This window comes from Carassius gibelio, chromosome B20 (assembly GCF_023724105.1).
Source record: "Carassius gibelio isolate Cgi1373 ecotype wild population from Czech Republic chromosome B20, carGib1.2-hapl.c, whole genome shotgun sequence".
NCBI classification, from domain to species: domain Eukaryota; kingdom Metazoa; phylum Chordata; class Actinopteri; order Cypriniformes; family Cyprinidae; genus Carassius; species Carassius gibelio.
In genome coordinates, this window is record NC_068415.1 from 4,000,593 (window position 1) to 4,141,956 (window position 141,364).

General features: G+C 36.7%; 17 protein-coding genes across 24 annotated transcripts; 5 read left to right on the forward strand and 12 right to left on the reverse strand.

Moving 5' to 3' along the window:
* Positions 1 to 6,260: 6,260 nt before the first annotated feature.
* Positions 6,261 to 10,566, reverse strand: LOC127984172 (jun dimerization protein 2). Of its 2 annotated transcripts, none has more exons than XM_052586691.1 (4): positions 10,287 to 10,566; positions 8,238 to 8,434; positions 7,748 to 7,852; positions 6,261 to 6,906 (listed from the first exon to the last, which is right to left on the reverse strand). In XM_052586691.1, the coding sequence occupies exons 2-4, from the start codon at positions 8,430 to 8,432 to the stop codon at positions 6,733 to 6,735; spliced, it is 474 nt and encodes a 157-aa protein (XP_052442651.1). In that variant the 5' UTR covers positions 8,433 to 8,434; positions 10,287 to 10,566; the 3' UTR covers positions 6,261 to 6,732. The 2 variants fall into 2 exon arrangements, with proteins under 2 accessions (XP_052442651.1, XP_052442650.1); XM_052586690.1 differs by having other exon boundaries at positions 8,238 to 8,437; positions 10,287 to 10,561.
* Positions 10,567 to 16,675: 6,109 nt separating this feature from the next.
* On the reverse strand, positions 16,676 to 20,751 carry si:ch211-153j24.3 (protein c-Fos). The gene is made up of 4 exons (XM_052586672.1): positions 18,865 to 20,751; positions 18,468 to 18,680; positions 17,594 to 17,701; positions 16,676 to 17,501 (listed from the first exon to the last, which is right to left on the reverse strand). The coding sequence occupies exons 1-4, from the start codon at positions 18,943 to 18,945 to the stop codon at positions 16,878 to 16,880; spliced, it is 1,026 nt and encodes a 341-aa protein (XP_052442632.1). The 5' UTR covers positions 18,946 to 20,751; the 3' UTR covers positions 16,676 to 16,877.
* Positions 20,752 to 22,360: 1,609 nt separating this feature from the next.
* On the forward strand, positions 22,361 to 24,526 carry fosab (v-fos FBJ murine osteosarcoma viral oncogene homolog Ab). Its single transcript, XM_052586670.1, has 4 exons — positions 22,361 to 22,583; positions 22,871 to 23,086; positions 23,201 to 23,308; positions 23,412 to 24,526. The coding sequence occupies exons 1-4, from the start codon at positions 22,479 to 22,481 to the stop codon at positions 24,024 to 24,026; spliced, it is 1,044 nt and encodes a 347-aa protein (XP_052442630.1). The 5' UTR covers positions 22,361 to 22,478; the 3' UTR covers positions 24,027 to 24,526.
* A 4,409-nt stretch (positions 24,527 to 28,935) lies between these two features.
* Positions 28,936 to 31,976, forward strand: tmed10 (transmembrane p24 trafficking protein 10). The gene is made up of 5 exons (XM_052586689.1): positions 28,936 to 29,198; positions 29,705 to 29,825; positions 29,975 to 30,048; positions 30,559 to 30,685; positions 30,785 to 31,976. Exons 1-5 carry the CDS (start codon positions 29,013 to 29,015, stop codon positions 30,904 to 30,906), a joined length of 630 nt encoding a protein of 209 aa, XP_052442649.1. The 5' UTR covers positions 28,936 to 29,012; the 3' UTR covers positions 30,907 to 31,976.
* Positions 31,977 to 32,610: 634 nt separating this feature from the next.
* On the forward strand, positions 32,611 to 38,111 carry LOC127984153 (translation initiation factor eIF-2B subunit beta). The gene is made up of 8 exons (XM_052586669.1): positions 32,611 to 32,885; positions 33,371 to 33,491; positions 34,367 to 34,518; positions 34,593 to 34,756; positions 36,699 to 36,794; positions 36,935 to 37,072; positions 37,169 to 37,235; positions 37,853 to 38,111. Exons 1-8 carry the CDS (start codon positions 32,714 to 32,716, stop codon positions 38,008 to 38,010), a joined length of 1,068 nt encoding a protein of 355 aa, XP_052442629.1. The 5' UTR covers positions 32,611 to 32,713; the 3' UTR covers positions 38,011 to 38,111.
* Positions 38,112 to 38,113: 2 nt separating this feature from the next.
* Positions 38,114 to 46,073, reverse strand: LOC127984149 (zinc finger CCCH domain-containing protein 14). 2 transcript variants are annotated; one of them, XM_052586662.1, is made up of 17 exons: positions 45,903 to 46,073; positions 45,452 to 45,494; positions 44,825 to 44,939; positions 44,395 to 44,435; positions 43,822 to 43,981; positions 43,250 to 43,559; positions 42,997 to 43,163; positions 42,808 to 42,905; positions 41,873 to 42,004; positions 41,707 to 41,784; positions 40,653 to 40,812; positions 40,206 to 40,408; positions 39,736 to 39,877; positions 38,934 to 39,073; positions 38,779 to 38,855; positions 38,420 to 38,526; positions 38,114 to 38,323 (listed from the first exon to the last, which is right to left on the reverse strand). In XM_052586662.1, exons 1-17 carry the CDS (start codon positions 45,936 to 45,938, stop codon positions 38,320 to 38,322), a joined length of 2,013 nt encoding a protein of 670 aa, XP_052442622.1. In that variant the 5' UTR covers positions 45,939 to 46,073; the 3' UTR covers positions 38,114 to 38,319. The 2 variants fall into 2 exon arrangements, with proteins under 2 accessions (XP_052442622.1, XP_052442623.1); XM_052586663.1 differs by having other exon boundaries at positions 43,250 to 43,556; positions 45,903 to 46,071.
* A 391-nt stretch (positions 46,074 to 46,464) lies between these two features.
* LOC127984151 (regulator of microtubule dynamics protein 3-like) lies at positions 46,465 to 52,955 on the forward strand. Of its 2 annotated transcripts, none has more exons than XM_052586667.1 (12): positions 46,465 to 46,872; positions 46,946 to 47,102; positions 47,650 to 47,790; positions 47,863 to 48,151; positions 48,910 to 49,012; positions 49,178 to 49,238; positions 49,324 to 49,399; positions 49,486 to 49,563; positions 50,945 to 51,043; positions 51,125 to 51,178; positions 52,360 to 52,440; positions 52,513 to 52,955. In XM_052586667.1, exons 1-12 carry the CDS (start codon positions 46,734 to 46,736, stop codon positions 52,591 to 52,593), a joined length of 1,359 nt encoding a protein of 452 aa, XP_052442627.1. In that variant the 5' UTR covers positions 46,465 to 46,733; the 3' UTR covers positions 52,594 to 52,955. The 2 variants fall into 2 exon arrangements, with proteins under 2 accessions (XP_052442627.1, XP_052442628.1); XM_052586668.1 differs by having other exon boundaries at positions 46,949 to 47,102.
* A 54-nt stretch (positions 52,956 to 53,009) lies between these two features.
* LOC127984159 (DNA repair protein RAD51 homolog A) lies at positions 53,010 to 57,335 on the reverse strand. Of its 3 annotated transcripts, none has more exons than XM_052586675.1 (10): positions 57,189 to 57,335; positions 56,322 to 56,416; positions 56,104 to 56,241; positions 55,909 to 56,026; positions 55,732 to 55,823; positions 55,035 to 55,129; positions 54,836 to 54,949; positions 54,633 to 54,762; positions 53,566 to 53,687; positions 53,010 to 53,489 (listed from the first exon to the last, which is right to left on the reverse strand). In XM_052586675.1, the coding sequence occupies exons 2-10, from the start codon at positions 56,409 to 56,411 to the stop codon at positions 53,366 to 53,368; spliced, it is 1,023 nt and encodes a 340-aa protein (XP_052442635.1). In that variant the 5' UTR covers positions 56,412 to 56,416; positions 57,189 to 57,335; the 3' UTR covers positions 53,010 to 53,365. The 3 variants fall into 3 exon arrangements, with proteins under 3 accessions (XP_052442635.1, XP_052442637.1, XP_052442636.1); XM_052586677.1 differs by lacking the exon at positions 57,189 to 57,335 and adding an exon at positions 57,145 to 57,164; XM_052586676.1 differs by lacking the exon at positions 57,189 to 57,335 and adding an exon at positions 57,087 to 57,159.
* A 1,125-nt stretch (positions 57,336 to 58,460) lies between these two features.
* Positions 58,461 to 77,537, reverse strand: LOC127984148 (adhesion G-protein coupled receptor G5-like). Its single transcript, XM_052586661.1, has 19 exons — positions 77,471 to 77,537; positions 75,014 to 75,123; positions 69,362 to 69,506; positions 67,217 to 67,659; positions 66,980 to 67,072; positions 66,703 to 66,828; positions 66,468 to 66,512; positions 66,083 to 66,151; positions 65,774 to 65,945; positions 65,284 to 65,443; positions 65,005 to 65,139; positions 64,693 to 64,800; positions 64,557 to 64,596; positions 64,167 to 64,267; positions 63,849 to 63,967; positions 62,841 to 63,106; positions 62,607 to 62,694; positions 59,683 to 59,978; positions 58,461 to 59,265 (listed from the first exon to the last, which is right to left on the reverse strand). The coding sequence occupies exons 4-19, from the start codon at positions 67,251 to 67,253 to the stop codon at positions 59,129 to 59,131; spliced, it is 1,992 nt and encodes a 663-aa protein (XP_052442621.1). The 5' UTR covers positions 67,254 to 67,659; positions 69,362 to 69,506; positions 75,014 to 75,123; positions 77,471 to 77,537; the 3' UTR covers positions 58,461 to 59,128.
* Positions 77,538 to 77,569: 32 nt separating this feature from the next.
* LOC127984170 (uncharacterized) lies at positions 77,570 to 83,402 on the forward strand. Its single transcript, XM_052586688.1, has 4 exons — positions 77,570 to 77,723; positions 79,081 to 79,439; positions 79,795 to 79,988; positions 81,636 to 83,402. The coding sequence occupies exons 2-4, from the start codon at positions 79,103 to 79,105 to the stop codon at positions 81,735 to 81,737; spliced, it is 633 nt and encodes a 210-aa protein (XP_052442648.1). The 5' UTR covers positions 77,570 to 77,723; positions 79,081 to 79,102; the 3' UTR covers positions 81,738 to 83,402.
* A 1,436-nt stretch (positions 83,403 to 84,838) lies between these two features.
* On the reverse strand, positions 84,839 to 95,923 carry LOC127984150 (feline leukemia virus subgroup C receptor-related protein 2). 3 transcript variants are annotated; one of them, XM_052586664.1, is made up of 11 exons: positions 95,098 to 95,923; positions 94,097 to 94,238; positions 91,780 to 91,920; positions 90,766 to 90,833; positions 90,447 to 90,550; positions 89,518 to 89,628; positions 89,165 to 89,270; positions 88,919 to 89,030; positions 87,761 to 87,816; positions 86,098 to 86,207; positions 84,839 to 85,761 (listed from the first exon to the last, which is right to left on the reverse strand). In XM_052586664.1, the coding sequence occupies exons 1-10, from the start codon at positions 95,692 to 95,694 to the stop codon at positions 86,121 to 86,123; spliced, it is 1,524 nt and encodes a 507-aa protein (XP_052442624.1). In that variant the 5' UTR covers positions 95,695 to 95,923; the 3' UTR covers positions 84,839 to 85,761; positions 86,098 to 86,120. The 3 variants fall into 3 exon arrangements, with proteins under 3 accessions (XP_052442624.1, XP_052442626.1, XP_052442625.1); XM_052586666.1 differs by lacking the exon at positions 86,098 to 86,207 and having other exon boundaries at positions 95,098 to 95,921; XM_052586665.1 differs by lacking the exons at positions 84,839 to 85,761; positions 86,098 to 86,207 and adding an exon at positions 86,214 to 87,431.
* Positions 95,924 to 99,520: 3,597 nt separating this feature from the next.
* LOC127984162 (trace amine-associated receptor 13c-like) lies at positions 99,521 to 100,799 on the reverse strand. Its single transcript, XM_052586679.1, has one exon. The coding sequence runs from the start codon at positions 100,510 to 100,512 to the stop codon at positions 99,526 to 99,528; it is 987 nt and encodes a 328-aa protein (XP_052442639.1). The 5' UTR covers positions 100,513 to 100,799; the 3' UTR covers positions 99,521 to 99,525.
* A 7,061-nt stretch (positions 100,800 to 107,860) lies between these two features.
* Positions 107,861 to 108,847, reverse strand: LOC127984168 (trace amine-associated receptor 13c-like). Its single transcript, XM_052586685.1, has one exon. It carries the CDS (start codon positions 108,845 to 108,847, stop codon positions 107,861 to 107,863), a length of 987 nt encoding a protein of 328 aa, XP_052442645.1.
* A 5,840-nt stretch (positions 108,848 to 114,687) lies between these two features.
* On the reverse strand, positions 114,688 to 115,674 carry LOC127984165 (trace amine-associated receptor 13c-like). The gene has a single exon (XM_052586683.1). It carries the CDS (start codon positions 115,672 to 115,674, stop codon positions 114,688 to 114,690), a length of 987 nt encoding a protein of 328 aa, XP_052442643.1.
* A 7,717-nt stretch (positions 115,675 to 123,391) lies between these two features.
* On the reverse strand, positions 123,392 to 124,378 carry LOC127984164 (trace amine-associated receptor 13c-like). The gene has a single exon (XM_052586682.1). The coding sequence runs from the start codon at positions 124,376 to 124,378 to the stop codon at positions 123,392 to 123,394; it is 987 nt and encodes a 328-aa protein (XP_052442642.1).
* Positions 124,379 to 128,630: 4,252 nt separating this feature from the next.
* On the reverse strand, positions 128,631 to 129,617 carry LOC127984161 (trace amine-associated receptor 13c-like). Its single transcript, XM_052586678.1, has one exon. It carries the CDS (start codon positions 129,615 to 129,617, stop codon positions 128,631 to 128,633), a length of 987 nt encoding a protein of 328 aa, XP_052442638.1.
* A 10,107-nt stretch (positions 129,618 to 139,724) lies between these two features.
* On the reverse strand, positions 139,725 to 140,711 carry LOC127984167 (trace amine-associated receptor 13c-like). Its single transcript, XM_052586684.1, has one exon. It carries the CDS (start codon positions 140,709 to 140,711, stop codon positions 139,725 to 139,727), a length of 987 nt encoding a protein of 328 aa, XP_052442644.1.
* Between the last annotated feature and the right edge of the window lie 653 nt (positions 140,712 to 141,364).

Sequence of the window (141,364 nt, forward strand, 5' to 3'; positions counted from 1 at the left end):
GTAATTTTGGCAGACTGCATCCCAAACGCCTGTGTGTGTTTGTGTGTGACACTGAGATACACAGAGAGACAGACTCATTAGTGCTGTTTACCGAGTGAAGTGTCAGTATTCCTATTGCTCATGATCTGAACAAACCCATAACAGAAGTGTTAAACATTGTTACAGACATGAATGATTTCTCATAAACATGTTGCTTGTTGACAGGGTGTCTTTTCATAGCAACAATGCTAAAAAACACATATTAGCTTCTTCACAGCCATAGCATTGCGGTGGCAGGTTTTAATGGGGAAGCACCCATCAAATTGTCTTAAGAAAATATATGAAAATATTTTTATTTAAGAAAAAAATAAAAATAAAATAATAATTATATATATATATATATATATATATATATATATATATGTGTGTGTGTGTGTGTGTGTGTGTGTGTGTATATATATATATTTATTTAGTTTTTATTTTTTTATTTTATTTGTTTAAATAATAATTTTATATCTCAGAAAACCCTAGCAATGGCGTGAATAAATGAATAAAATAATATACCACTCAAACTTTCCTTTGAAAATATATGAAAATAAGTAATTATTTTTTAAATTATTGTTTTTATTCATTTTTATTTTATTGAATTAAATGTGTTTTTTTATTTTATTTAATTTGTTTAATAATAATAGTCATGGTAATAACTTTATAGGATAAAAACTACACAGCAACATTTAAAATAATAAATTAAATCAAGAGCAATTTAAGAACAGATATGATATACTTTTGAATAACTTTTAATGTAATGTCCTTTTAGTATTTTATTGTTTTACATACATTTTTTATTCTACATTTATTTCAATGATATTTCTATTCTATTTGTTTTAAAAGTAACGCGAGTTACGTAATCAGATTACTTTTTTCAAGTAACTAGTAAAGTAACGCATTACTTTTTAATTTACATGAAAGTATCTGAATGACTTTTTCAAAAAAGTAACGCCAGCTACTTTGCTTTCCCATGTATTGACTGATGGGTCTCCTGTCCCCATATCGGGAGAAATCGGAAGTACAGAAGCGTTGTGTGTGCTGTGTGAACATGATGTAGTTCTAGTCTAAATGTGAATGTGCATTAATTCATCCCACTCGCAAAAAAACCTGATTTAGCATCCATCAATTAAAAAAATTAATTAAATATGTTAAATAGCACATATGTATCTAATCCCATTTCATTAACTAATGTCTTTGTTGCTGACCTTGATGATCCAGTTCAACCATACTAATAAGCAAAAATGACTTTAGATAAACTAACAATTGTGTTTCATTGTTTTTTATTGCTGAAGAATGTTGAACCTTCTTCCTCTGTGGTCTACTCTACGGATGTGAATTTACTTTTCCTTCAGCCTGAGGTTTGTTCATTACACTTTTTGGTGTGAAAGGGCATTTACATTTGCTATGAATAGAACTTCTTATATTCAAAACAATCAAGCCCTGCTCATATTTAAAAAGTAACACAAAAGTAACATAACGCATTACTTTCCATAAAAAGTAACTAAGCAACATAATTAACTTTCCCCAACACTGTAGCTTACATTTAATTTAGTTTGCAGTTATCTAAAGTTTTGTTATGCCAGTAATAAATGGAAAGAAACTGAATTTGAAATGTAATTGATAGGCAGAGAGAGCAAGAGAGCGTGAGTGAGTGAGTGAGTGAGTGAGAAAGAGAGAGAGGGAGGGTGCTTCCCCTTCTTCTGTGGACTATTTGAGCAGGTGCACTGCTACACTCTATCACTTAAGCTCAAAAATTCCACATGACTTCACCCTCCACATTACCATAAGGTCAACAGCAGCAGAATTTTTTAAGCAGCAGATTTTCATAAACGCCGTTGGTGACAGATCTCCCACCAGAAGTCCGCTGACAATCCAGTGGCGCCAAAAACAGTGCATTTACTGTCAGTGATGCAACTGCCGCCCAGTGCCAAGCAGTGAAAGCAGAGCTCCACTTAAACACAGCCTTCCCCAAAATGACACAGAAATTTAAATAAAAGTGGCCTCATGGTTTCTCGCTTTCCTCATCATGAGAAACTGTGTGAACTGCTGGGATTTCTGAGCTGGACTGCTTTAAATGCAATGATGGTGGAGGAAATAGAAACTTATTAGCTAAGCCAAGCATAACATTAATATTGTTCTTACAGAACAAACCGCTCGATCTTAAGTGGACATCTTTCTAAATATAACACTGATAAAACAGCCAAGAAACTCCTAAAACATATTACCGTATAGAAACGTACTACTCAGAGCACCGTAGAATTGGCTTCAATAGCACATTTGCATTTATATTTATTTGTCAGACGCTTAGAAATATATAGCGTATAGTTTCTATGTTTGTGAAATTAAGACTAAACCACAAAATATCTGCAAAATTTTATATTCACTAACGTTCTAAAGTGCAGTGTAATTTTACTATTATTTTTATACTATAATATTTTTATTAATATTTTAATTCACTTTTATTTATATTTGTAGTTTTTTTGTTGTTGTAATTATTATTTTTTTATGTATTTTTTGTGATATGTCTTTTTTAGTTTTTATTATTTTTAAATATTACAATTTATATTTAATTTATAAATAAATAAGCTAACAAATAAATAAATGTGATAAAATTACACAACTCATAAATATATAATAATATTATTTATTTATATATTTTTCACTTTTAGTAACATAATTTTGTCATTTTTATCATATTTGTTTGTTTGCTTATTCCAGTATGCCAGTGTTTGAATATCCCATGTTTTTCAGTTTACTAACATCACAGTGTTTTTCTTTATTTCTTTGTTATTAGATTTGAGGACGTCAGTGTTTGAATATGTCAAGTGAACTATGATATTTGAAGACTTTTGCATCTTTTCTTCAGTTAAAAAGCTACCCGTTTATCATCATTGCATGGGAAAAGCAGTGTGTTCTTCTTAAATTTCTCCTGTTGGGTTTCATGAGTAAAATGAGGATGACTAAATGATGAACTGTCAAGCCTGAGAAAACTATTTCTTTAATTGCATATATTTTTTAAGTTGAAAAACAAAATCAAAGTGATTTCAAGGTTTTAGGGATCTGTGTGGGAAGGCCGCTTGCATCTTTACCGAACATGTTTGTTTGTTTGCCGTTTAACGCCTAATCTTCAGCAGTCATCGTGTATGCTGGGCAGCGTGTGTGAGTAAGATGAGAAGCCACAGAGATGTGAATGGATATTTTGCTATTGTGCTGCACTTACTGGATACTCCACCTACACACACATCACGAATCAGTCAAAGCTTCTTCTCAAGACCTTGCACTGAATTCTCAAAGATCACTAGACAACATCCACAGATGCTCATCTGAGCGCTTGCTCGCTCCAGATCAGTTCAGATGCATTCTGCACGCTCAGCATAAGAATGCAAACGCTAGCCTTCAAAAATGAGGGCTCACTGAGACTTCCGTTTTGAAAGAAATTGATACTTTTGTTCAGCAAGTATGCATTAAATTTGCCAAAAAAGATAATAGGTTAAGAGCTGCTGCTGTTGAATGTGATGTAGATCTGATGCTCGTGTGAAATTGAAGAAGAGCATGCACTACGAGCAGGACAGGAAGATTAATGTTTACTGACATATGACAAAATTAGCATGTAAAGACACACACAAATACAAATATATATATATATATATATATATATATATATATATATATATATATTGAAACAATGTAGTTGGTATATTTAAAGTTTCTTTTTTTATGTGAAACAGCTGAAAGTGAGGTTGTGAGTGTGGGAAGTTCAGTTTTTAGTAAGTCGTACTAAAGGTCATAGGTTAATTTTCTGGAGTTTTTTCTCTTTTTTTACTGGAATTGTAAGGGTCATTTCAAAATTTGGTCAACTTACCAATCAACATCATCCAGACAGACAACAACACAAAAGTCACACCACAAGTAAACAATCACCTGAATCCAGCTGAGGAAGAGACGCTTTAGAATATCAGAGCACTTACCCATGATTCCCAGCGACTGACAGTTCTCTTCAAGCTTGGAATATATATATATATCCTTATAAATACAAAATATATATAAATATTACATGTCAAATTAATGATTAACAACAATAAACAATAAATATACATTAAAATGCAAAAGCAGAAAAAACAATGACATGAAACAATCAGACAGACAGACAAGTAAATTAAACTGAAATACAAATATATAAAATATTCAGATATTGAATTAGGGAATAATTATACATTTTAATTAAAAAAAAAATTATATTTAAGTACTGACTTGCCAAAATATAGTAAGTTAATAAGACACTCAATTATGAAATAAATTAAATATTGACATATCAATATATTACATTATTGAATAACCTACCGATCTAGTGAAAATTAAAATACAAAAAACATTTAATATTTAAACAGACATGCTGAAATAAAAAAAAAAGGAAGGAAGCACTGAAATATAGATAAATAAAAACAATGTCATACAGATTAAATTAATGACTGAATAACCTGATTAAAAAAAAATAATTCTGAAAACCTGACCTGCATAAATAACCTTTGAAAATAATAATAATATAGAACCATACAGAATAAATTATTGAAAAACTGAGTAGCCGACTGAAATACTGAAAAATAAAATGCTAAAAGATGCTGAAAAATGGATATTCTAAAATAGTGAAATATGTGAATAGTGAAACAGTGAAAGGGTTAAATAAGATTCGCTGGATTTGTGATCTCAGCTGTAAGAAGTGCTGTTTTTAGGTCACTGCGGTCGCTCTCATGAGTGATTTGGAGCTGTTTGTGTTCAGATCTGCCTGTTGAAATCTCACAGTTCTTGAGGTAGGACTCAGTGGCACTCAACCAGCATTTTTTTCCCTCAAGCGCTTGGAGAAACAGGGTGAGGAGCAGATTCTGACAGCCTCCCACGTGAGAAACATGTTCTGCCAAAAAGACGCATTTTAAAAGGCTGGAACTGCTGAGCAGAAGGTCAGACATTTGATCAAAGCAGCTTTCAGAGCGAGAAAGTCTGAAGCCAGACCTCAAGAAAGCTGATCAACCCAATTCTGACGTGACAAAAAGAACTAAAGACAGAAAATGAACACTCAAGCCGGCTTCCAGCTGTTTTCATCAAAGAGGCCCTAAATGCAAACTAATCGACACGTACAAACACATGAATGTCACTGTGTTCAGCTTTTCCCACCAAACATTTCACAAATGATAAACCAACAGAGCTGCCATTCAGACTGAACGCTGCAGAAGTATTTAGACACATATATTCATGTCTTAAGTGTCCAAATACAATTTGGGGTTATTGTACTATAGTGGAAAATATATCAAACTGACTAAATTCTGAAAGGAGAAAACAACAGGATCAGTGGAAAACTCCTGCAAGTCAATGGAAACCTCTGGAAATCACCTGGTTCATTTCTCTGTGACATCTTATTTCCACAAACAAAGTTAACTGAAAAACAAAAAGAAAGTGAAAGAGGGGGAAAAAAGAAAGTTTTCGAAGATGAATGGAAGTATTACATTTGTAACATAAAAAGGGTAAATCAAAAAATAAAATATAAAATTCATCCATCATTCCATTCTCCAAACCTCATGTCTTCTGTTCGGTCATGGGATGCTTAAGCCTAATAAATAAATAAATTTATATTTATATATATATATATATTTTTTAAATAATTAATAAACAATTATTTAATAAATAATATATTATTTAAGTAACATAACATATAAAATATAGATTAATAAATAATAGTTGTTTAAAATAAAAATTATAATAATTTAAAATAATATTTCTAAGTAAATTTTAAATAAATAAAAATAAAAGACAAAACAAAAAATAATATAATTTAATATTTAAATAATTAGAATAATAATATTATTGTAAAGTAATATTTACATTTTTAAAAATATGAAAAAATAATATAAACATTTATATTTCAGAATATTAAATAAGTAAATAAATAATTTCTAAATGTTTAAAACAATACTAAGAAGTTATATATACAAATATTTTTTAACAAATAAAAATAAAAAATAGGCTATTTTTAAATATAAAAATTATAAATAAATATGTAACTAAATACACAATATTTTTAAATAATAGAAAATGTTATTTTATTTTTCTGTTATATAAAATAATAAATCTTTTAAAAAATAAATCATTTTTAAATAATATAAAAAGTATTTTAAAATCAACCAGTAAAAAAATAAAAAGGTTAGGTGGCTTCTGCAGAAAGAAAGAAATCATGAATCAAGTTGTATTTGAAAAATAGGCATTATTTAATGTGGCTTTATGTAATAAAGAAACATTATTTGGTAACAAAAGTGGCCGTTCAACAGACACCCTGGAGATAAAACACACACAATTCACCATATCATGTGATAGCACAATAAAAATGTACATACAATAAATAGTACAATATACAATTGACCGCGTCAACAGTAAACAATCGGTCCATGGAGACGCCAGCGTCAGTGAACAGTTTATCAGACAGCGCCACCTGCAGGCCGCTGGAGGAGTCGCTCAGATCAACACCTGCCTCTCAAACGTCTTGGAGCTTTTTGGATGATCTCAGGGAGGTTTGTTTGTTGTCAACACAAATATCCTCCCTTTTTTCTTCACCTTGAAATTGACTGACAGGATGTTGGTTATTTTTACAAGAAATCCCCGACTGTTTCCTCTTCTTCCTGTGCTAGTGTCCTGAATGACAGTGTGTTTGTGGTGTGTTCAGTCGGACTGCTCTTCACGCTGGTCGCTCTCGGGGCTCTTCACGCTGTCTGTGCGGACGATGCAGGTGGGCCGGTGGAGGTTGAGCATCACGATCAGCTGCTGTTTCTCAGATTTCAGCTCCTCGATCTGAGACTTCAGCTCCGAGTTCAGCGTCTCCAAGCGTTCAGACTCCTAGAGCAGCGACCAGAGAGTGTTTGCTTAATCATACTGCCTTATATGATATATGAGAATACTAATAAACTATGTTTGTACTTGAGCTACTTGTACTTATTTTAGGTAGTGGCTATGTCAAGTCCTCTAAAATTAGAACTTTTTAAAAGAAAAAATATTTCATGTAATCTCTCAATTTTAATCTATATATATATATCTATATATATCTATATATATATATATATATATATATATATATATATATATATATATATATATATATATATATATATATATATATATTAGATTAAAATTATTATTATTATTATTATTATTTATCTACACTAATTCATTTTAAATACTCCATTTAAATACTAATAATTAAAAGATATGAAGTGAGATGTGAAGTAGTCTAATTTAATTTTAAAAAATGACATATTGTAGTCTAATTTAATTTTAAAAAATGACATACATTATAATTAGGTCTACACAAGCATAATATTTTTTTAAATAGTTTTTTTTATCTCTCAATAAATATAATGGAAATGGTAAAAAATAAAAATAAATTAATAAATGAAAACATTACAATGCCATGCATAGTTACACAAGTATTAGATTTTAATACATGTCATTTTAAATATTCTAATAAAATTGTTTTCAAGTTCATTTGAAAGTTTTGCATTATAACAAATTAATTATTAAAAGTACTAAATATTCAATATAATTGCTAAATTAATATAATATAAAAGAAAAAGTTGTAACAAGAACACTGTCAAATCAAGTTTTCCTCTTTTTCTTTTCCTTTCCCCTCAGTGACTGATAATAAATCCTCAAACGGGCTTTTGTACATTTTCTAACTCACCTGCTGGAGAAAGTCTGTTCTTTCCTTCTTTCTGTTTCGACAGCGAGCGGCTGCAACTTTATTTTTCTCTCGCCTTCTTTTCCTGCGTTCTTCATCATCACCTGCCTGTGGACAGAACGTTCCAATGTGTTCGTTTAGATATATGCTTACTCATTTATACACAATAAAATTACACTAAAGTGTCTGTCGTTACATTTTTAACAGCTTTATACTTGTTCTTATAATGCACAGTATGTTTATCAGGAATGCTGTCTCTTGTGTCCACCAGGTGTCACTCTTGACCAGGCAATAAAGTGCTTTCAAAGAAGCTTCTCAAACAAAAGAACATTGCAATGCTTTCACTTTCTCAGCTATTGCACATATGTTTTGAACTACTTAACCTATCAGCATTTTTAACATGTAACATGCAATCTGCAATTTGACTCACCAGATGCAATCAGAACCTGGCTCTGAATGTCTGTAGGTGCTAAATGTCATGTTTTATTCTCACCTCACCCTTGATGACGTCGAACGGTCTCTTGGCGTGTCTGTTCAGGATGAGAGGAGACAGAACCGCACCGAGGCTGTAGAGCTCTGCTAGTTTGAGCTGGTCTGTCAGGGTGGTGGCGGGAATGCCAGCCAGAGGACCGACGCTGGGCAGAGAACCGGCCGTCATCAGCAGATCAGGGATTTGACCAGGCATCATTGCTGCTTCAGAAAGAAAGAGAGAGATGTCAGCGCTTCTGTTGATCATGCGTGACATTTTAAAATGCATTTACACATACAAATGCAACTGCAAAGAATATGAATCATTCTTTCCTGAAAATTACTTGTAAATCACTCATTACGCTAGATTATGAGCAAGTCTTGGATTCCGTATTTTTTGTGGCTCATTTTCTTACAGTTATCACAGGTTTTGTGTTTCTTTTAAGAAATGATCGATTGTAGGCCTCAGTGATCGGAGCTCATGCACCACAATTTCAGAGTCAAAAAGCATAATTTGTGGATCATTTTGGCAATAATCTCTCAAAAAACAGAGGTGCATGAACTCAGAACAATGAGGCATATGAGCTACAAAACCTGTGCTAACTGAAAAGAGAAAAAAAAACAAGCTGATTGATAAAAATTGTTTTATGCAATATTTTTATATATATGAAAAACTAATATGCCATAATTTATAAGCAATTTCTTGTAGGCCAATCCTGAAAAGTGCAAGAATAATTTTTTAAGCAGATATTATAGTGAGTTTTAGTCCATGAACTTGAATTTTCAGTGAAAAGAAAATCTTCTCCAGTCAAAATGACTGGACAACTACAAGAGGGTTAAAGAAAACACTAGTAGTGACTTTTTACAAGTTTAAAGAAGAGTTTTTACTTTGGAAGAAGTTTAACAAGCACTGATAGGTCAAAATGCGTATTGCCTCCAATGGAAAGCCACAGAGAATACTGAAGTTTCCATGAGAGGAACACAAACGGTGTAGATGTGCTTGTAAATCTGCTTCTCACAGAGTTATAGGGAAACTTCAAGATTCCCAAGAGCACAAACAACACCTACGCTTTTAAAACCGAGGCTTAAAAGAGCTAGTGAATTGTCTGTAAAGGCCATTACAAGATTATGTAACAGTCAAACGTTTCTATCCTGAAAAACTCCTCAAGCCATTCGCAGCAACTTCTGGCTACATTCTTCAAGGTTCTTCAGAAAAACACATTTTAATGATGAAATCTAAGATTGAAAACAAATTGTTCCTGTTTTTCTTTTTCTGCAACACATCTGCATGGAGACCATTTAACATTTCTTTTTGCCTTTGACTATTAGAAGTTCAAAAAAAGAGCACTTTTCAACATTGAGAAACCATTATGACGAAATGACGATAATGAATAAAAGAAGCCCATATTTCATGAGGTGCAGTAAATGCTCAGTATTTGAAAAAGTTTTTAGGTGTTATGCAGCAGACTACAATAGTGTGACAAAATAATTTCAAAGTACAAATATAACACTGAAATAATAAAAATGCATATATAAATACATAAGCATATGAATATGTTGTTGCATAACTGCAAGACTAACTTATTAAAACCAGGGCTCTCAAACTTCAAAACTCAGGGGCAAACCAGAGACTCCCGATATAAAAAAGCAAGATTTTAAACATTCTTTAATAACTTTTTTAAAAAATATTTTATAATGCATATAGATCATTAATGTATCGAATTTAAAAGTCTCTAATGTACTCCTGGTTGAAAACGCTGCGCACAACAATACAGTTAAAGTACAGTACATAATGTACTTCAGTGTGCATTAAATGACCTAGCTGTTACAGAAAATACATTCAGGATTTCAGTGATGCATGAATATAATTGAACTCATCCCTAGGTTTTATTATTAGCCTATAGCTCACTGTCAATGCAGTTTTGTCTCTATATAAATATAAAATCATCTTAAGTGCATCTGTTTATTTGATCCGCATGTTTGACTTTACAACGCGCCTGATGTAGTCATGTCTAATCCACTTCTATGATAACAGTGTAAATGCATTATAATAGCAGCAGAATAAAGCACTTACTTGTTCGGTGCTGAGAGTTGGCGGCTGCTCGTCCGTTCAGCTCGTCTGCGCGTCTGTTCCCGTTGCATCAGCGCGTTTATGTATGTCTGGGGCTGTGGAATGCGGAACTCTCCGCGCGTGACGACAGCAGACGTTCTAAAAAGAAAAGATAGGCCGCGCCCCCTAGCAACCAAACAACACACAACACAGCAGCGTGGGACTCCCTGTGTGAAGCCACCGACGCGGGATATCCCATCAAAACACAAACAACACAACACGATGAGCTCATCTGTTTATCTTTCTGTAATGAAGCTTCAGGAAACTCGAGTTTCAATATGAGACCCACGAGAAAAAGAATTAAACTGCACAAAATGAGTTCTATTATAAATACACTTCCAGTCAAAAGTTTTTCCTTCACAGATCATTATAATATTCTGATTTGCTGCTAAAAAAAAGTAATATAATGTTGAAAACAGCTGAGTAGATTTTTTTTTCGAATAGATAGTTCAGAAGAACAGCATTTAGCTATCTGAAAAAGAAATATTTTGTAACATTATATAAGATGTTGGTAAATTTAAAGCATCCTTGCTAAACAAAATAATTCCTTTCTATAATTTCTAAATAAATAAATAAAATACATTGACATCAAACGTATGTGTATGTTACAAAAGCTTTTTATTTCAGATAAATGCTGATTTTTTTAAATTCATTAAATAATCCTAAAAAAAATTAAATACTGATAATAATAACAATAAAACGTTTCTTCAGCAAATCATCATATTAGAATGATTTCTAATGGAATTCTAAATTACATTTAAAACATATTCAAATAGAAAACAGTTGTTTTAAATTGCAACAATACTTCACATTTGTTACTGCTTTTGATGTACTTTTTTCAATCAAATAAATGCAGTCCTGTTGAGCAGAAGAGACTTCTTTAAAAAACATAAAACATCTTACTGTCCAAAAACTTCTGACTGTAGGCTATCTGTAAAATAGCCCTATCACTTGAAAAAAAAAAAATTTGTATCATGTAACTTTATTACATTTGTTCAAACTGATTTTATGAACTTGAAAATAAAAGAAAGACTGTAACCCTGCTGAAAACAATAGCTAAAACCAGTCTATGGTCTTTCAGCTGGTTTTAACTGGTTAGTCACGTGGTCTCCCAACCTGGTTTGACCAGCTTAAGAAGTGGTCAAAAGCCCTCTAAAACTAGTCTGCAAGCTATGACCAGACTGAGCTTATGGTGTTTAACAAGAAACTACTTCTCTAGACTTCTTTATAGTCCTTTCTTTTTTCGTTTTGTTGTTGTTTTTGTTAGATACTGTTTTTTTTTTTTTTTAATTGCTATGTATGTATTTAATCGTTATTTATTCATTAAGTTTTAATCAAATGTATTTGAGTTATTAACCTGTATTTCTTGGAACATTTTCATGGCCCTCAATTTGAAATCCCAGGCTATGTCACAAAATAAAATATCAATTTTACAAATATTCAGTAAATATGTTTATAATCAAAATACTGTGTAATACAGTACTGAGTATCGAATACAGACCGGAAGTCTCTGTATAACAGAATATCAAACTAATGCCATTTACTTTACAGAAACAAAGCACCAGTGCGCTTCAAGCAGAAAACTTCTCAAAAGTGATAAAAAAACAACTAGTTGTTGAAAATGAAGATCAAATACTCGTGACGGTTTGTGGTTGTGAAGCGCAGGTGTGAACCGCTCCTGTGGTTTATCTGCTAAAACACCTGTTTGAACTTGAGCGAAACATTGAGCACACTTCAATGTTAAGATGATTAAAAGTCAAACAAATATAATGAAAAGGGTGGGAAAAAGCTAAATGTCTTCGAAAGGTTTGTATCAAATGAGCACAGATACAGGAACATTCTTTAGCACTTTTTTCTACAACGACATTCATTTCATGAGTGGCTAAAATGTCTAAATACTATATGGAGATATTTGTGCATTTGACAAAGTTGCTTAAACACGTTTTCACACCCTCAAGAAAAAAAAATGACTATAGATAGCTTATCCTGTTGTATAACACTAATGTACAGGTCCAATGAAATACCTACAAGCTGTTACATATAGCAAACCTAGCAGCACTATATGAGTTTATTACTAACTTTCTTTAAATTCAAGTGATTTACATGTTACTGCAGATGATATAATTTCGGACTATTTCAGTTCCAATAAAATCTGCAGCAAAAAATCAATCAAGTGGCTTGCAGTATCTGCTTTATTTCATTTGAGTCAGACTTCAAGACTATTTAAGCGAATGCATCTAAAATAATAAAAACAAATTCCACAATTTTGCAATAATGAAAGACTAACTACACAATGTATTTCTGATCGCTCCCACAGACACATGAGAGAGAAATCTGTGTAATAAAATTGGCTTTAATTTTTTTTTTTTTTTTTGGAATCTATAAGTTTATGCGTATTTATGATTAAACAATCCCAGCCTGGATATTTTGACATGCACTGAAATATACAGACAGACTGACCGCAGACACAATCACCTCTGTGCCTCACCTCTGACACACAGACTAAGTTCCTCTTCCACATTTATTGTCCGACAGCATTATAGATTCATCAGAAGAGTCATCGGGATTCATAAGTCCTGGAATTTTCAGTCTTAAGTTACATTTAATGCACAACATGTGTCTTGTTGTAAAGATTTAACACACAAAAGTGCAGAAATGCAAACCCGTCAAGGGAAAAAAGGGTTAAAAAGGCATAAAACGTGATTAGAGATCAATTCCTCCTTCAATGACAGCATGCACACATTCAAATCCTGATGAGTAATGCTGAGTACAACACTTCTGCATTTCACGATCATATTAATAAACTCAAGACAATGATAAACTTAAGCCGAACAGCAACCAGACATTGCTCCAAACACAAGCCAATTTCCGACCCTGGAAATATAATCTAATCGGAAATACAGTCATTTGGAAATGCACAATCACAAATCACTTATGGCCGATGAATATTTATTCACTATTCATGTTCTTAAACAGAAAACATTGCTGCATTATCAGGAATATGCAGTTATTTCAACCTGCCATATTTATGTAAAGTAGTCTTGATTTTATTAGCAAAAGATTTCCTAGAGCTAAATATGGTGGGTTTACAATGTCTCTGCATACAAGTCGCTGTGTGCATGATAGTTGCATTGTGATTCTTTACAAATAATCAACATTTAATTTAATCATTGTGTTAATTCAAATTAGATTGTGGATTTAAATACAATCTGCACCATGGTAAAAATATTAAGTCAAATGTATGAGAAGAAAAACAAAGCCACCCCAGATATCCAGCTAACTCTAAACTTCACTATATGTTAAAAATGTGCAACCTGAATCATGCACAAAAAGAGGAAGTCCTGCCGGACATAATTTTATTTTGGCAAGTTGAATCATTATCTGGGCACATGTTGACTAATCAAAAGCTGAACGTGAATCGACTGACCATCATCTGTCTGTCTGTCCATCAGGTTCCCTTTTTAATCCTTTTGCACTTTAACGAAATGGCCTACATGAGATATTTACATTGTGTTTGTGCCAAGAACACGCTGTACACATTGCCAGCAGCAGCAGCAGCAGAGGTGTGTGGATATGAGCAGTGTGTCTCTATATCAAGGTGCTTGTGTGGGGAAACAGAGCTTCACCTGAAGCAGAAGAAGACAGATTTCATTCTGCTCATATTACAGTCTGTCTGAGTGTTGAATTATAGTCTAAGCAATGATATGGGTGAACACTGAGCCATGTTGTAATATAAGCAATTATGGAATAGGCTACTACTAATAATTTATTTAGAAAATAATTATTTGAATTATTATATATTAAATGATTGAACATAAAGAAATGTGTCATGGTTTAACTGTCTGAGATCATAATTAAATTATATATACAGTACAGACCATAAGTTTGGAGTTTTCTTTATTTTCATGATTATGAAAATTGTAGAGTCACACTGAAGGCATCAATGGCTATTTGATGAAGAAGGAGAGTGATGGGGTGCTGCTCCAGATGACCTGGCCTCCACAGTCACCGGACCTGAACCCAATCGAGATGGTTTAAGGGTTAGCTGGACCGCAGACAGAAGGCAAAAGGGCCAAGTGCTAAGCATCTCTCTGAGAACTCCTTCAAGACCCTTGGAAGACCATTTCAGGTGACTACCTCTTGAAGCTCATCAAGAGAATGACAAGAGTGTGCAAAGCAGTAATCAAAGCAAAAGAAGAACCTACAATATGACATATTTTCAGTTGTTTCACACTTTTTTGTTATGTATATAATTCCATATATAATTCCACATGTGTGCATTCATAGTTTTGATGCCTTCAGTGTGAATCTACAATTTTTTTCATAGTCATGAAAATAAAGAAAACTCTTTGAATGAGAAGGTGTGTCCAAACTTTTGGTCTGTACTATATATATGTGTATATATATGTGTGTGTGTTTGATTTTTATTTAAAACTTAACAAAAAATAAAAACTAGAGTATACTAAAAACTGCTAATACTCCATATAAGCAATGCCAAAGAGAGTTTTTCAGTGCAAATTCTCAATAAAATTATTGTTCTGATTAAACGTTTTAAATCATTTTTTTATTATTATTATTATAAATCATTGTTAAACTAGCATTTTCACTTATGGACTTTTGAACTCACTGCATACTGCAAGTAATCACACACACAAACACACAAACAAACACACACACACAAAGTTAGTTCTTATAAGCTGTGCTTAAATTAATAAACATGAGTTTAAATGCTTAAATGAATAGCAGCCAGTGTTTGACATTGCTTTCGCACCCAGTCACTACACTTGTGTGCAAGAGAACCCTCTTAGCCATAACAATAAGTTTTCATCGAAAATATTATAACTTTGCAACAGAGCAGAGGCCCTTTTATAAGAAACGTACTGTTTGTTATATATGAAGGTTCGAAAATGATTAAAATGTACGCTGGAAACCCAAATTAAGTCCTGAAAAAAACAAAACAGTTCCCGTAACATACCGAAAGCTCCACTTCTCTCTCTATCTCTCTCTCTGTCTCTCTCTCTCTCTCTCTCTCTGCCAGATCTTCCGGGAAAACTTTATTTGAAACACTAGTCTGCTGTTTCCATAGAGGCAGAACAACAGATCGATTTCATTGCCAAATATGGGCACGGAAGTAGAACCGAGAGAAAAAGAAATGCGCGCGTGCAAATACGCAGTGACGTCAGGCGCTTTACGTTGCGTCCCAGGCGTAGATAGAACGTTCCGACCGTGACAACTTCCTCGTCGTGGGTGAATGCCGTTTCACAGATACCTTAGAAAAAGATGGATCGCGATATTCATGGAATGATAATAGACGTGGGTGATTTTTTTTTTTAATCGAAACGATGCTTTCATTTTCGTGCATGCAAATGAAAGAGGCCCAAGAGGAGCTTTACATTTCTACATTTTTTCCTGGATCACTCATAAATAAAAAATACATTAAAACGTTTCTTAATTTTGATATATATTCTTTGTTTATTATAAACATGCCAGACCATTGGAAAGGAAGCAGGAAGAACAAAAAATGCATAAAGGTTTTTTTTTTTTTTTTTTTTTTGCCAGCATGGTCATATTTTTATGTATTTATTTATTTTTGGACAATAGGCTACCATAAAACAGTTAGTCACACACTAAAGACACGGTGTACAGACTGCACTGTACATCACCACACCAACTGATACATTTACACGTACCCACATGGTACAAAAGTGCATAAAAGCACATCTTTCACTGCATGAACAACATATTCAACAATGTCAACATCTGGAAGAAACAAACAGTGACTTCACTGGATGTAAGGGTCACATTACATCTACTGCACAGCATTCACTAAAAGTTGAACATGTCAGACTCATTTATGAAAGCATTTTTATGAGGGTTTTTCTGTTCATCGATAATATGTCATAACTTACCCTTCTTTATTGGCATTTATGGTACCATAAAGAACGTTTAACATCCATGAAACCTTTCCACTGCACAAAAAATAATCTTTGAAATATTCAAATCTTCTAATTAAAAAAACAAAACAAAATAATTATATATATATAAATATATATATATATATATATATATATATATATATATATATATATAATGTAGAACTGTTAATTAAAAGGTTCTTTTGGGAACCCAAAAGGGTGTTTTCAAATTCAGCAAGCAACACTTCAAAATAAAGGTTCATTACTGACATCAATGGTTCTGTGAAGAACCTATCAAATTCAGAAAAGAGACTATTTCCACTATAAAGAACCTTTTGTGCAATGTAAAGTTTCCATGGATAGATATCAACAAAGAACACACCGTTCACTAAAAGGTTCTTTTGCACTTTTAAAAATAAAGGTTCCAAAGGGGAGGGATGGGTGGGGGGAGGGGGGGTTCCACAGCAATGCCATATAGAATAACTATTTTGGGTTCCCCAAAGAACCTTTTATTGAACAGTTATTCATACCATTTGTTCTAAGAGTGAAGAACATGCAATCATCTCAAGAACCAAAGGTTCTTAATGGAACCATAAGATACCTTTCCATCACTGTGGAAACCCCATTTTGGAACCTTTATTCATAAGAATGATGTGCCAGAAGCCAATATTTCTTTTGCTGCATTAGATTTGCCCTCTTTCCCACTGTCATGCTTCTCCACATCTACATTGTTGAAGCTGAAGATGGGCACAGCGTTAGAGCTGTTACAGGTGGGGCTGCATGTAGGCGAGCTGAGAGGGTCCAACCCACCACCCATTGACATGTACAGGGTTTCCCATTCGCTCAGACCCAGAGAGCTAGTGAGGTCAATATCTGGCACTAACAGATCCATGTCATCGCCACTCTCAATCACCTCGCTGATGTCTTCCATGGACACATCTCGCATATCGATGTACGGTTCCACCTCAGTGGCTCCCAGTTCGGCGCTGGAGCACAGAAGGACATCAGAGTCGCCAAAGATCGCAGTGCTGGTGGGGTCGACCTGCTGAGGGGAGGTGGGCACCTGTTCTGGAGAGGCGCTGGGAGCTTGAATCTGCTCCTTCTGGGCTTGGGTTTGTTCCTCACTATCTACCGGAGTCTCCTCTGTGAGTTTACAATGGGGCTTGTGAGCCGAGAGGATGAGTTCGAGTCGTTCTTTCTCCTTTAACAGACTGGCAATCTCAGACTGCAGAGCTGCTTTGTCCTCCTCGAGACTATCGGTTTCCTATACACATTCAGATTATAATCATTTCATGTACAAAGTAATTGTATTTTTTGAAGAAGGCTATTGCAAAATATAGTGGTTTGTAAACTTACAGCTTGGAGGCTGTTGGTCAGCTCTCGTCTGCGATTTCGACATTTGGCGGCTGCGAGTTTATTCCTTTCTCTTCTGATCTTCTTTCTTTCCTCTTCCTCTGGAGAAAGCTAAAATAAAAGAACACATGCACATTTCTATTTTTTTTTTGGAATAACCAAGATTTTTCATGTTTTTTAACAAAGCCTGCTCATCAAAGCACCATTAATTTGATAAAAAATAAAAAATAAACGTGATACTGTGAAATATCACAATTTAAATAACCGTTTTCTATTTGAATGCCTTTTATATTAAAATGTATATATAGATATATATATATATATATATATATATATATATAAAACCCAAGGTTGTGGGTTGGATTGCCTGGAAAATAGTATTAGTTTTTATAAATCAAAATTAAAATGTATTTAGTATAAATGGAATGTGCTTGAGTTTGATTAAAAGTCATATGCATATTGTAAAATAATTATCAATATGTGTTTTTTAATGGCTAATATATGCGTATGTGTACATAATTGAGTGACAGCATCAGCATATATACACAAAATTAAGATATGCATGCATAGATCAGTTTTACTTAAAATTATATATTTTAAAATAATGAGGATGTTTACAGAAGAATAATTTTAGGTTCCCCAAAGAACCCAAAGGTTCTTAAAAGAAACCATAAAATAACATTTTAATAATCTGAAGAACCATTTTTCCACTATAAAGAACCTTTTGTGCAGTTGAAAGGTTGGATGTTAAAGGTTCTTAATGGAACCTATAGATTGATGTAAATATATGTTTTCTACATCAAATGAATGTGGATTTCATCAGAAAAGCATTTAAACAAAAATACAATTTATGTGCTGAGAATATATAGAGATTTACTTGATCTTTCACCCCCTTCCTCCGGCCAGTAAAGGTTTTTCGAGTCGGTTTGGCATCTGTGCAGTGAGATGAGCTCTGTGATTTCTCATCTCTGCAAGGCGACACTGAAGAGATGTCAGTCGACAGGACCATCCACTTGAGATCTGGAGCTGAAGCTACAGCAGTGACCGTTGGAACAAAGGGAGCATCAGCATCCTTCAGAATACCTGTTTTCTGAGAACAAGAACGAAAATGTGTTCATCAGATATGGTCCATGACAAAATTTTAAATACAATTTACATCAATCATCTGTTTGTATTAAAAAATTAAATCATCACATAAACATAAAACATTAATCACAGCTCTTTTAAATAAATCATTTAGGTTACATTCAAGGTAAACATGCAATTGATTGTACCTGCGTATCCTTCATCTCAGAAGCTGATGTGTGCAGCAGCTGTTCTGCAGACACCTGAGAAACACTCGCGTTTTTAGGCATCACTTCTGCTAGATCGCTCCAGGAGATGCTGGGAACCAGATTAATTTGTGACTAATGTCACCAAATGCTATTCTTTAGGGTTTAAAAAAAATCTAGATTGAGGTTATTACGCTAGGAGGCACCAGCCATCAACGCTGCTTCTCTTTATAGTGAGGCAGATTTTTATGAATGAAATCTGTGAGACTGTACAACTGATCCGGAGGGGAGACAGTTAAGCATGAGCCAAAAATATATACGGTATTACACAGATATGCCTGAATCAAAACAGCGCTCGTTTTGATTCGACATTATAGGCATTCAAATAAAGCGTCCGATGCGTAAAGCAATGCAATTCTATATCATTAAATCATATTAACGCCGCTGCTTTCACATGAATGAACAAAATACGTCATTTTACGTGTCTTGTTTGCAGCCTCTCTTTTGCATTCCTGCGTGAGGTTGCGATTTAGGAATATTATAGAGATTTATATCTCTCTGATGGTTCATCTGCAAGCGTGTGATAGTCCCACTAGGCGTATGATTGAAAGAAATAAACAACAAAAATACACACTGCTTTTGACATAATCAGTGTAAGAAAGTGTTATTCAACGAGCATGTATGCCAAAGGATAAGAGAGAATTAAACAATGAAATAATTGTTGTGATACTTGAACCGCGCCCTTTCTATTAAAAACTGTGATTTTTCGTATCCCTTGTCAATTATAATGATGGATCTCCCACTCAGAGCGCTCCAGCAACAACCCTGTCGCTAATGTGAGCAGCCAATCAGAGAGCTGCGTGCCTTGACCATATATGGCACATCCGGTGTGGGGCCTCTGGCTGCAGCGCTACTGCGGCACAGCCTATTTTTATCATATCACACTTAATTCAATGACATTCTTATGACGACATAATCGCCAAGTAACCAAAATTATCTAAGTATGTATTTTAAGCCTTTTTTTTATAACAAAGTTGTCGATTTCATAACCGTCTGCTGGCAGGCATTATTCTTTCTATCATGTTAAGGATCTGCACAAAACCCCAAAGGCTTTCTACGCGTTAATTCTCACTCGGGTGATAGAAAACGTCGTTGTTCTTCTCCACAACCTGTTTGAAAATCTCTATTTATAGCTAATATTAGGTAATCCTGTTTTCACAGGAGGGCGTGTGAGTGGGGCCTCCCTTCTGTCCACAGTCCAAGTGTTTCCCGGCAGACCCGCCTCTGGCTTCTGATCTGTGATTCTCATAAAGGGAAAAGGGCTGGATGTAGGGTCATTCCGCAAAAACAGCACATATCCCTACCCAATTATTTCAATAAAACTACAATAATTTTTTTTTATTTAACAATTATTATTTAATCAAATAATTATTTAAAAACACATTTTCTACATTAAAAAACTATATATAAATAATATTTTATATGTCGTAATTGTTTTTTTTTCTCTTTGTGATTCTCATAAAGGGAAAAGGGCTGGATGCAGGATCATTCAGCAAAAACAGTACATATTAACCATATATATAAATTATATGTTATATGTTGTAATTGTTTTTTGTTATTTTTCCATGAGGAAGACATTACTTGCCTGTTCTCCTACTTCATACCTAAACACATGATGTCACAGTGACATAATCATCTTTTCAGGATATAAATTTCTCAAGGGAATTTAGCCTACGTGCTTTCTTTTTTTAGCACATCTATTATTACACATGTTAGGTTTGTCACAAGGTGATCAAAAATAATCACAGGTTTCGGTTTCAATGATTTTGCACAGTGAACAATTTATTATTAATAACTAGATAAGTGTTAAGATTAAATTATATTATATATATCAGCCATATCTAAATAAATTATAAAACTTTCAGCCTGGTTAAAGGCATGATTAGCCTATAGCCTATCCCAGTATTTAAGATATTTAGCTGAGATTGACTGTACAGTGAAATTTCTTTTTAACACTATTATTATTATTTTCTGACAGAATGTGTAAAAAAAAAAAAAAAGAATCACATTTTAAAAATGGAAAAGGTCTCTGTGCAATGACCAAGGAGTAAAAGTACATTATCTCAGACACATTTTTCAATTTTAATAAAAGGAATGACAGTGAAATTTCTAATGAACTAAAGGTTACTATTTAATTTTAAAGTACCTTAGAGTGGACAAATTAATTGCATTGTTTATTTACTGTCAATAAGTGAGAACAGACATTCGTCAGTGAAAGGCGAAACTTCAGAGTAGCCTACATTTGCAGAGGCTCGGGTTGCAGTGACGTCAGTGGGAGGGGCGTCGCTTAGACAACGAGGAAGATCAAACAAAACACGAAGACAGAAGTAGAGCAGAAGTAAATGACATCACATGGGAACGCTGATAGAGCTATTTTCGCTTGTTAATCAATAACAAAACTACCTGCTTCGGTCATGTTTACCCGTAGCTAATGGTGGAAAGTGAATGTACAAAATATATCCAAACCGACCTTGTGCAGCCCAGTTACTTAAATAAATAAATACAAATATAGGACTACATAAAAAAAGTATAAGAAATTAAATACCATCCGAACCCCCATATATAGCTATACACACACGCCAACAGACATACGTGTTATTTTATATTTTATTGATATAGGCCTTAAAAATTTACATAGCTTATAGTTTTAAAACATTTGGCCATTTGAAATCTTAAATAGTGATTATTTGTTTGGTGCAGTGACGCAATACTCACAGATAAGAAACCAACTCAGCATTTTATTACAAAGGAATCCCTCATTAAACGTGCGAAGGCAGCTCAGACTGTATTAATGCACGCCTTTTATTGCGCAAATGCACGAACACAGCCCGAGGCCATCCATGTTCTGTGCGTCGCAGAAAATATGAAATCTAAGTACATAAAGTGCTAGGTAAACATAGTTTGAACGTGATCTGTAACTAAAAAGCATTTGAAGTTTGGATGAAGTGGTTTTGCATTATCTAATTACACTAACTGCATTTATAAAATGAAATACTACGTTGATGCTAAAACTGAAAAAAATTCAGTATCGCTGTAAATATAGTAGTTTATAAGTTGTTATGAAAACAATGAAGACTTCTCGAAGAATCTTTACATAATGCTCTACACTGCACAGAGTGTTTCCCATCAGCACCACGCCTCTTCAGGATGTATTCCATATAAGGTAAATGACGTCTACTGGGATACCCTGCTATGGAACGTCATGTTCCACTGGGTTTTCAGTCAGAATATTAATCTACGATCGTTTTTACAAACATTTTGTTATGTACTAATCTTAAAAGTTTGCATTAGATGTGTACTGGTTTATGTATTCAGCAAAAGGCGTTCCTGACGACGTGTTTTCGGAGGTTTCTATGCAAACACTGGCAGCGCGTCGCACCGCCCTTTGACGTCACAAGCTCCTATAAAAACTCCGCGAGCGCTGTGGCTCAGCAGTCAAACTTTGGATAGCGACAGAGAGGAGAACAGCAGACGAGCAAGGAGCTAGCAGACCGAGGCTTTTGAAATCTTTCGAACTTTTTGGATATATTAGCTCTTGCTTCTCGACTTTGGACAGGATGATGTTTACCAGCCTTAACGCCGACTATGACTCGTCTTCCCGGTGCAGCACGGCGTCGCCGAGCGGCGAGAGCGTCGCGTATTACCCGCTCAACAAGACTCAGGTATTTAAGACAATTATTATTACTCTTTTAAAATTTTTAAACGATTTCACATTTAAAATGAATTCTTTTGTAGTTTATTTATTATAACTAAAGTGTTATATATATATATATATATATTATATTAGTACTAGTAGTAGATTAGTAATAATTTAAGTATAATGCATATGTTAATAAGTAATAAACATTATGATTTAAAAATAAACGTTATTCATAAGTAACAAATAAAGTATAGTTTAATAATCTACAATATCTGGCATATATTAAATATTATAATATTTGCATTTCAGGAGTTCACAGACCTGAGTGTCTCAAGTGCCTCTTTCGTGCCGACCGTCACCGCGATCTCCTCATGCCCGGACCTGGAGTGGATGGTCCAACCCGTGATTTCATCTGTGGCGCCCTCCAACGGCGGAGCTCGATCTTACAACCCAAACCCTTACCCTAAAATGAGGGTCACTGGAACCAAGTCCCCAAATTCCAACAAGAGAGCCAGAACTGAACAGGTAAACAATGCACTGAGTTTGTTTTTAACACCTGGTCATCTAGTGCCCCTACTGTATCCGTTTATTAGTTTACACAGTTCAGAAAGTAAAATCTCCATGTTATTGCTTCCACAGCTTTCTCCAGAGGAGGAAGAGAAGAAAAGAGTCCGTCGTGAACGGAATAAGATGGCTGCTGCAAAATGCCGCAACCGAAGGCGAGAGCTCACCGATACGCTGCAAGCTGTAAGTATATCGCAGATCTTTGAGAAGACTCTTCGTATAGCATACTATGTAAGTTAATGTTTAGTGTCTGTCAATCTAACAACGTTTGTTTTTTCTAAAACAGGAAACTGACGATCTTGAGGATGAGAAATCCGCTCTTCAAAACGACATTGCCAACCTGCTCAAAGAGAAAGAGAGGTTAGAGTTCATCCTCGCCGCACACAAACCCATCTGCAAGATCCCTTCCAGCTCCGTCTCCCCCGTCCACGCCGCTTCAGTCCCCGAGATCCACAGCATCACTACCTCAGTGGTCTCCATTGCCAACACACCAGTTACAACTTCTTCCAGCAGCTCGCTGTTCTCCAGCACGGCCTCCACCGACAGCTTCAGCTCCACGGTGAAGATCTCCGACCTGGAGCCCACCCTGGAGGAGTCTCTGGAGCTCTTGGCCAAAGTCGAGCTGGAAACGGCTCGCTCGGTCCCAGATGTGGACTTGTCAAGCTCTTTGTACACTCAAGACTGGGAGCCGCTCTATACGCCTGCTAACAACGACCTGGAGCCCCTTTGCACGCCCGTCGTCACCTGCACCCCGGCCTGCACCACCTATACGTCTTCCTTTATGTTCACCTACCCAGAAAATGAGGACTTCCCCAGCTGTGAGCCTGTGCTCCGGCGGGGCAGCAGCAGCAACAACCAGTCATCCAACTCCTTGAACTCCTTAACCCTCCTCACTCTTTGAGAATTTACTAGAGACACTTAGAATTTCTATTTCTGACACACAACTTGATATAATCTGGTATTGCAGGGCTATGAAATTGACTATATCAAGCAATCGTTATTGCTTCCTGTATTTATCTGAACCATACATGCCTGCCAAATGTAGCAAGATAAGCATGGATTAACTGATTTTGCATTAATAATGTTAAGTTAAACTAATAATATAGTTTTTTTTTTTTTTAGTTTAATTGGTGCTAGATTTGAATTGTTGTATTAGTGTGTTCTGAGCAATAGAGAACTGATATGTTTTGCCTTTATGGTTGATTTCTGAATGTGTGAATGTTATTTACTCAATTGTGTGCTGCCTAACCATTGCATTAAATGGTCTGATGTCCGAGTATGAAGTTTTCTGTGAAAACGTAGTCTGTTTAATTTATGGGATTTTTATTTTTGTACTGAAGTGTGAACTTAAGAATTGTTTGCAAAACTAGAAACAATAAATATTAAATGTACCAAAAATGATTTGTTTGTGTTGATGTAAGCTCATTGTGTGTTGATGGAACATATCTCAAGTACATTATTATTCAAAAGTATGATTCATAATATTTTTTTTAATTAATTTTTATTAAGCAAGAATGCATTGAATTGAAATTAATTTGACAAGCTTATAAAATTTTACAAAATACAAGTATTCCATACACTTTAGAAAAACTGTCAAGGATAAAAACACAAAGCCCTTGGCTTGTTTCCATTGCGGCCCTCAATGTTAATATAAAAGTTATGTGTACGTGCAGAATAGACAGAACAACAGTATCGCCTAATCATAATTAATCACATCAATAAAAATCAAATTTTTATCAATATAGTAGAGATAATTCACCAAAACATTAATTGATCAGAAGTGACACTAAAGACATTTATAACTTATAAATATATTTTAGATAGTAACAATATATCATAATTGTACAGTTTATTTTAAACAGAAGTTAGAATTTTGATTAAAAAAAAAAGAAAAAAAAAGCTGTTTTGGTCAGACTTCTTTAAAAAAAATGTATATAGTTCAGCAAGACTACTACGCTTTCAAGTTTTCATGTTTAACTTTCCGTGGTCATTTGGCCTGAGAATGAACTATATGATTCAAACCACACCTTAATGATGAATGAGGCATTAAGATTTCCTGTTAATATTTAAACTATGATTCTGCGTGTTTGGCACATGTACTGAATAAACACCAAATAGTGGATCTTTGTAAATCCTAAATGTGTCAACATTCATCTAAACCAATTACCAGAGCCTTTGCGCTTGGTTTGCATTATTTTATCTATAATATATTGCTGCCCTAAGAAAATACAGTGGAAATGATCTTGTGCGTAAGAGACTGTGACGCAACCACGCCATTACGCCTAGGTCACTTCCTTCCTGTTTCTTGCTTATCGCGGTTGCACACTTAACAAGTGACTCTTGAACCTAAAGAACGTGAAGATCTTCTTCCTTTTTTTATGCTGACACTGTTAAATTCAGTCAGTGGCTATATTAAAATGATAAAAATGAAGAACTGAAAGATACTGACAAAACAAAATGCTATCCCAAAAGGCTGAATAAAATGTTAAGCATTGCATTTATAAAGGAAAAGCTCAAAACTACCGCTTTGTATCTCTAACAGCAGACACAGCCAGTGAGGGAGATAGTGGCCCTGACGTTAAATCACGTAGTATGTAATAATTCCCTGTCTATTAATACAATTGGCAGACCCCAGAGAGAGGCAGAGACAGAAATAGCAGGTGCGCTGCCTTCACCATCAGCATCAACAGCAGTAAATTTAGCACAGAGTGACGCCGACCTGCGTCGATGCAGCAGCCCAGGGGAGGAAGCAGACAGGCAACGTATGCTGGAGAGCTGAGGGAAAAAAAGCTGGAGAAAAGGGAAAAAAAGGCAGAGAGAATCCAGGCTAAAGATAGACCATAATGCACTGCTCCCTCACTGATAGAGACACACAGTTGGATCGCCGCCATTTTCTACATCATCTGGTGGATGATTACCAAACCAAGGCACGAGAAGAGTTACTGATTATTTAGATGAAAACACATTTGTAGAAGCTAATTTAGGGTCACTACTGGATATTGATAGTAGGTAGATGTCACACTAATTTTACACCTGACAACCTTTCACCCAGTGATTAAAGGCAGTAATAAATATGAGCATATGTAACACTCTGTAAGTGTTTCAGTATAAAATTGTAATTTACAAAAATAATGACATTTTAATCCAGTAAATCAAGGCCACACTGCTAATAAGAATCTGATTCAACATGTACTGACAACAACAAAAAAATTATTGGTAACACACATGAAACTAAAATGATGCGATAAACATTAAGTAAACGACATATTGTGTAGATAAAACCCTAACATAGGCCTATATGTGATAAAACTATTAGGAGTTCTGGGAATGTCGGTTTACAGGTTTTCACTGTGAATTATAAGATGATTTGTTCATTTTTACTTCTGAAAATGGTACTTCCAAAAATTGTAATTTTAATTTACGCAAAACATTTATTTCAGATCGGAAGAAATAAGAGTTGGTTTGAAAAGTATAGTTTAGCACAAAATAAAAATGTATTTAAAAAAAGTATTTAATATAGCACATATTTATGGGAAGTTAATGCAGGACCGATCTGATGACACGTTTCATATCAAAAGAAACTGGGAACTAGAGTTAAATACTGTAATAGAGGATGTGGTTAAATATATGTGCTAGCTTTCATAAGGATATCAGCAGTCAAATGTGGAAGGAATATGAAAATGAGATTCTTTAGAGTTCCACTGGTGGTTGCCACATTTGACAGTACTTCACCATTATCACAATGTTGGAGAGGTTGCGGGATGGTGGGGGACTATGTGCACATATTCTGGGAAGATCCTAAAATACAAGAGTATTGGCAAGGTGTTAAAAGGGAAATCAATACGTTTTAGAAAGAGATATTCCGATGCATGCAGAATTTTTTTTGCTTGATGGTTTCACCTCAGATCAGTTCAGTAAATCCCACTTATTTGTATTGCATATCTTGTTAATGGCAGCTAGGAAGATAATCACTGTGAACTGTATGAAGGTGCGTGAGCCCACTGTGACAGAATGGACACATAGACTGAAACAGATATACATGTTTGAGAAGATGACAGCAGACTTGTAGTTGTAATCAGACATTTTTCGACAGAGGTGGACACCAATAGAAAATCAGCTGGAAATAAATAGACTTAATATATATTAATGCTTGAACAATGCAGCAAATGTACTGGTATGTGGTGTATTCTTTGAAGTGCTATCAAGGATTTGTGTATTTATTTTAACTTTAATTGTTGTTGTTTTTTTGTTTTGTTTTTTGCTGTTGTTATTTTATTTTTATTTTATTTTATTTTTTTATAAAAAAGAAAAAAGTTCAATAAAAACACAGTTTAAAAAAAAAAAAGTATTTAATTACTAACCCTCATGTCAATCCAAACCCTTAAGACCTTCATTTGGAACACAAATTAATTTTAATTTTAATAAAAATAAGTTCCAGAAACGTATCAAGGACATCGGTTAAACAGTCCATGCGATATCATTTCTCATCTTCAGTTTTGTGAAGCTACAATAATACTTTTTGTGCACAAAGAAAACAAAAATAACATAATGTATTCAACAATTCTTCTCCCCAAGTTACTATCCTTTATTATGGACAGTACCACGATACATGTGCGCACTTTCCCCAGAACTAAATCAAGGTTATCATCATTGTTTGCTCGCCTGAATGTAAACAATGCTGATTACGTTGATTTATTCTCATAGCTTCACAAAACTGAAGTTTAGCCACTGGTGTCACACTGGTGTCTTTGCTATGTTTCTGGGACTGGGAACACTGCAGTTGCACAGGGCCGTCACTAGGAATTCTCTTAAAATCATGTTCAGGGCCCCTGTTACTCTGTTCCTCTATTATCCCTCGTCTGACGCTCCTGTTGCAATGCTTTCTATGGAAGGGTCAGAGAGCTTTCAGATTGCATCACATATAACTTAATTTGTGTTCTGAAGATGAGCAAATCTCTTACGGGTTTGAAATGACATGAGGGTAATTAATGACAGAACATACATTTTTTGGGCAAATTAACCTTTTAAATCACTGTATTAAAGTAATTTTCAAAACCAACACAGGTCTGACTTCTTATTTTTTCTGATCCTGACCAAATCTCCTCAAAGTTGACTGGAGGTTGATAATATGGCAAAACCTCTCACAAGGAGATAAAAAATATAGCACAAAATAATATGAAAAAATAAATACATTTTATAAGTATTTGTACCTTGATGAAAGCACTTTTCTAACCAAAATACACAATGTTTGTCCATTTTTTTCCCACATATATCAACTGACTTCATTAATGGGAAGGAAATTAAATGTAAATATTTATGGTTGTTATCTAAATAAATAAATAAATAAATACAGAAGTAGTTGTTAATAATGTATGGCCACAATATCATAGCACTTTAAATCAACTTCAGTCGCGTTTGTGTCACAGTGCACGTTTTCAATGTTGATTATTTGAGTCTTTCCGGATTAAAAAACACTTAATTCAACATTCAACAACTCAAAGCTACAAGCCACTACAGTATCTGCTGAGGCTTTAAATACATGCGCATATTTTCCTTAATTAAAATAGAACAGAATAGAATAGATGTTAAAAAATATGCACAAGAACGATCTTTTATCCTAGCATTTTGTCACTTTATAGGATTATTTTGCCCGAATTCATGGTAAATGTCGGACCTTGCTTCAGACTGCATAAAATGTCTCTAAACGTAAAATAATAAAACGTGTGCAACGTGTTTAGCGAGGTCTGCGCTACTCCCTGCGTCTCCACGAGCAGGCGCTCTAGATTCTCAGAGAGCCGCAGAGACACTGCGCAATCTGCGCATGCGCGGACTCAGAGCGCAGGCGCAGTGCGATCCGGGCCTGCAGTAGTGGAGCGATCAGCTCGTCATGGCGCGGTTCCGTGTGTTCTCGCTCTCTCTCTCATTGCTGTTTTTGGTTCAGTCGGTCGTATCGATCTCATTTTACCTACCGGTGCGCAGCAGAAAGTGTCTACGGGAGGAGATCCATAAAGACGTGCTCGTTACCGGCGAATACGACATCAGCGAGCAGCCAAACACGAAAACCAACCTGAAGGTGACGTCACGCCACGCATTTACCGGATTAACGATATAAATATTTGCACAAACAGTCGTTACAGTTGTATTCTGTAGTCACTTTACGTTTGTTTGGAATTTTTAGTAAATCCGTGATGATTGTCGCGGTTCGTTGAGTCTAAACGCAAGGCCTTATGTTAGTGCTACATGGCGCTTCCTGGTTGGACGGTGATTTAACGATTCTTCATAGTTCGTTTTTAATAACATTCAACTAGTTAAATAAATCAAATGAGTTATGTTAATGACCCTATACCTTTATTTAGAAACATAAAGCGTGTAAAGAATAAACGTAATTGTAGTTTGTATTTCACCGTGTCTCATTCACTCGAGTAGTAACACGTCACTCTTACTTCCACACACAGACACATACAGAGAAGGTGTATATGGATTAACATAATTTAATTGAATTATAAAATTTTTGGCCTTCCTTGTAATAAATCTAGCTGTTTGGCTGTAACTGAATATCCAATGTTGTGGCCCTGTTAGATCACAGACTCCTCCGGACACATCCTTTATGTGAAAGAAGATGCAACCAAAGGCAAGTTTGCCTTCACCACAGAGGACTATGACATGTTTGAGGTGTGCTTCGAGAGCAAGTCACCTATGGGTGAGTGTTTGACACGTCTGGAGACTTTCTGATAGGACCTTTGCTGACATATGTTCAGCTAAAGGTGATATTATGATGGTATGATGATACAAATCGATTCTAAATCAGCACCGATATACAATTGATTTTTACTTTTTTCTTCTATTTAGGAACTGGAAGAGTTCCTGACCAACAGATCAACTTGGACATGAAGCACGGTGTTGAGGCCAAAAATTATGAAGAGGTTTGTTTGCATTGATTTCTAATGTTGCAGATGTTTTCAAAAATTTGGGGTTGGTTTTGAAAAAGTTTATTATATGCTCACCAAGCCTGCATTTATCAGATTAAAAATGCAGTATTTTTTATTTTTTTATTATAATTACCATTTAAATTAACTCTTCTATATGCATATAATTTGTGATGCAAAGCTGAATTTTTGGCATAATTTCTCCAATCCTCAATGTCTCATGATCCTTCAGAAATCATTCTAATATGTTAATTTGTTTGTTTTCAGTGTTGAAAACCCTTGTACTGCTTAATGATTTTGTAGAACACATGCTACATTTTTTCAGATTTCTTTGATTATTAAAAAAAATATTTTCTTTAGTCTTTTATTAGTCTAAATGCTCACCCCAGACTTTTGAACGGTAGTGTGCATTGCTTTTGGAGATGATCTACATCTACTGTTCCAGGCAGAATTGCAGCTGTTGCTTTGATTGTTTAGTCAGTCTGAAGTTATTCTTCACTTGTTAAGATTGCCAAGGTTGAAAAACTGAAGCCCCTGGAAGTAGAACTCCGTCGGCTGGAAGATCTTTCAGAATCTGTTGTCAATGACTTTGCCTACATGAAGAAGAGAGAGGAGGAGATGAGAGATACGAATGGTAAGAACCAACAAAACATCCCACTGAAGTTAAATTCCAGCTTAATAAACGTGTCTGGTAAACGAGTCACGAGCTCTGACGTTCTGTCGTGTTTTGCAGAGTCCACCAACACACGCGTGCTGTACTTCAGCATCTTCTCCATGTGCTGTCTGATCGGTCTGGCCACGTGGCAGGTCTTCTACCTGCGCCGCTTCTTCAAGGCCAAGAAGCTCATTGAGTAAAATCTGCCTGAACAATCAGGGACCCAGAACTTCTTCCTCACATCAGAACCTCCGGCCCCTGACATTTTGCTTCGCCTCGGTGATTTATTCCAGTCGCCGCGGGTGAACTGAAGTTTATCGGGAGTGGACGTGCATCAAGGAATTCTCTGGGAAGCAATTGATGCCTAGCGGCCAAATTGTTTTCAGTGCGTGTACATTTTTGATACAAGCTTGTTCCGTATCATTTGGAAAAAAACACACCCAGTTTTTTTTTTGCTTTATTTTCTTGTATTTATACTAAATGGCAGCACAAGCCCCCTATAACTGATAAAAGATATGCACCTGTGAGAGAAACTTGTGAACGTTGTGTGTGTGTGTTAATTACTGTAATCAGTTCTGCCTGTTATTTGGAAGGACAGGATGATTGTTTCACATAAACAGATTGTAGACTGATGTGTTTAGCTGTCTGTATTATTTCTATAAAAACTTGTGTTTGGTAATTCAAAGCCATTTTATTAAAATGAAGTCCCACTCACTGCAAGTGAAGAGAGAGCTATCGCACATCAGAGCTTCAAGCTGTCATATATCATTCTGATTTTGAGAAATGTACTAATTTTTAAGCGGTTTTATTTTGTGGGGCAGCATCTCTTTTTAGTTTGCTTATGGGAAAGTGTGAGTTCATCTATGATTTTTGTTGATTGTTAGTTTCTCCACAAACTGAATAAATGTTCAATCCAACAGAACTCCTGCAGAGGGCCTGAGGGTAAAGGTGCATAAATGCCATAACTTCTTCATCAGTTCTGGTTTAATTTGTTACAGGATGTACCCGTATTTGACAGATCAAACTAGACTTTGATTTTTCTCCTTTTCAAATGCTTTTATGGAATAGTGGTTACACATGTCCTGGGTAGAAGGTTTGGATCAGATTTATAATTGTTATTATTTGCTGCCAGTGGTTTAATTTTTTTTTTTTTTTTTTTGCTCCAGTGTTCATTAATTTTCAAAATGTTTTTGATTCTAATTAATTTTGGTGAAAGTGGATTTCGGAAATATAATTGGCTTGTCATTCAATAAAAATTGTTAGTAAAGTATTTTGAGTGTTTGTGAGTTATTAAAATGATTTAGTAATGACCATCTTAGAGAATCTGAAAATCATAAATTATAACAAGATGGAAAATATTTCAAGTTTGCATAATATTTTAAAAGGCTACCCGGTGGATAAATAAGTGGGAAAATAAATAAATTTACATGCAGAAAGTTATTTTAATTAATATAATGCGAGATAACATTGTAAAAAAAAAAAAAAAAAGCACCTAAAAACTATTTTTGAAGGATCATGTGACACTGAAGACTGGGGTAATGATGCTAAAAATAAAACTTTGCATCACAGAAATATACATTTTTAAATATTAAATTTTAAATCATATGTCAAAATATTCCTCTTTTTACTGTATTTTTGACAGTGGGTGTGAGCGTTAGAGATGACTTACCAACAATTAATTAACTAGCAAGTTTTATATAGCCTAATTTTATATTGCATAATTTTGCATAATATACAGTGCGTTGTGCAAAACGTTAATAGGCTTCTTCGTGTGTTCTACATGAGGCAATTTGTTTTATATGATCTATTCAACAGCGTTACAGAAAACACTTGAGTGAGTGTTTATATGATGGTCGGTTGGTGGGGCTGTTACAACACAGTCCTGATCGCCGATAAATAACAGAAGAAGAGCAGGATTCATGAACCGGAGGAGGTTTGTGTCTGGTTCCGCGACGGTTCAAGCTGTCGAGTAAGTGAAACCAGCGCTTTACTGAGACACCAGTCAAAATGCCCGGCGCTGATAAAGAGATGGATCTGTCCGAGCGCATCGAGTCGTTTCTGTCCGAGCTCAAACGCTCCGGCAGCGGGACAGGATCACTCCGGGGCTCCGCGGAAACTGCGCGAGAAACGACCGCTTTACTCCGCAAAATCACCGCGCAGGCCCGCTGGGGCAACGCCGGTGAGTAAGCACTCGAGATCGGATCAAAACCAGAGCGCTGTCCGCTGATCTTACTCGCTCTACAAATGACTTCACTGTGTCTTGACTGTAGGGGTGCGTGTGTCTGTGGTTTACAGCAAAACTTTTCATATTCCTGAGGGACCCCACAATTTAAATGATTCCAGTTACAGTTTTTTCATTAGTTACATTATACTTACTGTAGTACTTTACTGTTATATATATATTGTTTTTTTTTTAACACTATTCTATTTTTAATATTTATTTTATTGTAATTATTTTATTTAATCGTTTTAATATATGTAATTAACTATTTATTTAAATCTGTTTTAATATTAACTTTATTTTTATATACATTTTATTTTTATATAATTTTTATTTATTTATTTTCTCTCAGACCCTGTAGCACTTTGTGGCCCCATAGGGTTCGGCCCCCAATATAGAACCCTCTGGTTTACAGGATCTTGTTCTCTGGTGTGTTTTTTCAGGTGAGCTGATGGAAATCATACGGAAGGAGGGCAGAAGGATGACGGCCGCACAGCCGTCTGAGACCACCGTCGGTAACATGGTCCGCAGGGTGCTGAAGATCATACGAGAAGAATATGCCAGGTATCTGAAATCAACCTTATAACTTCATTCCCTGTTCTCTAACACTAATATACAAAACCTGAAGCAGCGAGTAAAGACTGTATTTATTAGTATGCATTATTTTGATACACTAGCTTGCTAATATTTCCTTTAAATATCACTTAGTCAAAGGAACAAACATAGTATCCAATCATATTTCAGCATTTTCTCAGTGTGAATGACAGATAAGGTAGGGACATACTTTTCAGATTATTTCCTGATTTCCTTTTTTTTTTTAAATCGGTGCTCTCTTTTGGAACCATCACTATTTTTATATATTTTTTAAAGCGGTTTCATTAAAACCTACATCACATTATCAGTGGAGATTCCAGACTGTTGCCTTTGTAGTACGAACTTTACATGACGTTACATGACGATTTTATCACCAGTTTTTCTACTTGAGCTATTCTGGTCGCTTGGCTAAATTTATTTATTTATTGGAGTAGTCAGGAATGATTTCCCGGGAAATTACATACTCAAACATAACAACGCAAACCGAAAAAGAGCTCGCAATCAAAAAGAGAAACAGCGACATTAACGTTACCCATAAAAAAACTCGAATCAACGTAGCTTAGTTTGTATAAGCATCACATCTGAAGTTTACAAAACAATGTAAATAGCAGTAACGTTAGATATTTTTAAAACGCCCAAAACAAAACCAATGCCCAAAACGGTGTTCCTCCGCAAATGACGTAAAATGTTTTGGTTCAACCACTAAAGGGGAGAAAGTTAAAAACCGTAGTTAAGATTTTAGGTTAAAAAAAGATGAACACCATTAGACTGGTTTTGGAACATGATAGTGAGTAAATAATAACAGAATACAAATCTTTAGATGATCAATCTGAATCTCTCTTCAGGTCCAGGGGCAGCAGTGAAGAGACGGATCAACAGGAATCTCTGCATAAGCTGCTGACATCTGGAGGCTCCAGCGAAGACAACTTCAGACAACACTTCCCTCATCTCAAAGCCAACGTCATTGAAGCCATCAATGAACTGCTGACAGAACTGGGTGAGAGTCCATAATGCCTTCAGATTTGGTCTTTTATATATTCTTGTAAAGTTAAATGTGTCTGTGGTTTTTAGAGGGCACCACAGACAACATCTCCATGCAGGCGCTGGAACACATTCACTCGAATGAAGTCATCATGACCATCGGCCGCTCCAGAACAGTGGAGGCTTTCCTGAAAGACGCGGCGAGGAAACGCAAATTTCACGTCATCGTTGCAGAGTGTGCACCCTTCTGTCAAGTGAGTACATATTTGCTTCCATTATATTTTACTAAAGCGGCTCTCGGAAACACATCTCATTACTGCAAATAATAAAACAGACAGGCAAAAATGAATAACACGGTCAGGTTTAACAATTATGTACTATTACTGAAATTATCATAATATTTATTAATTTTTGTAAATAATATTAGTATTTTAACATTATTAAGTTAAGAAATACATCATTATAAAAAAAGTTCAAATTATTTAAATGACCATTGTATTTAATAGATTTAAATTTTTTGCTTTTTTTTTTTTTTACCATTTCATTATTTTTATTATTAAGAATACAACGTTTTACTATTTCATTTTTAATAATAATAATAATAATAATAATTAGGGATGCACCGAAATGAAAATTCTTGGCCGAAACCGAAAACCGAAAAAGAGAAAACCAAGGCCGAAAACCGAAACCGAAACACCGAAATAAATTATGCCAATTATTAGTACCATTGCATTTATTGCTATGACCGTGTACTAACTTTACTAAAATTAAGACATTGCAATTGCATAAATTAATATTAAAGTTTCAAAGATAATTACAATTACATAACTTATTAAAAAAAAAAACATAAAAATACATAATTACAAATGATGTAAATATTTATTAAGCACATTGCAACAATGCACAGTATAAAATAAAATTCAAACTAAAAATTTATCCCACTCATGTGTATATTTTTATAATAATGTACAGGCCTACTGGCTGCAGAAAGGTTTTAAAATGAACAGTTCTCTCAGAAAAATTTCAAATGCACTTCACCTAAATGCACTTTGTTTTTATATGTAGGACTAGAAAGTGCATTACTTCTCCATTTGGCAAGATGGGGATGGGGACTTCAGACAGGTAACCATCTAGCTGTTGAGCAGTTGAGCTTGTCATCTGCCTGACATTTGAGAAATATTTGAGAGAGTGTATTTAAATAGGGCCAGGGCATAAATAAACATTTTTATCAAATTAAAGCAGAAATCTAGCAGAAAATCTAGCATAAATATGGCTACCATCTGATATTATGTATGTATATATGTTTGTGTGTGTGTATAAGAACAAAATAGCCAACGTATTATTATTATTTAAGGCACTTTATTGCAGAATTCCACTGAACATATCAGACAACGATGGTGCATGCCACTCATCTGGTGCAGAGACGAGTCTTTTTTTCTGCGCTCTGATCTGTCTCCTGCACTTGGCGCTTCTCCGTCTCCACGCGGGTTCTCCGCATCCAGCGCGGCCTGGATCATATCTCGTGCGCGCTGCCTTATTTCCGCATCCAAGTAATGGTCTTTATAACGCGGATCAAGCACATTCGCGATTAAGTGCAGAGGATCCGAAAAGATCTCAGTGAGACGTGTGCTAACAGACTCTATAAGACTGTACTTTTCTTTGTTTTTACTTCGTGGTCCGTCTTAATCTCTTTGTTAGGAGACGTTTTAGTGCTGCGAATAAAGGAATACGAAGAGAGAGAATGTTCTCACTGGTGTTAAGTGAATGTCGCGGGGAGCTCGTGGTCTTTGCTATGCAGGTGCACGTGCAGGTCGCGGTTTCTGTTTGCGTCATCACAACATTTCGGCCGTGTTGTTTCGGTGATAAAAGTCTATCGGCCGAAAACCGAAAAGGCCATTTTCGGCCGAAAATTTTCGGTGGCCGAAATTTCGGTGCATCCCTAATAATAATAATAGTTAACAAAAAATTATATAATAAAATTAAATGTACATTTTATATTAATGTTTATCATTAATACATATTACATTTTTATAATCAATTAAATACAAATATTATGTAGTATAATCTAAATAATTTCTGTTTTTACTGTATGTATATTAATATGAATGTTTTAGGAGTTTAACTTCATATTGGTTTTGGTTTTTAAGTGTTGTAAATCAAGGTTGTTCATAGTAAGGACTAAACTTTGTCCATCAGGGGCATGAAATGGCCACAAGTCTTTGCAAAGAGGACATCGAGACAACGGTTATCCCAGACGCGGCCATTTTCGCTGTGATGTCAAGAGTCAACAAGGTGAAATAATGAATTGATGCCTAACGCATGAATTGGAAATGTCGTTTTAAAACATGTTAGTCATACACAGAGTCTAGTTTCTTGATGAATGACTGAAGTGAGATGAATACCTGACTGAATCACGTGCATGTGTTGTTCAGGTGATCATCGGCACACAGACGGTTCTGGCTAACGGGGGTCTGCGGGCGGTTAACGGCACACACACACTGGCTCTGGCTGCCAAACATCATTCGACTCCTCTCATCGTCTGCGCTCCCATGTTCAAGCTCTCGCCGCAGGTATCTGACACCCCTCACACAAAATTAAAATCAGTAGATACGATCTTGTACATGCATGCTGTTTTTGAGGGTTCATTTGCATCTTTGTTGTTGTAGTTTCCCAATGAGGAGGACACGTTTCATAAATTTGTTTCACCACATGAAGTGCTTCCCTTTACTGAAGGTAACATCACACAGGAACATTTGACTCCTTTTAGCAACCTCCAAACTGAAATTGTCAATAAGAAGTTTAGAAAAACTGATTTGCTTTTAAGTTACTCTCCCTCAGACCATTTAAGATGTCAAAGTTTTTTTTTTTTTTAAATGTAGCATCACTTCACTTGCTCATCAGAGAATCCTCTGCAGTGAATGGGTGCCATCAGAATGAGAGTGCAAACAGTTAATAAAAACATGACAAGTAACCCACACCACTATGATCCATCAATTAACATTGTGAAAAACTTATAGATGGAGGACTTACATTTTAGCTAGATGCAACAGTATGAAGTTAAAAATGTATTGAATTTGTTTGTTATTAACACGCAGCTTTTCACTTCACAAGATATTAACTGATGTGGATTATTGTGGCATTTTTATCAGCTGTTTGGACTCTCATTCTGACGGCACCCATTCACTGCAGTTGATGCAAACCCGTTCTGATGAAGAAACAAACTCTTCTGCATTTTTATGGACAATCTGTAATTCTACTTTACAAGAACTAGTTTTACTTCCCCCAAGTATTAAAGTCATTTTGTTAAATTCATGAGCAACATTTGTGATGACTGTGTTTTCTGTTTCCAGGTGAGATCTTGTCTAAGGTCAATGCTCACTGTCCGGTATTCGACTATGTTCCTCCAGAGCTCATCACACTGTTCATCTCAAACATCGGGGGGAACGCTCCGTCGTACATTTACCGTTTGATGAGTGAACTTTACCACCCAGAAGATCATGAACTGTAGATCGAAAAATAAAGAAGCTCTGACTTGCAAGTCTGGGCTTTTAAGATTCTGTGATTGTGAATATTTAAGCTACTGATCCATATATAAAGAGTAAAAGACAACATTGTGTGTGTGTGTGTGTATTACTGACATTTAATACACCAAAGATATTCTGTAAATAGTTCACAAACTTGCAATTCATGTTTTAAAAATTAGTCAAAAAAACTTGAAAGCACAACAAAATTGATCAGAATGATGCCTGAGACAAAAGGCTCTTCATGCACCGTAGAAACGCTGCAGCTCAGCCGTGATCATTCACTTGAGGGTTTCTCAACTGTGGGAAAACAAAGAGACAGTTGCTCTTTACAGATACTGGATACACAAGCACATTTCATTGGATTTGCTGCAGTTGTCTGTGTGTTTGTGGCACCTGCTCTGTGTTTTGGTCCATTTCAAAGCACTTCTGGGCGGCACTGCCACCGCTGGATGGTAGAAGGTACAGCCCGCTCGCTTACACTGAGCAGCAAATCTACATGGCTGCGGGAAACAAACAAAAGGAGGAACTTGAAAACACAAAGATCGAAGAAGATTTTTAAAACCTATATTTGAAACAACATGCACAAGAGGAAGTAGATTATTTTAAATTTATGTTGACTCGTTAAATGCTTAAAATCAGACTTTTTGCCATATTTGGGTTTTTAGTTGACATTTCCGAGACTGTTAAGTTCTTAAACTACACACAAACACAACTGTATCCCTTAAAGAGAAACAGATTGATGCAAGACTCACTTTGGGGTGGTAGAAAGGACAGTCCAGCTTTTTACACTCTGGGAAGAAATGGCACACGGCGCTGGCTGGAGCCGGATCTGCAGGGTCAGAGGTCACGGTTTAAAGGTCAGCGGCCATTTATAACACATTCCAGTGTATTTCATCAACTTACACACCTGCTCTTTTGTTGCTAGGGTTGTTGAGTTTGCGGCTGACGTGTGTGAATGGACAGTCCGTCTTGGTGCACTTGGCATCAAACTTACAGTTTGGATGAATGAACAGACACTTGTTGCCAAATTTACATTTGGGAAACACTCTGCAAAGGAACCAAAAAATACATTTGCATAATATGCATTACTTTGTATGACTGAAAAGAAGTGTCACAAATGATTAATTTAATATTAATTACGCATTTCCAGCACCACTGATAATGACAGGAAGGAAAAACAGACTGAAAGATCAAGTAAAAATAAAAACACACATATTCAATACACGGGCCAAAAAACAAAACAATAAATATGTATATATATATAAAATAGAATAGAAAAACACTGATCAATTGTTCACTGTTAAGTTACAAAAAAGAAAGAAACAATTCAATAAATAGAATTCAATGCTAAAATTTGAATAAAAATGTAGACTAGATAATTGTTGATTGCTGTGAAAATATAAATTTAATAGAATAAAAGAGGAAAACAGACTACGAAGACCTATGAAAACATAGTTAAGTATATTATATTGCATTTTTGTCAATAGATCTTTGTAAATATTACACAATGGTCACTTAAAAATGTACAAAAAAATGAAAAATAAAATTTAATGAAAAAAACAACAACAACCTGAATAGAATAAATTAGAATAATAATAATAAAAAAAAAAAGACTGATCAGTTGTTGATGGACTGGTCCAACATGCTGTGTGTCGCATGGGTTATATAGTGTGAGTTTGTTCAGTCATGGGCTGGTAATATGTTCTCACTTGCACGGTGTGTTGGGGTGATGGTACAGACACTCGTCTCCAATCTTGCACGCAGGCCAAAACTTGCAGCGTTCTGGAAGTTTCTGTCGTTTAGCCTGAAGCGACTCTACGTCCATGGCCTCCACCTCATCTAACTCTCTATCTGCAGGAGAAAGACAGAATGAGGACGAGCAGAGGAAATTAGAATGTTAGGAAATAAGAATTCTGCACAGTGAACTGACTGAGATTAAGTAGTCCGCCGGCATAACGGCAAAAAAGTTTGCATGTTGTTTGCGAAGATATCCATTGGCTCTCCTTAATGGTTTCCAACACTGCAACAAGCAATTACCCCCACCTCCCCGTTTCGAAAAGTACCGAACCGTGACAACGTGTAGTATCAAACCGAACCGTGAGTTTTGTGAACCGTTTCACCCATATAAATAAATAAATAAACGGACAAGTCCACTAAAACATGAGGATCTTCATCTTACCACCAGTGTTTAGAAGCTCAGTGCCGAGTCTGAGGTGGACGGCAGGTTTGGGTCCACTATTTTCGGGAAGGTCAGAGGTCGTATTGAACTCGTCCTCAGGCTCCATCTCCACCTGATCTGTGCGGTTTGCTAACGGACTGGGAACTCCATCTAATGTCACGATGAACTTTGGACTCGCTGCTTCCACCACCTCCGCTCTCTCTCTGCAGAGGAACAGAATGAGATTTGATCATGTGACACTAAAGACTGGAGTAATGATGCTGAAAATCTCAGCAATAAGTTATTTTTGATACTTTACAATAATTATATTTTCACTATGTTTTTTTCTGTTGGTGAGACAAGGTGAGCAGTAGAGACTTCTTTCAAACATTTAAAAAAAAAAGAAAAAAAAAAGGAATAAAAATATGATTCTAAACATTGTTTTTGCTTGAAACGGGTCTGTCATACCTGGCCTGCACCATTCGGGATGTGATGGGTGGGTCTTCAGTTTGATTGACAGTGCTAGGCCTGCCCCTCACTGGTGGAGTCTGGTCAAGTACTGGTTTCCTCATGATGAATGAACGAGTGTCCAGAGCGTTGAGTCTCGCCGCCTCCAAAACCTGCAGCTCTGAAAAACAACAGTTACACTACTGTTCAAAAGTCTGGGGTCGGAAAGATTCCAATTTCTGAAAGAAGCATCTTATGATTAATAAAAGGTTGCATAAATTTGTTCATAAATACAGTAAAAATAGTAATATTGTGAAATATTTTTACAATTTAAAATAAGTCTTTGCTATTGAAACGTTTTAACTTATTCCAGTAATGCAAAGCTGAATTTTCAGCATTATTACTCCAGTCTTCAGCTTCACATGATCCTTTGGAAATTATAATATGCCGATTCTACCAATGCTGAAAACAGTAGTGCTCATTAATGTTTTTGTGGAAGCTTTTCCAAGATTCTTTGATGATAAAAAAAAAAAAAAACATTTGAAACAGAACTCTTATAACATTACAAAAGTATTTACTGTAACTTTTGATCAATTTAATGCATCCTTGTTGAATAAGTTAATTTCTTGGAAAAAATACAATTGTACTGACCCTAATATATTTTTTACGATAATGTATATTCAAATATATTCTAAACGGTCAGCTGCTTTACATGTTGATCAGATGATATCTTACGGTCTGTGTGTGTGTGTGTGTGTGTGTCTCTAGTCAAAAGTCAGGTCACAAAAGACTATAGAGCATCAAAAAAATGTGACTGATTGACTTCCATTGTAACAACTACGGCCGATGATACACAGGGGAACTTTTTGAGCAATGGTCATCCAGGAGAGACCCAGGGCCCATGTACGATCTAAAATATCCAGAAAGAAATTTGTAACCCATTCTCAATGGGAACATGCCCAAGCAACCTTGCTCAAAAAGTTGCCTGGCAAAATTGCTCAAAAATTTGCCCCGTGTATCATCAGCCTAAGACGGACTTTATTGTCAGAGGTCAAAATAAGGTCATGTTCCTCACGGATTTCACTGATCTGCTCTCGACTGTCCTCTTCGGGAAGCTCCAACTGCAGACGAGATGCTAAAGCTATGGACTGTGCTGCAAAACACAGAAAAGAAATCAATTTGTAGTTTGATTTCTTGTTCCCTTCGTCAACACAATATTTCTTTAAGCAACAGACACTCACTGTTGTGCAGCGTGTCCTGGGGCGTGAGAACGTGCAGGTGCTCCTGGACCAATCGGATCGCAGCATTATTCATCTCGTCACTCGCCAAACGTGTCCGTGGTGCTACAGGAACCGTCTGCCGCTGCTGGGGAACTAGACATGAGAATACAGAACAAGGAGCAGCATTATTGTCTAAAACTACAGCTTTGGAGACCCTTGTTCTAGTACATCAAGTTACAATAATTAAAATAAATTACTAAATTAAAGCAAACTTATTAAAATTACTCAATTGGAATGAGAAACGTTGCCTTGGTAGCTAGCTGAAATACAAAATTTTAGTTCTAATTTTAACTATAATAGCCCTGTATTGTAATAATTTGTTCTCCCATTTTCCTAAATCAAAATGAAAGAACAAATCAGTACTTCATTACAACAAAATTTTAGTCGGAAGTCGTGGCCTAATGGTTAGAGAGTCAGACTCCCAATTGAAAGGTTGTGAGTTCGATTCTCGGGCCGGCAGGAATTGTGGGTGAGGGGAGTGCATGTACAGTTCTCTCTCCACCTTCAATACCATGACTGAGGTGCCCTTGAGCAAGGCATCGAACCCCCAACTGCTCCCCGGGCACCGCAGCATAAATGGCTGCCCACTGCTCCGGGTGTGTGCTCACAGTGTGTGTGTGTGTGTGTGTGTGTGTGTGTGTGTGTGTGTTCACTGCTCTGTGTGTGTGCACTTCGGATGGGTTAAATGCAGAGCACAAATTCTGAGTATGGGTCACCATACTTGGCTGAATGTCACGTCACTTTCACTTTCAATTTCCTAAATAGAAGAAACATTCTTTATTCAAGGCCACAATATTTATTTTTTACACGTCACATGAGAGGCTCTGTAATAAACTACACAGTGTTAAACCAATTGTTCTTATTATTAATTATAATATTAAATGCATATGTTGAACCTGTGTATGTAGTGGTTTTATTGATGGATTCCTGAGCTTCTGAGATTGCTTTGAGGATCAGATTTCTGTTGGCTTGTTTGGCCGGTGGGAGAGAAGGTCTGCAAAACACATACAAACCTTATATGAATCTGGTAGGAGTAAAAAAATAAAAAATATATATATTTTCGATTATTTCAAAGAGGAACATACTTGCGTTCAGGTTTCGATGGCAGAGACACTTTGCTGGCAAGACCGTAGTCGTCCTCCTCTTCATCCTCCTCCTCATTCAGATCATCACTCTCCTGTCCGCGTTCATGACCTCTGTGAACCCGAACTACTGAACTGGCTACAGGCGCCTTTCGTTTCCGGGACAATTCCTGCCAGAAGGGTGCCATTCATTGAGGTGATGAGCTACTGCATCATGGATTGAACTGATGCTTTCACTTTATCAAAATCCACTCACCCTGCCGCTCTCCGCTGAGCTCCTGGAAACCCGGCCATGGCTGGATCCCGACCTTTCCTGACCTCTTGTGACGTTTGAGGACCTGTAAGCATCCGCAGTTTGTCTCGAAGACTCCAGCGCTGGCCTTGGTCTGTCCAGAGTCGAGCGGCTGTATAAAGCCTGAGAGGTCAAGCTCTGCTCCAGGGGGTCGTAGCCAATGAGGTCATCGTCCAGATCAGGCTTGATGTCAATCACAGCCTCTGACGACGCCTCCATCAGCGGTTTGACAGTGGAAGTGAGTCTGGAGGGTCTTTCAGAAGAGCCTCTCCTGCTAGATAAAGCAAACACTGGTGAGCATGTAATCATCAGTAATCATGGTTAAAGAGATATGGGAGCCAGTGATTTCCATAGTATGGACATTGACATGCTGGTATGGACCAGCAACTGTTTGGTTACCAATATTTTTCAAAATACTGAATATTCTTTTATGTTCAGCAGAAGAAAGAAACTCAAGAGATTTTCTTTTTTGGGTGAGCTATCCCTTTAAGACAAATTAGCAATGATTTGCTGACCCACTCATGGGAATTAAATACCTGGTGCGGTTCTCATAGGCGGAGCTTGAGACACGTCCCTCCAGCCTATCAGAACGTGAGCTGGAAACAGCGAGAGCACGAGGCTCCGCCCCCCTCCTGTTGTTTTCTGCTTGGATGCTGGTCTCTGAGTGCAGAACGGAAGGATGGAGAGATGTGGGCTCTGCAAAACAAATAGAAATATTGGTAAACCAAATTAACCGCACAAAAAAAAAAAATAGAAAAGATGCCTTGGCAACTAACTGACAAGTTTAAGGAGTTTAAGCTGAGACACTAAAATGAATGAGAAATCTACAAAAAGAAAAAATTACACATACAAGAACTAATAAAAAATTACAAAATTAATGCGAAATTCAGAATGACTTTTTAATATAATTAATTCTTAAAACTGATGCACATGGAATAACTGACAAATTTTCCAGTCAATAGGTCACAATATAATTAAATGTTTAATTTCTAAATTGAGTTATGTTATTAACTAATATTGAATGCAAAAAAAACAAACAAAAAAAAACATGCACGACAGGATGTAAAAAGTCACATGACAAGACTCATGATCTCCAACATAACACACACCAACTGCAACCGATCGGAGCTTGTCCAGAACACCATGTAACCTACAACACACACAAACAGCATTCACTTCATTGTTTTATACTTCATCAGCACAACCGTTTTCAACATGGATAATAATCAAATGTTTCTTGGGCAGCAAATCAGCATTTTAGAATGATTTCTAAAGAGTCATGTGACAATGAAGACTAGTAATAACGAGTAGAGTAATTACTAGAGTACTTTTTATATTACTATAGTAATGATGCTGAATATTCAGCTTTGCGTCACAGAAATAACTTACATTTTAAAATATGTTCAAATATAAAACATTATAAATAATAATAATAATAATAATACACAATATTATTTTTACTGTATTATTACTTTAAATAAATACAACATTGGTTAGCAGAAAGGACTTCTTAAAAAAACTAAAACAATCACTACCTACCATACGGTGAACTTGATTGTATTGTTGCCTAAAAACAAGGACAGGTCGTCTGCCATCTGCTTTGGGTTCTTCTTATTAGCCACCATGACCATGATGTAATCCGGAAGCTCCTCGTCTGACAGACACACACAGAAACATGTTTGATCTGATCAGTGAACCATCAAATGAATGCAGAAATTGCTTAATAGAGATCCTGTTTCCTAGACATCATTTAGACATGCATGAAGACATAAGAATTTACTTCTAATTTAAATTAACCCTGAATTAAAAAATGATTACAACTAATTTGTATAATTTATTCTTATTGTTTAAATACAATTTTGTTTTATTCTACCCTTTTTGCATGCTAATATGCATCTTATTCAAGCTATTGTAATTTTACATTGCACAACATCTTGTATACAGCTGTGCTGCAAACATTTTGCAATGCAAATATAAAGGAGCAACAGTGAGAATATAACTGTTCATTAGCTGGAAGCGTCACTTTGATCCGATTCTTAAACTTCCAGATTAGCAGATGACAAGACTTCTCTCTTACTTTTTTCTGCAGAAAGCCCACTAACAAACTGTTGAAACACTATGCAGTGGATTCAAAATAAATGATGCATATCTGATGTCAGGTCTTACCCACATAAGCGCCGAGCTCTTGCAACTTTCCTTTGATAGCAGTCTGAAAAACAAGAAATTAACATTTTCATAGGATTATATTTAGCAGACAGACACTAACTACCACATTTAACCTTTACAAAACAGAATAAAATAACAAATCACATGGCACTTAAGTACATATCATGGTACTGAAAGCTCATGTAACATACTATTCATGGTATTCCCAACGTCCTGTTAAGGTACTATAGTCAAAATTTACTTAGTGACGATCACTGATATTCAAATACACTGCAAACAAAACTTTGCACTATGTAAAAAACACTCCAAACACGTTTAATAAAACAGAAATGCAGATAAAAGGCAAAAAAAAACAAAAACAAGCAACAGCAGACACTCGCACTTAACAGGAAGCATTCATTAAAGCCCAGCTGTAGGTTAGCGAGCACGCTAAGCATTGTAAACGGCTTACCCTTATTTTCTTGCTGATTTCAGTTCCGATCTCCATATTTGTTTGGTTTGTTGTTTCCCCTCGGAGTCAAGATATTATTTAAATTAACAGGACATTGAGAAAATAAGACAGAAGAACAGTTTGTCGTTGCTAGGCCTCGCGTGCCGCCTCTTTATTCATACTGCGCATGCGCAGCCAGTTTCAAGGTTTAATTTTATTATTAAAAACAAATATATGATTGCCCAAAATGTACAATAGTTTTTAATTAAAACGTGTTTTAAAATACCACTCTTTTAAATAGCTATTTTAAAAACTAAATAAGCGTGTTTTTATTGTTTGATAATAAACAAGAATGAAGTATATAATGAATAATAATAGATAATTGCATTATTAAATTATAATATATATATTTTTGATTATTATGATTTGATTATTATTAATTTATTTTCTTGATGATTAGACTAATTAAATTTAAATTAAATTTATGCATTTAGCAGACGCTTTTATCCATGCTATTATTATGTTTCTAATATGAAAAAGGATTTCACGTATTGACCACAGCGTCACTCCTCCAGTTCACCAGGGTGCGCTAATGCACGCTCACAGACCTATGGCACAGACACGCGCTCTCTCACACAAACACTCATGTCAGAAGCTGTCAAACGGCGTGAGTTTGATGAAAATTAGTCTTTAAATATATGATCGAGAGTGAGAGGATGAGTCGCAGCTGTGTTTACATCTCTAAATCATGAGAATAAAGAGGAGTAACAAGACGGCGAGTTAGATCTTCTCGAAAGAAACGAATATGTACTGGTAGCGGAGGATTCAAGGGGATTTTACAGGCGGTAAAAGATGAGCTGGCTCGGCAGGAACGCATTGATCGGTCTCGGTGTCGGTGTGACGATCAGCACCGGCCTGATCGCGTTATTGATCATTAAAGAAGCTCTTAGGAGAAGAAACCGCCGCCTCCTGCTGCTGCATAACGAAATCGGTATGAACCGAAACACATCACTGCCTACATAATCTGTTTAACGTGTGTGTGACACTGATGTGTGTGTGTTCAGTAGACGCTGCGGTGAGCGGTTTGTCTCCTGAGCAGCAGGTGGAGCTGAGGAAGACTCTGGACGAGGTGATGAAGAGTGTGTCCGGTCTGAGGAGTGAGATTGCAGAGCTGCGGGACGGTCTTAGGGACATCAGCTCCACCATCGCTGAAGATGTCAAGTGGGTCAACTCTTCCTTCTCATCTCGGATAGGGTCATATTAACTTGTGGGAACGTCGTCATGTGTAGTGGCTATGCGATATGTAAACAAACCTGCGTGTCCATAGCAACCTGGGGTTATCAGAATATTAAAGGGTTAGTTCACCCCAAAATTAAAATGATGTCATTAATGACTCACCCTCATGTCGTTCCAAACCAGTAAGACCTCTGTTTATCTTCGAAACACAGTTTAAGATATTTTAGGATTTAGTCCGAGAGCTCTCAGTCCCTCCATTGAAGCTGTGTATACGGTCTACTGTCCATGTCCAGAAAGGTAAGAAAAACATCATCAAAGTAGTCCATGTGACATCAGAGGGTCAGTTAGAATTCATGTCAGATGTCACATGGAGGCCAAAAAATGAAGTGAACCGAACATCAGTGTATGTTATCTCTCTTCTCACCCAGACCTTTTCCTCATCTCACCTGGGCATCTCTGTCACCTCAGTCTCTCTTCTGTCTCCTCTGAGTGTTCTTCATCTCATCTGCTTCTGTTGTCTCTCTCCTTCCAGGAAGACTGTGGAGGAGAGTCAGAGGTCGCGGCGGCGGCGCACGTTCATGCCGAGGGAACGCTCTGAATCCATGAGCTCCAGCTCCATTTACTTCAACGCCAGCGCCGGGGTCGCCAGTCTCTGTGACGACAGCGAGGTCGGGTAAGTGTCGTCTGCCAGGATGCCGTGTAGCTCTCGAGACTGTGTTCGTTTCAGCAGTTGAGCTCTTCACAGGTACTCCACGGCCTATTCCAACGCCGAGTCCGACTACACGGACAGAGAGACGGATAAAGATGGAGAGGATGAAGGGGGGGATTCTGAGGAGGAGAGCTGCGCCACGGTGCTCACGCTGAGACAGGACGAGGAAGAGGATGATGAAGATGCCGGGCTGATGGCGGACTGTTTAGCGGACATTCCCAGCCCTGAACTCACCCTCCTGCTCGCCCAGTGTGATCTGCTGCATGCAGGGGATTCTGGGAAAAAGGCAGAGGGCTTCCAGCTGCTGATGGAGAACAGACCTCTGGTGAGATATTTAATGATAACTGAAGAGATGTATATGAAATGTTTTTTTCAAATTGCACATTTTTTGATAATATTCAGTGTAATAGCATTACTGTAACATGGTTGTTTTGCTTTTTCACTGACTTTTATTCAGCAAGGATGCATACAATTGATTAAAAGTGACAGTAAATGTAAAAATATTTCTATTTCAAATAAATACTGTTCTTGTTAACTTTCTATTTGTTAAAAATATTAAGAAGCACAACTGTTTTCAACATTGATAATACAAAGAAATGCTTCTCGAACAGCAAATTAGCATATTCAGTTAATTTCTGAAGGGTCATGTGACAGCACTGGAGTAATATTGCGGAAAATTCAGCTATGACATTTTTATAATATATTTAAATAGAAAACTGTTATTTTAACGTGCAATATTTTTTTTACTGTATTTTAATATATAAAAAAACAACCCTGGTGAAAAAAAAAAATCTTATCAGCCCCAAACTTTTGAATCATTGTGTATATTTTATTATACTTAAACATGAAGTATTTAGTTATTGATTTGATATAATTTATTTAAATAATGTAATTTGTATTTTTATTTAGTATTTAATTTATAAATGTAAAATTAAAAACAATAAGTAATAATAACAATAAGAGTGAAATTCTCGAAGCCAGTGACATGCATTTTACAAGACCACAAATAGATACAGAATCCAAAGTAAAGGTAAATCATATGAACTATAATGACGTAGCATTTCTTTGTGTATGTGTGGTCAGTATGCTGATAACGTGGAGTTTATGTGGCGACTGGCCCGTGCCTGCAGTGACATGTGTGAGACGGCGGACAACAGAGAAGAAAAGAGAAACTACGCTGAGCAAGGTGAGGAGATATCACATGATTAACACACTTCCTAATGTCAGGCTTTGAGAAAAACACTGCATCCCCTGCTAAGTGTTGAAGGAGCATTACACACTCCATAAGGACTAGAAACACAGCTTATACTGTACTATACCAGCACTGACCTTTGACCTTTTGACACTGAAGGTCATTATGAGGCAGAGGCAGCGCTGACGAGGAATGGACTAAGCGCTGACTGTCACAAGTGGTATGAAAACACCACACACACATTCATCTTTACTGTAAGAGAGGAGGTTTAATGTCTGCAGTTGATAACATGTCTGCACTCTCAGGTATGCCATCCTCGCGAGCGTGTCTTCACAGTACGAGAGCATTCACGGAAAACTGAAAAGCGGTCGCGTACTGAAGGTGAGCCTGTGAGGCTTTATGTCAGTGTTGCAGATGAACATGAGTCGTGCGTTTAATGACTGTGTTTGTTCTGGATGTACCCACAGGAGCATTTGGACCGAGCTTTGGCTTTACGTGATGATGATCCCATCTGTTTCTATCTGCTCGGCCGCTGGTGTTTAGAGGTCAGATCTGGCTGCTAAAACATTGGTTTTGGCATTTGCTATGTGAAAACAAAATTCAAAATGGTTAAATGGCCCTGAAAAAAATAGTCCAAAAGTGTCTGCATTGGAAATGAATGGGAAACAATTTCATAGTAGAAACATTTGGTACTGTGCCTAAACAAAATCCTATTGAGATATTAATCTCCGACATGTTTAGATTTATGGCTTTGAATCTATCTTTTAGAATAAAATGTGTTTCAGAAAAATTGCTTTTCAAATAAAATTGGAAAATGTAAACTTCTATAACTTTTAAAACCTTTTTCACTTAAGCAATTCTCTACCCAGTTCCAAAATAGATCAAACAATTTAACTTGGAAATTAAATCTATGATCAAAAAGTGGTACAACATGTAAAAATGAACTATAAATACTGCATAAATATAATTTAGTACTATAAAATCCCATAAAGATACAAAATGTAAATAAAATAAAAACATTATTTAACTAATATATAGTACATTCATTTAACTGAAGTAAGAAAAAAATAAGAAGAAGGGTTAAAGCAGCTTTAACCCAAATCTGAAAATCTGAATGTTCATTTTTATAGTATCTTAATATATCCATATCTTATAGTCACCTTTTGCAGATTAAAGCTGGGCAAATGATAAAGATTACATTTTGTGACAATATAAACAATCACAGAGCCTATGATGAGTTTTGCAGATGAGTTTACCTGTTCGGTGTGATGATGTTTAGTGTCATCAACAATCTCTTTAGTCCCATTTAGACACTTGTTACCAACTGCCTTTTTTAAAACAAAAAATTAAAATCACAAGTTAGTGTAACTACCGTATTTTCCGGACTATAAGTCACACTTTTTTTCATAGTTTGGCTGGTCCTGCGACTTATAGTCAGATGCCACTTATTTATTAAAATTAATTTAACATGAACCGAGAGAAATAAACTAAGAGAAAACATTACCGTCTATAGCCGCGAGAGGGCGCTCTAATGCTGCTCAGTGCTCCTGTAGTCTACACTGAACAGCATAGAGCGCCCTCTGGCGGCTGGAGACGGTAATGTTTTCTCTTGGTTCCTGGTTCTAAATAAATGCGACTTACTGTATAGTCCTGTGTGACTTATATATGTGTTTTTTCCTCATCATGACGTATTTTTGTACTGATGCGACTTATACTTAGGTGCGACTTCTAGTCTGAAAAATACGGTAATGTAATTTCTTAAACAGGAAAATATATATTTTGTTAAGCTTTTGTTAACCACAGAAAAAAACTAATTAAAAAAAAAACACTGATTTTGGGATCTAACATGAAAAAAAAAAGTTAATCGCTGATGTTCACCAAAGACCCATAACATCCGTGAGATGCACATGTCTTTGTGTGTTGTAGGTGAGCGCTCTGGGTTGGTTGGAGAAGAAAACTGCTGCCACGCTTTATAAAACTCCTCCCACATCCTCCGTGAATGAAGCTCTGGAGAACTTCCTCAAGGTAAAGACGAGTCTTGTATACAGCTTCAACAACTGAGGAGATTCATTACATTCCTGATGTGTCTGATTGTCTGATCTCTAGGCAGAGGAGTTAAATCCAGGCTTCTCCAAAACAGTTCGCTTTTACATCGCCAAGGTAAGTGTATTGTCTATGATGGGTTTATTCTGTGTCATTCTGTTAAACCAAGACAGGTACTACAAGTGAAGAGAGTAATATACATTTTTAACTTAATAGATCACAATTTCCCTGTCGATTAAAAACAGTACATTAAGAAAATTTTTATATGAGTTTTTTTTATATGCAAGTAATGCATTGTCTAATTTAATTCATTTGTATTTTTAACCTTAAAATATCAGTTTCGGGATGATGGCACACTGACTGTTAGTGAGACGATCTGCTTCTGTTTCCCAAATGTCTCGGCGAATTGCTTTATGGCAGCAACAAATGCACGTGTAGAGCTGTTTTTATCAGGGGGGCAGGGTTTCATATTTTATTGAAGCACCTCTGGGTGCCGCCATTGGCTAGCGGACCCCCACTTGCTGTTAGCATTCCATTGACTCCTATTCATTTTGGCGACACTTTGACAGCGAATAACTTTACATCAGAGGCATTTAAAGACTCAATTTGTCCATTCATTATTTCTAAAGAAACAAGAAAATACCTTGTATCTTATGTTATGGTCCCGTAGAAGCAGTTTTGGTAAAAATAGGCTAACGATTGCGTCATAACCAGTGACTCTCTGTCGTACAGTAGAGAAATTACTGTATGGACAGGAGGAGAAGCTCGCAGGCAATCTTTTACTGTCTATGAGGCAATCGTGGGGACGTGGAGGCATGAAGTCAAGGGAGATAATTAAACAGAATACTTACCAAAAGTTGCTCCTGTTAACGCTCGCCTTCTCTGGAAGATTCGGTGGGTGATTCAGATTTCTCTTGGCACAGCGATTAGAAGACTTACAGGTTGCTCACGTGACATCTACGTCATCCAACTCAGTTTGAGTCTGCACAGTACGCTCGACCCCCAGGAAGTGCGTGCTTCTAATTGACTTCACTTGTCTCCGTTGAATCCAATGGGGTCGCTGTGTCCATTTCTTTTACTGTCTTTGCTTTTTATACAGTCTATGGTGTCCAGCTGTAATATTTACGACAGCGTTTTCCTCTCACTTAACTGTAGGGGGCTCCAAAGTCACAGAAATAAACAAAACAATGATTTTTGCCTGCTGTGTTTCCTTAAGGAGCTGTTTACACAAAAATAAGTCTGCCCCTTTTAAAACTTCGTATTGGAAATCGATACATTGTATATCCCTTTGTTTGCAGTGTCATCAGGAGCTAGGAAACATGTCAGAAGCCAGAAATTGGGTCCAGTTAGCTCTGAGCACAGCAGCAGGAGCAGAAGAGGTAAACGTGCTCTTCATAGTTCATTGCTGATTTTAAGTTTTGTGTTTAAATTGAATGGTTTTGTTTCTTCAGGATTCGAATAGCGCAGCTTTACAGGAGGAGCTGAAGGCTTTGATTGACAACACAACTGACCAATCTAAGCAGTTTGAATAATTAGGGTGGGGCCTAATGCTAACTGTCATCTAATATTTTTGTTTTACCTGGTATGTGCTCTATTTATTTAATGTTGTTTGCAGATGTGTATTGTTAAAATATATTTCTAGCAGTCTAAAAAAATGTATATTAAAATAGTGTACTATTTTTCTCAATCTCATTCACAAAACACTTAATTTTATTCCTTACAAAAGATGAAGGTAACTTGATTATGATTTAAAAATCATTCCTAGTTTTTATATTTAAACATACTGTGAAATTAAGCATTTAATTGTTTAGATAATTATAAAATGACTGTTTGATTTCGTTTTGACATGATGTGAATTCCTGGAATATGACAATAAAATGGCACAATTATCTTATATGTTGCCGTTTTTTCAATGGTTTTAACTGATGGCATCATAAAAACAATGCACTTTAATTAGTTTAACAGATAAAACACTTTAATTCTGACTAGTTTCTGTACAAGAAAAATGTTCAGTCCAAACAAAACAGACAGATGTTTCAAAAGATAAATATATAACAAATAGTATAGAGGAGGCTGACATTACAGTAAAGAGCAAATAATTACACCAGCTCGGATCATTCAGATCCATCAAGCTTCATACATGTAAATAAACCATGAATTTCACTCTGAAGGATTCACTCGCTTTCCAAAGTCTTTTCGATTAATTCGAGACATTACGCGTCCACATTTCAGTCATTTCACAGGAGTCTTTTCTCTGGCAGATGGTCTCAGATCACATACTCAGGTGGTCTGTTTGGTATCATTTCAGTCTTTAGCGTCACCCACTCCATCAGCATTAATGGCAAACATTGCCTCTGCCTCGGGCAAACATGGAGAGTCATAGATCTTACATATCCGCGTCTCTCCTCGACCCTTTCGCAGGTATAATCTACAAGAGACAGGAAGAATTGAGGTGATATTCATCTGTAGCATTTCAGTCAGCAACCATGATCATCAAGTTTTACCGAGTAGTCGAGGCGTGTGCTAGAATATTTCCTCCAATCGGCTTCTTGGGATCTGCTGAAAACATGGCCGCTCCGTCCACCTGTGCCACCACCTGGTTAGTGATGACGACGGCCACACCAAACTACAAACCAGATTAAAAAAAATATATTTCCATGAGCTCACATCTTATACAGGTGCATCTCAAATGACTGAATATCATCAAATTGAATTGATTTTTTTTTTTATATTAAGGATGGTCATTTAATAAAACAAATGTAAATATTCTAATATTTTGAGATACTGGATTTTTTACTTTTCATAAGCTGTGAGTTCTAATGATCAAATAAAAAAAAACCTTTACATGTATTGAATTTGAATATATGAAAGTTATACTTTTTGAACTTACAAAAAAAAAAAAAAAAATCACAATATTCTCATTTTCTGAGATGCACCTGTACAACATAAGTCAAGTCGCATTTATTGCTTTATACAAGCCACGCTTTACAAAATACAAAAAGCTTTACAGTAATAAACGGGAAAATAACAGTAATGTTCCAAAAATGCAAATATTTTCGAACGCATTCGATTGTGCTGTAAAGCAGCTCTACAATGACAACCGTGTCATCATTCAACTCAATTAAGATTCACAAAACATACAGGGTTATATTTTCATAAACCATAAAACAATCCCACCTTTGTTATTCCCAAATAAAAGCATTTTTCTTTTAATCAGCAAGAGCTGGTTGCTAAAGCAAATTTATTTTTAGTTTACCTTAAATATTGACCAGAGAATAGTACAGCATGTGTGAAAATCTTTTAATTTATTAAACATTAAAATGTAAATACTATATACATCGACTACATTTAATGGTTTACAAATGGGAGAAACCAGTGCTGCCTAAAAAATACAACATGAAGGTCAGCTTTTCTTACATTTTAGAAAATTCTGTAGTTTTTTTTTGTCTTGTGGGGACTATATGTTAATATGTTGTGCATCTTCAGAATATTATTTTTAACAACAATCCTCTAGATTCTGCTTCTGAACGGCTCTGATCATAAATCAGCATGTGTGATCTCTCATCTTTACCTCGTCAGCGAGACGGAGCAGCATGCGTAGAAACCGCCCCAGATGGCCCTGACGGGCGGACAGCTCTCCCCGGCCGGAGTAATCTGTCCTGTACAGTGCAGTAGCGCTGTCTACTATCAGCAGAGCGTATCTGGACAGAGATGGGGGATATTTTTAACACATGGAGCTAATGGAGTCAGTTTCTGGCTGGATGTGTGTGTTACCTGGACTCAGTCATCATAGCGGAGGCCTGATACAGCAGCTGTGTTTGATGGTCCGTGTTGAAGGCTCTGGCATACGCCACGTTATCCAGCACATCACTGCCCACCAGCCCGTACCTGACACAGAAAACACACAGATCATTTCTGGTGTTGAGCACCCAACAGATAATAAAACCCCATGTGTTTCTACAGCGACTCGGACCTCTCAGCTACAGCCAGCAGTCTCTCTGGACGGAAGGTTCCTTCGGTGTCGATGTACATGGCTTTTCCTTCTCCACCGCCCTGATCTATGGGCAGCTAAAATGCAAAGTTTATATTTTAACACTGTAATATGTATTATGGATAATCAAATTAATTTGGGGCTGATTCAGTCTAGTAAATAGTCATATTGAAATATAACTAACAATATAAAACATTTTATTTTGTTTATTTTATAAAAATCTGTGCATTTCACAAGCATTTTCACAGTGTTTTTAAAGTCTCTTATGTTCTTATGTTTTATTATGTTATCTTATGTTTATTCTACCAACACAGTAAAATCAGTAATATTGCGAAATTAGTAACATTTAAAATAACTATTTTCTATTTGAATACATTTTAAGAAAGAATTTCATCCTTGTGTTGCAATGCTGACTTTTCAGTATCATTAGTCCAGTCTTAAATCTCAAATGATCCTTCAGAAATCATTATAATATGCTGCATAAGAAACATTTCTGATTATTATCAGTGTTGAAGCAGTTGTGCAGCTTCATATTTCTATAGAAACTAAATATATCTCAAATAATTTTATGAATAGAACATTCAAAATAGCAATTTATTGAAAAAGAAATCTTTGGCAGCATTATAATCATCTTTGGATCAATTTAATGTGCTGATTAAAAAAAATATTTATATTTTACCTGGCAGGTAACGGCCAGTGTGTGACACAGCTGCGTCTTTCCTGTGCGAAACTCGCCGAACATCTCTGTAATGGATCCCGTCTCGATTCCTCCTGCACAACACAGACAGCCAAAGATTCAGTCAGGTGATTATAGCATAAAGCACATTATTATCTAACAGACAGTTCAGTGTCGCACCCTGCAGGAGTTTATCAAGCTCTTTGGATCCCGTGGAGATCTGGATGATCTCAGCTCTGCGCTGGTGGAACTCAGTCGCTGTGGTGAAGCCCATGGGAACCATCTTCGCCGCCTCCGTCTGTTATTAAAAGAATTCAAAGTTTGCTCACATCACCAACACAGAATCAGTGATAGCAATGGTGACCAAGGTCTCACCAGGATCTTGTCAGCTTTGGCTTCGCTGATTCCTTTGATGTTCAGCAGCTCTTTCTTGGGCGCGTACGCTACGGCCTCCACAGTGTGAAAACCACCTTCTTCCAGCTTCTTAATGTCGCTGCTGCTGATGCCACATTGCTGCAGACAGGTTTACAACATTAGCACCATGAAAAGACATTGAAAGAGTGTTTGTGTTTCTATCTGCAGCGCAGTCGTACCTCCAGACGTGAAACCGGTTGTGGCCCAAAATGTTCTTCCTCTTCAACTTCTGCCTCCACCTCCACCCGGGATGCATTCCTCATAGCCATATTTACTGTTTCATAACACATGAAACACTGTCAGCTTAACAATTTCAGTTGGTGGAAACATTTGGGTGGCATCTAAACCAAACACTTTACGTACAAGTTAGGTCTAAACGAATGCATTTAGTGAAAACCCAAAATCAGGATTCACAACACTGTAAATAGTTATATAAATATAGTTCAGTGATTCACACACCTCAGATTGACCATTATTGTTTTAATGACATTTCCAGAGATCATTAGATTAGTATTTACAATAAATTAAAATAACGTTAGCTGAACAAAACACGACATTATTCATGTCTGGACATGTAAGTTATAAAAATATAATTTGAAACACCAAGGTATATTAATAGATTAACAACCATTACGTTGACGGTATAAGATACCACAGTAATAATACCACAGTATTTTGATATATAACGTTAGCAGAGTTTACTAAGAAATCTTGCTACTATTAAAAATACCATGGTTTTACAATCGGACACAGTGTTTTTTAAGAATCAAAATGACTACCAGCAAATAAACTAAACCAAAACAACAATCATTAACGAGTAAACTGCTAATAATGTTGGATACTATAGTCTGATGTGTTACAAAACCCGCAGAACACACAAACGTGCTAACGATCTCTAATAGTCACAAACACACACAATGTAAAGTCCTCAAACATGTTCTCACATCAAAAGTCATATGAATATGTCAAAATAATTATGTAGAACAGAAGTGTAATTATTACGTTGATTGAATCTTTAAAATCGTGATTATTGTTTTGTCACTCACCCGCTAAACTCAGCTGCAGCTCCTCAGTCTGAACTTTCCCGCGTGCCAACGTCACTCAGGCCACGTCATCGACGTCATGACGACATCAGGTCATCGCGCTTTCATAACCTCACAATCTGTGTAAAAAAATAAAAATAAAAATCATAATCTGTATTCATAATCAAGTTCCTCCACCTACATTGACCCAAGGATTGATAACATTGATTCCAAAACCAAGAAAATACCCATTGCTTTTAGACAGTTGGAGACCTATTTCACTATTAAACAATGATTCAAAGATTTTTGCCCTGGTTTTTGCAATCAGATTAAAATCACTTATGGACCCCCTTATAGATGAGGCCCAATCTAGTTTCTTAAAGAAAAGGCATATTTCAAATAACATAAAACTAATTTTATACTTATTGGATTACTGTCATTTGTGTACTGATGATGGATTTATTATTTTCTTAGTTTTTTGTAAAGCCTTAGACAAAGTGGAGCATGCCTTTTTTCATCAAGTCATCAAAATGATTTGGGTTTGGAGATTTCTTCTCTAAAGCTTTTTGAACATTTTATTTCATTTGGCATAATACGAGTTAGTCAATTATTAAATCAAAAAGGCATGTTACTCACTTATTCTGAGTTGTTGCTTTGAATAGTTATGTAATACGATTATGAAACTTTATTTCGTTTATTTTGCCATTGCTTTCATGTTAATTTTTTTTGGAAAGACTAGATTTCTAGGTGTAGCATCAACCTACTTTTTCTTTGAGCTTAGAACATGTTTTATTTTCATATTCATAAGTGTAAATACAGTAAACAAAAAGCCTTTATTTTAGGTCATTGAAAAATAAATTCAAATTTATGTTAAAAACAATGTATTTACATAAACCAAGTATGACTGTCTCCATTTGTGAATCATATTACATATTTACATAATGTTTAGCACACCCCTGGCTGTATGTGTATTTTGTATAAATATTTAGTATTTTATATTCTAAGTTTTGTTTTAATGTGTATTATTGTAGTCCTTAACTGTTCTTTGATTGTGTTTACTGAAGTTTAATAATAAACAAAAATCATAATGTATATTTGTTTTATCTTTGGACTTTACTTTTAAAAATATGTTTGAAAGCCACTTTGTGAGGACATTTAAAATAGTCCTTATAGCCCTTATAGTCCTCCCTATTCAAAAAGTTTTAATCTTTTGCATAACACCATACTAAGCTAAGGTTTTAATACACAATCTTTTAAGGACAATTGTGCATTACATAGTTCGAAACGTCTGTGTAGGTGTAATAAAAACTTAAATGTTCATAGCAATATATTATTTCTGAGTTTATGTGACTGGTCATCAGTAAACACACAGCTAATGGAAGCACAAGACTTGATGAGCTGATCAGAAACTACTGATTTCAATTTAAGATAGAAAATACACCTACTATCTAGATAAATGAACTGACTAAAAAGTATATAAATCAAATTATATCTATTAACTTTTAGCAACTTTTCTATCATGATAGAATATACCATACAGTAATCAGTATTTATTTATGCATTATGTATATATGCATAAAATTATACAGTGTTAAGACAAATACATCAATAGAATCGTATCATGAAATTCAGTTACATTTGCAGCAGTCTTTCCAAAAACAAATTTGTAATTAAAGCTAAATATACAGCAGATTATATTATATAATATTATACATTTTTATTAATTATACATCAATATATTTATTCTGTCTCAAAATAGGACTAATCCAATTCCTCTGCTTTGAATTTCTTTAAAATGAAATTCAATACAGTTCAAACTCATGAACTGAAAGAGCCCGAATTCTAAAATTCCGAAATTTCAGAAAGCGTTACGTTACAGAATTTGCAGTGGATTGCATTATAATACAAATGAATATAAAATATCAATAGACAGATAAGACATTTCAAATCCACAGACGTAGAGGTCAGATGGCTTTTCTGGTGTCTTCTGTGGACAGGTCTTCGTATGGGTTTTCTGTATTGGTGTCTTCAGTCCTTTTGCTCTCTTCTGAGTCTCCAAAGTGGCGGCTTGCTTTCAAGTAATATATGAACAAAAAGAATCCTAGAAAAAATGGATGTGATATTATGCATGTTTTATATTATAACTGTGATGTTTGAATGTTTTTTAAAGCCTTTTGTGCTTACAGAGGCTGCATTTATTTGATAAAAAAATATAGTAAAAATTTACTGTAAATAACTCTTAAAATAACTCTTTACTATTTTAATAAAGAATTGTTTTTTAATTTAATGTTTAAATGAATGTATGTTCAGCATCACTACACAAGTATTTAGTATCACATGATCCTTCGGAAATCATTATAATATGCTGATTTAATGCTCAAGAAACATTTCTAATTATTATCAATGTTGAACATGAACTACATTTTAAAATATATTCAGTCGATATGCTAGTACTTCCCTAAAAGCTGAACAAATGATAAATATGTGCATTTAAAATCAGCTGCAGAAGTGCTCTCACCTTGGAAGGAGTTCAGGATGGTGAATATGTAGTACGAGGGCAGACGCAGAGCTCCGTAGCCGAAAAAGGCAAAACTCCAGGTGAGTCCCAGCATACAGCAGAGGCCCAGGATGGTGGTGATGTCCAAAGTGGTGGTACTTGAGTGCTGCACCTTTTCAACCTTGTTCAACCGGTTCAGCTTCAGCAAGGAGAGCCATCGCAGCACAACAATGAAGGTGGTAAAAGTGAAGACAAAGATGAAGCAGTAATAACTGATGTTCACATAGTAGTGGATATCGGAGTCCAAAATCCAGCACCTGCAGGGGGGAAAAAAGTACAGATGATTAAAATGAACAAAATGACATATATAGAAATGTATATTCACCCTAGCACCCATTTAGTAATTGTTTCTTTGTAGGAACAGATTTGAAGAAATGTAGCATTACATTACTTGCTCACTGATGGATCATCTGCAGTGATTGGGTGCCGTCAGAATGAGAGTCCAAATAGCTGATAAATAAATACATCACAATAATTCACACCACTCCAATCCATCAATTAACATGTTAATATTATAAATAGAGGACTCATATTTTGGCCAGAAGTGCTGGTTTAAATTTAAATCACCTTAAAGGGGTTGTTGACTGTTTTTTCTAGGCTTGATTGTGTTTATGGGGTGCAGTCTAAGGAGCCGTTCACATATCGTGCCTAAAAACGTGTGGAAAACGCTAGGCACACCGCCTTCTTTCTAAAGCCTTTGGGCACTTGCGTGAGTGCGCAAAAGACGCGTTATGTGAATGGACCCTAAAATGTGTTTAGTTTTTTCACATGATTTACCTTTATTCTACACCGCTCTGTCCTTTCTCTGATAAACGCTCTGATGAGTTCCTGTTTTTATGTAGCCTGTCACTCGGAAATACGCAATGGGCTCAGTTTAGTTAGCTAATCCAGTGTGTTGTGATTGGCTAAACTGCCTCTAGTGTGAATCTAAACATAATGGCATCATCAATATTGCTTATCAATTTGAGCCCAAATGAAATGCAGAGGATATTAGTGAAGATGATTGGGTAGAACCTGTGCCAGCACAGCTCTTAGAGAGAGATGCAGAGCAGAGTAATGCGAGGAACAGTATTAAGAACCGCTGCTTTAGAACATTTAATTTGAAACTTGTGAATTGATTAGAATCGTTAGAAGACAGATTCGCGATTCATTTATGAATATATTTTTTACATATGAATATATATTCGTGATCCCTTAGTATTGACGGCATGGCAACAACTTTTCCTTTTCTCTATAGCAGCTCAACATGGCCCCGTCTCTTTTGTTGCATGTTCCTGTGGGTGGGGTTTATCAGGTTTTGTGACATCACAAACCCAGGAAGTTGCTCGTTGTAGTCCCTACGAACCATTTTTGTAGGCATTAAACTGCCATGTTTTTAAGAGTCTCTGAGATATTCTAAGATATCTCTATTTGCATTAGCATTTCTTTTTGTAACTTTCAGCATTGTATCTTTGCAGATATCGTTTATGCTCAAACATCACCAACTTTAAAAAAGTGAAATCGAATCAACCACCCCTTTAATGATGGATTTGTTTCTTTCAAACATACAACTTTACGCTTCAAACAGTGTTAACAGATGGACTGGAGTGTGGTGGATTGTTGTGATGTTTTTATCAGTTGTTTGGACTCTCAGTCTGACAGCACCCATCCACTGCAGAGAATCCATTGGTGAGCAAGTGAAGTAATACTACATTTCTCCAAATCTGTTCAGATGAACAAACAAATGCTTCTACATCCTGGAAAGCCGGAGGGTGAGTACATTTCCAGCAGTCTATTTATTTTATTTGATATTTTATGCAGTAAAAAACAAAACAAATTCTAAACAAATCTGTTGTTTATTTTCAAAGTTTACTCATCTAATATTTCTTTAATAATGAGTAGAAAAACATACATTTTAATAGGTAATATTAAGTATTTTCCCGACAATATTTTAATAATTTTGGCTTAAGTAAATATAAAATATAAAATGCAATTATTTAATTTTAAAATACATTTTAAAATCCTAAATAAAGAACAAAGGATCCAAAGGGGATTTTCACAGTGATGCCACAGAAGAACCATTTCTGATTCTCCAAAAAACCTTTCAGTGAATAGTTTTTTTAGTGTGAAGAATATTTTATATTAACAAACTTTTTCCATTATAAAGAACCTTTTGTACATTAAAAAGTTTCCATGGATGTTCTTCATAAAATTGTTTTCAATTCATAAAATGCAGAGGTGGACAGTGATGAAGTACACTTTTTTGGTATCAGTCTGTATTTACAGCAATTCCACTGTCAACTCAGTTCAACTGTGGTTGAATGGCTACACACAGTGAACACACAGCCAGAGCTGTGTGAGAAAACCCTGCTTTTTTCGAGGATGGGTAAGGGTGTTATATATATGTATATATATATATATATATATATATATATATATATATATATATATATATATATATATATATATATATATATATATATATATATATACTTTTTTTTTTTTTTACTCACTTGTTTTATTTCTATAGTTTAACATATCAAAAGCTCTTTATTCCAAAGATACTACAAGCTAATCACTGTATTCAAAAAATTAAGGCATAATCTATTGTAAGTTGCTTTAGAAGGTACTTTAAGTATTACAACAATAATAAAACTAACAAAATTAAAATACTTTTAAATGTACGTACTTCTTTATTTTACTTGAGCAAAAGTCTGTCTTTACAACTTTCATTTGTAATGGAGAAATATTTGACCAGCGGTATCTGTACTTTCACTCAAGCAATGGAATTGTGTACTTTGTCCACCTCTGATAAAATGGTTAAGTGTAGGTTTTCATGCATAACATTATATGGCTGCCATCATAATTTAGGAAGTCTATTTCATCATATTTTGGGGTCCACTTACATAGTTACATTGCTTGTGTCCGTTTTTATGGTCTGCTCACCATATTTGCCCAAGACGTAAATGATACTGACAACAAGAGCAGGAGGAGCTGAAACAAATTGTTGACAATGCAATGCAATTATAATATCAGTAAGCAAGAAAGAGCCTTCAAAGTTCTTGGGATTTTGCCCACTTGATTCTTTGATTGTCGGAGGACTTAGTAAAGTTCTTCAGAATGCATATTTAAGAACTCACCCCAGCCAACCACAGAGATCTTGATGATGTAATGTTTGATGGTGACTGAGTGTTTGGCCATCTGCAGGCAAAGGTGAAAAGCCTCCGCTGCAAACCAGGTGAAACTGGATAGCAAGCAGTAGTGCATGAATCCAGCCATGACCTTGCAGGCAGTGATGTCCCCTGCACGTGCTACGTACTCATTCGACAGGAAGGCCACGTTGAGCAGGAACAGCGCCACGAAGAGATTAATCAGCACGTGCATTGAATCAGTAGCCTTCACTTTCCTAGAATGTATATTACAATAACAGTTTTTCTCGATAGCTAAAACACTATAACCAGGCTTTTGAACTACAATTTCAAAACCATAACGCCATTTTTTAAAAAGCACAACCATTTCCGTAAACTATAAACACCATTACCCTTGCTTTGACACATAGAGTACAGTACAATACAGTAAATTAAGGGATAAAACATGAAAATGCATACATTTGATATGCCTGTTGTTGTGTTCATCATGTGAAAAGTTTTTTTTTTTTTTTTTTACTGGTTTTTGTAGAATTTTTTTGAATTTATTTCATCAGTGTGTAAGATTGTGTTGTAGTGTGTGTGTTTTAGATTTTTCCACATTATTTTATTGTATGAAAAAAAAGTAATTCTAAATGTCTCTTATGCCCACCAAGGCTGCATTTATCTTATAAAAACCCCAGTAGTATTGTGAAATATTATTTTAATTTAATATAACTGTTTTATATTTGAATATTTTTTTAAATATAATTTATTCCTTTGATCAGAGCTGAATTTCAGCATCATTACTCTGGTCTCATATGCTTTTAATATTTTGATATAATATGCTGACTTGAGGCCAAGAAACATTTCTTATTATCAGGGGTGCTGCAACAGTTCAACAACACAAAGCTCCAGCTAGTTGACTCAAGCCACCCTCAGTAGAAATCACATTCCTGGGCCTGGATTATATATATTAATCAAATAAATATTAATAAATATATTAATCAAATAAATTCTTACCTCATGAGGAAATGCATAAAAAGCCCAATGGACAGGAAAAACAATGAGAGGCCACAGCCGATGTAGGTGATGTAGGTGAGAGCGTTGAGGTCATTTTGGGAAATGGGTTCTGGAGGGATCTGTATTAAAACCATGTTTAGTTACACAGGACAATGGCAAACTTAAAGATTCAGTAACCACATAAAGTCTATTGTGATTTTATATGATTTTATCGACCACAAATTAATGAACATAAATCTGAAGGTATTTCAAAATACACAATTTCTATTCTCATTCCAACTCAATTTCACAAATTCCAGAAGGAAACGGAGAACCTACCATGAGCACAGCGAAGAAAGTCAAGTGTTCACATTTACATGTTATATGTTCTCCTTCTGTGAGAGTAGTACATCCTTCAGTTGTCCAGTTTGGTCTACTCCCTAAAAAAAAAAAAGAAGTAATTGATTAGTTTTGAGTAGATTTAGAGCGAATGAATGAAACTGACATTATGCTTCGGTCAGCATCATGTGCCGAAAGATTCAAGCTCAAGTACAAATACAACACTCAAATTGAGCTCTCTGTGATACAGAAACTGAACATGCATTATTTTAAAGTGACATTTTTTTAAATATAGAATATTTAAATGTCTGTGCTGTAAGAGACGTGAACAAAAAAAATCTAATTGGACAAATTAAAAAAAATAAAAATAAACATAAGAGCATCACAGACCGTTTCCATCCCATGATTTACAAACAGGAGTTCCAATCGCCTGGTGCAGAGAAATAATTCAGAATTTTACTAAATAAGTTTCAGATGCATTAAGACTACTAGAAATACTTTTCCCCCTTTTTTCACATTTGAATACCTGATTTTTTGGAAAGGTTAAGCTGATGTTGTCACTCAGATTGGAAATTTGTGCCCCCATTTCGATTGCATAAACCTCATCATTCAAAACTGGACTGTTCTCTGCATCCTTAAGATAAATATAAAAGAAGCTTGATTAGGTTTCTGTACAGAAACATGATGCAATTTACATCACAAAAAACATCCTACTTCATTATTATTTTAAGTCACATTTTTTTATTGATGCAGTTATGTTTTACAACATCTAATTTGAAAAATCACTTAAAAAAAACTGCTTTATGTTGTAAACATGCCATTTGATATTTCTTTATACCTTTGTCATGCTGGGAAAGCGGAAAACACTCATAAAAGCCTTTTCTCTGCTTTGGTTGAGTGCTTTCTTAGCGGCTTCCTCTGGAATACTGAAAACATTGGGATAATTTTTCAGTTGATCCAAATCATCTAAGACCTGTAAACATATGTAGATTTCAATGTTGGGGGTACATTTCATGTTTTAAGATAAACATTTTTGTCTTTTAAATATCACCACCTTCATGCAAAGTAAAAAAAATAATAATAATGTGTGTATGTCTGAAGCCATCTGTCCACTTACTTTGATGTCAGTTTCTGAAGAGTAGATGAAGTAGGACATCTTGATTTCAGACTCACTTGGAATTTTCTTTAAAATCCCTTTTACATTACCCATGGATATAGAGGCAACGGTCAAATTCCCCATCAGAGACAGAATGCTGGAGAGGTTTTTCATGGCCTCACTGAACAAGATACAAGATTATTTGTGATAACGTCTCTGATTGAGTAAATGGTTCAATTTACCGCCATTGGGACTGCAGGTAAGACATATAGGGTGAGAAGAGACAAGCCCTGGTATCTCCCTTTTTTATATCTCAATTGTTACAGCATAAAAATATACAGATTTTAAACTCCATAAAAATATTTTCTCTTGTGTATTCATCAAATAGATTCATAAATTCAGCAAGTTATTATGAAAACTTCCTAAATAGGGGTTGAAAGTTTTTAATTAACTAATATTACCACTAAAAGCCTTTTTTAAACTTGAATCACATGTTTGAAAGAATACTTACGCAGCTGTGCCAGCATCTGTTTCTGTTTTATTAGCATTAAATTTATTTGACATTTCTTTGGGTAAGGAGACTTCTTTCACCACTTCAAAAGGACTTCCACACTTAAAACAAGTTGCTTTTCCATTCTGGATCTCAATGTTGTTCATTTTACTTTCTTCACCTGCATTAATGGCTGTGTAAAAACATAGAAATGAAACAAATTAAAAGTAAATATGGAATAATTAAGTTTCAATGGGTTTTATAATGATACATTTATTCTGTTCTGAAAGTGAATAAAGCAAAAATAAGTACATTGTACCACATTCTTACCACTACAATTAGAATTATATTTTGCTTTCTGACACGTCTTTGTGGGATTCAGGCAGGTTATGTTACATGCTTACATACACAAAAAAAAAAAAAAAAAAAAAAACAATATTACAAGATATGCAAATAATACAGCCATAATATTATATATATATATATATATATATATATATATATATATATATATATATATATATATATATATATATATATATATATGCATATATATATATATATATATGCATACTATAAAAATACTTGATAAGGTTAATATTTCTGTTAAATCTGTCAGTGACTGTGTTACACCAGATTGGTTTACCCCCCACCACACTTACAGTAAAAAAACAGTATCTTATATCACTCAAGTAATTTTTGGAATTATACTTACCAACTTTCTCAAAATATTTAGTGGTTTCATTGGTCCACTTAAGGTCTTTAATAAAGAGAACAAAAACAATTTCCTAAATATGTATCTGATCTACAAAATGCAGAACTCTTGTAAAACAGCAAGTATATAGAGAATAAATTGATACTGGACATTTTAAAGAAACCTATCGGTCATATTTTTCTAAAATCACAGGCTACCAAATGCATAAAAGCAAAATGACAGATCTTTCATTCACCTGTAATCCAGTCTGTCCAAGTGCCATTTTTGCATTTCCCTTCAATTAAGCAGACAAATGTGGGTATAACAAATCTGCTTATATTGAGTTTGTATGGTAAATTTCTTGACAAAATCACTCCATAGTCTGCAAAACAACAGTTTAGAAAACAAGGTTACCCTGGGCTTAAAATAAATAACAAAACACATTTATTTCTAAAGAAAATCTACTTATTTTCATTATTGATAGTGGCACTAAGCAGTTCATCCAGAAAAAGTCAAAATATTTTCAAACCCACCTTTGCTCTCTGTTAGCGATGTGTTCATTGTACAGTTTGTATTTTCTTCAAATGAAAAAACTTTCATGTTGACTAGTTGTTGTGTAGTGTTTACTGAAACACCAAAAAAAGTTGTTTAACATTTTTTATATGCACATATTTTTTATAATTGTTTTTCGAGGAATGTTTATACACGTGACATAAGTAAAACGTTCTCTATTTAATATGCTGTTTGGGCTACATTCTGTCTCTCCTCACCTGAAGATCCATTAGAACAGCTCAGAATACCGGACATGTTCCTTGCAAAATTATTGCCTTTACCCAATTAAAAGACAAATGATAAACAAAGTGGCCACAAAAAAGCAACTTTTATGTTACACAATAACAACATTTACACACTTTCGCATTTTGCATTTCGTTTTTTAATAAATACATTTAATTCTCATTCACTTTCATGAACGTCTAATTTGAATCACCTGTTTTCAAGTATCCCATGAAACCATCTCTACCCAGGATAAACATATCCATAATTCTATCTGAAGTTCTGTCAGGAATAGGACATAAGTTGTTGTAAGTTTTAGTACAGGACTTAAAAGGTCCTACAGATATACAGAAGGGGACAGATAAAATGAGCAGGAGGCCACAAATGTTCCACTTCATTCCTGATGGGTTCTCCAGGTTCCTTGATAACATCTAAAGAGCTAGAAGAAATGTGAAAAAAAAACTTTTTGATTTTAAAACCAGTCTTAAGTGTCAATTTTTTGAAATTGAGATTTATACATAATCTGAAACCTGAATAAATAAGATTTCCATTGATGTGTGGTTTATTAGGATCATAATGATTTTGGCATAAAAGAAATATCTATAATTTTGACCCATACAATGTATTTTTGGCTATTGCTAAAAATATACTACCAGTGACTTAAGACTGCTTTTATAGTCCAGGGTCACACATTAGAACAACTGTCAATAACATTTTGGAAAATCCCTAAAATATGGTGCCTGTAAGGTGATTGGTCGGATAATGTTTTCTTAATAACTTCAGTTAAAAATGTCTTAATTCAAAAGAAAATATTAATGAGTCCATCTCTGATAATCACGCAGGTTTGTTTATGTATTAAAATGATCTCGTGGTCACAACATAATATCATGTTCCCATGAGTTAATATGTCCCACAAATTATTATGTCATGGCCACGACAAAACTAAGTAAACCAATCAAGTCACCTAACTGGCACCATACTAAAAGGATTCACTTTTTAAAAATTATTATTAGCATGTTTTCCGGTAATTTTTATGTATAGCTTATGGCATAGTCATAAGTGATTCCCAGGTAAGACAAAATCAGACAGGGCTTTAGGTATCATTCGTTTCCTGTTATTTTGTCCGAAAACAGTTTGTTATATTGCAAACTGGTATTTCTTATCATATTATTTTAATGTATTGTCATAACTCATTTGCAGTGCAAGTAGTTTAAGTGTTTACGGCACTTTGTTATTATTCTAGTTATTTACCTATAGTGGCTAATGTCTCACATACTCACAGAAAATAGCTTATCTTCCCTGACGCAAAATAAGTTTTTGAAACAAAAACCAACAACTACTTTTTAGACTGTAAATGAACCACATGTCCACCAATTTCTTAATTTTGATTGAACGTATATTTAATTTTTTTGGTTCAAAGAGAAGTGTGAAATGTTTTGGTGCTGCTGACCTAAATATTGTAAACAGCCTGTGGCAACAATGAAAAAGAGGTTTAATTCCATGGGAAAACTGTGGACTTGGAAACATTGTGACGGATAGTAATGTCAACAACGGACTTGAGCACTGTCACGGCTTCGACCACAACAGCTTGACGTTGTCTAATTTGGCCCGGCCAAAGTAGTATTGCTTTCCTCGGTGTATACATTTACTTACATTACTTACATAGTACAAATTTAGTTGGATTATTTGTATCCCCTTCAAAATTGCTCTTGAGAAATGTTATGTTTATTGCCCCCCCAACTGTCAGATTAAATTTACGCCCCTACATTTACAGTTCTTAGCTGATATTGTTATAAAAACTGATTGAAAAAATGAGGAAAAGCACACAATTTATCAAAGCAGTGACACAATCCAAAATCTCAAGACTAAACCAGAGTAGAACCAGTGTACAAGTCATTAACTTAATGACAGTTATTTTAGTTTATACAAAATAATTAGCATCTATGCACCCATTAAGAAGCTGTAACTGGACCTTTCCACTTTACAAATGCTTCTTTGTGGAAAAAGGTCATTTAGATTTTCAAAATATTCTTCACATTAAAAAAATATATATTTTAAGAATTCTGCTCACTCAAAGGTTCTTCGGGGAACCCAAAATGAAAAACATTATTTGTAGGAATGTACTGAAAAGAAATTCTTACCTGGTGAAGAGTCGTTGAGTCTTTCCAAATCATTCAACTCATCATTTCCTCAGATATAGATGGTACATAATTTTGCATGTAGCATTTCCTCCCTCCCCCTGTGGTTTTTCTTTTTTTGTTAATCATGTTTCTGGATGCAAATAATCTGGAAGAAAACAGTTGGATGAAACACAGTCCCTCTGAACAGCCATTTTCTTTACTGTTAGATGATTATTCTGTGACCTCAGTAAGCAAAAGAGTTTAGTTTTACTGATTAATCTTTTAAAATTGCCCAGAATAATATTTTTATGCAACCGAAACAACAACACACATGTTGAGCAGCGTCAGAAGACACATCATTATATGGACATTTGCATCGAAAAACAGCATAAAGAAGCAAACAAGATGATACTGTGAAATATAAATAAAGTTCACAATGTCTTATATGAATGATTAATTAAAATGAAATCTTGGTTATTTAATATTTCTGGAGTTTCATGAATTGTTTTGTGCTTTGTAATACATTTTATAGTTTGCATTTTGTGTAAAATTTACATCTGAATAATCTGTTATTCTTTTGGCAGGTTTGCATTTTACTTGTGCTGCTGGGTCAACATGTTACCTGAACTGATGTGTTTTTCCTTAGTTTTAAAATGAACTTCTCAAAGATTGGGTAAATTAAATTTTAAATACAAACTCTCTGGATGACAAGATTAATCTGATGTGATTAATCGCGATTGTCTGCACATTTTTTCAGTAATTTTTCAGTTCTGTGATTAGTAGTAAATCTCCATTATCTGCTTTCAGGTGGAGCAGCATTTACTACACAGAGCCGTGGTTCTCTGATAAGCGTTCGTACTTGCAAACTATATAATTGTAGGATTATGAAATTGATGAAATTGTTAGCCATAATGACAGCTGTTTGCGTATCTTCTCAGTGAACTACGGATCTGTGTAGTAAATGCTGGTCCATCTGAGAGCATATGAAAATACCACATTAATTAACATATTTCAGTAATGTGGTTTCTTAAACAGAATAATTCATATTTCATTGTATTCTAAGCAGTGATAAAGGCTATGTCGATTAGCATTTCACTATAGATATTTTATTTTAATGAAAATTATAGTAAAATAACTCAGATAAACCATATATTGCCGTAGTCATGTGTTTATTAGTCACGTTGAATCAAATGAAAGCAGTTAAATCTTCTGTTTATTTAGCTGCAGCGATTTCCTGGATTTCTTCTTTGGGGCACATTTGGATTTACATCACGAGAGCACACTCTGGCCTTTGGAAGGATATTTACTGCTGATCACAGAACTGTGCTTCACTGAAAAATACGCATGACAATAACAGCATCTGCCTAATCATGATTTATTGCCTTTGCGATTTAATTTCGATTAATTGTGCAGCCCTACTACAAACTACTAAGTTTGTAACTGTAACGAATTTACCCAACATGACATGAAATGTGACTGTTAGTTACAGTTACAAAAACAGTCATTTTTAACTCTTTAAATGAATTAATTCAAGTAGAGGCACTTTCTCTCATGTTGGGGTTAAAATGCAGAGCATATGACATCACTGATATTTTTCCATAGCTGCCAGTTTTACAAAGATCAGTACAACTGATTGTCAGAAATAACAGTTATTTCCTCCTTAGGAAGACAAACAGCCCTTAGAAGCATCTGTTGCTCATCAACACATTAGTAAAAACAAGCTCTGTATTCATATCAGTATTTCATCTGTTTGACAAATGAGTTGTGTCACAGAGGACGTCAGCCAAACAAATGAAACCTTGTGAGTTTACAGTAATGTGGATGGACACATTTCAAATGGCTTTGTGCACATATAGTACATATGTAGATGATTTACGAATATTGATGATAATTATGATCATTTACACTATACTGGAGCAAGCACTAGGTGAAGCTTTTTGCTAAAATATTTTCTTAGAGAAATATTTTACTTTAACATATGAGTCAGAGCGATTTCAGTTTAATCATGTTTGGGAAAATATAAGCAATTCTGTTTAATTATGTTTGCATATTGTCAGTAATTTTGTAGTGATTCAAAACACATCCTGTGTGTTTTTAATGGCATAATGGATCAGTGCTGGAGAAGGTTCAGCTGATCTCATTTTATTTCAAAAACTTTTTCAGGTAATGGATCTTATGGGTCTTTTTTTCTGTGATATGTTTTTTATAAACATAACATTGTTTTATATTTTTATTAATATTTTAAGATAAACACTTATTGTACTGAAGCATCAACACAAAGTGTTGTGAAAAAGGTTTTGTCCCCTTTCAGGTTTTTTTTTTTGCATATTTGTCACTTGAATGATTCTGTCTGGTGTTGGTTTCCATTTAGTTCCAGTTTGCTCCTGTTTAGTTAAAGGGTTAGTTCACCCAAAAACGAAAATTATGTCATTAATAACTCACCCTTATGCTGTTCCAAACATGTAAGGCCTCCTTTTATCTTCGGAACACAGTTTAAGATATTTTAGATTTAGTCCGAGAGCTCTCAGTCCCTCCATTGAAGCTGTGTGTACGGTCTACTGTCCATGTCCAGAAAGGTAAGTAAAGTATCATCAAAGTAGTCCATGTGACATCAGAGGGTCCGTTGGAATTTTTTGAAGCATCGAAAATACATTTTGGTCCAAAAATAGCAAAAACGACGACTTTATTCAGCATTGTCTTCTCTTCCGTGTCTGTGTGAGAGAGAGTTCAAATCAAAGCAGCTGGATTTCCGGTTCGCGAACGAATCATTCAGTTCACCAAATCGAACTGAATCATTTTAAACGGTTCGCATCTCTAATACGCATTAATCCACAAATGACTTAAGCTGTTAACTTTTTTAATGTGGCTGACACTCCCTCTGAGTTCAAACAAACCAATATCCCGGAGTAATTCATGTACTCAAACAGTACATTGACTGAACTGCTGTGATGAACACCAAGCCGAGCCAGATAACGAACAATAGACTGACTCGTTGGTCACAAACTTACAGCCGGATATTATCCTTCAGGATTTTTTGATAGAGTGCAGAATTCATGGTTCTGTCAATTATGGCAAGTCATCCAGGTCCAGGACAATTTTTGGAAAAATGCTGTGTTGGTTTTATGCCAGATGTAAGGGGACAGACACCTTCCAAAAAGTTAAACTTTTGTCTCATCAGTCCACAGAACATTTTCCCAAAAGTCTTGGGGATGCTGAGCATTAATTTGAAACACATGTATTCGGTACTTGCTACCTTAAATCTTTACTCTTTCCTTTCATGGCTTTGGAAAACTTGTTTCGGATGTTTCTCTACGTTGACACCTAGCTTTGTTGCAAATTCTTTGTAGGAATTAAATGCTTTCACTGAATGTTTAAAGTCTCTCCACAAGCGATCATACAGGTGAAGATATATTTGTGCCAGCTCAGCTATTCTACACCATGTATTCAGGAGATGTTCTTCTATGCTCGTACCTCCATCAATTGTGTAACTTTCATGGACCAATGGAAGCTCAAAGGTGTTTATAAACCAAAACGATACCCCAGAAAGTTAGCTTTGGTCAGCTGTTTTGAACTATACTAAAACCAACAGAAAATGCAATTTGTTTTGATTTGTTTGAGATTATGTTATATCAGTTCTGTCTTCGATTTCATTTGAAGTATATTAGTGCCTTTAGAAGTTGTTCTGGGTCCTTTTTATTGTCTCCTAGATGAGTTGTCGTTGCGCTCTTGGAGTTATTTTGGTAGGCCGACTGTTCCAGGGAAGGTTCATTAATGTTCCAAGTTCTCTCAATTTGTGGATAGTGGCTCTGACCATGGTTTCGCTGGAGTCCCAAAGTCTCAGAAATTACTTTATAACCCTTTACAGACAGATCCATGTCAACTATTTTGTTTCTCATTTGCTCTTGAATTTCTTTAGATTGTGGTATGATGTGTTGCTCTGTAAGCATGCTTCACATTGTCAGACTATTCAACAGGTCTGGCAGTAATCAGGCCTGGGGGACGCTAGTGAAATTGAATTCAGCTTTCTAAAATAATGTGGTTAATCATAGTTTTTTCATTATTTAACAGAAGGGGCAATACATTTTTCAGGTAGGGTCAGTAAGGTAATCTTTTTGCAATATTAAAATTTGTTTGATATATATTATTTTATATTAATTTTATATTATGAGCCATAAAATTATGGTGTATCAAATATGATACTCAAAAACCAAAAAACAATAACATCATTAAAAAATATATGATTTTAATACTAGTGTTAAGTTTCCATTAAAAATTGCATTCTTGTTTGTGTTCTGATGTTCTGAACATTCCCATTTTTGTTCAGATTGTCAGTCTAAATCTGATTGTTGTGCATATCCGATTGTTATACAATCATATTTAGCAAGACTGAACAGCAAAAAAAAAAAAAAAATTAAATCCAGTTTTTACAAATATGTGTCAATAGTCAAGCCAGATTCATATGTGGTTTGAAATGATATTCAAATCCCATTTCTGGTTTCAGTCTGACGGCTCAGATCAGATTTTGCATAGCTATTTGTCTACAAGGCACTTTATTTCTAATTTAGCAATTAACAATTGATCATTGCACACCTACATGTAACAGATAGGTGCATAGAAAAAAAAGTACAAAACACCTAAGAAACAAAAGAAAATACCACACATTACAAATACTTGCAAAGTATCAAATAATATAATTATAAAAATTCTAAATTTGTTTTTTCACCGAAACATTGTCAATATATTATTGTTTATGATACATTTGCAAGTACCGGTGTTTCAAATTTTACATTAAATTTTAAATCTTTGACTTTGGAATTGTAAAAGTGGTGTGGAGCATGGGTCCACAGCATTTTCACAGTTCAAACCTTATAACAATGAAGTATATTTAAAGTAAAAATAGACCTTACTGTAATGTCAAAAAATTTTTACATATTGAGTGACATGTATTTCCCAGTCTAGTAAAGCATTAAAACAGTGCTTAAAATCAGTCAGCTAAAACCTTTTCTGAATATGATTATATAATATAAATGTAATATTCTATTGATAACTGGAATTAGAATTATTTTCATACTATTATAATATTTATATTTCGTTTTAATTTTAATTTTAGTAATGTTTGTGCTTTTGTCTTGTTAACTGGGTTTTTAATATTTAAATATAGCGTTACTTATTTCAGTTTTAGTAACTTTAGTTTTCAAATTAAATTTATTAAGTACTAAATGTAATTAATTGCAAAAATTATTTTTAATAAAAACAATTTTATTTTTTCATAAAATGTTCATATTTTACATAAGCTTTATTTTTTAAATTATCTTTTTTTTAGTTTACATTTTCTTCAAGTACTGTATGGTGGATGTATGTTACAGGCATCCTACACATCTAATAAAGCTTTATTAATCTTGTGGTTAAGAGAAAAGACAGATTTTTTTTTTTTTACAGTAGCTTCCATATAAATAAAAGATTTGGCTTAATATCTGTAGACATCTGTAGCCTTATATTATTGACATTGTGGCTTATAATTATGTTTAAAAAAGAAAAGAATTACTCTACTCGTTAAACTGATTATATTTATCTAGATCACTGAGACCGATCTTTTCTTTTTGCCAGTTCCTTCAGTTTCAGCTTTGACATATCAATCTGTCTTCCCTCAAGCATGATGTCATGCAGTCTTACAGCCATGATGTCAATTCTGATTCATCTTTGGTTGTGTTCATTGAGCTGCTGTCGCTCGTCTGGGGACTCATTCTTCGTGCTAGGTGAATCACGCAGCGCTCAACATGCATCTAAAGTTTAAACACAACAGAATGACAAGTACACACTGTTTGAATAAAAAGGACTGGCTAGACCTCAAATATGACATTGTAAATGCTAGAATTAGAAAAAAAGTTATATTTTCACTTTTTATCCTGTAAATGTCAACAGCCAATCTAACAAAAGCCTAATGTAACTTTGTAAGACTCTGATCACAAGCTGCACAGATATTAGCAGTGAATCTCAGCAAATGCTGTCACATTTATAGAAAAAAGACTTGTGAACAAGCATTAAGATATCACATAGGCCTGCTGTGATATTGCAACAGTGCAAAAAGTGTGTTACTGAATGCCTGCTTGTCATATAGAATACTTCTTACTAAGAGCAGAACGGCAGCAACAACATCATGTTTGGCTAGCACTTGGATGACTGACAGAAGCCCAACCACACCCTGTTTTAGCAGTTTGTGGTTTGTTACTAGGAGTCCACATTGTTGCTCAGCCAATCAGGATGAAGAGAAGTTGACCTTCTGCTGTGGGTGTATCCCTTCAGGGCAGCTGCAAAAACATATGAATGACTAGGAGATCGTCATGAGCAGCCAATCAGGACGCAGCACTGATCTGACCAATCACAGTTGCTTTCTGTTCTGCCAGACAGTTACCAAGTCACTGTTACTGCCTGGGTAAGCTGGGGCCGCCTGCCAATGGCTGAAAGTGCTGTGAACTCAGCACCTTATTGGCTGAATAAACACATGCCGTTGCTAGGGAGCTGCACCAATTGCAGCAAGGCCAAAGTCAGCTGTTTGGTTTCTAGGCAGGATTTACTCACTGAGATGTTTTGGCGGGAGAGCGGGGAGGAAGGAGGGGGCTGTAGAGTGAAGTAGAGCATGTGATGTGTGTGTGTGTGTTTTGCTCTCCCTCTTGTAGGATCTTTCTGATGCAACATGCCGTTGTGAGGGAGGCGTCTCCTGGGCCTCTTGTGATTTTATTATTTTTTTAATGGGTCTTTACTATGAAACAAGAACCAATGATGTAGCTGTTGCCACGGAGGAAGCGCCAGCACTTGTTTTGCCTCGCTCTCGTCTCTCGTACCTCCCCATCCACAGTTACCGTAGAAACAGAGTCACTTTGAATCTATTTCAATCCTCTTCCTCTAGTCAGTGATTTGTCTGTGCCTCATCCTCATCTCAAACCATCCCAACATTTTAGCTAACCGAAATCCCTGCCAGCAACGTGCTGGCAGGTACGGACTAGTAAGTTTTACAGGCTTGAAATAATCTATAACAAAACAAGAACTATTCTTCCTTCATGTCAGTCAACACATTATGTTTTAGAGTTAACTAGCACAATTTTTCACATTTAAATTGGCCATTGCAACCACGCGATTGAGCAGCGCAGCAACCGTGTGTGCAGGAATGCTGAGCCCAACAACTGTCAGAAAGGATGATGTCATCACAAGTGAGAGCAGGAGGACATTCAGGTGACTCACTGCCCAGTTACAACAAGTGCACTTGAACTGTACACTTGAACTTGAATTCTGCCTCAAGCACAAAATATGCAAGCAGAAAAATGTGAAAAATGGAAATGTGAACAAATTGATCATAGTAGCCACAAATATCCCTCTGTCCAATCAACTTTAAAAATGTTAACCAAAGGAAAAAGAAAAACATGTCAATGTTCACCCCTGTGTTTAATAGTGCACAAAAAAGTGGGGGGAAAAAGGTGAATACATTTCTTGTACAAAACTATCTCTCTTGCTCTCTCTCTATCTATATGTATATAATATATATATACACACACACACACACCATAGTCAACATTTGAAGTGGATCAAAATATTTTGGTTTTTGGACAACTTTGATGAAAGGTTTTGATCCACTTCACATGTTGACTAGTGTATCACATATACATAGATGAATATTAGATTTAACTTCTGAATAGTTTATAATGCTTCCAGAAGTACTCAAATTAAAGGCTGCCATCTTGCATTTTCTAAGTTCCAAGAATATCCATATCATGTAAGTTAACTGTTAGTGACTTAACATTATTTGAAAGATACAAGTCTTAGTTGTAAACACCCGGCATAGCCTAATAACGAATAACGCGCAAACCTGTTGGAAAACGTCAAGTCAGAAATAACGTTAACGTTACATACTTTAGCTAATTAAGGCTGTCAACGGAAGCGTTTTTTTCACTAATTTGGAACAGTTTAAAGCACTTTTCAAAGTTTTTCAACAAATCCAACGTCAAAGCTGCATTAAAACGGTTTCTTTTAAATAACGTAGCCACTAACTAACAGTCTGGACCTATTAAAACTGCTTAAACACACCGTTTGTACTCAGAAAGATTTATAGTTTCAACACATAAACCCTAAACTGACCTTTTCCATCTCTCGGGCACCAACAACACGCAGATTCCCGCCTCCCGCGCGAGTAATTACCATATCACGTGAAGACAGGGGCGTGGCTTTCTGCGCGCTCGTGTCCAATACCAACATCTCGAGCAAAAGCAGCAGAATGAAAGCGGAGCGAGTTTGTGTTAGTAAATACAAGCGGAGTGAAGACGGAATAAAAGAGCGCTAACATAAAAAGCGGAATAAAAGCAGCACTGACACACACATTCAAGCGCTGGCGGTGAGTGTCTCCTGTTTCTGTTTTATTTGCTGGAGTTTCATTGCGTATTTTTTATTTCTACGTAAGAACTGAGATGATTCTACTCTTGTCCCTGAAAAACTAAGTTTCAGTGATTTGATCTGTGAAAGAAAGTGACAATTTTTTTTTTTATTACAGAATAAACTTTATAGCAGACTGAAATATCCCCAACATAATATTCTGATTAGCCCATCAGTACTTTATAAAACTGAAATATCAAAAAATGACAATAACATGAAGTCTCGTATTGTCCTGATTTTTATGCATTGGTTTTTACTTTGGAATTACCTAGTGGTATATCCTTTGTTTTGGTTTGTTTTTTAATTCCCTGCTGAAAACAAATTAAACTGGTTTGTTAAATAATAAGAGTTGTTTATGATGGTCTACAATGGTCTTTCAGCCTGGACAAGCTGATCTACCCCTCTAAAACCAGCCCACAGACCAGGTTAACCAATCTGGGAGACCAGCTAAGACCTGGTTTTCAGCAGAGATTAATTCTCATTAATAATCATCTGTCCATATGATAATCTCTCTATTAATAGAATTACACTTTTTTAATGACTATTTGTCAAGATGCACTCATGCACTGTGAACAAATCCTGCAAAAACATCTCAAAGCTCTTCTTGCAGTTTCTCAGTTTGACTAATTTCACTGCAGCTGTCATGTATTATATGAAACTATTCTCTTTGAAAGCATCTGTACTAATCTGCGCCGTAACTCTCAGTTGATCAGATTATTCATGAACACTTCGTAAACGGATTTGTTTGTTATGATGGTGCAGATTTGAATCATATTGTTTTTTGGGAAACGGTGGCAGACAGAACCCTTGAGTACAGGCCTGAAACTTCCTCTCATTTGTATGAGACTCCTTTGAAATGTTGCCATTTGACGTTTTGGTGGTTTTGTTTGTGACTAGCCTGTGACTATTTTAGTCATCTCATCGCTGCACTTTCATGCCAGAAGTTGCACTTTATGAGCTGATCTACGGTCAGATCTTAGTTATTCATTTTTAAACCAAATAAAACCCATCGAGTTCAGTCATGGTTGTTTGTTCATGTGAAAATGGATGAGCTCTTTATGAAATTCAGCACTTGCATCACGGCAAATGTTCCAAAACAACACTGATGGAGAGTGGTGGACTGGAGAACAATGAAAAATGATGCTGAATGCCATACCAATCATATAATTGTGCATAACAATTCATAAAAAAAAAAAAAAAAAAAAACTTTAATGTCCTGAAGGAAAACAACTCCATTAGAAGAGGTTTTTTTTTTCTTGTAAAACAGAACGAACAGCATGTGAATTCTCATATAGTTGACCGTCTGTGGTATATTTCAGGGCGGTTTTGCTAACTCCGCCGATGGATGATGAGGAGGATGAACAGCTTCCTCACTGCTGTGAAACACTGCTAAGAAACAAGAGCTCAGAGAACAGAGACGGCCCACGAGGTGCGCTGGGACAAACGGCTAACAGACACGGATGCTTTGAAGACAGATCGACGCAGACTGCCAGAACTGTGCTGAATTCAGCGAGAGACGGAGATATGGCACCATTTCAGGGTTTAGAGAGAGATGCATCATCTCCCTGCAGAGCTGTGGAGGCCAGGACTGCATTTGGGGCTAACTGTGGAACTGGGAGCCTCGCTTCACTTACTATTGCCCCTGGAGCCCCAGAAGGGCCAAGAGCACTTTTTCATGGTAGGGAAACAATATGCATCATATAGTCAAATATGCATTATGAATCACAACATGCACACCTGGAATGTATTTTTTTTTATTTCTGAATATGATAAGTATTATAGAAAATTATATAAATACATAAATATAAAATATGAATGTTAAAATTGAAATTGTGATTGACACAGACACACACACACACATATATATATATATATATATATATATATATATATAGTGGTATTTTCACTTTGGAGCATTTTAATAAATATTTAGTATTGTTAATTAATTGATAATTAATATAATATGTAATATTAAAATATATTAATAATAAGAATTTTTATTATACAATATTAACATTGTTTTTATTCTAAAGGAAATGCTGGATTTCGTTCACACTTCCCTGCACTGTTCGAATCTGTCCCGGATGGCACACAAAACACAGAAGAGGACGAAGGGAGACCAGAAGAAAAGGGAGATGAACGTGATGTGGGAGTTAGCGTGGAGATTCAGATTGGACGTAAACTGCGTGAAATGGGGGATCAATTTCAGCTGGAACATCTTCAGCTGGTAAGAATGAGACAAGGCCGATGTGAATCAAATGGGTTAAACAGCTTCACAGGTGTTTGTGCATGAGTCTGTGGTTTTCATTGCAGTGGTTTCTGTCACGATGTGCAATGACATCATCGTCTGTTATTTCAATGCTGCATATGCAAATGCTCAGTGGGAGAGATGACATCATTTTTGGTTTACCCGTCCTGTTTACTCAACATCTCATAGATGTTATCAAATGTACACCACTAACTTTACAGTAACTGATGGAGTTTGTTTATTGAGTCATCTTAACTTTTTTTTTTTTTTCAATTTACAAAACTAAAGTTTGCATAACTATTGAAAACATAATTATTTGGTTTAAATTAAGTTTAATTAAATTTGGTTTTAAGGATTTTTGGGGGGCGGGGCTTACTAAAATAATGATAGAATGATTTTGAAAGGTGCCAGTTTATCATGTTAATTTGGCCGTTGAAGGAATTATATGGTGTTTTTGTTGTAGTTAAAAACTAGATGGAAATAACAACAACAGATGAAGATAAAATGGTCTGGTTAAATATAATGATACTGTGGGTTTTGCAAGAGGTAAACATTTTCCATGTGTTTCCATTTCTATTTATTCATTATTTTATTCAAAGTGACTTTTAACATTTACTATGAGAGAAGAAAATGAACTCACGCCCTCTGAATTATGGTTAACAGGGATAAATTTAGATTTATCAAAGTTTTCAATATATGCCAGTTGAATTTAGTGTCTGCCAAAGCCGGCTATAGTTTGTGTGTGATCTCAGAAAGAGGATGTTAAGTGTGTTTATACTGCAGGCTAAATTTAGACTCTGGCTCAAGATCCACGTCAGCAGACATGTGACCAGACCACAATCTCAAAAGCTAATGTAACACCTTTAGTAATTCTCTGAATGTGTTATATGCCAACTGAGCTGCTGCAACAGAGCTGTTTTAATGAACAAGCAGATCTTATAGAGACCATGGAATCTGGAAATCAGCTGTCATAAGCTCAGATAAGATCAAAAACTGAAACTTCATCTTCTCACAGATCAAACTGGCTGAATAATTGAAAAAGTTGAAAGATGACTATCCAGCTAGGAATAAATGGGTCAGGATAATTTGAATTAGTTAATCATAATTAGTTTGCTAACTCTTTTAAATATAGCATGCTTTCAGTAAGAGAGACAGCTTATGCAATACACTGCAATAGTAAAGAACTACAGCACACACACGCCACACAGCTGGCCTGACTGCTGATTGGCCGCTTTAACTGTCCATCAGGTAGATTTAAAGGGAAGGGGAGGAGTTTGAAGTGAAGCGTGAGGCCAGTGCGCCACCTAATGGCAAATATATGCATAGATAGATGCTCCTGGTCTTACTGTGCGAGAAAATAATGTTAACCAACAGTTAAATTGCTATTAATTTACGATTGGTATTTTAGATTATCAGCATAAATAATGGAACCTTCGAAAATGACTTTCACATAGTGGAAGATAAATAGGTTGTGAAAAATTGATTTGGACTTTAATTGTACATTAAATTGTTTAGAAAATATAGTTTCATAATTGTACCTCTCTTGACTTATAAAATGCAATCTTTTTTAAAGCTATGTCAAAAATTTTACCTGATGAACAAATATTTTGGTTTATTTTTGTGCAGTTCACTCAAAGGGGCCAGATGGGTTTGTTCCAGCTTGTGACGACACTCTATAACTTCCTTTTTCCTCAAGAAAGACCCCAGAATGCAAGAGCCCAGAGATGAGAGGCCACAGTGCACCTGTTCAAGACCCAAATGAGTTTAACACAGCACTGTAAGATGCGCAGATCTGGATTTACATGGCTCAAAAAGAAGGTTGCCGCTGGTCGGAGACTTCCCTCATATTTCTGAAGAAGCCATTCTCAAAATGGACCATTGGAGGAAATTTTCTGCAGGTTGCATATCAATCTGAAGATATTAATATTCTGCCTTATATTTCCCCAACACGTTCACATATGAGCGGATCCCAGCGCCTTAATAAAACCCTCAGAAAGAGAAAGAACTGCTTTATTAGGCAACAAGCTGTGAGAATGCTCAAGGTCAACAGCATTTAAGTATTTGTGCTGATTTCAATACACCTACTGAACTCCGACGCACCCCAGAACAGACTCTTCATCTTTCTCTGCTGGTATTATCACGGCTTATGCTTGATTCACTGCTGTTAACAGTGTTATTTGGACAGAGTTGAAAGACATAACGGATGTGATGAGAAGCAAGAGTCCAGTAACATCATAGCGTACCGACACAGAACTCAAAAAAACTTTGTTCAAATGCAGAAAAACAACTTGAACATCAGGTTTAATACCTGTATAATAATGATGAGCCATTTTTGAGAACATGGGAGAAAAATATGAATTTTGTGATTTTTAAATTGGTAATTTTTTCTTATTAAGGGAGAATGTACCATCAAATTATTTACAACAAATTTACCCTTCTGAAATATTAGTTTGCCTTAATGAATTCAACTGTCATTCATCCCAGGCTTTACATAATGACCTGATTTCTCTCAGGCACTGAAGTATTACTTAAGATATCAGTGTTTAAAGCATTTCTTCAGTAGTTGGTGACATTCAAAATGTGCTCAAAGAGCAATACACCAAATCATATTTTACAGTACAACTCAAGCGATAAATGCAATCAATAATCTAATCTACAAGTTACCATATAAGAACATATTAAATATTCTAACTGGAGTTGTGTTGGAATTTATATGTCAATCAATAGTTATACAGAGGTTTTTATTACTGTAAATGTCTTAAGAGGGAAAGTGTCCTCTGGATAGCATAAATATGCTTTATTTAAAGGGTCAGTTCGCACAGAAATGAATATTATGTATTCTATTACTCACCCTCATGTCATTCCTAACTTCCCGGTGTTATTTTCTTTCTTCCATGCAAAAAAAGTTTTAGTTTTTCCTTAGGGTAAGCGCCATGTATAATTTTGGCGGGAATGAAAACGAAGCTGTGAGGGATATAGAAGTCGTAACGAAACAAATACAAAAATGTAAACATTTAATTTAGCACATTTTATACAGTACATGCCATCTTAAAACTGTCCATCCCCCAGACTCGTTTTCAGCTGCATATAATTATAAATGGTGTCTGTCCAGGTTTGTAAACGATGATAGAATTCAGAGTTTTTTCAGAGTCCCTTTAAGAATGGCAACGATAATGAGTTTAAGATTTCTATTGAATAGTCCAATGAGAAGGCCAGATCGCATCACGTGACTGGCTAACGATCTGGCGCTGATAATGAATATTTAAGAGTTTGTATTTGATAGGCTATGCGATAAACCGGGGTTATTTATTTTTCACACATATATATTTGTAAACTCATATTGTTAAGTGTAATTAATAAAACTATGAGATTAATAATTTAATTTATCGAAAATAGATATCGTTCCATGCTTTTTGTTGTGGTACAATCTACAGGTGCCTGTACTTTTGCGGTTTACAATTTTACATGGTTTGCTTGTGAATTATCGATAGTTTAATACACATAATGTCGCCAGTGTAGTGTTAGAGACCATGCAGACGGTGTGAATATAACACAGACTGTCAGATTCCACAAAATCCACATCATTCCTTTGCAATTATTACGATTTCAGACCATTTCCTCACGATTTTCCACGAAGGTGATGTTCCAGTGCTGTGATGTGTGCCTCAAATGCTTGTGTATTGGTAAAGATGACACTTGCAGACAATCAAACAGCTGAAGGTGCCTTAGAACAGCAGGCCAATGACGGAGGTTTGGGCTTCAGTCACAGCACCCAAACATGTGGATTATAGATCATAAACGAACACGCATCGCATAAATACCTCCATCTTAACAACAGGGAGCTCAGACAGACTATCAAAGTGAATCTGAAGTGATGACTTGCAGGAACAGGCTGCTGCTGCTGCTGCCTCATTCATCTGAAATGCCCTTTCAAATGCACTTGTCTCAGAAAGTCGTCAAAGGAGTAAAAATGTCGAGCTGTTTTTACTTTGTTTGGAATGTGCACGGGACGTTACTACTGGTTCTTTTTTAATTTTGCTACTTAAAATTATTATACAGTTTGATAAATATATTAAATGCTGTTATAAAATTGTGAAATAAGATGTCTTTTTTTACCTATATCATTAATGCTGTCATATAAATGCTGACACTTTTACTGCAATGTTCACCGCATTAAAATATTTACGGATATTCATTTGAGCTCTATTTGTTATTTTATATATATATATATATATATATATATATATATATATATATATATATATATATATTACTATTAGTATTTAAGTATTACTATTAAAGGAATTGCAATTGTAATTATGGTTAATTATTACTAAATTATAGTTCATTGCAGTTATTTTTAAATTAAATATGTAAAATACAATTTAAAATAATTAACAATGATTACTATTTATGGTAATAATAATTATTATATAATGATAATATATAATTTTACTATTTTATTAAATATTATTTAATATATAATTATACAATAATTATATAACAGTTATTATAATATTCAATTATATTTGCATTGTAATATATTTTATTACATTATATATATTTTTTAATTTCATTATATTCTATTATAATTTTATATATAATTTCATGAAAATATAGAACTATATAAATATAATTAATAAAAAAAATAATGCAATACTATTCATTTTAATAATAATAATAATAATAATAAGATGAAGAAAATAAGGGTGTTACTGAAAACCATAGCACTGTATTATTCAGATTCAAGTACAATAGGTAGATAGTATAATACTAAAAACATTTTAATTTTTTTTTTATATTTAAAAAATAAAATAATACAACAGTAATGTGGTTTAGATATTAGATTTATTTTATTTATTTCAATTTATTCAGATGGTCTTTAGAGAACTTCAGTTAGGGTAAAAAAAAAAGAAACAACTATATAAAAATAAAGAACAGTATTCAGTACTTATTACTGCACAGATTTGAAACCAACACACACAGTATATTTAACTGTGTTGAGCTTCGGTTTCAAACAATACTGAAATGCTCCACCTTCTTATGGTTTCATCGTATATTTCTTTTTCAAACTTACAAAAAGAAATTATTTGAAGATATAATACATTTTAAATGTTAACAATAATTTAAATCATCATTTGATAAACTAGTTACAATTTTTTAATAAGTCCTACTTGAGATGATTAGTGATCAAGTAAACAAATGATCACACAATACCAACAAACAAAAACCTGATCAATCTCTGGCTGTTATAAACACTCGCACACACACACACACACACACACACACACACACACACGTTTGTTTTTATGAAAAGTGGGGACATCCCATAGGCATAATGGTTTTTATACGGTACAAACTGTATATTCTATGGCCCTACACCAACCCTACACCTAACCCTCATAGGAAACTTTATGCATTTTTACTTTCTCAAAAAAACTAATTTTGTATGGTTTATAAGCATTTTGAAAAATGGGGACATGGGTTATGTCCTCATAAGTCACCCTCTCCTTGTAATACCTGTGTCATACCCATGTCATTATACAAAGTTGTGTCCTGATATGTCACAAAAACATGCCCACACACACACACACACACACAAACACAATACAGCGTGATTCAAAAGTCCTAAAGGAAAAATAAATCAAAATTCAAGGCTGGATAAAAACAATAAATGTGCTACATGATCAGTCTCGTGATCACATTAGAGTTTGGCTTCAAAAGCTTGTGCTGGTGACGTTTCCACAGGGACCTGCAAACACAAGACACATCATCAGTAACAGATAGCACAGTAAAACGGTGCTCCCTGCTGGCCACAGACCAGTTTCATGAACACATCTGCCTTAGAATAGGTTAGTGGATTAAATTAAGGTTAAATGTTAGTACACATCAAACATCAAACTACAATGAACACGCACACACGTACAAAGCTCAAAGGTGAAGTGTTCAGACAGAGTAGGCAAAAAAATCATGAACATTGGACTCTAAAAGAGAATCAAAAGCACATCTGAATCACTTTATAAGCGATAATTAAAATGAGCCTCATCGATCGTGAATCAGAAGTGCTGATCCCATGTGACACCCATACCTGAACCACAGTGAGCAATAAAATCAGGCAATGATTGATTGATCACATGTGTGTGGAGGGTAGAGAGACGTCCCACTGTGAACCTGAACGTCTGACTTGCCCAAAGCTGCCTGTAGACACACACACACACACACACACACACACACACACACACACACACACACTGATCTGTAAGCATGGATTTGGACAGATAGGAAACTAGAAGATTGAATGAGATGATCAGAGGAAGTTGAGTTAAAAACATCCCATTCATGATGAGTGAAAAATAGAACAGAATAAGTGGAAGAATGGAGAGGAAGAACAGGATAAGTAGAAAACAGGAATGGGAAGCTTTTTTTCAGTTTTTGAAAGAAATTAGTACTTTTATTCACCAAGAGAACTGAGAATTGTTCAAAAGTGTTGATCAACACTGTAACAAAAGACTTCTATTTCAAATTAACACTGTTTTTTTGACTTCCTATTTTAAAAATATGATTATGGTTTCCATTAAAATTTTAAGCAGCACAGCTGTATTTAACATTGATGTGTACAATTATTGTCATTGTTATGACAATATTCTTATTTGAATATATACACACAGGACTAAGTCATTCTACAATATTTACAAATTTGTGTCCCGTTTACGCATTACTTGACCAGTTAAATTAGTCTTTGCATGCATTTGTCCCTCAATGATCTGTTATTATGTCATAGGTTATTACATTTTAATTTATTTCATCATGTGTAATTATCTTTTTTTCTTTTCTTAATTGTTAATGTGGTTCTGTGTAAAAGCAAAAACACTAAAATAAATGTTAAAAAACTGTATTTAACACTGATAAAAAGAAATGATCCGTAAGCAGTAAATCAGCATATGAGAATGATTTCTGAAGGATCATGTGACACTGAAGACTGGAGTAAATCATAAACTGTAATAATATTTTACAGTATACTGTTTTTATTGCATTTTAATCACATAATCAAATGATCAAATAAATGCAGCCTTGGTGAGCAGGAGAGGCTTCTTTCAAAACCATTTATAAAATTGTACCACCTGTTGAATTATAGTGTGGTGTAAATGAGAAGAGAGAGAGACAATGAAGTGGAAAAGCAGAGCCGGATCATGGGAAATTGGAAAGAGAGAGTGAATGGGATGCATGGATCAAGAAAACGTGACATTGCATGTAAAGATGAGCAGGACTGATGGGGAAGAAGAGGATAAAATGTGTTTATAGAGCTGGTGTGATTTCCAGAACATTTCCCGTGTGTCATCCAATCACAGCGCTGGAATGTTATCATAATAAAAAGTTCAAAAGCGCCACAGGATCTGCTTGAGGCCGAAGACCCTCAAAAATCTGCAGAAACACAGAAGCGTTCCTGGTGTGGACGTTTGAAACAAACCAAAAACACCTTTGAATGAACACTAAAGTTCAGGTTAAAACACAACAACACAGAAACATAAGATAGAAACAACAGGAGTGTCTTTTTCTCTAGTATCTGCAGCACATGTTAGTGGACATGAAATGATTTCTGTTGTATCAATCTGGCAATAAAAAACATGAACTTATTGGTAGATGGGAAGGTCTTGTAAACCTTAATCTGATTTAGATCACCAATATAATGAATATAATGTATAAAGTGCATTGTGTAAATGTTTTGCTGATAGGTTTGGTTTGATACTTACGGCTGCCAGTGCTTGCTGGTTTGCCAGCTGTCTGCGCAGATCAGACTTAATACATGCTGAAATAAAAGAACAGAAATGCACTGAGACACACATTATTATATTTTACATACACCAAACCATCTACAAAGATGACTGTTGCAACCTGTAAGCTCTAGTCTATCTAATCAGTATCTGAATTGTGAATATAAAATCGATGAATCCCTTAAAGAACACATCTAGTTCATATTATTAATCTCAAAAATCAAAAGAAACAAATAAAAAACATTTTAATTTCTATGCACTGTGAAATAATTGTTAAATAATTGTACCTTAAAAATGCTATAAATATTTAAAACCTAAAAAAGATATGATGTTCTTTGGGCACAATAATAATTACAATAATAATAATAATTATTATTATTATTATTAAAATAATACAACATAAAAATGTATAATAATAGCGTGGAAGATCAATCTGATTAGACTTTTGAGAAGCGAGTCGTTGTCAACAGAGAAACAAAGTTTAAAAGTGATCCAACTTTGCACCTCCATGCATAAATGTTATTTGAAGGACTGTATAATTACTCCACATGAGCTTTTATTGCCTGGAAAATTAGTTGAATATTAACCAGGAACAATCATTTAAATAAATGCAGCCAAAATTAATACTGTAATTATACAAATTATACAAGTTTATGACCATGTGCCAACCAGCCTCAACCTGGTATTTATGAAAAAGATGCTTGTCCTGACAACACAGCTGACAATCAACCTGCATTTTAGGTGCTTTTTACATGTACAATTAACTAATGTAAAGAGACACAAAAATCCCATCTGGCTCTGTGTTTGGACCTAGAAGATTTCTGGCTGTAACCGTCCCAAAACAAAGTAGCTTTTTTAGTATTTAGACAACCCAGTGTTTTTTTCCTGTGTTTAATAGCTCATACATTAACTGAAACACCAGAGGACACCGCAGCTTTCATAATGTCAAACGAATTTTAATATGCAATGCTTTCCAAGAAGCATTATCATAACGAGGAAGCAAAACATTCAAAAGTAACTAGACCAAGAGTAGGACTTGAGTAAAAAACAACAGTTTCACAATCCCTCAAGGATAAGCTCTATACTCGATTAAAGAGGAACAAATACTCATGTAGATGAGTATTGACTGATCTGCACCTGTAATGATGGTTCCTATCAGCAGGAAGGCACACAGGAAGAGATTTCCGGCCAGAGTATTAAAAGAGTCCATGATTTTCCCCTGACAGATCGTAAATATGATCCCGAACACCTGCAGTAGGAAATCACAATTATTAGGATTCCTGGTAACGCCATATAAACTCTGTAAAATAATATAAAACGCAATACAAAATAAGACACAACTCTTAGAAAAAACATAATTATTATTAAATATCACACACAAACCTGTGCAGAGCAGTTCAGAAGTCCTGAAGACGTCCCCTCAGACTCTGGGTAAGTCAATTCAACAGCAAACTCAAAACCGAGGGGAAGGTAACCCGTCATGAAGAACCTGCATAAATAACACACAAACAAAACATCTAGGGCAAACTTATATATACACATTTCTATCTATCTATCTATCTATCTATCTATCTATCTATCTATCTATCTATCTATCTATCTATCTATCTGTATAAAGAGAGAGAGAGACAGGATTTTATTGTAACTCAGATATAAAAAAACAAAACAGAAACAAACAGTAACAACAACAAATAAAGAATACAAATAAAATGTTTTCTTTTGAAATCTTGTAGTACCCGAGGGCTCCTGCTGTGATGAAGACCACCCACAGGTGACCCAGATCCAAGGTAAAAGCATAAAGCACCAAACCCACAAGAGACATCAGATACACGGCTAGAGTCGTTTGTCTGTGGAGACATGACATGGGACAGACTAAATCTTTCATCGGGATCCAACATGGAAATCCTAGTATGATTGGGCAAATGAGTTTGATCAGCTGCAAACACATGCAGTTCCAGAAAAAAAACATTTCAGTTCATTTCGTAAATCAGCATATGATAAGTCTGAATCTAACATACAGTCTATCCTGGTGTTCCATCAAAACCTTTTGGTTTTGTAGGAAATTATGTTAGATATATCACAATTTGTGTTCCAAAATATATCAATAATTTTCATATCATAAACATTTTAATGATTTATGATTGGTTTAAAAAAAACATATTCAGCAAGAATGCATTATATTTATTAAAAGACATTTATAATGTTTTGAAATATTTCTATTTCAAACAAATTATGTTTGTTTAAACTTTCTATTCATCATACAGCCCTGAAAAATAAAATCTATTACAGTTTTTACAAAATATGAAGCAGCAGAACCATTTTCAACATTGATAATAATGAGAAATGTTTCTTCAGCAGCAAATCAGCACATTAGAGTGATTTCTGAAGGATCATGTGACACTGAAGACTGGAGGAATGATGCTGAAAATACAGCTTTGATCACCAGAATACATTTTCTGTGAAATATTGTGTGTGCAATGTGAACAAAACAAAAGAAACATCACAATGCCCAGGAGTGGAAGGTGTGCTGTGAGGGGTCTAATACACTAAAACAAAAGGTCACATGGTCTCAAAAAGGTGAAGTGAAGGAGTGAAGACAAATGTTAATTGAGCACTGACTGTTGTCATCTCAAGAATATTTCAAGTTTAAAGTCCAGCCTCTTACTTGTATGTCTTCGATCGGTCTAACCAGATCCCACAGATGAGGGATCCCACCATGCCAGCGATCACGATGGTGAGGCCGATCCTGCCAGCATTCACCTCCTCTCCCTGTTCAAAACAGAGCAAATTTTCATATGCATTCTGTTTCGAACAAAAATATATTAAGATCAGTTCTCCAGATAAACAAATAATATAAGTAATAATGCTCCATCAGTAGTGCAAGTTAAAAAGTAACTGAAGAGATTTCACTGATTTATGTAAACTGCATATAGGTCAGGGGCTTTCGTGATTGGCTGGACAGGAGGTAGGTGGGAGGGACTTACAGGATAGTGTTCAATGATCATTCGGTTGAGGAGCGTACTGACAGCATAGAAACAGCCAACATTTAGCCCTGAAAAAGAAAGACAGATGAAGTCAAAAACAGAAATAGACTGAAAAAAACTTGAAATTAAAAAAGTAGCCTGGCAGAAAGCGAATACGCTGTGTATATAGTAAGCAGTAAATGTCTTCACATTTCTGAAGCAGCTGTAAATATATAAAGGGCTCTGCATTCCTGCAGGATTATTTCTGTCAATGTTCAGCCAGGTTAAACGCAGCTACAGACTTCTCATGCAAGAGTTGCTCAGGTGTGTGTGTGTGTGTGTGGATAGATCATATACTCTTACTGTTAGTTTATGCCAGTGAAGTTATGACTATTCCTGTTTAGCACTTGTTTAATATTTTCTCAGATGAAAAAGTAATTTTCCATTTACTTGCAAAATCTTGCAAATTAGACTGCTTTAAATTAGTCTTCATGCCATCACCAGCTAGTCATATCTAATACATACATAAATATATACACTATCATTTAAATCTTAATGCTTTTGAAATAAGTATCTTATGCTCTCCAATGATGCATTCATTTGATTAAAAACAACAACAAAACAACAGTAAAAACAGCAGTTTTGTAAAATAATAAAATATCAGTTTTCTATTTAAATATATTTTAAAATGTAATTTATTGCAGTGATGCAAAGCTGTATTTTCAGCATCATTTTTCCAGTATTCATTATCACATGATCCTTCAGAAATCATACTAATATGCTGATTTCCTGCGCAAAAAAGTCCTGCATTTTCAGGATTGTTTGATGAATAGAAAGTTAACAAAAACAGAATGTATTTGCAATAGAAATCTTTTGTAGAAATGTATTAAAATATAATTTACGTTTAAAAAATAACTATTCATGCTAATGTTTTCAGTAACAAACTACCACTGTGTGTTTGAATGCCAAGCAAGCATAAAGAACCCCAGTTTGAGGTCCTGAATGGATCTGTTGTGTGCAGAGTAAGACATTTACCGTAAGTGATGACGAGAAGGATGAAGGCTTTGTTGCGAAGCAGCCTGTGGATGGATGCTGTATATGAGTAGTTCTCTGGAGAGATCCGCCGAGCCGCGGCCTGAGCGTGGGTGGGAGGGATGTCTGGACGCTCCTGAAACACTGACGAGAACATAAAAACTCATCCAGTCACCAGTCACATTCATCACAGAGAACTCTTCATTTACATATGATTTACATATATGAGGTAGAAGCCTCACATATCCATGTTTTGACATTTATTTTATTTCTTCACAAATCAATGCTATCATTGTCTGTAAGTGGGTTTTCCAAATATTTCACCAATTAAAAGTATTAAAAAGAGCTTGTGACTAGGATTGCAAAAAGTCTTTTTAAGATGATTTTTTGGAATATTGCAAGGGTTTTTGGAAGGTTTCGGAAAAATTTACATCCCTTTGCAAGCAACCCTACTTGTGACTGAACCTCAGAACAACACTGGATCCTCAAATTGTCATCAAAAACTCTGAATGAATTACCGCACACTGCTTTCAGTTCTCTGCTAGTTTCGATGCAAGGGTAAATAAAGAACTGGTTGTTTGAATTAGTAGAGCATCATCTTAACTCAAGAAACACTGTCTATAAAGTTTTTTGTATTTAAGAAGCAGATAAGAGTGTCTTAGTCTTGTCATAGTCAGTGCTGTCTTAAATAGCCTTTGCTTAGCAATTCATCTTTTCAGCTTAATTTACTGAAAGACAGAAAAAGCTGAGCATCTATAGCTACAATATATTGATAGACTGAAATATGTTGAATGTGAAGGTCTAAAATGACTAAAACTGTAATAAAATAAACTGAAAAGCTAAACTGTAATACATATAAAAAATAATAAAAAGAAAAGATTATTACACAAAATGCAAATAACAAAACGATTAAATGATAAGCTTAAATTAAAAATAAAATTAAAATGAAGCCAGTCCTACAATGCACTGTGAAAGAAATAAAAATAAAATAAAAATTCCAAGCTGCTGAGGTTTTGGGAAAACCTAATGTGTTTAATAAATGTAAACAGTTTAAAATGAAAGACGATTGAAATAATATAATCTTATGATAAAAAAAGACATAAGGTCATATTATAAAATAAAAAGTCAATTATGTCTGTGTGTTAAATACAAGAGGTACAGTTGAGTGGAAATCTTCTTTAATCCACTGTTTTGACATCTGTGAATGTTTGTGTTTGAGTAAAAATTTAGCCTGCTGTCCCCAAAACGACAGGTGACTGAACTCTATATTTGCTCTTTCAAACATACACTAGATATTAAAAATGGCAGCAGAATTTAAATTGTAGACCTATTAAGAAACACTATAATCTTCTGTTCTTGTTCTTTACTAAAGACTTACATAACCGAGCAAATAAATTGGTTATTTTGAGGGAAATCAGTAGAACATTTTAACATAAAAGATAACAACTGTCATCATTTAACTCACCAACATGACTATATTTCTTCCATTGAACATAGAAGGGGATTTTTAGCAGAAAACCAATAGGGAAGGGAACTCAAACAATTTCAAGCATTATAAAAGTAACATGTTTTCCAAAAACAGGCATACATTTATGTGTAAACTGTCCCTTTACCGGTCTAAAATGTCTTGTGATTTTCTTCTTTAATTGTCTAGACGATGTTTTTGCCTGTGAGAACAGAGCTGAATTCACCAGAGTGTAGCTCAGAATGTTTTTATTTTGGATTTTTTTGTGGCTGTGTCAAGATAAAAATGGGCAGCTCAGTATTTAAACAAAAAGCATATAGAGTAAAGAGAGAGACAGCAAAATGGGTTGAAACTGAAAGAAATCTGATTTCCCCTTCTGTCATTAGGGCTAAAGGTCAGACAATCATCATACTCCATTTGCACTCATACAAGCAGACTTACAAAATAATGGGCATTGTCTGCCAACAAACAATCATTTATATGCTATTATATGTATAAACTATAAGTACAAAATCAGTTTATGTACATGCAGGAAGAAGAACATGGTAAGACTCAACAAAAAGAAGAACAGACAGGCACTAGAAGATATTAACACACTAAAGTGAGTGATCTCACTTCATTCTACCTACAGGGACAGCTGACTTAAATGACAGAAACTCTCTACATGGGCAGCAACTCCTCATGTCATAAAAATTCGATTTAAGCATGCTGCCAAGATGCTAAAAACTGTTATCTCTGTGAAAGACATGCAATAATTTGGATAAAAGAAGATGTCACATATAAGGCATCTTAATAAAGTTGCATCTTTTCATATGAACTCTGGAATAACATAGTATAACTGACGTGTGCACTTACCAATGACAACCAATACAAACAGGAAGGTGGCCACTCCCGCGGTGATGTAGAACATGACTCTAATGTGAGCCGCCAACTCGTCCAGATCGTCCGCATTTGGAACCAGTATTGGTGGAACCAGAAAGCCTATTGCAATCCCCAACTGAAAAACAAAACAAAACAAAACAAAAACAAAACAATTCTGAGGTTTCATGAATGCCACATTTCCAGCTAGGCTTGATTTCATACATAGCTGTGTTTTAAAAACTGCATTCGCTTTGTTTCAATTCACTGCCTAGTTTTCTATGTTTTGAATATAAATTTGGGAACAACCAAGGGCCTGTTCCACTTAATACTGGGATTCAGAAGACTCATAACTGACATCCAGTCATGGTATTTACTAACAACATTGTTAAATCCTGTGTTCATCTTCTATTTATCAGTCTGGGTTCAGGGGGAACAATTTACAAGATAGATAGAACAATAGAGTAATAATAAATAGTAGTAATAGTAATAATACAAATGTAAAGATAGTAATTATATATAAGTAAAAAAAAATAAACAATTATAGAAATAAAAAAATATAAAGCAGCTTAAGGCTAAGAAAAACAAGAATAAACTGTGTAAAAATAAATGTTATAATTTAAATAAAAAAATAATAGATTTCAATACTCATTATTATACATTTCTAAAAATATCTTGCTTATACATAAGTGAGAGAGTGGAACAACAACAACAACAACAACAACAACAACAACAACAACAACAACAACAACAACAAGAAAGTAAAATAAAAAGCTTAAACCGGAATAAAATGCCCAAACACTGGCTCAAAGAATAACGAGCGAGTGTGAGTGGAACTATCTGTTTGCTGACCAATTGCAAATGGGAGTGTTCAAGATACCTGTGTGGAAACAGTCATTGTTTTTTACGTTTGATGGCGCTAGTGGGGGAAACATAAGGCTATATATATATATATATATATTTTTTTTTTTTTTTTTTTTTTTTTTTATGAAACCCACCTGATTTCCAAAGACCCCGATGGAGCATGCTGTGGACACTTCTTCCGATCCGAACCACACCGACGCGATGCGCGAGGGCATCCCGAGGATAAACACCTGAGCCACGGAGCACGTAAACTGACCAAAAAATGTCACTGGAAAAAGGTCCGGTCTCGCGCTGGCCACCTTGATCCATGTGCCGGTGCAATTCAGAGCCGCGGCCAAGAGCGCGATGACCCTCAACCCTTTCTTATCCAAGAGCCACGAGACGGGGAAAATTAGCGGAATGTACGTCAACATGTAAATCATGGACATCCAGTCAATGGTGAAAGAGTCCACGCTGTAAAAGCGCATGAAGATATTGTTGATGATTCCGTATTGAATCCATTGATAAGAGTTACACAGCGAATACGAGCTGAATAAAAACACTATAACCCATCTCTTTTTATACAAACGCGTTTCCGGAGGCGCGCTTCGATGTTCAAAAGTCACCTCAGCATCAGTCGCGGCTGTTTTCGATAAATATTTATTATCATTCACCTCTTCGTCCCCTGGCTTTGATTCATCGCTCATTTTCACTCGGTTCAGAATTCCTCCGAGACTGAAAGATTCATTCATTCATGTTGAGGAGACGCCGGGCAATCTACTGGAACTCACTGTAGTACTGTATAACTTGTCAAAGTCTGTTTAATTAAATAAATACTCCACATATTTATTACATCGATGTATGTTCATCCTCTGCTTGGATTAAATAAAGTCTCCGTTTTCCGCAGCAGAAACTCTTCAAACATTCGTTGAAAGTTTCGCCAGCGTGATGAAGTTCCTGACATAAAGTAACTAACTGGAAGAGAAATTATAAACAAACCGGGGCGAAATGGGCGTGGCTTTGTGACAGTCATGTGACATTCCTGAGACAAGTAGAACAACGATAGCGCTACATTATAAATCCAAAAGAAAACGTTTCAGAACAAACTTAAAGAATTACAGAAATAAGTAGCTATGTGTGGTTTGATCAAGTAATTTTGGAAGGACCATGAACTTGAAATGGTATTTTCCAACTTGGAACTCTTTACTTAAAGAAATAGCCTACGTAACACACTTTTCTTTTAGATTTTCTGATTGTGAACACGTCAGTGAAATAATGATTGACGTATTTTGTGTAATGTTAATGAAGAACAAAGCATAGCCTACTCCTATTAATTTACCTGATTTATGAGGGGACAACTGTACGTTGAAACTACATTTCCCATGATTCTGTGTACAGGGTTCCCCACTCTTTCATGAACACTCTAGTGAACCCCATATTCAATGACTTTTTAAAGCACCATTTATTTTATATCAAGCACCTATCAGATTCACACCTGTAACATCATGACAGACCTCTTAAAGTACTTAACATTTCACTTGCACTTAATATTTACATTAAAATTATTAGAGCAATGAGGTTTTGAATGTGGAGGTTTCATAAATTTAAACCATTTTGAGCAGTTGGTTTCAAAGTCAGGGTAGTTCACAGAACTTCACATGGGTAATATTCAAATACAATTTCTCAAATATTGATAAAAATATATATTCACAAACTGGCTTTTGCTGCAGTTCTTGTAAAAGATTTAAATTTGAAATAATTTCTACATGTTTAAATTAATAAAAAGTGGTTAGACAGGGCTCTACGCTTACTTTTCTTTTAAAATGTAAAAAAAAAAAAAAAAAAAAAAAATTATAATTATTTGAGCACAGTCAAAAATTTCAGGAGCACCATCTAATCAATGATCAAAAATTCTGATCAAATATTAGACTTCCTGTTACAAGATAAGATTTGACTTCTTAAATTATTTACAGGGAATTTAATTTTGTAATGGCATTTTTTTAAGTTAATTAAAAGTATGTCATCTTTTATGTCAAATTGAAAAAAAATATTATAAAATATTTATAAGCTTTTTAAAATTTCTAAATAAAACAATGGAATAAAATCAGTTAGAATAAGAATAAGTTACCAGTCAAATGAAAAAAATAAATAAATATGCCTTTTATCTATGAAAATAATTATCTTTATATACTAACTTTAAAGTTGCTGTATACGTGTTTTTAAACTAAAAACTAAACTAAATAATAATAATAATAATAATAAAATAAAAAATGTAGCCTACTACTAGGGTTGGGAATCGTTTTCTGGTTCTGGTTCCATTAAACTAATTAAACAACTAGCCTATTTAAAAATTAGTGGTAAGGAACAATGCACAATACTCAACTATGCTCCATACTGTTTATTATATACTGTCAGCTTAATTTAAAGATTGGCAATGTCAGAATTCAACATATATTACAGTATACAGATCTTTATAAGTAGGGTTCGGTATAGTTAGAAATGTTCTGGTTCCGATTTTAGTTCCATTTAAATATACAAATATATAAAAAAATTATTATGTTTTTTCCCCCAATATTTTACCTTCATTGAATGTAGTGTTGCTGGAATATAATAAGTAATGATGAGTAATGCTTGTCCATCAATCAGCATGCTTCAAAGTTTTCCTGTTATTTGGTTTGTGACATCGTTAACGGGAAAGGACGGTGCAAGGCTGCTCACAGCGCTTGGTCACGTGCCACACCAGAACCGTTACATAACCGAAACGTAGAAATTGTCACGTTTCCGGTTCTTTAAAAAAAACAGAACTGGTTCTGAATAAGAACCTGATTAAGAACCGGTTTTCATTTCACAACACTACCTACTACAAGTGGCTTGCACTTTCAGATGTTTAATAAGGCTCAGTGGTGGCATGAGTGCAATTAAATTCGTGTTTTAAATATATTTAAAAACGAAATATTGAACGACTTAGCTTAAAGGGATTGTTCACCCAAAAACGAAAATTATGTAATTAATAACTCATGTCGTTCCAAACCCGTGAGACCTCTGTTCATCTTCATAACAGAGTTTAAGTTATTTTAGATTTAATACAGAGCTGCAGTCCCTCCTATGTATACTGTCCATGTCCAGAAAGGTAATAAAAACATCTTCAAAGTAGTCCATGTGAAATCATAGGGTCAGTTTTTTTTTTTGAATTTGTTGAAGCATCAAAAATAAATTTTGTTTTTGGTAAACTTTGGTTTTGGTATTTTTGACAAATTACAATTGTAGCTCTCGACATTTACCTATATGGCTATGACTTTATTATGACTCTAATTTAATTTATAGTCTCAAGCATTCAGAAATCATGCAAAAGGAAATTAAGCCGTTTTATTATTATGAAACCATGGTTTATTTTTGTAAGGGTTGTGATATGCATGTTTTTTGTTGAAGAAATTATAAAGGCTGTGTCATCTATAGCAAAAAGGTGGCCAAAAATGAAAGATTAAGTGAATATTTGAATTAAATGTTTGGTCAGTAGCCTAAACCAGGATTTGATTGTCTTGTAAGTGTAACAGCAGCAGCTACATGGCATTTGGTTCCCTCTGCAGGCATTTGTAATAACATGTACATATTTTATTCCAGACACCAATCTTATAAATGAATATCTTTAAAGAATTATAATTGTAGTGTGCAAAACCCACAAAAACATCCTGAGACTTGAATGTGACTCAAAGGAGGATTAAACTTTTTGAGCCACCGAGCGCCCCCTAGTGCTGAGAACCATTCATCACACAAAGTGGAAACATTGCACGCGCTTCAGTTTACTGATGTCTGTGGCGCATAAGTAAGAGATCTGGCGCCCTCTGCTAGGTTGGAGCTTTTAGTGAAATTTTGGCTCTGTCAGAGTGGGTATCAAACTCTGTGCCGTTCATAGTATAAGCTAAATATTATTGTAAAGTATTGTACACATTTACATCATATTTAACACTTAGGCTATATATTCCTACAAATACAATTTGCCTATCATGATATTATATTTACGAAACTATATTGTATATCAATCGCAAGCTATTTTTTCAAGCCCAGATTCAATTTTGAGCATATTTTTGTAATATTTGTAGGCTAAACACAATAAATCCACATACTAGTATACTTTTAGGCAATGGGTAATTGTATTAAAAAGTAGTTTTTGGAAGACCAAAGAGAAAAGAACAAGAATATTATTTATAAATGTCACATGTGTTTCATATGTTTTCATTTTAAACAACTTATAAATTTGAGTACTTGTTAGCCAAAACAATGCCTAATTAATTAAGTAATTTATGCATCTTTATACAATTTTAGTTAATAGTTTTGTTTCATGATTGCTTTGCTCTTCCAACATTTCTGTTTATAACAAACAAAACATGAAATATGGCATACAGAAAAAAGAAATTTCCCCCAACTATCAATGTTATACTGGCACGATTGAAAACAATATCCATGTCTTCACAGTCAAGTTTAATATGAAATAATAAAATAATGAAGAAAAAGCATTTGCCTTTTGGCAAATCAAGAAAAAAATGTATAAACGTTCAGTCTTATATTTAGTGACTTATATTTATTTATAGCACATTCATCAGAGATGAGTCTTTATTAAACACTTGAAATGTGAAAATTAATTTTAAGCTTTTCTGAAACCATGGATAGAATAAAGCATAAATGATGGGATTAATGGTGGAGTTCAGGAAGAAAACTATAACAACAACATCTCTGACATCAAACAAATCATCACCACTGTATGGAATCACTAAAGAACAAATATAATATGGCAGTAAACACAGAAGAAACACAATGACCAGAATACCCAGCAGCATCGCAGCTTTTCGCTCTGATTTGTCACTGACTCTGTTTTTGGAGGATCCTGCGCTGTTGTGAACCTGAAGGCCTCTTATAGCAGTCACGTGTCTTTTAACAATGACAAAAACATGAGTGTATAATATTATAATAAGTGTACAAGGCATAAGAAAAACAACTATGAGATCAATAAATGATGAAATCCCATCTATAATAGCAATACATATTCCTGGACAGGTAACATCAGTGAAGTTTCCATTAACAAACAGAAGAGTGAAGTTATAAAAGAGTGAAAACAACCAGTTAAATAGAGACACTATGCAGATCACAGTGGGTGAGACTTTCTCTGAGTAAAGAAAAGGAGAACTTAAAGCCAAAAAACGATCAACTGCTATCAGAGCCACAGTGTGAACAGACACGCTTGTTGCTTGAAAATTCACTATTTTTAAAGCAGAGCACATCACCGGTCCAGAAGTCCAACATGACTCAATGACCCAAGACAAGTGTAGTGGCATCACAAAAACTCCAACCAGGAGATCAGACACAGCCAAAGAGAGGATGAGGATGTTAGCAGGTGTGTGGAGCTGCTTGAAGTGACTAACAGAGATGATGACCAGCAGGTTTCCACACACGGTCAGCAGAGACACAGCTGCTGCGGCCACATACAGAATCACATAGACAGACAGAGAAACAGATCTCTCTGGACACGAAAATTCCTGACACACATCGCTTTGGTTCACTTCTCTAAGATTCATTGTAGAGTATTTGGAAGAATCATCCAAACAGAGTATTTTTCCATATGACTCTCGTTATATAAAGTGCAATATATGCATAACCACAGATAAAGATCTCTGAAGATGCTGTTTCTATCTGCTCCACTGAAACACAATCTTCACTCCTGGAAGTTTCACAATAAAGAGGAGCTTCAGTGGGCTACTTTTATACACTTGATATGTTGACTCTTTCTAAGACTGGCAGCATCAAGGGAGAAGAACAAACAGCTGGGAGATTAACGTGTCACACAGAGCTCATAAAAAGGCATTAGTGTATTTATATGAAATCAAAAACTAAAAGTCAAAAAGTCTAGCCTATAAAATCCTCATGCATCCTTTTGAAAAAATGATCTTTATATACTAACTTTAAAGTTGTTGTATGTATTTTTTTAACAGTACTAAAGCATTAAAAATACCATCATATGTTTGCAGATATTTAGGAAACATGCTACTTTCATATACTTGTTTCTCCGAAAAACACTGCTACAGTCAGTTATTCTATTTTGAAATCTGTGTTCCGTGACGGAATTTTTGTTTTTGTCTGTATTTTTTATTGTTTAACTCTACATTATTGTAGGTCCTCTACAATACCCACCTATCTCAAATGTGTACCCCACTATCAAATGTATCCCACTCACGTCTGTCACACCTGGACTCATTTAGTGTGTTTTTGCCCGTGACCCAGTTTGTGTCTTTCCGTGTCTTTCACCTTAGTTCCCAGGTGTGTCTATTCTATTCCTCATGTGTTCCATGTCCCTGTTAATTTAGTCATGCCATCCACCTGTGTTTCCCCAATTATCCTTTTGTACATAAGCCTTGTCCTTTCAGTTCTGTTTTGTCGGGTATCATCACTTGCTACTAACTCACTCACTTACGTGTGTCGATCCCTGTGCTCCATGAGTTGTATATATTAAAAGCCTTATTTCGTTTATCCTCGGCTCCGTGTTTCTTCCGGCAGCGTAAACCGTGACAGAAGACCCGACCTAAAAAAGAAAGTTTAAAACTGCGTGTTTTTCCCTCCGTTTTGCTTTCGTTTTTTCTCAGTCTTTTCTTTTCTTAGTTTCTATGGATCCCCTCTATCGTCCCGAATTCCTCATCCTCCTGCTGAAGCAGGAAGGACGTTCTCTCGAGGACCATACCAGACAGTTTCTTCTATTAGCTAATGCCACCAGCTACCCGGACGACGCGCTCTGCACCTTCTACAACACCAGCCTGAACTCCAAATGCAGAGCGTTGTCGTCCGAAGATGGTCCTCGGGAGGATTTCGCCGCATTCGTGGAGTGGACTCTGGCGAGAAATGGCTCACCTTTCACCGTCTGCCCCATTGAGGATCTCGCCAGTCCCACTCCCGACCCAGAGACCAGCCAGCCACCATCTCGCTACACGGAGCCAGAGCCCACCGCAGCCGCAGAGCCCGAGCCATTCACCGACAGGGAGCCGGAACTCGAGAGCGCGACTGACCAGGTGTGTGAGCCGGCAACACCGTGCATCGTGGGAGTCCTCGTGGAGATCGAGGGCGTGGAGGAAAGCCCTGCCCACACTCCTGCGACTGAGGGTGAGCCGTATACAGTCTCTGAAAGTCATATGGAGCAAGTTCTGGATCTGATGGACTGGTCTATGGAGGTAATCCCTAATTTCCCTGTTTCCCCGCTGGTTCCGTCCAGCCCTGACTCCCCTGTATACCCTCTCAGTCTCCCACTCCTACCTCCTCCAGTCATTTCCTCTGCTCCATTTCCGCTGGTTCCATCCAGCCATGAATTTTCTGTTTCTCCGCTGGTTCCGCCCAGCCCTGAGTTTTCTGTTTCTCCGCTGGTTCCGCCCAGCCCTGAGTTTCCTGTGTCTCCGCTGGTTCCGCCCAGCTCTGAATCTTCTGTGTCTCCGCTGGTTCCGCCCAGCTCTGAATCTTCTGTGTCTCCGCTGGTTCCGCCCAGCCCTGAGTTTCCTGTGTCTCCGCTGGTTCCGCCCAGCTCTGAATCTTCTGTGTCGCCGCTGGTTCCGCCCAGCTCTGAATCTTCTGTGTCTCCGCTGGTTCCGCCCAGCTCTGAATCTTCTGTGTCTCTGCTGGTTCCGCCCAGCCATGAATTTTCTGTGTCTCCGCTGGTTCCGCCCAGCCATGATTTTCTGTTTCACCGCTGGTTCCGCCCAGCCCTGAATCATCTGTGTCTCCGCTGGTTCCACCCAGCCCTGAATCTTCTGTGTCTCCTGTATTCCCTCCCAGCCTCCCTCTCCCACCTCCTCCCAAAACTGCTGGTCCCTCTGCTCCACTTCCGCTGGTTCCGTCCAGCCCTGATCCTCCTGTCCTTCCTCCCATCCTTCTCCTCTCTCCTCCTCCTAGACCAGCCAGTTCCTCGTCATCCCTGCTGGTGCCAGTCAGTCCTGCAGCTCACCCTCAGTCCGCGCCATCGGGGCGCGATGGTTCGCCGCTGGACTGCCAGTCTCCAGCTCCGCCTTGGCGCGTTAAGGCCCTGTCTCCGCCTCCAGCCTCCGAGCCCTGGACTCCTCCTCGGTCCTTCGACCCAGTGGCTCCGCCTTGGCTCTTAGCTCCCTTGTCTCCACCGTGGCCTGTCATCCCACCTGCTCCACCGGGCTCCCTCGTCCCTCCGGCTCCACCTTGGTCAGTCGTCGACCATCCGCCGCCTCGGGACTCCACTCCTCCGGTTCCACCTCGTCATTCCATCCCTCTGGCTCTGTCAGGCTCCTCCTTCCCTCCGGTTCCACCTCCATCCTCGGTCACTCCGGCTCCACAGCGGTCTGCCAGGACCCTGCCTCCGCCTTGGTCGCCTGAGCCTTCTGCTCCACCTAGGCCCTCCGGAACCTCGACGTCCCCCTGGCTCTGCGGCTGTGCTGCTCCATCTTGGGCTCCTCACCCACCGGTGCAGTCTCCGCCTGTCGGCCCCCTGGTGTCGTCGACCCCTCCTTCACCATGGCTCCTCCCGCTGTCGACTCCACCTTGGATCTCCGTCCTGGCTGGTCTCTGGTGGACCATCTGGCTCCTCCTGCTCCTGTCTCCTCCCTGGCTCCTTCCTCCGTCATCTCCTCCCTGGCTCCTCCTTCTGTGGTCCCTGTCTGCTGGCCCCCTCCTGGGAGTCCGTCCTCCACCGGAACCTCCTCCCAAGTTCCCACCCACCCCTCCCTCTGTTGTTTCTACGGTGCGAGGACGCACCTACCGGGAGGGGGGAGTACTGTCACACCAGGATTCATTTAGTGTGTTTTTGCCCGTGACCCAGTTTGTGTCTTTCCGTGTTTGGTTTGATTAGTTCCCAGGTGTGTCTATTCTATTCCTCATGTGTTCCATGTCCCTGTTAATTTAGTCATGCCATCCACCTGTGTTTCCCCAATTATCCTTTTGTACATAAGCCTTGTCCTTTCAGTTCTGTTTTGTCGGGTATCATCACTTGCTACTAACTCACTCACTTACGTGTGTCGATCCCTGTGCTCCATGAGTTGTATATATTAAAAGCCTTATTTCGTTTATCCTCGGCTCCGTGTTTCTTCCGGCAGCGTAAACCGTGACAACGTCCAGTGTAGACATGGTGTAGTTTTTAACTGGTTATGTTATAACCATGCTTGTTTTTAATGCTGTTATGAAATATCTGTATTGACTGCATGATCATATCGCATTATTTACTCCCATGCGAGACAAAGTAAAGCTTGGTGAGCCCCGCAATGAGAAGGGTTGCCACTCGTCCCTTAAAATACGGAATCGTCCCGTATTTAAAAGTAAAATTATGCATCCCATATCAGATAGATACGGGAAGCAATTTATCTCATATTTGACAAAGGCCAAGGATTTTGCAGGTTGGATAATACTAATAGCAAAAATAAGGAAATAAATTTCCAGTAGTCCCTCATTACTCTCAGCCTCAGACGTCACGGCCACAGTGGAAACACTTCGGAAGTGTCAAAGTCGTCATCGCATTGGTTGAATTCTACAGGATTTCCAGGAGACGTGTGTGTTGCATTATTTAATGTTCTGTCCAGTAACAAAGATGCTGTGAAACCAAACCACTGTAGTGATATTCGCTTTTGCCAACCTAGGGAGGCAAAGTAGTGTAGTGATGGGTGCTCGTGTCACGTTATGATTTTTGGATCACGTGTCACTTAAGGTGTGGTTATGAGTACATCAGTAACATCACATATGAAAGATTGGTGGGATCTCTAATTTGTGGAACCTCTTCTGTATCATCAACTCAAGGAAGACACAAGTGTAATAAAATAAATTGTATTAACAAAAGATAGACAAGAGTAATCATCTACATCTACTAAATGAATACCATAAATGAAATGGGAATAAATTGCATAATATACATAAAATGCAAGAGATTATGTTGTGTGTTGCAATGTCAGAGCTACATTATCTGGAAAAATAGGTGAAGAACCCTATTATGTATCAAACAAATACATTAAATATTTTCTATAAACTGCAATTAGCTATATAATATCTAATGTAAATTAGAGAAATCATGTACTGATAATATCTAACATTGCCAGGGTCTTTGGAAGAGGTTTGGATAAGTGATATTTACATTCTCTGTAGTCGAGTGAGCAGTCCGGTAATGGGGATTTCATCCACTGCTTGTGCTGGTAGCAATGCAGTGGGAAAAGGAGCAGGAATCCGTTTCGACAGCATTGAAAATGAAGCGCTGGTGGATGCTGATTTCCTGGAACAGCAAAGGGTCCAAAAATCTGGAACACGCAGATGTGGCCCGGGAGTAGGTGCAGGAGGTCCTTAGCCTGGAACACACAAGCAAAGGTACCTTGGAATGAAGGTTTGCTCGCTGGAGATTAACCTTGTTGCAGATGTCTGTGTGTCTTCTGCCTCTCTGGGCTAGAGACTCGGCTAGAACTTGGTTGATCCACTTTGTCTCTCTAGGCTGGAAACTCAGGACGTGCTGCATCTGTTATGGACTGACTGGACGAAGATTCTGAATGAAGTCTGAATGTAGATTATCTCTTTCCTCGCAGGCTGGAGGCTCAGAACGTGGTTTTATGCTGTCTCAAAGCTTATTTGGTATCTGTTATTGCCTCTTCCCTCACGGACCTGAGGCTCTGAATGTTGCTGATCTTCTGCAGTCCTTTCTTTGACAGGACTCAGATTCAGAATGGAGGTTGATCTGTTACAGTCTCACCTTCACAGGTCAGAGACTTAGAACATGTGTTGATCTGTTAGTGACTCCTGGATGTGTCATATACTCAGAACTTGCTCTATTAGTGGCTCTCCTTGGCAGGACTCGGACTCAGAACGAGGAGTGTCTTTTGACAAGGTACATTTATCTATTTCCGATGAGAAGGAGATTGCAATCTGGTGCTTCTCCATTTCCAGGATGTGATTGGCTGTTTCCATTAGTCCAAACACATATTCAGAAAAGTGTCACTAAAGGTTTACCAGTGTATTTCTCACTTACCAAACCAAGACCATAATAATACCTTTGGAAATATTACGAACACATTAAGTCTAAACATGATTGAACTAAAATTTAACTATCATGCATGCATTCATTTGTCCATTAACAGATGAGTTTGTGTAAGATTCTGCACTTCACGTCGCTGTCACTGAGAATACTTATTTCGGTTGCACTTTATTTTACAGTACGTGTACTTACATGCACTTATAGTGTACTTACAGTGTATTTTTTAAGAAAGTTCTGGTAATACAAGGTAACTACATGGGGTAGGGTTAGGTTTAGGGGTAGGTTCAGGGTTAGTACCTAGTTATTACATAGTTATTGTAATTACTTTAATAAGTACATAGTATGTACATGGGGAACAGGACTGTAAAATAAAGTGCTACCCTTATTTCTCTGAATAAGTATAAGATGTGTGTATTGCAGTTTGCATCAGTTTAAGGTTTGAGAATATAGTTATGAATGGATTTGGATGGGACTCTGTGATTCATCTTTGTTTCACCCACTGCTGCTGCATCCAGATGTAGGAATATTTATGGCAGTCACAGGCCAAAACCTGGGGAATCAGTGTGTTTGTGGGTGAAGGACAGAAACTGTCCTTCCCGGGCTTTGTACCAAATGTCTTCTTCTTGCCTTCTAAGAGGTGTCTTGCTGTTGTTCTGGCATCCGGAAAACAAAATGTAGCAAACCATTGTCCACTATTGTGGTCAGAGAGAGGCCCTGCCATAAACTGGGCGAATGTGCTGTCCACTACACCCCTCACAAAAGAAGAAAAGCCGTAGTGTTTACAACTGTGACAACGAGCACTTATCAGGATCAACTAAACATTGGAGTTTCAAAAGTATGTGTAATATTTACAATTTGCGGCATTTAATCATTCAAATACTTCTGAGAGCTTTACACACTGGTCTGTTATTGTGGCGACATTTCCATGCCCCGAAATGTGAGGCTGAACGAAACAAACTGTGATTGGTTGTTTGACATGTCAGTCAAACATCTTCATGGACGGGCCTTGGCCAATGAAAGCTGCCATGAGTTCCAGACCTTCAGCCATCAGTCTGAAGTCCCTTATTTTGCCTCGCTGTAGGTGGCAACCCTAGCAATGAGTAACACTGCTCTAGAGAAACAACTCTCCAATATTTAAATTTGGACTGCAGTACTAATTTCAACTGCTAAAAGAAAAGAGAAAAGTTTCTAAACTTTAATGAGTCTCATGCACTTATCTAAAAAATATAAGGTGTTGGGTAGAAAACAGACTGAACAGACAGACAAGCGTAGGAGGTGAATGAATTTAATATGACAGTCCCATTTGAGTGATGGGGAGGGTCTCGTGCTAAACTTTTCTTTCTTTAGAAACATTTCTGTTCTGTCCTTCTGCCACTTTACAATACAAATGACTGCATCAGAAGTTTGGTTGATCTCAGATAGACTTTGTGATTAGACAAAGTTGCTATCCCACTCAGATTAATGTTGTTTTGTTTAAATAATTTTGAAAATAAGACAATGCAAGATATCAAAAAATTCACAAACAAAATACTCTCAAGTTGGCTCTTTTAATTAGCTGGTCAATATGACCCAAGTTATTTGGTTTGAATGATCTTAACAAGTAATTTTAAACATGATTATGTCGCTTAATTACTGAAACGAGAACATACTGTAGGCTAACAACATAGATATAGTACAACATTTAAACACATATAAGGTTTTCTTTACCATAGGTTTTGCTATTTTGTCATATTACAGAGGGGAGACTCGAGCCTTTACAAATGGGCTACATCTCAATCTCTGCAATAATTGAGGAAATATTGAATAGCTGTTCAAACTCATGTTTAATGTGATAAAATGATGTAAATTAACCTAGACAATACAAAAAAAGGAACAACTGGAAAAATGGAGAGGAAACATTGTATCTTACATTCAATGAGTTACAGCACATTCATCAGGGATGAATCTTTATTGAACACTTTAAATGTGAAAATTAATTTTAAGCTTTTCTGAAACCATGGATAGAATAAAGCATAAATGATGGGATTAATGGTGGAGTTCAGGAAGAAAAATATTACAGCAACATTTCTGACATAAAACAAGTCAGCATTACTGTATGGAATCACTAAAGAACAAATATAATGTGGCAGTAAACACATAAGAAACACAATGACTAGAATCCCCAGCAGTATCGCAGCTTTTCGCTCTGATTTGTCACTGACTCTGTTTTTGGAGGATCCTGTGCTGTTGTGAACCTGAAGGGCTCTTATAGCAGTCGCATGTCTCTTAGCAATGATAAAAACATGAGTGTATAATATTATAATGAGTGTACATGGTATAAGAAGCACAATTAGAAGATCAATGAGAGATGAAACTCCATCCATAAAATAAACACATGTTCCTGGACACATGACATTAGTGAAGTTTCCATTAACAAACAGAAGAGTGAAGTTATAAATGAGTGAAAACAACCAGTTAAATAAAGTCGTTATGCAGATCACAGTGGGTGAGATTTTCTCTGAGTAAAGAAAAGGAGAACTTAAAGCCAAAAAACGATCAACTGCTATCAGAGCCACAGTGTGAACAGACACGCTTGTTGCTTGAAAATTCACTATTTTTAAAGCAGAGCACATCACCGGTCCAGAAGTCCAACATGACTCAATGAGCCAAGACAAATGTAGTGGCATCACAAAAACTCCAACCAGGAGATCAGACACAGCCAAAGAGAGGATGAGGATGTTAGCAGGTGTGTGGAGCTGCTTGAAGTGACTAACAGAGATGATGACCAGCAGGTTTCCACACACGGTCAGCAGAGACACAGCTGCTGCGGCCACATACAGAATCACATAGACAGACAGAGAAACAGATCTCTCTGGACACGAAAATTCCTGACACATATTGCTTTGGTTCATTGCTGTAAGATTCATTGTGGAGTATTTGGAAGAATCATCCAAAAAGAGTATTTGTCCATTTGACCCAAGTCATATGAAGTGCGATATAAAGACGTCTGAAGACGCTGTTTTACTGAAACACAATCATCATTCCTTTAGGCTCCACAATAAAGATGTACTTCAACTCATGCTTCCTTTTATACTCTTGACATGTTGACTCTTTCCAAGACCAGCAGCATCAAGGGAGAAAAACATACTGACTGGCAGATCAATTGGGAGATCAACTGATTTAGAAAAGTGTCACACAGAGCTTATACAAAAACATCTGAAATGTAAAAATCTGTAAAATCTCATCATAAATGCTTTATATAATCATTGTTTTTTTCAAAGATTCTTTTGAATATACAGCATATGCAAAACACATTTTAATAGGGTACACTTTGCTATCACATGAGGCACAAGAAAGGCTTCATAAATGGCAGGGAAGCGGCATGAATAACAGTTTAAGAAAAATGGCAATGCCAACATAAAAGATGTACATGTGGATTTCTGTGTATATTACAGAAATGCATACTTTATTTAAAATATTTTAAATGGTAACAAAGCAAGTGCTTTGTCAAATAGCACCTACTCTGATAGTAGGCAATTATTTTTTACCTTCACTTGTTTTTTTTTCTCCGGAAATCCCTCCTGGCTGGCTCGCCAATGTAAGAAAAAGCAAAAAGGATGTTGAAGAGTTTGATGAAGATGTTTATTGCAAACATAACAACGAAAAAGTGCATGTATTACCTTGGGATCAATGGAGTCAGAATGAAGCCAGAACATCCTAAGTTAAAACCTTTTATACATTTTCAGTTTACTACCCTTCATGTAAATGAAGTTGCTCCTGTTGTAACAGCTTTAGTCTTTAAGTTAATTTAGTTTTGACAACCCTTTGTCTGTTATGGTTCTCAGTGTCCCACATTTTTTCCATTTTACAATTGTTCACCATTTGCTCAGGATGTGGTCATCCCAAATGGTCTACAATTTTGCAATTTTGGGAAATGAGCATGATGAAACATATTGTGTAGTGGAAGCTGGGTTGAGGCAGACTATAGTTTTTACAGATAGTAGGTAGATCTGGGCCAAACAATCATGTCTCCCTAGGCCCAAGTGCCGCAAAGAATGACGGCCCTGAAGTGGCCCTGAACTGGATTAAAGACGAGGGCCACACATGGGCCATAACCGGCCCGAATCTCAGCCATTTAATCACCCGTAGCTAGCCCTGAACGGGGCCAAAACAGGTTTTATTATTGGTGCTAATTCACAGCCTTAAGTAATCCAGAATCCCCAAAACTGAGTCACACCTGAGCCATGTATAGTCCAGACCCAACCCAACCCAGCAACATAGTGTTGGCCCAGATCCGGCCCACATCTGGCCTGCGTGAAATCCATGCGTTCTGGGCCAAAACTGCTTACTGTCTGGGAATGTACAAACAATCTAAGCCAAAAAAGTACATTCATCTGAAAATCAGACTTAAAACCCACAAATTATGTAACCATGCAATAAAAAAACGTATTGCATAATATACACACCAATAAAGAGTGAGTGTATAATGCTGGGTACACACCAAAAGATAATCGAGCTGAGTTTGGGTCGATTTACCCCCTTCGGACAATTATATCTATCTCCCGATTATCCTGATGGTTATACATATTATCTTATCGGATTTTCTCTTGGTGTGAGGTGTGTTATGAGTGTCGGAACCTGATCGGAAGAACGTCGGAGCCGCCCCGGCTCTTAATGGCACATATTTTAATTGTTACTATAGCTACAGAGGAAGGAGATACATATCTCAGATAAATGTTTTTTGAATGAATGTCAAATTTTATTTAATGCTTGTGCATGACAGCATACTAATAAAAAATGATGTGCCCCCGCTCTCTATTATAGATCAATGTGTGCCCCATGGTAAACCAAATAAATATTAGATGATAACAGTTAAACAATCTCTCTCTCTTTCTTTTCAAGTAAGGATTCTATGATTATTTGTACCAAGAATAATAATATAACATTTAATCAAATTTAATCAGTTTAATGCACTTGACTGATTTGCTTAATTTTGAAATGATAATGTTTCATTCTGTTTTGACTTGCCATTTCAAAGACTACATTTTAATAACACTACACTTCATTAAAATGTATGTGATTATTTAACCATTATCATTATATATTTTATTTATCTTGTTTATCATAGGTCACGTAATATACTGCCAGATCTTAGCCTGATTTGGGCCACATATCACTGGATTGATCTGGGCCGTTTTCTATAAACCGTGTTTTGTTTGGATTATGTTGTGTTCTTGGGATCTGGGATTTTTTATTCTATTTACTTTTTTAAATGTTTTTAGTATTATATATATATATATATATATATATATATATATATATATATATATATATATATATATATATATATATATATATATATATATATATATTATATATACCAGGGCCGTGCAGAGACCTTTGGAGGGGCAGGTGCTCAAAGTATAAAAGGGGCACATGGAACAAGGCTTTAAATAGCGCGGTTCAAAATAGCAATACAGCAATATATTGTGAAGCATTCATTGTCGATTCACGTGTCGATATGGATGATTATGTATTGATATGGCAGCAAATGCTGTGATGCAGTTTTTAAAAAGAAAAAGATTAGAAGAGACAATTTTAAGTTTAAAAGTAAAACAATAAAAATTATTTCCACCTAATAATAGCTCTGGGATTAGAAACTGAAATGTCTTAAATTGTCCCAACCTGAAGGCTTTTTCTTCTCTGTTCTACAGAATAATTAAGAACAGCTGTTATAGTAAAAACTACAGAAAACACTCTACATTTTCCTCTTTCTCACCAGCCTCTGTCTCCTGGCTTGCTTACCTGCTCTTTCTGTCACTTGTGCGTCTACATTTGCCTCTTTTTCTTCCTCTATCTCCATCTCCTCATCTGATCTATTACTTTCCAGTCTCTGTCCAGCTAAGAACAAGGCACAATCTACTATTTCATTATCAATCTATTATTTTAACCATCACAACTATTCTTGCACCTAATCAATAAGTCCACCTTAAATATTGATACAAAACAATAAACAACTGAGTCATGCTATGAAAGCACTGTATAACTTATATAGGCTTATGTTTTATTTTTCCTTTTTATTCAAAACAATTTCAAACATGCTTAATATATCAGGAAATATCTTGATTCTCAAACGTATAAGTAAACGCGTTTTGCACCTTTATAGAATGTTATTTGATCAATAAATGGAAGGTAGTGTAATCTATTAACTACACATAAAACCCCGACTTTTTACTTAAGTGCCATATCATGCCATAAAATATTTTTAATACGACTGAATTTGCATTTAATGTAAATTTTAATAACAATATTGTAAGTTACTTATTTTAACCCTTTGATTTTTCAGAGAGTAAAGAACATTTACATTATCAAATAACATTTTCATTCAGTTTAGCCAGAGTTCAGGCACTCTCAAAAACTACCATTACAATCACTGAAGCACTTTACATTACATTATGCACATCAGGTTTTTTTTTTTAGTTTTTTCTCTCTCTCTCTCTCTGAAGAAAGAATTCGCTAAATAATTCAGTCAGCGAGCAAGTGAACAAAATACCGCGTTTCATGATGACTCTTCTGCACGTCTCCGATTGGCCATTGCATTCGCGCAACAAAACCGTTGATTGGTTATCATGAAGCGTTGTACGAACGTCTCTGGCTCAGCGCCAGCCAGCGAACACAGATTTGAATTTAGCAGCTGATGCTGAACGATCTAATCACAACAGTGTGATTATATCAAATATATAAAAAATATTATTCTGCTGTTTTTTTTTTTGGTCGTTTGGAAGCTGCATTTAAAATCAACTTGGCTCAGAAATCTTTGAATGGGCATGACGCCTCTGCCCTCGATGCCTGTGAAACGTTTCTCCCTCAAACAGCACGCTAACGTTACTCTACACTACAGGCTACACATGTTCTCACATTACGTCGTTCTTGTAAAATAATAATAAGTAAATAAATATCAAAATCACTTCGCTGAGAATGAAACACCACTTACCAGCTTCCGCGGTGTTGAAAATAATATCCTCTGACAATTAAAAAATGCGCGTGCAGCGTGACGAATCGTCCCGGTTGGATGAGGAGGTCGTCGTCGTCAGGTCAAAGGTCATGTTGGTCATCTTATTGACGGCTAAATTATTATTCAAAATTTTACTAATATTTAGATTGGGCATGAGCAGGCATTCACAAAAGGAAACATTATGACAAAGAAAAAAAAAAAATTAGAGGAAATTTTGCTTTGACAAAAGGGCACTTTGGGCACCAAAGGGCAAAGGGGCAGGTGCTCAAGCACCCATCGCCCCCCCCCTGCACGTGCCTGATATATACACACACACACACACACACACACACACACACACACACACGGTTCAAGGTTTCAATGTTTTTCTCTATTGTGAATGACTAATAATACTAAATCAAAATACAGAGGGCTAAGATTTATATCGTGGAACACTAAAGGGATGAATTCCAGTGTCAAAGCTGGCAAAATACTGTCACCCTACAACTTCTTAAGGCAGAGATTGTGTTCATACAAGAATCCTCAAAATTACTTCCAATCCAGTCATTTCAAATTCACTTAGAATTTGGATTCAGTTTAAAAAATGTTTTGGATTACACAGAGCATCTATACATATGCCTATTTTGAAAAACCATGCTTTCTCACCATCTTGTTTGGACTATGTAATGGTATACACTCATTCAAGGACCTGTATGAAGTGAGTGTGTTTACATCCTTTTCTACCCTATCTGCCAGGTTTGACCTAACAAATAGTCACCTATTTCGTTTTTTCAAACAAGACACTTTGTGCAGAAACGGTTCCCTCACTTCCCAAATTCTTCCTCCAGAATATGCACTAGACAGCTTCTTTGATCTGAAACCCAATGATAAACATCTTATCTCAGTCATTTATAACTAAATTAACACTTTGATACCTGATATTTCAAAGTGTTTCAAAGAGATTTGGGAACTGGACCTCTCAATTCCTATTTAAGAACAGTGGTCATACATCCTATATCGAGTGCACTCATCATCAGTCTGCGCCAGGCATGGTTTGATACAATGCAAGGTACTTTACAGAGCTCACTTGACAAATGCACAATTATCAAAATTTTTGTAAAGACATTTTGTTGTATATTGATCTGTTTGATGTAAGTTTATTCTGTGCTGTGTGGCGAGTGGGGCGGGGCCGAGAGGCGTGGGAACGAGGAGTGAGGCCAGGTGTAGTGATTGGAGATGAGCTACACCTGCGCCCCACCGCCAGTATCGAGTCCCACGTAGGGGATGGAAGGATATAAAACTGGAGCGACTATAGTGAAGGACGAGAGAGGACCAGGCCTGGGACATTATTTTATGTTTGGTTTTTATTTTGAGCGCACCAGTTGTCCGTGAGGGGCTGGTGTGCTCTTTTGTGTTTATTTTTCAATTATCAAAGTGATTTTGGATTGTGCGCCGGTTCCCGCCTCCTTCTTCCCGATGTTTATGGAGTTCTAATATCGTTACAGCTGTCTTGACAAAATACCAATAAAAAAGATTGTAAATACAAAGGTTATATCTCAATCTCAGTGTATGAATTGCATGTACAGTAATGGTGAAAATATTCAATAGCTGTTTTGTTCTCAAGACTTTAAAGGTTATGTACATTGATATGACAAAAGAAGCCACCACAATATTCTGGCACTATCCATTTTTTACAGTCATGTTTAATATGAAGGACTGATGAAAAATGCTGAATATACATCTGAAAAATAAAAAAGTATTACATTCAATCACTTAAAGAACATTCAACAGTGATGAGTCTTTATTAAACAATTTACATGTGAAAATTAATTTTAAGCTTTTTTGAAACCAGGGATAGAATAAAGCATAAATGATGGGATTAATGGTGGAGTTCAGGAAGAAAAATATTACAGCAACATCTCTGACATAAAATAAGTCAACATTACTGTATGGAATCACTAAAGAACAAATATAATATGGCAGTAAACACAGAAGAAACACAATGACCAGAATCCCCAGCAGTATCGCAGCTTTTCGCTCTGATTTGTCACTGACTCTGTTTTTGGAGGATCCTGTGCTGTTGTGAACGTGAAGGGCTCTTATAGCAGTCACATGTCTTTTAACAATGACAAAAACATGAGTGTATAATATTATAATGAGTGTACATGGCATAAGAAACACAATCAGAAGATCAATGAGAGATGAAACTCCATCTACACTAGAAACACACACTCCAGGACACATTACATCAGTGAAGTTTCCATTAACAAAGAGAATAATGAAGTTATAAAAGAGTGAAAACAGCCAGTTAAATAAAGTCACTATGCAGATCACAGTGGGTGAGATTTTCTCTGAGTAAAAAAAAGGAGAACTTAAAGCCAAAAAACGATCAACTGCTATCAGAGCCACAGTGTGAACGGACACACTTGTTGCTTGAAAATTCAGAAATTTTAAAATCGAACACATCACTCGTCCAGAAGTCCAACATGACTCAATGAGGCAAGACAAATAAAGAGGCATCACAAAAATTCCAACCAGGAGATCAGACACAGCCAAAGAGAGGATGAGGATGTTAGCAGGTGTGTGGAGCTGCTTGAAGTGACTAACAGAGATGATGACCAGCAGGTTTCCACACACGGTCAGCAGAGACACAGCTGCTGCGGCCACATACAGAATCACATAGACAGACAGAGAAACAGATCTCTCTGGACACGAAAATTCCTGACACATATTGCTTTGGTTCACTTCTGTAAGATTCATTGTAGAGTATTTGGAAGAATCATCCAAACAGAGTATTTTTCCATACGACTCTCGTTATATAAAGTGCAATATATGCATAACCACAGATAAAGATCTCTGAAGATGCTGTTTCTATCTGCTCCACTGGAACACAATCTTCACTCCTGGAAGTTTCTAAATAAAGATGAACTTCAACGAGCTGCCTTTTATACACTTGATACGTTGACTCTCTCTAAGACTGGCAGCATCAAGGGAGAAGAACAAACAGCTGCGAGATCAACTGATTTAGAAAAGTATCACAAAGAGCTCATAAAAAAAGCATTAGTGAATCTATATGAAATCAAAAACTGAAAGTCAAAAATCCTATCCTATGAAACCTTTATATATATATATATACACACACACACACACACACACACACACACACATGTTGGTATATGTGGTTTATGGGTACTCTCCATAGGTGTAATGGGTTTTATTCTGTTATTCTGTACAAGCTGTATTTTCTATTGCCCTACCCCAACCCTACACCTAAACCTAACCCTCACAGGAAACTTTGTGCATTTTTGGATTTTCAAAATAACTAATTCTGTATGATTTATAAGCGTTTTGAATTACTGGGACACTAAAAATGTCCCCATAAACCACCTCCTCATTGTAATACCTGTGTCATACCTATGTCATTATACAAATTTGTGTCCTCGTTAACCACATAAACAAGCTCACACACACACACACACACACACACACACACACACACACACACACACACACACACACACACACACACAGTACAAACTGTATATTCTATGGCCCTACACCAACCCTACACCTAACGCTAACCCTCAAAGGAAACTTTGTGCATTTTTACTTTCTCAAAAAAACTCATTCTGTATGATTTATAAGCGTTTTGAAAAATGGGGACATGGGTTACGTCCTCATAAGTCACCCTCTCCTTGTAATACCTATGTCATACCCATGTCATTATACAGAGTTGTGTCCTGATATGTCACAAACACAAGAGCACACACACATACACACTCACACACACCAACGCATGTGTGTTTGTGGGGGGGGGAGTGGTCGCTAATGTTGAGCGTGGTGCAATTGGAGCAAGCACTAAATACCCTCAACGTGTTTTTGCAGCGTTGAGCCATGTAACCAATCACAGACATATCTGTTGATTTCTTGAACACAATGGCCAATAAGAAACGTTTTGTCACAATTCACGCACCACTGCTGCAGTTTTTAAAGAACGCGTTCTTCATGATGCCATGTTTTAAACTTTAGTTAGTGTGTTGTGTATGTTGTTGTTAGAGTATAAATAATATCTGTGAAATTTTATAACTAAAAGTTCAATGCCAAGCGAGATATTTCATTTAACAGAATTCGCCTACAAAAAACGACCCGTTTAATAATAACATAATAATATAAACAACCACTAAAACAGTTTTTTGACTAACCTCCGCCCACATGAATTCACAAAAAATGTTGCACTCCGACGGAGAAGAGGAAGAGCTGAGTTTGTGTTTGTCGCCATGTCGTCGAAACGCTGTTATTTTCATCTCGGAGTCCAGTCACCTTTGTTTGGGCTTCCCAGGGACGCTGTACTTGGAGATTAATGGTTACAATTTATGTTTAACTCGGTTCACGAAAATTATAATCCACATGCAAAACTATGTGCAGCACATTTTGCTGAGGACAGCGAGCTTCCTCAATCTCAATCAGTTCTATGCCGGATTCGCACAAAGATTATTTTTGAAAGATGGAGCAGTTCCCTCTTTGTCTGGAGAAGGCGTTGTTTATGGACCACAACTGGTAAGTGTATTTTATTATTTAAGTTGTTGCGTTTAACAGTTTCTGTAACTTATTACACAAAGGGCAACACTGTTTAGCTTTGTTAACTAGATGTTAGGGCTGTGCAAAAAAATTTAATGCGGTTTTCATGATCATCTCGTCAGTAAAGGCGTTCTGTGATTATAAGTACATCTCCAGCATGTGCGTTCTTTTACTGTCTATGGTTCAGATCAGGATTGCCAGGTTTTCAAAACAAATCTTGCCCACTTGCTTCTCAAAACTAGTACAAAACTAGCCCAATCGCATTTCCAGGAGGGCTGCACAACACAGGAACCGCCGGCACAATCAGAACTCGTTACGTATTTCTGAAGGAGGGACTTTATAGTACAAGGAAGTCATCAGCCAGTTTTTATGACAGTAAAAACAGCGGTATACAGATAGTTAAATTGTGTGAAAAATACTGTTTTTTTAACATGCTAAATATGAACACATGTTATATTGCACACTGTAAACACAATCAAAACTTCAAAAAAGCACGAAAAACGGGACCTTTAAGTGCAGTTTTGCACGCGCTTGAGTCATCTCATTATTAAGTGCAGACACAATGTAAATAAAATATTCATTGTGCTTCATTGATTATATCGGAACTTTGAAAGATGTGCGAAGGTCACGCTTTTTAATGATAAAAGGAGTGCACGTTGCCCAAATTTTAGGGTATATAATCCATTCATAATTTGTATAAATTTTTTGCTTTTTTTTGACACATTTGCTACTACAGCCTGCAATGTTTCGGGAATGTCATCCGCATATTTTTGTGGGAGTGGTCCTAGTAAAACCTCCACAGACAGTGCGTCCCAAGCGAGATCTAAAGGCGCTTTTCCCCTGCGTGGTGCTTTTCAGTTCGGTAGTTCGGTACGGCACAGCTCGACTTGCCTCGGTTTGGGTTTACACTGCAGTTTAGTACTGCTTTAGGCCAGGTCCACACAAATGCAGTTATTTTTAAAACCACAGCTTTTCTTTGTGGCTTGGTCGTTTGTCCACATGCAAAAGCAGCGCCAGGTAACTGAAAACAATTTTTTTTTACAACTCCAGTTGCAGTGTTATTGTGTAGACTGCAAAACCGGAGTTTTGGGCTTTTGGCTTCAGAGCCTGCACTGTTATCTCCACCTACTTTAAATTTTTCAGGCTTCTGATTGGCCAGCATGGCTTTACGGTTGAGATTTTATCGCCACCTGTTGATTTGGCATACACTTGACAGTGCATCATAGCGTACATTTGCGTTTTCATGTGGACAGAGATTTCAATGAGAGGAACATCTTTACTTCCTCAACAGACAACAAAACAGCCATTTCTGGGTTGTTAAAAAAGGTGCACTCATTCAAAACAGTTACCTTCGTTAGTTCTGCTGATTTAAATTCAGTGGGTCTGTTGTGTTTTTGTAAAAAGTTCAGTGACGCAGGTAGTGAACATTCTCTCCGTCCAATTTGTGATCAGTTTACATGTCACGTTTTGGTAATGGAACAGTTCACTAGGAACCTCAATCGAGGTAATCTACTGAAAAAAGTACCAGGTACCAAGTACAGTACCCAGTGGAAAACCCCCCAAAAGTAAACCTTACCGAATCGTGCTGTGCCATACCATGCAGTGGAAAAGCACCATAATTCACGCACGAAAAGCATGTGTAAACTTATATGAGATTGGGTCATATCAACCAGTAATTTCATTTCATTTCCAGTAACTGACGGTGGAAATTTCAGCAATGAATGGTGTGCGATTTATAACAGAATATAGTCCCACAACTGATCGTTTATGTTTTTCTCACGTGTCTCGCCTTTGGTAACAACAATTCAAAATGGAAACATTTCAAGTGACACGGGAAAAAGACACGGAAAACTTCCGTGAACATCAGAAAAGCAGCATCAACATTTCTAGTTAAAAATGAAAGGCCATAAACTGACAAAAAGGAAGCATCACCATTCAAGTCAGCAGGAAGAGCCAAAGCTATTCCACAGTTTACTAAATGGTGCCAACCTCTTTAAGTTATTATTGACTGTGTTGGATTGACTTCTTTGATGCATTGTAATATGGTAGGACATTGTTTTGATGATTATAGCAGAAAAATCACTTTTATTTACTTATGTATAATATAATATAATAAATATAAATAAATAACAACACACACAACCTTGAGGAGGATGAGCTACAACAGCAGAAGACCACACCGGGTACCACTCATCTGCACTACAAATAGGAAAAAGAGGCTACAATTTGCACAAGCTCATCAAAATTGGACAGCTGAAGACTGGAAAAATGTTGCCTGGTCTGATGAGTATCAATTTCTGTTTGAATGATTCTTCCAAATACTCTACAATGAATCTTACAGCAGTGAACCAAAGATGGTAGAGTCAGAATTTGTAAACAGTATGAGAACATGGATCCATCATGCGTTGTTACCACTGTGCAGGCTGCTGGTGGTGGTGTAATGGTGTGGGGGTTGTTTTTTTTTCTTGGCACACTTTAGGCCCCTTAATGCCAATTGGGTGTAGCGTATCAGACCCGAACCAGACAAATTAAAGAGTCGATCAGGACTGTGGTTGAAACACGAGCCGAATTCCTCAGAAAGCTAACAGGAGGTCATAAATCATTCCTAGTGCCACAAGTCCAAAGCAAGATAACCAACCAACCAACTCTTTCATAGAACAGCTTTCAACATTAACACCACTAGAACAATTATTGACAATTTCAATTCGGAGAAGAGATTGTCAAATTGGGGCAAGTAATCAAAATGCAATGCCGGCCAGCACATGTAAACCCATGAGAGTAATAAACAAGATCTTTGGATTGACTTTCCCCACCTAGCAGAACCAGACTGAAATTTCTAAGGGGTCTTTTAACCTCTGGTTTCCACAGAAATCTTTATGTCAGAGAATTTTCTAGATATAAATGGACCAAAATGAATTCGAAATGACTTATAAATGAATAACAGTCCATCGCTTAACTCCATATTCATTTATATGTAACCCACACATTTGACTCATGTTATAATCACTTATTGTGTATGGATTTTAATAAATATTGGATAGCTTAAGGATACATATTCATGTTTAGTATGTACATGTTTGAATCTGTTAGCTTGAAACAGTCCTGACCATCAGTTATTTGTCAAATGTATCATATTCTTGTTATAGGAATCAAGTCCAAAATTAAACCCTGCAAGAGCGGGAAAATTTGGACCACATGCTTGATGAGAAAACATATGATTTATGATACCCCGAGCAAAGATGATATCTAATTGGTCAAGACAACATTTGAGGTGTGGCCAACAGGCCAGTTTAAATACTCATGACACCATACAATTCTGCTTTTAGCTTTTAGCTTTGCTTCTGCTATTAGTCATGCCTGATTTTAGTATGCTTTTAATTTGCGTTTAGCTTTAGCTTTGCTTTTAGCCATGCTTTTAGTCATCACTGTTAGTGTTCTTTGAGCGGTTCCAGCGTGCGTCGACCTGCACGCCTGAGACTACTTAGCCACGATAAGAAGAAACACCACTTAGTCTCGTCAAACTGTACTTCTGTCTTTTTACTTTAGTTTCTTTCTTTTCCGTTTGAGAGTTTCGTGTTCTGAGTTGAGTTTTGTAACGCCGTGTCTCGGAGTCTGACCTCGAGTGCCCATTCAACTTCAACCAGCCCACAGCTCCGCATTGTCAGTCAACGCCCAACCACGGGCTTCCCAAGACATCACTTCAGTGACTACTGAACTTCCAGCCAATCAGCAACCTTAGGAAACCCCCTTTCAATGACAACAAACGGAACCCCTTTACACAGGTGACGCAAGTTACTTCACCTCCAGACTCTGACCTATACTGGTGTATCTAATATAATTTTAACCTCATTGAGGAACTCAGTGCGAGGGTTAATTAAGTGACTAAGTGACCGATGGTTGTTCATATCTATGCAATTTCACGTATTGCTGTAAACTTGGGATTTTTCATGTTTTCATTCTCTTAAACTCATTCTTTCCTAATTTTCTATCTTACTGCAACTTGTATGAATGTGTGAGTGCTTGTACTTATGTGTTAGATTAGTTTATATGTCTTAGATTTATCTAATAAAGCCTTATTAATATTGAAAAGAGAAGTTTCTTGTGTTTTGTGCTTACAAGTTACATGTCTTAAACTGCCGATCTTGTTACTGTGCTAATTTCTAGTGTTTCCACTATACTTTGGATACTAATATCCAGTGCAGATTTGATATTAAACGGCTCGTTCAGTGAATCGCAGGGCATCTCAGTGATCAGCCGTGAAACAGTGATTCTGTTCAAATTCCCTTTAAAATCTTAAATGATTCCCTTTGAGCTAAATTGACCTGTTTCCCTTACATGCCACGGCCTACCTGAGCATTGTTTATGACCATGTCCATCCCTTTATGACTACCATGTACCCATCCTCTGCTGGCTACTTCCAGCAGAATAATGGACCATGTCACAAAGCTTGAATCATTTCAAACTGGTTTCTTGAACATGACAACGAGTTCACTGTACTAAAATGCCCCCCCCCCCCCCCCCCCACAGTCACCAGATCTCAACCCAATAGAGCATTTTTGGGATGTGGTGGAACGGGAGCTTCGTGCCCTGGATGTGCATCCCACAAATCTCCATCAACTGCCAGATGCTATCCTATCAATATGGGCCAACATTTCTTAAGAATGCTTTCAGCACCTTGTTGAATCAATGCCACATAGAATTAAGACAGTTCTGAAGGCCAAAGGGGGTCAAACACAGTATTAGTATGGTGATCCTAATAATCCTTATTATTTTATATATATATATTTGTGAGCTGTGAGTTCCTCACAGATTTTTGTGTCCTTGTTTTACTTATTTATTTATTTTTTTTAATTTTATTTGGGGGTGTTGTCCATTATTTCACCTCGCGGAAGATGGCAACTCTAATAAAGCTCTACTGTAACAACTCTCCGATATTTTCAATTTGGACTGCAGTACTAATTTCAACCTCTAAGAGAAAAGAGAAAATAATCTTAATTTTAAATTAGCCTCATGCACTTATCACAAAAATATCAGGCATTGAGAAGAAAACAGATTGAACAGACAGACAAGCGTAGGAGGTGAATGAATTTAATATGACCCTCTCCATCACTCAAATGGCACTGTCTCGTGCTAAACCTTTCTTTCTTTAGAAATATTTCTGTTCTGTCCTTCTGCCACTTTACAATACAAATGACTGCATCAGAAGTTTGGTTGATCTCAGATAGACTTTGTGATTAGACAACATTGCCAAATCCCACTCCGATTGATGCTTTTTGTTGAAATTATTTTAAAAATAAGACAATGCAAGTTGTCAAAAAATGTGGCTATTGGTTAAATTTGCATTAGGCTTATTTTTGCTATAGAAACTGGACTGACTGCATTAGGTGTTCTGCACTCTGCCCAGGGGCAAATGTGTAAATGTGGACCATTATAAGTTTTTACACTTAGATTCCCTTTGGCTTTATTTGATTCACAAACACAAAATACTCTTATGAGTAGGCTCTTTTAATTAACTGGTCAGTAATACCCAAGTTTTTGATTTGAATGACTTTAACAAGTGATTTAAAGAAATATTAAAGGCTTTGGATGTGTCAGAGCTTTAAATGTGATTATGTAACTTGAGAACATAGGCTTACAACATAGATATAGTACAACATTTAAACACATATAAGGTTTTCCTTACCATAGGTTTTGCTATTTTATCATATTACAGAGGTGAGACTTGAGCATTTACAGACTGGCTATATCTCAATCTGCAATAATTGAGGAAATATAAAATAGCTGTTTTATAGTCGAAATTCATGTTTAATATAATAAAATAATGCATATTAACCTAGACAATATAAAAAGAGACAACAGGAAAAATAGAGAGGAAGCATTGTATCTTACATTCAGTGAGTTACATCACATTCATCAGGGATGAATCGTTATTGAACACTTTAAATGTGAAAATTAATTTTAAGCTTTTCTGAAACCATGGATAGAATAAAGCATAAATGATGGGATTAATGGTGGAGTTCAGGAAGAAAAATATTACAGCAACATTTCTGACATAAAACAAGTCAACATTACTGTATGGAATCACTAAAGAACAAATATAATACGGCAGTAAACTCAGAAGAAACACAATGACCAGAATCCCCAGCAGTATCGCAGCTTTTCGCTCTGATTTGTCACTGACTCTGTTTTTGGATGATCCTGTGCTGTTGTGAACCTGAAGGGCTCTTATAGCAGTCGCATGTCTCTTAGCAATGACAAAAACATGAGTGTATAAGATTATAATGAGTGTACATGGCATAAGAAGCACAATCAGAAGATCAATGAGAGATGAAACTCCATCCATAAAATAAACACATGTTCCTGGACACATGACATTAGTGAAGTTGCCATTAACAAACAGAAGAGTGAAGTTATAAAAGAGTGAAAACAACCAGTTAAATAAAGTTGTTATGCAGATCACAGTGGGTGAGATTTTCTCTGAGTAAAGAAAAGGAGAACTTAAAGCCAAAAAACGATCAACTGCTATCAGAGCCACAGTGTGAACAGACACGCTTGTTGCTTGAAAAGTCACAAAATTGAAAACTGAACACATCACTCGTCCAGAAGTCCAACATGACTCAATGAGCCGAAACAAATAAAGAGGCATCACAAAAATTCCAACCAGGAGATCAGACACAGCCAAAGAGAGGATGAGGATGTTAGCAGGTGTGTGGAGCTGCTTGAAGTGACTAACAGAGATGATGACCAGCAGGTTTCCACACACGGTCAGCAGAGACACAGCTGCTGCGGCCACATACAGAATCACATAGACAGACAGAGAAACAGATCTCTCTGTACACAAATCTTCCTGACAGACATCACTTTGGTTCACTGCTGTTATGTTCATTTTAAAGTATTTGGAAGAATCATCCAAAAAGAGTATTTGTCCATTTGACCCAAGTCATTTCAAGTGCGACATAAAGACGTCTGAAGATGCTGTTTGAATGAAACACAATCATCATTCCTTTAGGCTCCACAATAAAGATGAGCTTCAACTCAAATTGCCTTTTATACACTTGACATGTTGACTCTTTCCAAGATCAGCAGCATCAAGGGAGAAAAACATACAGATGGGAGATCAACTGATTTAGAAAACTGTCACACAGAACTTATACAAAAACATCTGAAATGTAAAAATTTGTAACATCTCATCATAAATGCTAATACACATAATCATCTATTTTTTTCAAAGATCCCTTTGAATATACAGTATGCGAAACTCATTTTTAATAGGATAGACTTTGCTATCACATGAGGCACAAGGAAGGGTTCATAAATATAGGGTTAGAATTGTTGCATTATTCCAAATAAATAGATTATGATCCACAAATAAATGTAACGAGATTCACAAAAATATATAAAATTCACAAATAAATGTAAAGAGTTTCACAAAAAAATATAAAACTCACAAATAAATAAAATGAGATTAGCAAATAAAAAAAATATATTTTTACAAATGTGTTTAATGTCACGAACACAACTCTACCTGGTATTTATTTTAGGGCCGGGACTCGATTAAATTTTTTTATCTAATTAATTAGAGGCTTTGTAATTAATTAATCGAAATTAATCGCATTTTAATCGCATATAAATATTTGACCTGAGAACAGTGAGAAGTTTTTTTTTTCACATGGATTTATAGTATACCATTAAATAATGACTGAATACATAAGCAACGAAATTAATTTTTGTTCAACCAAGTCTAACAGACCAGTGCAATTTTTGCCATTAAGTGTAGCAATAGCATTTTTAGAAACAATTTAGAAATACTACATTTCAGAAATTCAGGAAGCTTATAGGTGCTGGAACCTTCTGTAAAGTGTTTTTTAAGTAAAACACAATACTGTCAATTACATTCAGAACATTGGAAACACTGACTATTAGAAAACATCTCTCTGTTGCTTCAGAGGCCATAACATACAATAAAACAATAAAGAGTTCAACATAAACTGCCAGTTGCACCAACAAAATAATACATAGTTCAACATAAAGTGTAAAGTCCACGCTAGCTGCTATATGTTTTGCGTTGAGGTGATACTTGAGGCTCGATGTGTGCTGCGGTGATGTGCGAACGATAGTTGGTGCTCCAGTATAATCGGTCCGCCGAAACTCATCCAGTGAGAAACGTTCCGCGGTGCAAAAATACTTTATTAAAAATGCGGGAATTTTTTTTCTGTAATTAATTAATCTTAGTTAACGCGTTATTTTTTGTGTGATTAATTAATCTCAATTAACGCGTTAAAGTCCCAGCCCTAATTTATTTGTGAACCGCTGTCTGTGCATTTGTAAATCACTGCACGCATTTGTGGATCGGTTCCTGTGCATTTGCGGATTTGAAACACTTCTAGCGTCGACGTGCAGATAAATCCACAAATAAGTGGACTCCACCCACCGTCTACTTAACCCAATCAGACAACGCCCATGTTGCACTGACCAATCGTAGCAAGCTCTCTGTACAACCAATCACAATGCATTTTTTTGGGCTTATTAAAGAATACATGGTTGCTTGTTAGGAAAATCTGCCAAGCAACTTCGTTTTCTTTACATCTATGGTGTTCATTGATACTGATACATTGATTGACACTGTCTGCTTACAGATATTGCCAAATCAGTGCAATCATATAAATGCTGTGGCGTAACATTCGTCAAAACATTCCGCTGAATCCGCCCCTTATCCCCCTCATTGGAGTAAAATCACGTTCAACGTGCAGGCGGCGCGCTCTATGATCTGGAGAAATACACGTATTTCAATTTCTACAAACAATGCCTCCAACGAAGTGGAGAATTTTATTTTATTAAGCTAAATATATGTTACAGGTACCCTTAATGCTCTTGTCTTTCCATTCTTGTCTTTTTGTCCTTTTCCTTCTCTCCAATCCGATTCAGCCTCACAGGTGATCGGAGATGAGGAAAGTGCGTTCTCTCCGCTTTGTTGCAGTTCCCTGATTTTTATTTATTTTTATACTTTTTTAACTAATCAGTTTATCCTTTTATAATAAAGCAGTGGTTTCAGTTTAATATATAATACTTGTAGTATCTGAGACGATGCCACTGCGGGGGGTGACAAGGGGGAATAAAACCGAGTCTCATGTAATATGCAGTGGAAGATCTTACCCCAAACGTATGTCTGTATAATTAGGGCAGTTGGCAACCTTACTACAGGCGCACATCGAATCTACCCGCATATTCACACATATTCTTCATCTTGCACTCAATATTAAGTAATAGTTTATTTAATCTAATAAACTAATTCAGTAATTCTAAATGTAAAATAAATCCGCTGTTTCGAGGGCTGCTTCCTCAAGGAGGTTGCATTTTGTAGGCCACAATACATCATTGAAGTTGCCTCGTTTGAATCATTAACGTTAGATTCAAAAGTAAAGAAATTACAACAATTTACACCTCACAATGAATGATGGTCCATTTTAGAATTAAGACACCCTTGATGTATGTGGCAGACAAATGCGACAGTCTTCGAAATGGTGCTTGAGAGCAAATAATAACTTATTAAATCATGGTGTAAATTGTTAAACTACCTCACTAGTTATGACAAATGATGACATATCAAGAACCTGGTAAAACTTCAGTTAATTACTGTGTTCAATTAGCATCACTCACCTGTCTTTACTCCTCTTGATCGGCCATGTTGAAGAGACTGTAGCGAGTGACTCGCGTTCATGTGTCTGTTCCCGCCCTGGTTGTTAGGCAAAACGTGATTGGTTGTAGAGAGAGCTTGCTACGATTGGTCAGTGCAACATGGGCGTTGTCTGATTGGGTTAAGTAGACGGTGGGTGGAGTCCACTTATTTGTGGATTTATCTGCACGTCAACGCTAGTAGTGTTTCAAATCCACAAATGCACAGGAACCGATCCACAAATGCGTGCAGTGATTTACAAATGCACAGACAGCGGTTCACAAATAAATGCCAGGTAGAGTTGTGTTTGTGACATTAAACACATTTGTAAATATATATATATATTTTTTTATTTGCAAATCTCATTTTATTTATTTGTGTGTTTTATATTTTTTTGTGAAACTCTTTACATTTATTTGTGAATTTAATATATTTTTCTGAATCTCGTTACATTTATTTATGGATCATAATCTATTTATTAGGAATAATGCAACAATTCTAACCCCATACATAAATGACATGGAAGCAGCATGAATAACAGTTTAAGTCAAATGACAATGCCAACAGGAAAGATGTACATTTGGATCTGTGTGTATATTACACAAATGGATACTTTATTTAAATTATTTAAATGGTAACATCACATAGCACCTACTCTGATAGTAGGCATTTATTTTTTGTCAAGTAGTTTGCTAAGCCAGTTGTTTAGTTCTATTGGTATAACTGGAACAACTAAGCGATTTTATAAAATTATTCACTATTTCTGAGTTACAAAAATAAAAAACATGACAAAACAGTTCTCTGTATGCCTTACACATAGCCAGCAAATCAGAGGTTAAAAAAATACCATAGAGTCTACTCTTAGGCGTATACATTTAGTTTATCATGCTTTAATGTCCTGATATTGGTGATCTTTATACACAAAGAAATTGCTGCAGGATTGCCAAGTCTCGTAACAAAACCAGCCCAACTGTTACTCAAAATAGCCCTGTCGCTTTCCAGGGGAAAATGGCTTTCAAAATCACATTCAAAGGGCTCACATCTTAATCTTAAATTACGTTCCAGGGAAAGTGGCTTTCGTTTCAGCCCGCATTAACAGTATAAAAGTCTCCACCCATTAAGGTTTACCATTTTATCATAGTTTTAAAATATTTAATTATGTGGAAACTAGCTGTCCCACTGAAGGACTGTCACTAGAATTTTATCTCAGTCTCAGTATATGAACTGCATTTCCACAGTAATGGTGAAAATATTCAATATCTATTTTGTAGTCAAGACTTTAAAGGTTGTGTACATTGTACTTGATGTGACAAAAAAAAAAAAAAAAAACCTTCAATATTCTGGCATTATCCCTTTTATACAGTCATGTTTAATGTGACATAATTATGCATAAAAATGCTGAATGTACATCTGAAAAATAAACTGATTTAAACGAGGGGAAACATTCTCTATTACATTCAATCACTTAGAGCACATTCATCAGGGATGAGTCTTTATTAAACACTTTAAATGTGAAAATTATTTTTAAGCTTTTCTGAAACCAGGGATAGAATAAAGCATAAATGATGGGATTAATGGTGGAGTTCAGGAAGAAAAATATTACAGCAACATTTCTGACATAAAACAAGTCAACATTACTGTATGGAATCACTAAAGAACTAATATAATACGGCAGTAAACACAGAAGAAACACAATGACCAGAATCCCCAGCAGTATCGCAGCTTTTCGCTCTGATTTGTCACTAACTCTGTTTTTGGAGGCTCCTGTGCTGGTGTGTACCTGAAGGCCTCTTATAGCAGTCACATGTCTTTTAGCAATGATAAAAACATGAGTGTATAATATTATAATAAGTGTACATGGCATAAGAAACACAATCAGAAGATCAATGAGAGATGAAACTCCATCTACACTAGAAACACACAATCCTGGACACATTACATCAGTGAAGTTTCCATTAACAAAGAGAATAATGAAGTTATAAAAGAGTGAAAACAGCCAGTTAAATAAAGTCACTATACAAATTAAAGTGGGTGAGATTTTCTCTGAGTAAAAAAAAGGAGAACTTAAAGCCAAAAAACGATCAACTGCTATCAGAGCCACAGTGTGAACAGACACACTTGTTGCTTGAAAATCCACAAATTTTAAAATCGAACACATCACTGGTCCAGAAGTCCAACATGACTCAATGAGGCAAGACAGATAAAGAGGCATCACAAAAATTCCAACCAGGAGATCAGACACAGCCAAAGAGAGGATGAGGATGTTAGCAGGTGTGTGGAGCTGCTTGAAGTGACTAACAGAGATGATGACCAGCAGGTTTCCACACACGGTCAGCAGAGACACAGCTGCTGCGGCCACATACAGAATCACATAGACAGACAGAGAAACAGATCTCTCTGGACACGAATCTTCCTGACAGACATCACTTTGGTTCACTGCTGTCACGTTCATTGTATCAAATATTTGGAAGAATCATCCAAACAGAGTATTTGTCCATTTGACCCAAGTCATATGAAGAGCGACATAAAGACCTCTGAAGATGCTGTTGGACCGAAACACTATCATCACTCCTGGAGGCTACACAATAAAGATGGGCTTCAATTCAGACTGCCTTTTATACACTTGACATGTTGACTCTTTCCAAGATCCGCAGCATCAAGGGAGAAAAGCATACAGCTGGGAGATCAACTGATTTAGAAAACTGTCACACAGAGCTTATACAAAAACACCTGAAATGTAAAAATTTGTAACATTTCATTATACAAAGCAAAAAAGTTGGGACACTGTAGAAATTGTGAGTAAAAAAGGAGTGGAATAATTTACAAATCTCATAAACTTGTATTTTATTCACAATAGAATACAGATAACATATCAAATGTTGAAACTAAGACATTTTGAAATGTCATGCCAAACATTGGCTCATTTTGTATTTCATGAGAGCTACACATTTCAAAAAAGTTGGGACAACTAGCAATAAGAGGCCAGAAAAGTTAAATGTACATATGAGGAACAGCTGGAGGACCAATTTGCAACTTATTAGGTCAATTGGCAACATTATTGGGTATAAAACGAGCCTCTCAGAGTGGCAGTGTCTCTCAGAAGTCAAGATGGGCAGAGGATCACCAATTCCCCCAATGCTGCGGCAAAAAATAGTGGAGCAATATCAGAAAGGAGTTTACAAGGAGTTTTACATACAGGAATGCTACTGTGATGGAAATCACAACATGGGCTCAGGAATGCTTCCAGAAAACATTGTCGGTGAACACAATCCACCGTGTCATTCGCCATTGCCAGCTAAAACTCTATAGGTAAAGATAAAGCCATGTCTAAACATGATCCAGAAGCACAGGCATTTTTTCGGGGCCAAGGCTCATTTAAAATGGACTGTGGCAAAGTGGAAAAATGTTCTGTGGTCAGACAAATGAAAATTTGAAGTTCTTTTTGTAAAACTGGGATGCCATGTCATCCGGACTAAAGAGGACAAGGACAATCCAAGTTGTTATCAGTGCTCAGTTCAGAAGCCTGCATCTCTGATCTAGGGAAGTCGTGGCCTAATGGTTAGAGAGTTGGACTCGCAATCGAAAGGTTGTGAGTTCGAGTCCCGGGCTGGCAGGAATTGTGGGTGGGGGGAGTGCATTTCCAGTTCTCTCTCCACCTTCAATACCATGACTTAGGTGCCCTTGAGCAAGGCTCAATACTGAAAGGTATATCCAAGTTCTGGAACAACATCCAGATGTCGTCTCTTCCAGGGAAGACCTTGCATTTTCCAACATGACAATGCCAGACCACATACTGCATCAATAACAACATTATGGCTGCGTAGAACAGGGGTGATTCTAGGATTTTTTCAACTGGGGGGCACAAGAGGGGCCACGATTAATACAGATGGGCCAATCGTGTGTTGTTTGAACTGTATATCCAAATCATTTCAACCTTTAAAATCAGCTTCCTGCTGATGTAGATGATCGGATGCTCCTCACCTTTCTGAATTTGGGAGAGGACCGCTCCTAGTCCTGTGTCGAAAGCATCCGTCTGCAGCAGGAAGGGGCAGCTAAAGTCCGGGGCGCGGAGTACCGGCGAGGACGTGAGTGCTGCTTTCACCTGGGAGAAGGCTTCTTCCGCCGACGGGGTCCAGCATACTTTCTCCGGCTGCCCCTTCCTGGTCAGGTCTGTCAGGGGGGTGGCTAAAGAGGAGAAGTTGGGGATAAAACAACGGTAATAACCCTCCAACCCCAAGAAGGCTCGTACCTGGGTCTTTGTCTTGGGTCTTGGGGCGGGGTGGATGGCCTCAACTTTCTTGTCTTACGGCCGGATGAGTCCTCGGCCGACTTGGTAGCCCAGGTACTTGGCCTCAGAGAGGGCTAGGTGGCATTTTCGGGGGTTGGCGGTAAGTCCAGCCCACCGGAGCTCCGAGAGCACCCTCCGCAGACGATCCAGATGTTCGTCCCACGCCTCGGAGTGGACCACGACGTCATCCAGGTAGGCGGCCGCGTAAGCTTGGTGAGGCCGCAGGAGGATGTCCATCATCCGCTGGAACGTCACGGGGGCCCCATGTAGCCCGAAGGGAAGGGTCCGGTACTGCCAGTGGCCACTGGGGGTGGAGAAGGCGGTTTTCGGCTTGGCGGCCTCGGAGAGTGTTACCTGCCAATAGCCCTTGGTGAGGTCTAGGGTGCTGATATACCGGGCCCTTCCTAGCTGGTCCAGCAGTTCGTCCACCCGAGGCATGGGGTACCCGTCGACTTCGTTCAGGCGGCGGAAGTCATTACAAAAGTGGAGGGTGCCATCCGGCTTTGGGACCATCACAATGGGGCTGGACCACGGACTCCGGGATGGTTCTATTACCCCCAACTTTAGCATCTGTTGGACCTCTTCCTCAATAGCCTGCCGACGAGCCTCCGGGACTCGGTAGGGCCGTTGCCTAACGACGACTCCTGGGGGCGTCCGGATGTGGTGTTGAAGCACGTTGGTCTGCCCGGGCTGAGAGGAGAACACATCCTGGAACTGACTGACCAGGTGCTGCAGCTCCGTCTTCTGGGCAGCCGAAAGGTGGGGGTTGACATCCACAACCACGGGCTCGGTGAGGCTCAGGGCAGCTACTTGGTCCCGGGTCCCCACCCATTTCTTAAGGAGGTTGATGTGGTAGAGTTGCTCCGCCTGCCGTCGTCCCGGCTGTCTCAGGTGGTAAGTGACCGGTCCAATCCTCTCCACGACCAAGTAGGGTCCCTTCCAGGAGGCCAAAAATTTGCAAGCGGAGCTGGGGACCAGGACCATGATGCAGTCTCCCGGTTGGAACTCCCGTGGTTGGGCTGCTCGGTCGTAATGACGTTGCTGCACTTGCTGGACCCTGGTGAGGTGTTCCCGGACTAACGGCATCACTCGGTCGATCCGTTCCCTCATTTGCCGGACATGTTCGATGACGGTACGATGCGGGGCCGGCTTCTACTCCCACGCTTCCCGGGCCACATCCAAGAGGCCCCGGGGTTGACGGCCAAACAGGAGCTCGAAGGAGGTGAAGCCAGTTGAGGCCTGGGGAACTTTGCGGATCCCAAAGAGCACGTAGGGGATCATGAGGTCCCAATCCCGCTTGTCCTCCGCCGCCACACGTCTGAGCATTTGCTTGAGGGTCTGGTTAAATCTCTCTACGAGGCCATCAGTTTGGGGGTGATAAACAGTGGTCCTCAACTGCTTGGGACATGAAGGGGGTTCCCTGGTTAGTCAGGATCTCCGAGGGGAGGCCGACTTGGCTGGCCAGCAGAAACAGCTCCTGGGCGATGGACTTCGCGGTGGCCTTCCGCAGGAGGACTGCTTCTGGGTACCGGGTGGCATAGTCGACGATGACCAGGATGTGCTCATGCCCTCGGGCAGACTTCGGCAACGGCCCCACTATGTCCATTCCAATCCGCTCGAAGGGCACCTCGATGATAGGCAGCGGGATGAGCGGGCTGGGGGAGGAGTCCGGGGCGACGTGGCCTGACAGGTCGGGAAGGCTTGGCAGAACCACTTTACCTCGGCGTCCAGGCCCGGCCAATGGAAGCGGTCGCGGATGCGTTGAGCAGTATTGGCTGCCGCGAGGTGTCCTGCCATGGGGTGGGAATGGGCCGGCTCTAGAATGGTCTCGGTCTTGGCTCGAGGCACAACTAGTAGCTTTTTCTCCTCCCCCCTACGCTAGGCGACACGACTCGCACCTGGCTCCAACAGTGCTTGAGTCGGTCGTCCTCCCGCTGTTCCTTGGCGAAAGAACCCCCTCCAAGGGAAGGGGGGCTCTGAAGGAGGAAGGCTTCCACATCGTCATCTGCTGTCATCTTAGGTAATAGACGGGTGGCTTGTGCCCGAGGCTCAGGTAGCGGAACATCCTCCGTCCTGCCCAGGCGAGTGGCGAGGTGTTCCGCTATTTGCTGCTGGCGGATGCTAACTTCAGCGAGGCGTTGTAAGACGTCCTCCATTGGGGGGACGCGCGTGCCGCCTTCCGTGGTGCTGGTGACAGAAACAGGAAAAAAAGGAAAATAATTAGGAGTTGGGGCGGTGATCTTATCGGTGATTCCTCACTGTACTGCCCGCATTCTCCACCACTGTCACGGGGTGAAAAATCACTCGACAAGAGGTACGTGAAATCAAAAGCCCCGGAGGGTGGATTTATTAACACAGTGATGCCTGGTGAAAGGTGCTGCTCCGCTTTTTGGTGGCCGTTGCTTCCCGTGTGCTCTTTGTGCTTTTCTGTGCCAGTTAAGGTGAAAGTGGGTGTTCAAACGTGCTCCAAAGTGGCTGGGCTGTCGGTCACTTGCTGCTTTCTGAAAACTGAAGAGAGAGGGGTTAGACCAGCGTTGCATTCGGTTCAAGAACCTCTTCTGAGTGTAACATGTGCTCCTTTTAAATGTGCTGGCTGATGGGGAGCAGCTGTGACTGATCAGCCGGTGACGAGGACGTGCAGGTGTTTTGCTTTGGTTTCCAGGGCGACGCTGATTCCTCTGGGAGTGCTCGTCACAATATATAATAGCCTTATTTATATAAATGCAGAATAACATTAATAATTCATAGAAATAAATACACAATTAATGAATTAATATAACTAATATAAATTTTATATAAAAATTTTTTTTGTTTATTATCCACATCCCATTCAATTTGCATAGCAGCAGTTGTAGTAAATTTGCATTGATGAATAAACAAAATCTACTTATGTCAAGGCTAATTAATCTTGAGCATATTGATTTAAAAATATCATATATCCATACTTTGTTAGATAGCTACTTGTTCAAAAAGGTAGCTTTAGTTTAAAATGTAAAATATGTGGATCCTATAGAAACAGTTTAGAATAGATTAATTAGTCCAGTGATATTTTAGTATTAGTTATTTTTTTTGCTATTCAATCATGCATTAAATATTTATGTATGATTTTTTTTTATTTGAGAATGTTTCTGGGTGTCATCAAATGACGTTTTGTCAATAACTTCTGTGAAAACAGTACACGACGAATCTGAGACTCATTTTATTTACTTTGACACAAAATTCAAGAAAACTACAATATGTCGTATAGCAAGTAAACATCAAGTTATAGAAATTACATACAAGTAATGGTTTATTAACAAATCCCTCTGGAGATATCTTCAGAGTACAGAATATAAGTGTATAACTGGAGAGTTTGGTGCACATAGCTGCTACATAGGCTAAGATGTTTGTACTGAAGAATGACAAAAAACTCATTTTGAGAAAACGCCATTTCAAGATTTAATAATGTAAAAGCTAATAATTTTTTTTAGTGGAAACAACTATTTACAGACACAATATCTTGTCAAATCCTTAGCAATCAACAATACAAACCAACTAAAACACATCAAAACCCATAACTCAGCATTTATGGCCTTCAACTAAACAGAAAAACAGTCAAGAACACACTGTGGAAATGTCAGAGCATGTCACGTGATGCGAACGAATCACGTTTTCAGAAATTGGTATCAGCCAATGAGATTCACTTTTAGTGTTAAATGCCCCATTGTACTTTCACAATTGGTTTCTGATAAAAAGGAAATGACCATATTTGGATCCGAGAACATTGTATGGGAGTGAGAGCTCTCCAGGGTGCAGACAGCAATCGCAGAGCACCATGGTTATTTAGAACTCCAACTGAATTTATGAGAAATCTACAGACGCAAATAGACTAAAGGTGTAGTAAAGACCTATATGTGTATTTTGGACTTTTTTTTCACCACAAGTCTGAAAGAAGACATGTTATTGAAGATAAACAGCCCCAAATCTCAAAATTGACCAGTAAAAAAACCCGATGCTTTAGCATGTGTGCCAAAAGTGTGGAGGGTTAGATAAACATCATACGATTTGTTTCGTCACCTCACTTAAGTGAAAAAAGTCGCTTATCAACTGCATGATTCAATAATGACTTTATCATTATTTGCTCTAGGAGATAATATTGTCATCAAACCTGGTCTATCTAACACCGAAAGACATTAACGTTAGTACCTTCTTGCACTGCAACTGCAACAACTTGCTAATCGAAAAAATAAGCTATATAAAATAGATTAACTTACCGTGTGCTTTTTTCGTTGGAAAACAGCAGCTATTCTTGGTCCTCGTTGAGAAGCATTGTGACGCAATCATGAGTTATTTACTAAACTGAAAGATTATGATTTGAATTTGTGAGTGATAGAGAAGTAGAAGGGTGGGGGCACACTGGGAGGCCAATCAGTTTTCAGGAGGGGTCTGTGCCCCCAATGGCCCCTCCCCTGGCTATGCCACTGATCCCATAGGCGTAATGGTTTTTGTACTGTACAAACTGTATATTCTATGGCCCTACACCAACCCTAGAACTTACCCTAACCCTCACAGGAAACGTCTCAGGTTACAAATGTAACCTTTGTTCCCTGAGAACAGGGAACGAGACAATACGTCATCGACACTATGGGGAATGCCTCAGGTGTGACAGGTGTCTGAAATCAAATATCAACTCAACAGCTGTGAATCATCAGCTTGAATGATGAGCGTGCGACCTGGATATATAAAAAGGGCACCTTGAAACCATGACAATATCCTTTCGTCTGAAGGGACTGTTTGGCGGGCAGACCCTGAGGCATGGCTGGGAGACGTATTGTCTCGTTCCCTGTTTTCAGGGAACAAAGGTTAGGCCTAGGACCACAACTTCAACTTCTTAGAAGGGGTCCCTTCTAGGGAATGTGGCTAGGGAACCCGAGGGAACCCCAGCCAGTCACTATTCAGGGGAACGTGCCACCTGAAATGCCACCAGGCAGGCCTGACCTGGTGTCACTACATAAGACACTGCAGACTGCCACTTCCTTTCTGTCCGAAGACAGAGCCTCTGGACACTTGCCTTTAGGAAGGCATCCAACCCGAGGAACTGCGGAACAGGCAATGAACCACTCGGCCTGGATCTCAGAGACGGGATATCCTGGAAAGTATGACTCAGCATAGTGCTTTACAACCCTTGCCAGTGAGGGGAGTTTCTCTACTCAATCCACGGATCTACCCAGTGTTTGTGTTTCAAAACACTGAGGAGGCCTGTGAGGGCCTAAGAAATGATCTAACTGGGAGGCCTCATGAGAGGCCTACGACCAACTGACCAGACTCAGGAGACCACAAACTCATATTGACCCTCAGTGAGGGGAGCATAAGATCTACCTGGTAGGCAACCAGGCTGTAGCAAGATAAAGAGGGTCCAGGAGGGAACCCGTAACAGAGAATAAAAACTTGAGCCGAGTCAGGGCGCAAGCTCACCTTCGGAAGCTGCCTGATAAGGACTGCTAAACTGAAAGTAAGCGGCCACTAGCTTACAAAACCCAGCACCACTGTGAAACCACTCTCAGGGAGACCTGGAGAGGTCTACTACCTGACAACCACAGTATGTGGGAGCTCACCTTCAGAGAGGCCTGGTGAAGCCTACTACCTGATAACCACAATATGTGGGAGTTCACCTACAGAGAGGCCTAGAGAGGCCTACTACCTGTTACCAGATGACCACTTTAAGTGGAAACTGAAAGTAATTTGGAACTCAGCTCCAGGGAGGCCTGGTGAGGCCTACTACCTGACAACCACAGTATGTGGGAGCTCAACTTCAGGGAGGCCTAGTACCTGATTAAAAACAGTGCAGGAAGGCTTACTTTCAGGGAGGCCTGGAGAGGCCCACTACCTGAAACAGTCTAATCAGCTAAATGTGACTGCTGCTGGGGCTCACCTTACAGGGAGGCCTGGTCGAGCCTGCTAGCTGATAGCGAGTCTATTCTGCTACTTTAACGAACACTGCTGGAACCATACTATTAAAAAACTTTTCCTATAGTTTTGTCCTAGTGTATGTTCCACAATGTTGTGACCCACCTCCGAGGAGGCCTGTTAAGGCCTACTACTCGGCAGTGAGCTTTCTGCCCGAACTACCAGGGCCAACCACTGAAGGTGAGCTGGCCTAGGAGCTCTATTTGGGGGCTATCCGGTCAAGGAGGCCTGCTGGGTTCTATTACCTAACCGTGCAGCCTTCGCGGCAGAAACTGTTACTACAGCATCCTTGTACCTAATCACATTGCCAAAGGCAGTGTACTCAGCAAAAAGCAATACCCTTATAGCAGGGGAGTACAACATATGCCATTCTGCCTAGTGGAGGCCCCATTAGGGGCCTACCTACTAAATGCATAGGCGTCAGCCCATGGCAATGCTTGGCTTCAAGGGAGCGGAGTTCAAATCGGAATGAAATGTAGTTTAGAACTCCCTGCTCAACCGGAGCCATCATGGTTGGGGGGGGGGGGGGGGGGGGGGTTGCAGGCCAACCCACTTCAACCCATCGGTCAAGTGATTAGCTCAACGAGTGGAGCCAGCTAGAGGCCCAAACATCTCTGTTCAGCAGGGTCTGACAAACTGTCACTTCGCAGAGCGAAAGATGGCCTAACCCTGCCAGACTGATCCTACCTCAGCTACCACCCTGCATTACTCTATTACTGGGGCCAACAACTCCCATTTAAGAGAGGAGGCTGAAATCTAGGGGAGGAAGCCTAACACATAATGAATATATATATATATATATATATATATATATATATATATATATATATATATATATATATATGTGTGTGTGTGTGTGTGTGTGTGTGAGCTGTTTGAAGCTGTGAGTTCCTCACTGATTATTTGTTTCCTTGTTTTTCTTATTTATTTATTTTTTATAATTTTATTTGGGGGTGTTGTCCATTATTTCACCTCGCTGAAGATGGCAACTCTAACGAAGAGTAACACTGCTCTAGAGAAACAACTCTCCAATATTTTCAATTTGGGCTCCAGTACTAATTTCAACCTCTAAGAGAAAAGAGAAAAGAATCTTAATTTTAAATTATCCTCATGCACTTTTCAAAAAAATATAAGGCATTGAGAAGAAAACAGATTGAACAGACAGACAAGCGTAGGAGGTGAATGAATTTAATATGACCCTCTCCATCACTCAAATGGGACTGTTTCGTGCTAAACTTTTCTTTCTTTAAAAACATTTCTGTTCAGTCCTTCTGCCACTTTACAATTCAAATGACTACATCAGAAGTTTGGTTGATCTCAGATAGACTTTGTGATTAGACAACATTGCTATCCCACTCAAATTGATGCTTTTTTTGTTGAAATTATTTAAAAAATAAGACAATGCAAGTAAAATAAGACAAAAGTAAAATAAGACTGTGGCGAGTGGGGCGGGGGCGAGAGGCGTGGGAACGAGGAGTGAGGCCAGGTGTAGTGATTGGAGATGAGCTACACCTGCGCCCCACCGCCAGTATCGAGTCCCACGTAGGAGATGGAAGGATATAAAACTGGAGTGACGACCGTGAAGGACGAGAGAGGACCAGGCCTGGGACATTATTTTATGTTTTGGCTTTTATTTGCGCTGTTTTGTGTTTATTTTCAATATTAAAATTATGTTTTGATTGGGCGCCGGTTCCCCGCCTCCTTCTTCCCGATGAGTATGGAGTTTTTATCGTTACAAAGACAATGCATGTAAAAAAATGTGGCTATTGGTTGAATTTGCATTAGGCTTATTTTTGCTATAGAAACTGGACTGACTGCATCAGGTGTTCTGCAAATGTGTAAAAAAGGACCATTATAAGTTTTTACACTTAGATTCCCTTTGGCTTTATTTGATTCACAAACACAAAAGACTCTTATGAGTTGGCTCTTTTAATTAACTGGTCAGTAATACCCAAGTTTTTGGTTTGAATGACTTTAACAAGTGATTTAAAGAAATATTAAAGGCTTTGGATATGTCAGAGCTTTAAATGTGATTATGTAACTTGAGAACATAGGCTTACAACATAGATATAGTACAACATTTAAACACATATAAGGTTTTCCTTACCATAGGTTTTGCTATTTTATCATATTACAGAGGGGAGACTTGAACCTTTACAAACTGGATATAGTGCAATCTGCAAAAATTGAGAAAATACAAAATAGCTGTTTTATAGTCAAGACTCATGTTTAATATAATAAAATAATGTATATTAACCTAGAAAATATAAAAAAGAAACAACAGGAAAAATAGAGAGGAAAGTATTGTATCTTACATTCAGTGAGTTACAGCACATTCATCAGGGATGAATCTTTATTGAACACTTTAAATGTGAAAATTAGTTTTAAGCTTTTCTGAAACCATGGATAGAATAAAGCATAAATGATGGGATTAATGGTGGAGTTCAGGAAGAAAAATATTACAGCAACATTTCTGACATAAAACAAGTCAACATTACTGTATGGAATCACTAAAGAACAAATATAATATGGCAGTAAACACAGAAGAAACACAATGACCAGAATCCCCAGCAGTATCGCAGCTTTTCGCTCTGATTTGTCACTAATTCTGTTTTTGGAGGCTCCTGTGCTGTTGTGAACCTGAAGGGCTCTTATAGCAGTCGCATGTCTCTTAGCAATGACAAAAACATGAGTGTATAATATAATAATGAGTGTACATGGCATAAGAAGCACAATCAGAAGATCAATGAGAGATGAAACTCCATCCATAAAATAAACACATGTTCCTGGACACATGACATTAGTGAAGTTGCCATTAACAAACAGAAGAGTGAAGTTATAAATGAGTGAAAACAACCAGTTAAATAAAGTCGCTATGCAGATCACAGTGGGTGAGATTTTCTCTGAGTAAAGAAAAGGAGAACTTAAAGCCAAAAAACGATCAACTGCTATCAGAGCCACAGTGTGAACAGACACGCTTGTTGCTTGAAAATTCATGAATTTTAAAATCGAACACATCACTGGTCCAGAAGTCCAACATGACTCAATGAGGCAAGACAGACAAAGAGGCATCACAAAAACTCCAACCAGGAGATCAGACACAGCCAAAGAGAGGATGAGGATGTTAGCAGGCGTGTGGAGCTGCTTGAAGTGACTAACAGAGATGATGACCAGCAGGTTTCCACAAACAGTCAACAGAGACACAGCTGCTGCAGCCACATACATAATCACATAGACAGATAAAGAAACAGATCTCTCTGGACACAAATCTTCCTGACAGACATCACTTTGGTTCACTGCTGTTAAGTTCATTGTATCAAGTATTTGGAAGAATCATCCAATCAGAGTATTTGTCCATTTGACCCAAGTCATATGAAGTGCGACATAAAGACCTCTGAAGATGCTGTTGGACTGAAACACTATCATCTCTCCTGGAGGCTACACAATAAAGATGGGCTTCAATTCAGATTGCCTTTTATACACTTGACAAGTTGACTCTTTCCAATATCAGCAGCATCAAGGGAAAAAAGCATACAGCTGGGAGATCAACTGATTTAGAAAACTGTCACACTGAGCTTATACAAAAACATCTGAAATGTAAAAATTAGTAACATTTCATTATACAAACCCAAAAAGTAGGGTAACTGCACAAATTGTGAGTAAAAAAGGAGTGGAATAATTTAAAAATCTCATAAACTTTTTTAAAATTTACAATAGAATAAAGATATATTATCAAATGTTGAAACTGAGACAATTTTTAAATGTCATGCCAAACATTGGGTCATTTTGGATCTCATGAGAACTACCCATTCCAAAAAGGTTGGTACAACTAGCAATAAGAGGACATAATAGTTAAATGTACATATAAGGAACAGCTGGAGGACCGATTTGCAACTTATTAGGTCAATTGGCAACATTATTGGGTATAAAAAGAGCCTCTCAGAGTGGCAGTGTCTCTCAGAAGT

Coding starts and splice junctions, on each gene's coding strand:
- LOC127984172 (XM_052586691.1), bottom strand. CDS start 8,432: ATGATGCCTGGTCAAATCCCTGATCTGCTGATGACGGCCGGTTCTCTG. Junction 7,853..8,237: donor TCGACGTCATCAAGGGTGAG/GTGAGAATAAAA, acceptor TTCTGTCCACAG/GCAGGTGATGATGAAGAACG. Junction 6,907..7,747: donor GAACAGACTTTCTCCAGCAG/GTGAGTTAGAAA, acceptor TCGCTGCTCTAG/GAGTCTGAACGCTTGGAGAC.
- si:ch211-153j24.3 (XM_052586672.1), bottom strand. CDS start 18,945: ATGCCTAAAAACGCGAGTGTTTCTCAGGTGTCTGCAGAACAGCTGCTG. Junction 17,702..18,467: donor GGAAGGGGGTGAAAGATCAA/GTAAATCTCTAT, acceptor CTTTTATTTTAG/CTTTCTCCAGAGGAAGAGGA. Junction 17,502..17,593: donor TGACCAACAGCCTCCAAGCT/GTAAGTTTACAA, acceptor GAATGTGTATAG/GAAACCGATAGTCTCGAGGA.
- fosab (XM_052586670.1), top strand. CDS start 22,479: ATGATGTTTACCAGCCTTAACGCCGACTATGACTCGTCTTCCCGGTGC. Junction 22,584..22,870: donor ACCCGCTCAACAAGACTCAG/GTATTTAAGACA, acceptor TTTGCATTTCAG/GAGTTCACAGACCTGAGTGT. Junction 23,087..23,200: donor AGAGAGCCAGAACTGAACAG/GTAAACAATGCA, acceptor TTGCTTCCACAG/CTTTCTCCAGAGGAGGAAGA.
- tmed10 (XM_052586689.1), top strand. CDS start 29,013: ATGGCGCGGTTCCGTGTGTTCTCGCTCTCTCTCTCATTGCTGTTTTTG. Junction 29,826..29,974: donor CGAGAGCAAGTCACCTATGG/GTGAGTGTTTGA, acceptor TCTTCTATTTAG/GAACTGGAAGAGTTCCTGAC. Junction 30,049..30,558: donor AGGCCAAAAATTATGAAGAG/GTTTGTTTGCAT, acceptor TCACTTGTTAAG/ATTGCCAAGGTTGAAAAACT.
- LOC127984153 (XM_052586669.1), top strand. CDS start 32,714: ATGCCCGGCGCTGATAAAGAGATGGATCTGTCCGAGCGCATCGAGTCG. Junction 34,757..36,698: donor AGTGTGCACCCTTCTGTCAA/GTGAGTACATAT, acceptor TTTGTCCATCAG/GGGCATGAAATGGCCACAAG. Junction 37,073..37,168: donor TGTTCAAGCTCTCGCCGCAG/GTATCTGACACC, acceptor TTGTTGTTGTAG/TTTCCCAATGAGGAGGACAC.
- LOC127984149 (XM_052586662.1), bottom strand. CDS start 45,938: ATGGAGATCGGAACTGAAATCAGCAAGAAAATAAGG. Junction 45,495..45,902: donor AAATCAGCAAGAAAATAAGG/GTAAGCCGTTTA, acceptor CTTGTTTTTCAG/ACTGCTATCAAAGGAAAGTT. Junction 43,164..43,249: donor GCTCAGCGGAGAGCGGCAGG/GTGAGTGGATTT, acceptor CCCTTCTGGCAG/GAATTGTCCCGGAAACGAAA.
- LOC127984151 (XM_052586667.1), top strand. CDS start 46,734: ATGAGCTGGCTCGGCAGGAACGCATTGATCGGTCTCGGTGTCGGTGTG. Junction 49,013..49,177: donor GAGAAACTACGCTGAGCAAG/GTGAGGAGATAT, acceptor TTGACACTGAAG/GTCATTATGAGGCAGAGGCA. Junction 49,400..49,485: donor AAAGCGGTCGCGTACTGAAG/GTGAGCCTGTGA, acceptor ATGTACCCACAG/GAGCATTTGGACCGAGCTTT.
- LOC127984159 (XM_052586675.1), bottom strand. CDS start 56,411: ATGGCTATGAGGAATGCATCCCGGGTGGAGGTGGAGGCAGAAGTTGAA. Junction 55,130..55,731: donor CACTGGCCGTTACCTGCCAG/GTAAAATATAAA, acceptor TTTGCATTTTAG/CTGCCCATAGATCAGGGCGG. Junction 54,763..54,835: donor GCTATGATGACTGAGTCCAG/GTAACACACACA, acceptor ATCTCTGTCCAG/ATACGCTCTGCTGATAGTAG.
- LOC127984148 (XM_052586661.1), bottom strand. CDS start 67,253: ATGTCCGGTATTCTGAGCTGTTCTAATGGATCTTCAG. Junction 65,444..65,773: donor ACAGATGCTGGCACAGCTGC/GTAAGTATTCTT, acceptor TATCTTGTTCAG/TGAGGCCATGAAAAACCTCT. Junction 59,979..62,606: donor GACACAAGCAATGTAACTAT/GTAAGTGGACCC, acceptor TCCCCCCTGCAG/GTGCTGGATTTTGGACTCCG.
- LOC127984170 (XM_052586688.1), top strand. CDS start 79,103: ATGGATGATGAGGAGGATGAACAGCTTCCTCACTGCTGTGAAACACTG. Junction 79,440..79,794: donor GCCAAGAGCACTTTTTCATG/GTAGGGAAACAA, acceptor TTTATTCTAAAG/GAAATGCTGGATTTCGTTCA. Junction 79,989..81,635: donor AGCTGGAACATCTTCAGCTG/GTAAGAATGAGA, acceptor ATTTTTGTGCAG/TTCACTCAAAGGGGCCAGAT.
- LOC127984150 (XM_052586664.1), bottom strand. CDS start 95,694: ATGAATGAATCTTTCAGTCTCGGAGGAATTCTGAACCGAGTGAAAATG. Junction 91,921..94,096: donor GTTTGTATTGGTTGTCATTG/GTAAGTGCACAC, acceptor TGTTCTCGTCAG/TGTTTCAGGAGCGTCCAGAC. Junction 89,629..90,446: donor GACCGATCGAAGACATACAA/GTAAGAGGCTGG, acceptor ATGTCTCCACAG/ACAAACGACTCTAGCCGTGT.
- LOC127984162 (XM_052586679.1), bottom strand. CDS start 100,512: ATGAATCTTAGAGAAGTGAACCAAAGCGATGTGTGTCAGGAATTTTCG.
- LOC127984168 (XM_052586685.1), bottom strand. CDS start 108,847: ATGAATCTTACAGCAATGAACCAAAGCAATATGTGTCAGGAATTTTCG.
- LOC127984165 (XM_052586683.1), bottom strand. CDS start 115,674: ATGAATCTTACAGAAGTGAACCAAAGCAATATGTGTCAGGAATTTTCG.
- LOC127984164 (XM_052586682.1), bottom strand. CDS start 124,378: ATGAACATAACAGCAGTGAACCAAAGTGATGTCTGTCAGGAAGATTTG.
- LOC127984161 (XM_052586678.1), bottom strand. CDS start 129,617: ATGAACGTGACAGCAGTGAACCAAAGTGATGTCTGTCAGGAAGATTCG.
- LOC127984167 (XM_052586684.1), bottom strand. CDS start 140,711: ATGAACTTAACAGCAGTGAACCAAAGTGATGTCTGTCAGGAAGATTTG.